Here is a 144,179-nt window from a genome sequence, read left to right as displayed (position 1 = left end):
CTGGAGGGGGCATGGTGCCCAGAGTGCTTCATTCTGCCTGTGACGGACTCAGTACCGTCAGTGCCCTTGGCGCTCATGGGCCAGCGGTGCTTGAGGCGGCGGTGCCCTGTTCAGCGGTGCCCTGTTAAGCGGTGCTTGAGGCGGCGGTGCCCTGTTCAGAGGTGCTTGAGGCGGCGGTGCCCTGTTCAGAGGTGCTTGAGGCGGTGGTGCCCTGTTCAGTGGTGCTTGAGACGGCGGTGTCCTGTTCAGCGGTGCTTGAGGCGGCGGTGTCCTGTTCAGCGGTGCTTGAGACGGCGGTGCCCTGTTCAGCGGTGCTTGAGACGGCAGTGCCCTGTTCAGCGGTGCTTGAGGCGGCGGTGCCCTTTTCAGCGGTGCTTGAGATGGCGGTGCCCTGTTCAGCGGTGCTTGAGGCGGCGGTGCCCTGTTCAGAGGTTCTTGAGACGGCGGTCTCCATTGCAGAGACTCAGCTGCTGGTAGACCTTCATGGCCCAGCGTGGCTTTTGCTGGCGGTCCTTCATGGCCCAGCAGGGCTTTTGCTGGCGGTCCTTCATGGCCCAGCAGGGCTTTTGCTGGCGGTCCTTCATGGCCCAGCGGGGCTTTTGCTGGCGGCCCTTCATGGCCCAGCAGGGCTTGTGCTGGCGGTGGCCTCCTGGGCAGCTGGGCTTGTGCTGGCGGTGGCCTCCTGGGCAGCTGGGCTGGTGCTGGCGGTGGCCTCCTGGGGAGCTGGGCTGGTGCTGGCGGTGGCCTCCTGGGCAGCTTGGCTGGTGCTGGCGGTGGCCTCCTGGGCAGCTGGGCTTGTGCTGGTCTCCTGGGCAGCTGGGCTGGTGCTGGCGGTGGACTCCTGGGCAGCTGGGCTTGTGCTGGCGGTGGCCTCCTGGGCAGCTTGGCTGGTGCTGGCGATGGCCTCCTGGGCAGCTGGGCTTGTGCTGGCAGTGGCTTCCTGGGCAGCTGGGCTGGTGCTGGCGGTGGCCTCCTGGGCAGCTGGGCTTGTGCTGGAGGTGGCCTCCTGGGCAGCTGGGCTTGTGCTGGTGGTGGCCTCCTGGGCAGCTGGGCTGGTGCTGGCGGTGGCCTCCTGGGCAGCGGGGATGATGGAGGTCTTCTCCGCCGTGCTGCTCTTCCCAGACTTGCCGGGTTTCTTGTGGCCCTTCCCTACCTTGGAAGGTGTCACAGCTGACTCCACACTCCCACCGGGACCCCTGGCAGCGGCTTTGGTGGCTGGAGTCTTCCCCCTCTCCCGCCGGGCACTGGCCAACGTCTGATGCTTCACAGGTGGGGGACTATCTGTGCTGTGGCTCCGTGCCACACTGGCTGCCCTGGTGGCCGGTGCACTCCAGATTCTGGTGACTACAGGCACCACTGGTCCCGGAGATGTTGTGGCTGAGGTGCTAGTTCGGGACCTATGAGACGGATGGGGTGGGGGAGGTGGGGGAAAGAGGTCAAGGTTGGACAGGAAAAGTTTTTTGGACACACTGGGATGGGAAGCTGGAGGGGGTTTGGGAGTGGAGGAAGAGGTTGTGGTTGTGGGAGGTATTCGTTTGCTGACTTTGGGTGAAGGTGCATGCGCTGGAGGCTGTCGTGAGGTGAATGGCTGTTGGGTGGGTGTGTGCCTGCGTTTGTGTATCTTCGGAGGGTGCGTCACAGACACACTGGGAGAGAACACAGGGGACATGTGAATGGTAGTGGCGGTGGTGACTGCACGTGAGCGGGGTGTGGTGGTGGGTGTGCTGGAGAGGGACGTAGTGGCTGTAGAGGTAGTGCATGCAGGTGTGAGTGGAGATGAGACAGGGAGGGAGGAGGGAGGCGAGGAGGAGGGGGACACAGTGGAGGCAGTGGATGTTGGTGTGTCTGCATGTGTGTGATGCTTGCGTGAGTGCTTGTGGGATTTGCGGTGCTTATGTTTGCCTGAGCTTCCCTTGTGTGTTGACGTGTGTGCATGCTGGTCTGTAGGTGTGCTTCGGATAGGCTGGGGTACAGGGGATTGGGTCTGGGTGGAGGAAGTTAGAGGGGGGAGGCTAGACACAGGGACAATGGCTGCCATCAGTGCTGAGGCCAGAGTCTGAAAAGCTTGCTGAAGGGCTGCCTGACCAGAATGAATGCCCTCCAGGAATGCAGTGGTTTGTTGCAACTGCCTCTCTACACCCTGGATGGCATTCAAAATGGTAGACTGCCCAACAGTGAGGGACCTGAGGAGGTCAATGGCGTCCTCACTGAGGGCAGCAGGGGTGACTGGGGCAGGGCCTGAGGTGCCTGGGGCGGAGGTGATGCTCACCCTCCCGGGTGAGCGGGCATGGGGCGAAAGCTGAGGGGCTGCTGGGAGGGCGGTGCTGGAAGGGGGGTGGCGGCTGTACCTGTAGATGGGGGTGGCACAGATGTTGCCGCCACCACAAGGGAGCTCCCATCAGAGGACGAGTCCGTGTCACTGGTCTCAGCTCCTGTCCCCACCGTGGAGCTACCCTCGCCCTCCGTCCCACTGGTGAAGTCCTAATCCGTAGGGTGGCCCTCTATGGCCATGTGGGATGCAGCCCCCTGGTGCTCCGGTGCCACTGCTCCTCCCCCTGATGATGCTAATGCACACAAGAACAGGGAGACCACAAAAAGGGGTGGGACGACAGAAGAGAGACATGTTGAGTGCATGCATTACCGCTACCGTTGGCGGACACGACAGACACAGAAGCCCCCTGCACTACGCTGCGCTCTTGGGCTCCACTGTTCAATTCCTGGGAAATGGCCTACAAGGCTATGGACGACATCTGCACATATAGATGACACAGGGGCATGACTAGTTGTAGTTGTCACTCTACAGAGGTGGGGTGGGGTGCCACATGGCCTGCCTTACGGAGGGGCCTTGCCTACGGAACTCGCCCTGGCCTAGGGAAACCCACAGACCCCTCCACTGCGCGCAAAGTCAGCAGAATGCGAGTGTACTCACCCGCTTGTGGCTGCTGTGATGCCCTCAAGCGCCCATCCAACTCCGGGTACGCCACCGCCAGGATCCCCATCCCTACCCTTGCCATGATGCACATGCACTCACCGTTGTTTCATGCACGCCGCACTCTCCCCCCTTCCTTCTTACATCCACCCCTCTCCACAAAGGAATAGTCCATAGATCATGCTCCCAGTGTACTTACCTGTTTGTCTGGAGGACCGTAGAGTAGCGTATACTGGGTGAGGACCCCGTCCACAAGTTTCTCCAACTCCTCCGATGTGAAGGCAGGATCCCTTTCCCCAGACACTCGAGCCATTGTCTCTTCCAGACCGAGGTCACAGCAGCACTTGCAGTGTAGGTCCTCTCCTGTCGAAGATCAGGTATCGAGTGATTGAACAGATAGAAAATGGTGGTCACGTCCACGGCGGTGCGTACCGACACCGCCGGCGTACATCGTCATTGGCTCCTGGGACCCATAGGGTCCAATGTTAACCAATACAGCATTGCGCCGCGGTCTTCGACCGCCTACCGCGACGGTTTACGCCAGCGCAGTTACCTCACATCCCATTGTCCCACTTTAGAGGTCAGGCAGCCGCCATTTCAGGGGCCCACATGGCTTCATTTTCAAGTGCGTCACACATACCTAGGCCTAGACTCAACACACATACAGGCCACTTTTTGAGTATGAATGGTGTTCTGTGTAAGCTGTGGGTACGTACCTCTGAGTTGTTTGACTCTGTGCTCGCTGTTGTCCTTCATAGGCACCGTCTGCTGGGACATGTGAGGAGATGGCGGCATCCTCCGGTGTACCGACCATTGGCGGACCTGTCGACAATGGAGGAAAGACATGTGATAATCACATACAGGTTTGACCGTGCCACTATCCGGGAACTGTGTACCCAGTTGGAGCCAGACCTGATGTCAGCTATCCGCCATCCCACAGGAATCCCCCCTCAAGTGCAGGTGCTGTCAGTGCTCCATTTCCTTGCAAGTGGATCATTTCAAACAACAGTGGCCATAGCATCAGGGATGTCCCAGCCTATGTTTTCCAACGTGTTGTCCAGAGTGTTGTCTGCCCTGCTGTAACACATGTGGAGCTACATTGTTTTCTCTCAGGTGGAGGATTTGCCTACAGTGAAAGGTGATGTCTAAGCCCTGGGACATATCCCCAACATCATAGGTGCAATTTATGGGACCCATGTGGCTTTGGTACCCCCCCCACAGGAGTGAACAGGTGTACAGAAACCGGAAGAGTTCTCATTCGATGAATGTACAGATGGTATGTTTGGCAGACCAGTACATCTCCCATGTGAATGCCAGGTTCCCTGGCTCAGTGCATGATGCTTACATCCTGCGGAATAGCAGCATCCCTTATGTGATGGGTCAACTCCAGAGGCACCGTGTGTGGCTATTAGGTGAGCACCTGGAAGCTAGTCAGTGGGAATGGTTGTCTGGGTCTGGGGATATCCCTCCAGGTTAGTGTGTGTCTAACAGTTGTCTCTCGCCATTTGCAGGTGACTCTGGTTACCCCAACCTGTCATGGCCACTGCCCACCAGTGAGGAATCCCAGGACAAGGGCAAAGGAATGCTACAATGAGGCCCATGGGCGAACTAGGAGGGTGATCGAATGGACCTTCAGCCTCCTGAAGGCCAGGTTCAGGTGCCTCCATATGACAAGTGGATCCCTATTCTACTCACCAAAGAAGGTGTGCCAGATCATCATGGCCTGCTGTATGCTTCACAACTTGGCTTTGTGACGACAGGTGCCCTTTATGCAAGAGGATGGTCCAGATGGCGGTGTTGTTGCAGCTGTGGAGCCTGTGGACAGTGAAGACGAGGAAGCAGAGGAAGAAGACATGGACAACAGGGACTCAGTGATCCAGCAATATTTCCAGTGACACACAGGTAAGAATACAAACCTGCCTACTACATGTACTTAAACACTACTACCTCTCTACTGTCTGTTATTTTCACCCAGTGTATGGTCACTGAGTTATCACTTTCCCTTACGATTTCACAGATGTGGATCCCACTGTGTGACATCTGCTTTGATTCCTCATGGACTAGAGCTGTGTGACATAAGTATGTTGCCATTACCAATGAAAAAGCTTTTTGCCACAGTTACTGCTAAAACAGTATTCCGAAATCACAGGCAGACTCCAGATTTGTATGTGCTTTAAGGGTGTTTATTTAAGTGCTTAATATTGCAGGGGGTTGTAAAATGGTGAGGGGTGATGGTGGAGGAATGTCCATGGCAGAGTCCAGTCTATTAGTCTCACAGGTGCATTGCCCAAAAGGGCATTGGAAGTGGAGCTAGGGCAGTTTGAGGATGGACATGGTGACAAAGTGGGACTGTAGGATGACTATCAGGGTGGTCTAATTTCTTGGCGGGGGTCTTGGCATCGTTCTTTGTCTTTGTCCTGGATCTCAGGGACCGTTTGCGAGGTGGTTCTCCATCTGCAGGGGGTTGGGTGCTTGTGTGGTGTTCCTGTGGCAGTGCCTCCTGTCCACTAGTGCCGGCGGAGGTGGTGGGCAGTTCATCGTCCAGGCTAGTGTCAGGGGCCCCTTGTAGTGCCACAGTGTCCCTCCTGGTGTTGAGTACTTCCTTCAGCACCCCTACGATGGTACCCAGGGTGGAATTGATGGCTCTGAGTTCCTCCCTGAAGCCCATACACTATTCCTCCTGCAGGCGCTCGGTCTCCTGAAACATGGCCAGTACCGTTGCCATTGTCTCCTGGGAGTGGTGGTAGGCTCCCATCATGGAGGAGAGGGCCTTGTGGAGAGTGGGTTCCCTTGGCCTGTCCGCCCCCTGTCTCACAGCAGCCCTCCCAGTTCCCCTGTGTTCCTGCGCCTCCGTCCCATGGACCGTGTGCCCACTACCACTGCCCCCAGGTCCCTGTTGTTGTTGGGGTGGTGGGTTATCCTGGGTTCCCTGTAGTGGTGGACACACTGCTGATTGACTTGTCCTGGGGACGGAGGTATGGGCCCGCTGTGTGGGTCCTGTGCTGGTGTTTCCAGAGGGGGGAAGCTCTGTAGTGGCCTGTGACTGGGTGAGGGGAACTGACTGTCCCGAGGTCCCTGATGGGCCGGGCTGGTCATCTGGATCCAGTTGGACAGAGGTGCTGCATCACTGTGGGCCTCTTCTGTTGGTGGGGTGGACATGTGTGGACCCTCCAGTCCAGTGACATTGGGTAGGGGTCCTGCAGGGGTATAAAAGCATGATTATTGCATCTGTGTGTGTCAAGGTGTGCAATGGGTGGGTGACCGTGTACCCCAGTGCTAGCATTCTTGTGTGGGACCTTGTGTGATGATGGTTTAGGGGGGTGTATGGGTATGTGCAGTGGGCATGCTTTAGTGATGGGTGTCCATGCTTTGGTGTTGCATGCAGGGCTTGGTGTTGGGATGGGTGGTTTGTGATAGTGGGACATTTGTGAGGAGTAGGAGTGATGGGGGTGAGTGTGAGGGTGGGGGTATGTGCTGGCATTCAGGTAGGGTGGGGGATGTAATAGTAAAGCTCAGACTTACCAGAGTCCATTCCTCCAGCTACTCCTGCGAGGCCCTCAGGATGCAGAATCGCCAAGACCTGCTCCTCCCATGTTGTTAGTTGTCGGGGAGGAGGTGGGGGTCCGCTGCCAGTCCGCTGAACCGCCAGGTGGTGTCTGGAGACCACGGAACGCACCGTCCCCCGTTCCACCTCTTTCTGATGTCCTCCCGATTTTTTGGGTGTTGTCCCACTGCGTTGACCCTGTCCACTATTCTTCGCCATAGCTCCATCTTCCTAGCAATGGAATGTGCTGCACCTGTGATCCGAATAGTTGTGGCTCTACCCGGACGATTTCCTCCACCCTGACCCTGAGCTCCTTCTCCAAGAACCTGGGGTGTCTTTGCCGTGCAATGGGGTGGTGTAGGTGATGTGTGGGGTGGTGTGTGGGGTGATAAGTGTGCTGATATGTAGTGGGGTGTTGTGTGAGGTGCGTGGAAGTTATGTGGGTGATGGAGTTGTGTGCCTGTGGATGCTAGTGTTGTTGATGGTGGTGTCTCTCTCTGGCTTTCGTTCGTGATTTGTGGTCGTAAGGGTTTGTGGGTGATGTGGGTGTGTGTTTTATATTGTATTGGGTGTGTGGGAGTGGTGTGTGTATGTGTATCAGGTGTGTGTATTTCGAATTGTCCAATGTGGCTGTGTTTTGGAGATGTGTGTGTATTTTGAGCGCGGCGGTGTGTACCGCCAATGAAATACTGCGGTTGAAAGACCGCTGAGTGGATTTGTGGGTCGTGATAGTGTGGGTGTATTTCTATTGGCGTGACAGTGGAGGTTTCGTTTTCGCCAGTTTATCACTGACCTTTGGTGTGGCGGACTTGTGTGGGTGTCTGAATTTAGGCGGATTCCGAACTGTGGGTCATAATTGCTGTGCGGAATTCCGCGGCCGCGGCGGTGTGGAGGCTTTTACCGCCAATGTTGTAATGAGGGCCCAAATGTTATTCCCTATATTGAACTTCAATAGTGAGGACCCTAACTAACACCAGATTAGGATAGCATGTTTGGGCTTCATACAAGACAATTTAGTCAACACAAATTCATAAAAACAAAAATCTAACTAGAGCCCTATCAAAATAGCAGTTGGTACCTAGAAACCAAAGCAAATAGACAAAACAAACAACATTGTAGTCAATGTACAGATCCTTGTTTTGGATCAGCAAGCTGCGACAGTCTTTGTCCTCAGGACATCAGTCGGTCAGCTAGTCGTCAGGATTCAGCATCAAAGTTCAGAAAAGACAAACTCTCTTAAAGCAATAAAGTTAAGCATGTTTCTTCTCAAGAAGGTCAAGAAAATAATGGCCTTACGGCAAGATAGAAAATGGGCAAATGGTGTCTTCTTCTCAGTGCAGTCTGGCTAAGTTAGATTTCCCAAAACTACTTCCCAAGTCCCTATTGACCATATATTCACAATTTGTACAATAAAACGAAAACTTCAAATCTACATTTCTAGTAGTACATGGTTTACATGTTGATGATTGGCTCCTTTCGTACTGTTCTCATCATTCGGCTTGTCAGGTAACAATATTGTAACAGCTTATACTTCAGTCAGTATGGTCTTTGTCTTTGCCTGGAAAAGTCAGTCTCACACACATTACATTAAACAATATTGCATTAGCAAGTACATCATCTCCTACCAAGCAGTTCTCACGAGAAAGACTTTTAGCGACAAGCATTAGGACAGCATAGTGGAAAATCACAATTTCATTCCCTAAAGAGTCATTTTATTAAACACCTAAGAAATACAGCTTGACATGAGGCCGTGCAATTAGGCCAAGACCTCTGCTAAGTTAAGGCCTACAATTAATAAAGCCTACACTTAATAAAGCTAATACCTAATGTATGACATATTACAACATTAATCAAACATAAACTCAACATTTTATAATACCCCATTAATAAGTATACTTTGTGAACATTGGTGGCCACTCACGTGGGCACACCTTCAAATGCGTGCCCTATTTTTCCCTACGTTATTATAGTTTCTACGCAAATCTGACACTCAAAATACATGAATATTCATTAATAATTTCATTAAAAACTCAGCGCTAACAGCTGAAAATCATCGCGGACACACTGTAGGGAAGGAAAGGAATCCTCTTCATGTACCTCGTGTTTATGATAAATGATCCCCCATTACATTTATTAAAACATCCTCGGGACCTGGCTCACCCACGGGTAACCTGGCTTCTTTTTTTTTTATTTACTACTAGATTGGCAGATCCTCTGTGAAGTTCACCACTAAAATGTTTAATAAAAATGCTTTTTAGCCCTGGGGAAGTCCCTTTGAGACCCCACCACCAGAGCTAAAGGGTCAGGGTGTCTGTACCCTGGCCACTTTTCTTTTTTTTCACATTTTTTCTGGGACTCAGCTTCAGCTGAGTCCCTAAGTGGCTGACAACACTTGCTGAAGTGTTATCAGCCAATCAGATCTCCGCATGAGATTGGCAGAGGTCTTGAATCCTTCACAACCCTATATATACAAATTGAGATTTTCTTTAGCTATTCAAAAACTTCTTAACAGACTTCCACCAAATAACAAAAAGGGCTCTTTCTGGACGAAGAGCTACCTTTCTGTTAAATTTGGTGTAATTCTTTCCAGTGGTTTTAGTGCTATCGCTTTTCAATTTTTCATATGGGAATTAAGAATTGGAAACGCTTTAAATTGTATCCCCCATTTAGCTCAGCCACCGCTTGACGGATCACCCCGGTACTTTCCAGAAGGCAGCTCACATGACTGTCAGATTTTTGGGGAAATTTTCATGAGGATTCATCAAGTGGTGCCAAAGATATAAGTAAATAAAAAAGCATTTTTTTCTATAGAAACTAGGTCCTAGTTCTCCTTTTTGCCCTGGTCACACCAAACGTTTTGGACAGAGTTTGGTGGTTACTGACTCTTGGCTGTGCCCTGGGTACTGCTTACCAGTCCCAGTGCCAATGCTCAATGTAAAGTGGATATGCAAATTAGGCTAATTATAATTGGCAATATCAACATACCTATAAGTCCCTAGTATAAGGTTGGGCATGTAGGCTTAGGGACCGCAACAGAGGTATTGCACCCATAGGTGCACAGCTGAGATATCCAGTATCATTTTAAAGGAAGGCCTCCCATGCTGGCTGCATTTAAGCTAAAGTTACATGCAAATTTTACTTTGGTATTTAAAGTACTTCCAAAGTATTAAACTATCTTCTTTTTTTTCATATATGTCACCCCTAAGGTGTGCCCTAAGGGCCCCTAGGGTTGGGTGCCATGTAACTATAAGCACGGACCTTATAGAAATTGATTTAAAAACCCTGGTGAGATAAAATATCCAAACTCGTTTTTGCCTCACAGCACAGTAGTGAATGGGCTCTGCATGCTAAAATGGGGAGACTTTATTTCAATTAATAAAGTCCCAATAGATGTTAGATAGTTCACTTTTGGTATCAAACTGATTGTTATAATTTATGCAACAATGTGCCATTGTTGAATTTAATATAACTAGTTCAGGGAAAAAGATTTAGAACTTCAGCTCTGCAGTGCCCTTCTCTGATTGGCCAGCATCTGGCAGCCTGGCCAGGCTGCCTTGATGAGGTGTGAAGTGGCCTGGACTGAAGACAAAGAATGTGCTGGGAGCAGATGGGTGAAAAAGGATGGGGGGAGAGCAGCCAAACTGGCCTACAAAGGAGGGGAGGCCATTTGGAGCAGCTCAGAGTCTCCCCCAATTCCTGCAAACCTAGACAACCAGGTGTTCCTTGATTAGATTAAATCTGCACACACAGACACTGCAGTGGCAGGTCTGAGCCATGTTTACAGGGCTACTAATGTGGGTGGCACAAGCAGTGCTGCAGGCCCACTAATAGCATTTGATTTACAGGCCCTGGTCGCCTCTAGTGCACTTTACTTGGGACTTACTTGTAAATCAAATATGCCAATCATGGATAAATCAATCAACAATACAATATTCACAGAGAGCATATGAACTTTAGCACTGGTTAGCAGTGATAAAGTGCTCAGAGTTCAAAAGCCAACAACAACATTTCAGAAAAAATAGGAGGCAGGAGGCAAAAAGATCAGAGATGGCCCTGCAAAAGGAAAAAAGTCCAACATGACCCCCTACCAGCCTGAAGCCAGGGGAGACCAATCAATACCTTGATGGACTTCCCTGACTGGGACGAAAGAACAGGGAACGAGGTCCACAACAGTAGGGGCATGTTCCAGTTCTATGTCTTCCTGACTCCAGACGGATTACTCTGTCCATACTCTCAGGGCCCACTAAGCTGACCCATGGGGATCCCTTCTCCTCATCTGCAGATACTATCTGTGCAGCACCTAACTTTACTTTACTCACAGAGGTATCCCAGGGGGTAGATAGTTCCACCAGGGCCAACACAGTGGTGTGGCCCACTCCACCCCCAGGGTGTGACTCTTGTCCCCCCCTAGGGCCAACTCTGTCCACTAGGACAGCAAGCCACATTGGCAGAGTGACAGCTGCCAGGGATGAGAGCCAGGCCCCAGGCGTCTCAAGGCTCTCTAACCACTGTGACTGTGGAGAGTGGGGGATGGTAGCCCTAGGTGCCTGGCACTCTTTGACCACTCTCCCTTCCACCAGGTCAGGGATGACAGCCTGACCCTGGTCATCCCCTCTGGGGCTCTTTACTGTCCTTCTAGGAGCGGCACCCCCAGAGTCCAGAATTGTCAGGGTGCTTGTAGAAGCAGTCCTGCACAATTCTCCTACCAGTGCAGGGATGTTAACCTGCAACTGGTCTTCCATCTGGGGTCTGTACCTTCAGGTTGGAACCAGGTCCAGGGGCGAGGCTTCCATCTGCCTGCCATTCCTTCTGGGGTTCTGCACACCCCAACTAGGAGTACCCCCCAGAAGGCAACATGGTAGGGGTCCCTCCAGGTCAGGGGGGACACCCTGAACATGGCCTTTATTGAACTGGGGTCAGAGGTGAGTCAATCCCTCCCCTGCCCCTACTCCCAGGGTTCTGCACCCCCCACGATGGAGAGTACCCCTAGAAATCACACCAGGGGGGTGACTGGGCAAACCGTCCCCCCTTCAGGTCAGGGTTTACCCCCTGCACCTGATCCTCCAGTGTAGGGTCTTTACCCTCAGACTGGATCACTGCCTGGCAACCCAAGACTTCCTGGGGGGCACACCTACCCCCATCAGGTCAGGGAACCTGATCATTCAACCCAGAGTCACCACCCTACGGTTGAACCATTGCCTGGTGCACCAGAACTTCCTCGGGGGCACACCTACCCCCAAAAGGGAAACACCTTCCCCAAGGGCCATACAAGAGTCTGGCTGGCACAGGTCTCCTGACCCCTGCCCATCTGGCAGAGTCTGGATTCCCCCAACCAAGAAATGGTCTCACCAAGGTCATTCCTGGGAGGCTCTGACCTCAGAGCTAACCCCTGACCCTCCAGGTCCTCCACTGGGGCCCTCAACCCCCTCTCAACCCTCTGTCTGGACTTCTGCACCCTCTCACTAGGAGTGGTACTGCCAGACACCAGAAGTGGTGGACACTGGCTACTGCTGCCCCCCCAAGTTCTACTGACATTGTGGGGTCTCCCTCAGCAGGTGGCCCTATTGTACAGACGAGGCTTCCCTCCTATTGTTCCCTCATGGAACCCTCCAGGACTTGGGACTGAATATCGGGCACCCTGGGCTTCAGTCCATTCTCTCTCCTCTGAGACTGGACATGGGATCCCCCACCCATCCCACTACACTGGGACCTACCTGCGACACTGCAATCCTTCCCTACTTCACAAGGTTGGAAATTACATAGATCACTCCCCTCAGGAGCACCCCCAAATGCCTCTTCAGACTCTCTGGTGCTCATCCAGAGGTCTGCCTCCAGTGTAAGTTTCCTGGAGTCAGAGAACTCACATGCCACCTGGTGTTGGCGTAGCTCTGGAAAATAAGGACTAGACATATGATCTCCAGCAATTACATCACTGAGCTCCTCACATGAATTAACCAAACTACCCTTCACCCATATATCCAGGGACTCAGCCTTGAAATAGTACCCCTCATCACCCTCCTGAGACTGGTGAGACAGTACCTGACTGTCGCTGACACTCAACCCACACTCTTCTGGGATGTCTCCACACTCCATAACCAGGCTCATACCTGGGGGGAACCCCTCTCCCTGTCACTCTCACCTAGAGCCAGTAGAGTGTCTCTCCCACCAGTAGGAATATGACTCCTCATGCTAGTTCCCCAATCCACCTCAGGGACCCTGTGCATCACTGGAGCTACCTCATACCGTTGAACCTCCTGGTGTGTGTCAACTCCCTCTTTCAAGTTGGGCACCAGGGGCCAGATGTAGGAAAGTTTTTGCACCTCGCAAACAGCAAATTTCGCTGTTTGCGACGTGCAAAAACCACATTGCGATGCTCAATCCCCGTTTTGCGAGTCGGTAACCTGGTTATCGACTCACAAAACGGGACTGCGAGTGGCAATTAGGAAGGGGTGTTCCCATTCCTAATTGCGAGTCGCAGTACGATGCTGCATTGCTTTGTGACCGCGAACGCGGTCGCAAAGCAATCGCAGTAACCACCAGTGTCACACTGGTGGTAACTTGTTCGCAAAAGGGAAGGGGTCCCCAATGGGACCCCTTCACCTTTGTGAATGGCCTGGAAACCATTTTATCAGATCAGGCAGTGGTCCTATGGATCTATGGACCACTGCCTGCTCTGAAAAAATGAAATTAAAATGTTTAAGTTTTTTCATTTTGTAATGCATCTCGTTTTCCTTTAAGGAAAACGGGTTGCATTACCAAAAAAAAAAACTGCTTTATTTAAAAGCAGTCACAGACATGGTGGTCTGCTGTCTCCAGCAGGCCCCCATCCGTGTGAGTGCTGCGAGTCGCAAGGGGGTCGCAAAATGCAACCCACCTCATTAATATTAATGAGGTGGGCCTTTGCGACCCCCTTGCGAGTCGCAGATGGTGTCAGGGACACCATCCTGCATCCTGAATTGCAACTCGCAAATTGCGACTCTCTCTGACTCGCAATTTGCGAGTCGCAATTCAGCAATTTCGTACATCTGGCCCCAAGTCTCTGGGCATGTGCACTTCTTCATCTGCACTGAATATAGAAATTTTGCTGCCACCATCTGAACTGGACTCAGCCCTCATGGCTTCCAGCTTCAGTTCTTCACAGCTTAGCTCTTGAGCTGCAACCCTTTCTTTTTCCAGGGCTAAAGCTCTCTCCACCTTGGCCCTCTCAAGCTTTTCATCTAACTCTTTCAGCAACCGCTTTTGAGCTAGGAGCCCATCATATCTTTCTGTTCTCCACTAAGGGCCACTGCTGTTCTCCACCACAGAGTAGTCCTCCTTCTCAGAACGATCTGGTGCGGCTGCTTCCCAGCATTTCATCTCATACTGAAACAGGGCTGTCTCAAAGACCCACCTTGTGGACCTTCTGTTCACAGCCAGTCCCCTTTCCTTGCAGGAAACTTTTTAGCTCCCTCAATGTATAGTACTCCAGAGTCCACAAATATCAGCAATATCCAGGAGGACACCAGAGAACAAAAAGAAAAACTGTATGTGATCACGTAATGGTCTGCATTGAAAACAGTAGTGTACACTTAGGGGGTCATTACAACATTGGCGGTAAAAGCCGCTTACCGCCGTGCAGAAGACCGCCAACACACCACCGCGGCCGCGGATTTCCGCCACAGCTATTATGACCCACATCTAGAAATCCGACAAAATTCAGACAACCACATAAGTCCGCCACACCAAAGGTCAGTGATATACTGGCGAAAACAAAACCTCCACCGTCACGCCAACAGAAATACGCACATGCTATCACGATCCACGTGGCTGTCTTTCAACCGTGGTATTCCATTGGCGGTACACACCGCCGCGCTCAAAATACACACACTTCTACAAAACACCGCCACATTGGACAATTCCAAATACACACACCTGATACACATACACACACCACTCCCACACACTCAATAAAATATAAAACACACACCCACATCATCCACAAACCCCTATGACCAAAAATTCAGAAAGAAGGCCAGAGAGAGAGACACCACCATCCACAAACTAGCAGCCACAAGCACTCAACACCATCACACACACAACTTCCACACACAAAACACCACACATCAATACACATCACCACACTTATCAACACACACACCACCCCACACATCACCCACACCACCCCATGGCACGGCAAAGACACCCCAGGTTCTCGGAGGAGGAGCTCAGGGTCATGGTGGAGGAAATAGTCCGGGTAGAGCCACAGATATTTGGAGCACAGGTGCAGCACACCTCCATAGCTAGGAAGAGGAGCTATGGCGAACAATAGTCGACAGGGTCAACGCAGTGGGATAGCACCCAAGAAATAGGGACGACATCAGGAAGAGGTGGAACGACCTACGGGGAAGGTGCGTTCCGTGGTCTCAAGACACCACCTGGCGGTACAGTGGACTGGCGGCGGACCCCCACCTCCTCCCCCACAACTAACAACATGGGAGGAGCAGGTCTTAGCGATTCTGCATCCTGAGGACCTTGCAGCAGTCAGTGGAGGAATGGACTCTGGTAAGTCAAACTTTTAACTATCATATCCCCCACCCTACCTGCATGCTACCACAGACCCCCACCCTCGCCCCCTCCCCTATCACTCCAACTCCTCACAAATGTACTAATAACACAAACCACACATCCCAACACCAAGCCCTGCATGACACAACAAAGCATGGACACCCATCACTAAAGCATGCCCACTGCACATACCCATAACACCCCCCTCAACCATCATCACACAAGCCCCCACACAGGAATGCTAGCACTGGGGTACACAGTCACCCACCCATTGCACACCATGACACACACAGATGCAATAATCATGCTTTTCCACCCCTGCAGGACCACTACCCAATGTCACCAGACAGGAGGGTCCAGACATCTCCACCCCACCCACAGAAGAGGCCCACAGTGATGACAGCAGCTCTGTCCAACTGGATCCAGATGACCAGCCCGGACCATCGTGGGCCTCAGGACAGTCGGTTCCCCTCACACAGGCACAGCCCACCACAGACCTTCCACCCTCTGGTAACACCAGCACAGCACCCACCCAGCGGGCCCATACCTCCGTCCCCAGGACACGTCAATCAGCTGTGTGTCCACCACTACAGGGAACCCAGGATAACCCACCTCCCCAACAACAACAGGGACCTGGGGGCAGTGGCAGTGGGCACACGGTCCAGGGGACGGAGGCCCAGGAACACAGGGGAACTGGGAGGGCTGCTGTGCGACAGGGGGCGGACAGGCCAAGGGAACCCACTCTCCACGAGGCCCTCTCCTCCATCATGGGAGCATACCACCGCTCCCAGGAGACGATGGCAACGGTCCTGGCCAAGTTTCAGGAGACCCAGCTCATGCAGCAGGCACAGTATTTGTGGTTCAGGGAGGAACTCAGAACCATCCGCTCCGCCCTGGGCACAATCGTAGGGGTGCTGAAGGAAATACTTAACACCAGGAGGGACACTGTGGCACTACAAGGGGCCCGACACTAGCATGGACGATGAACTGCCCACCACCTCCGCCGGCGCTAGTGGACAGGAGGCACCGCCACAGGACCACCACACTAGCACCACCCCCTGCAGACGGAGAACCACCCCGCAAGCGGTCCCTGAGATCCAGGAACAAGACAGAGCACGATGCGAAGACCCCCGCCAAAAAATGAGACCACCCTGATTGTCAAACCACTGTCCCACTTTGTAACCCAGTCTATATTGGAACTGCCCCAGCTCCACTTCCTATGCCCATATGGGCAATGCACCTGTGAGACTAATAGACTGGACTCTGCCATGGACATTCCTCCACCATCACCCCTCACCATTTTACAACCCCCTCCAACATTGAGCACTTCAATAAACACCCTTGAAGCACAAAACAATCTGGAGTCAGTCTGTGATTTCGAAATTGTGTATTAGCAATGACAGTGACAAAATGCTTTTTCAAATGTAATGTCAACATACCTATGTCACACAGCTCTAGTCCATGAGGAAACAAAGCAGATGACACACGTTGGAAACCACACCTGTGAAACGGTAAGGGAAATGTACAACTCAGTTACTATATACGGGTTGAAATCGACAGACAGTATAGAGGTAGAAGTGTTAAAGTACTTGTAGTAGGCAGGAATGTTTTCTCACCTGTGTGTCACTGGAAATATTGCTGGATGACTGAGTCCCTGTTGTCAATGTCTTCTTCCTTTGCTTCCTCCTCATCACTGTCCACAGGCTCCACAGCTGCCACAATACCGCCATCTGGACCATCCTCCTGCAGAAAAGGCACCTGGCATCGCAAAGCCAAGTTGTGAAGCATACAGCAGGCCACGATGATCTGGCACACCTTCTTTGGTGAGTAGAATAGGGAACCACCTGTCATATGGAGGCACCTGAACCCGGCCTTCAGGAGGCCGAAGGTGCGTTCGATCACCTTCCTAGTCCTCCCATGGGCCTCATTGTAGCGTTCCTCTGCCCTGGTCCTGGGATTCCTCACTGGGGTCAGTAGCCATGACAGGTTGGGGTAACCAGAGTCCCCTAATAGCCACACCCGGTGCCTCTGGAGTTGACCCATCACATAAGGGATTCTGCTATTCTGCTGGATGTAGGCATCATGCACAGAGCCAGGGAACATAGCATTTACCTGGGAGATGTACTGGTCTGCCAAACATGCCATCTGTACATTCATGGAATGATAACTCTTCCGGTTCCTGTACACCTGTTCACTCCTGTGGGGGGGGGGGACCAGAGCTACATGGGTCCCATCAATGGCACCCATGATGTTGGGGATGTGTCCCATGGCATAGAAGTCACCTTTCACTGTAGGCAAGTCCTCCACCTGAGGGAAAATGATATAGCTCCGCATGTGTTTCAGAAGGGCAGACAACACTCTGGACAACTCGTTGGAAAACATAGGCTGGGACATCCCTGATGCCATGGCCACTGTTGTTTGAAATGACCCACTTACAAGGAAATGGAGCACTGATAGCACCTGCACTTGAGGGGGGATTCCTGTGGGATGGTGGATTGCTGACATCAGGTCAGGCTCCAACTGGGTACACAGTTCCTGGATTGTGGCACGGTCAAACCTGTAGGTGATTATCAAACTTCTTTCCTCCATTGTCGACAGGTCCACCAGCGGTCGGTACACCGGAGGATTCCGCCATCTCCTCACATGTCCCAGCGGACGGTGCCTATGAAGGACAACAGCGAGCACAGAGTCAAACAACTCAGAGGTATGTACCCACAGTCTACACAGAACACCATTCATACACAAAATGTGACCTGTATTTGTGTTTTGAGACAAGGCCTAGGTATGTGTGACGCAGTTGGTAATTAGGCCATGTGGGCCCCTGAAATGGCGGCTGCCTGACCTCTAAACTGGGACAATGGGATGTGAGGTAACTGCGCTGGCGTTGTACACCGTCGCGGTAGGTGGTTGAAGACCGTGGCGCAATACTGCATTGGTTAACATTGGACCCTATGGGTCCCAGGAGCCAATGACGATGTACGCCGGCGGTGATGGTACGCACCACCGCGGACGTGACCGCCGCGGACGTGACCGCCATTTTCTATCTGTTCAATCACTCGATACCTGATCTTCGACAGGAGAGGACCTACACTGCAAGTGCTGCTGTGACCTCGGTCTGGAAGAGACAATGGCTCGTGCGTCTGCGGAAAGGGCCCCCGCCTTCACTGCAGAGGAGTTGGAGAAGCTCGTCGACGGGGTCCTCCCCAAGTACACGCTACTCTTCTGTCCTCCAGACCAACAGGTAAGTACACAGGGAGCATGTTGTATGGGCTATGCCTGGGTGGAGAGGGCTGGTTGTAAGAAGGAAGGGGGCACAGTTCTGCGTGCATGAAGGACTGTGAATGCATGTGCCACATGGCAAGGGTAGGGATGTGGTCCACTCACTTTGACAGTGCAGTTGGTAATGACTTCTCTTCTTCCCCTGTACATGTCATGTAGGTCAGTGCCCACCAGAAGAACGATATTTGGCGTGCCATCGCCAAGGACGTCCGGACCCTGGGGGTCCACCACAGAAGGAGCACCCACTGCCGGAAAAGATGGGAGGACATTCGCCGCTGGAGCAAGAAGACGGCGGAGGCTCAGCTGGGGATGGCCTCCCAACGTGGGAGGGGTGCCCGTCGAACCATGACCCCCCTGATGTTCTGGATCCTAGCGGTGGCCTTCCCTGAGTTGGATGGGCGATTGAGGGCATCACAGCAGACACAAGGGGGTGAGTACACTATCATTCAGCGGACTTTGCGCGCAGTGAAGGTGTCTGGGTGGGGGAGGAGGGCTGTGGGTTTCCTTAGGCCAGAGCGAGTTCCATAGGCTAGGCCCCTCCGTAATGCAGGCCATGTGGCACCCCACCCCACCTCTGTAGAGTGCCAAGTACAGGTATTCATGACCCTGTGTCATCTATGTGTGCAGATGTCGTCCATAGCCATGTGGGCCATTTCCCAGGAATTGCATCTGTAGAGCCCAACAGCGCGAGGTAGTGCAGAGGCTGCTGTGTCTGTATTGTCCGCCAATGGTAGCGGTAAGCCATGCACTCAACCTGTCTTTCTTCTGTCGTCCCCCCCCTTTTTGTGATCTCCCTGTTCTTGTGTGCATTACCATCATCAGGCAGAGGTACAGTGGCACCGGAGCACGAGGGAGCTGCATCCCACATGGCCATGGAGGGCCACACCACGGACTCAGAATACACCAGTGGGACGGAGGGCGAGGGGACCACAATGGCGGTCACAGGATCTGCAACCAGCGACACAGACTCATCCTCCGATGGGAGCTCCCTTGTGGTGGCGGCAACATCTGTGCCCCCCACTTCTACAGGTACAGCCGCCACCCCCCCTACCAGCACCGCCCTCCCAGCAGCCCCTCAGCCTTCGCCCCATGCCCGCTTACCCAGGAGGGTGGGCATCACCTTCGCCCCAGGCACCTCAGCGCCCGCCCCTGTCACCTCTGCTGCCCTCAGTGAGGAGGCCATTGACCTCCTCAGGTCACTCACTGTTGGGCAGTCTACCATTTTGAATGCCATCCAGGGTGTAGAAAGGGAGTTACAACACACAAATGCATTCCTGGAGGGCATTCATTCTGGTCAGGCTGCCCTTCATCGAACCCTGCAAACTCTGGCCTCAGCACTGATGGCAGCCATTGTCCCTGTGTCTAGCCTCCCCCCTCCAACTTCCTCCACCCAGACCCAATCCCCTGTACCCCAGCCTATCCCAAGCACACCATCAGACCAGCCTGCACACACCTCACCACACAAGGGAAGCTCAGGCAAACATAAGCACCACACATCCCACAGGCACTCACGCAAGCATCACACACATACAGACACACCAACATCCACTGCCTCCACTGTGTCCCCCTCCTCCTCGTCTCCCTCCTCCTTCCCAGTCTCATCTACACTCACACCTGCATGCACTACCACTACAGCCACTACGTCCCGCACCAGCACACCCACCACCACACCTCGCTCACGTGCAGTCACCACCCCACTACCATTTCTACGTCCCCTGTGTCCTCTCCCAGTGTGTCTGTGACGCCCCCTCCGAAGATACACAAACGCAGGCACACACCCACCCAACAGCCATCCACCTCATGACAGCCTCCAGCCCATGCACCTGCACCCTAATCCACAAAAGTTACACCTCCTACAACCACCACCTCTTCCACCTCTTCCTCCACTCCCAAACCCCCTCCAGCTACCCGTCCCAGTGTCTCCAAAAAACCTTTCCTGTCCACCCTTGACCTATTTCCCCCTCCCGCCGTCCAACTCATAGGTCCCGTAATAGCACCTCAGCCAAAAAATCTCCGGGACCAGTGGTGCCTGTTGTTACAGGTATGTGGAGTGCACCGGCCACCAGGTCAGCCAGTGTGGCACGGAGCCAAAGCACAGCCAGTCCCCCCCCCTGTGAAGCACCAGAAGTTGGACAGTGCCCGGTGGGAGAGGGGGAAGACTCCATCCAGCAAAGCCGCTCACAGGGGTCCCGGAGGGAGTGTCGACTCAGCTGTGACTCCTCCCAAGGTGGGGAAGGGGCAGAAGAAATCTCCAAAGTCTGGGAGGAGCAGCACAGCGGAGAAGACAGCCATCATCCCCCCTGCCCAGGGGGCCTCCGCCAGCCCCATCGTCACTGCCCAGGAGGCCACCGCCAGCCCCATCGTCACTGCCCAGGAGGCCACCGCCAGCCCCAGAGTCACTGGCCAGGAGGCCACCGCCAGCCCCAGAGTCACTGGCCAGGAGGCCACCGCCAGCCTCATCGTCACTGCCCAGGAGGCCACCGCCAGCCCCAGAGTCACTGGCCAGGAGGCCACCACCAGAGTCACTGCCCAGGAGGCCCCTGCCAGAGTCACTGCCCAGGAGGCCACCGCCAGCCACAGCCCAGCTGGCCAGGAGGGCCCCGCAAGCCACAGCCCAGCTGACCCATGAAGGACCACCAGCCACAGCCCTGCTGGGCAATGAAGGACCGCCTTGGCAAGGACCGCTGAACAGGGCAAAGCCCGCCATGGAAAGCACCGCTGAACAGGTCTGACACTGGCAACTCAAGCACCGCTGAACAGGCCAAGGACCGCTGAACAGGGCAAAGACCGCCATGGAAAGCACCGCTGAACAGGTCTGACACTGGCAACTCAAGCACCGCTGAACAGGCCAAGGACCGCTGAACAGGGCAAAGACCGCCATGGAAAGCACTGCAAGCCCATTTGCGGGGTGTGTGCTGCACTCTGGGCACCAGTCCCCCTCCAGAACCAGTGGAGGACAGCATCCACTCCATCTGTCCTTGGCAGGATGAAGCACTCTGGGCACCAGTCCCCATCCAGAACCAGTGGAGAACAGCATCCACTCCGTCTGTCCTTGGCAGGATGGATGAAGCACTCTGGGCACCAGTCCCCCTCCAGAACCAGTGGAGAACAGCATCCACTCGGTCTGTCCTTGGCAGGATGAAGCACTCTGGGCACCAGTCCCCCTCCAGAACAAGTGGAGAACAGCATCCACTTGAGAGACTGTGGCTTTGCACTCCCCAGGATTGAACAGTGGGCAACCCACCCACTGTAGAGACTTGAGAGACTGTGGCTTTGCACTCCCCAGGATTGAACAGTGGGCAACCCACCCACTGTAGAGACTTGAGAGACTGTGGATTTGCACTCCCCGGGATTGAACAGTGGGCAACCCATCCACTGTATAGACTTGAGAGACTGTGGCTTTGCACTCCCCAGGATTGAACAGTGGGCAACCCACCCACTGTAGAGACTTGAGAGACTGTGGCTTTGCACTCCCCAGGATTGAACAGTGGGCAACCCACCCACTGTAGAGACTTGAGAGACTGTGGCTTTGCACTCCCCAGGATACATCAATGGGCATGGAGCCCCCTCGTGGATCTGGCGTGGTGCACTCATCCGGCTGAGGTGCCCCCCCTTCCCTTCCCCCTGAGGTGCCTGTTGTATTTCTGTCTGATGCCCCTGCAGTGTTCTCTCCGTTTGGATCGGGTATCTTGTGTGGGCCTCGCCCATGCATTTTATGCCCAGTGGTCCACGGACTATGTATGGTGCAATACCTGCACTACTAATCGTGGTGTATATTTTGTTTATTATGTATATATATATATATATATATGTATATATTTGCTTACTGTATTTTGATATATTACAATGGTTCCACTCATTTCCTTTTGTCTTTGCATTCTTCCGGGGGGGTTCGGGGGTGTTACTGTAATGTATAGATATGCATTGGTGTGTGTGTTGTAGTGGGTGAGGGTCGGGGTGGGGGTTAGGATGTTGGTTGTGTGTGTCCCTGTGTTTTTGCCTCCCCCCTCTCCTATGTCGTAGGTGCAGTACTCACCGTGGTCTTCGCCGCCGGCGTTGATGATCCTCGTAGAGGAGCAGGAAGACTAGCGCTGGCAGAATATGGAGTTCCGGCTCCATGGTGCCCTCCTTCCTTGTGGAGTGTGTAGAGGTGAGCGTTTTCCCTTTGAAATGGCTGTTTCCGCCGTGTTTTTATCTGCGGTGAATCCGCCCCGGAAAAGGTGGCGGATTGGTAGGTTGTGATACTGTGGGCGGTACATTGTCTTCCGCCTGTCTGTTGGCGGTGACCGCCAATCTGTTTGTTTATACCGCCGTGGCGGTCGGAGTGTTAAAGTGGCTGTCTTTGTTGGCGGTTTCCGCCACGGTCATAATTCCAATTTTTTTACCGCCGTTTTAACACCGTCCGCCAGAGTTGTAATTACCACCTTAATCACTGTATGTCAAGTACAAATACAAGTCCAATCCCATTGCTGCAACCAATGTTAGAAATGGGGTATTTGGTTGGCAGTCAGGTTATCCCCTGTTCAAGGAAGGACCCTCACTCTAAACAGGGTAAGGGAGAATCACCCTCAGTTAACCCCCGCTCACCCTCTTGGTAGCTTGGCACAAGCAGGCAGGCTTAACTTCAGAATCTATGTTTACCAACAGAAAGTAACTCAGTGAAAACACTACAAAATGACGCAACACAGGTCTAGAAAAATAGGTAATATTTACCTAAACACAACTAAACCAAAACGACAAAAATCCAACATATGCAAGTCAAATTATTAATTTTAAAAGCAAAAGAGTCTTAAATCCTTTAGTAACCAGTAAAAACACTGTTAGCATTGAAAAGTACCTGTGTAGTGTCAAAATAACACGCACAGGCTCATGTGCTTTAAAAAAGGTTAGCCATGCGTCGATCCGGGCATCACTCGGGTCCAGGCAAGCGTTGCGCTGTTTTTCTGCACTCAACAAAGGTTTGCATCAAAAATCCTGCCGCACAGTATCAGCAAAACCGCACAATCTGGGTTGCGACGTTGTCAGCCTCCGTCAGCGGGTGTTGCACGTTGTTTCTCGAGCTGGGTGTCGATCTTTCAGCCGCGATGAAGGTGGAGCATCGATTTCTGCTGCAAAGCCTGCAGCGCGTCGTTTTTCAGCCACATCTTGGAAGGTGCATCAATATTTGTCCTGCACGGCAGTCTGTGCAGGGACTTTCAGTCTTGGTCTGCCAGCTTCACCTTCCAAGGCCCCAGGAACTGGATAGGGCACCACTTGGCAGGGCAGGAGTCTCAGCAGAGAGTCAAGGTGCTGGCAGAAGAAGTCTTTGATGGCCCTGAGATTTCAACAACAAGAAGCAAGCTCAGGAAAAGCCCTTGAAGATTTCTTCACAAGCAGGAAAGCACAACAAAGTCCAGTCTTTGTCCTCTTGGACAGGCAGAAGCAGCAACTGCATGGTAGCTCCACAAAGCACAGTCACAAGCAGGGCAGCCCTTCTCCTCAGCTCTTCAGCTCTTCTCCAGACAGAGGTTCCTCTTGATGTCCAGAAGTGATCTGATTTTCAGGGGTTTGGATGCCCTTCTTATAGCCATTTTGGCCTTTGAAGTAGGCTTACTTCAACGGAAAGTCTCTCTTGTTTGTGAAATCCTGCCTTGTCCAGGCCAGGCCCCAGACACACACCAGGGGGTTGGAGACTGCATTGTGTGAGGGCCAGCATAGCCCTTTCAGGTGTTAGTGACCACTCTTCCCCTCCCTCCTAGCACAGATGGCTCATCAGGATATGCAGGCTACACCCCAGCTCCCTTTGTGTCACTGTCTAGAGAGAGGTGCAAACAGCCCAACTGTCAAACTGACCCAGACAGGGAATCCACAAACAGGCAGAGTCACAGAATGGTTTAAGTAAGAAAATGCCCACTTGCTAAAAATCAAACACACAATCTCAAAATCAACTTTACTAATAGATGTATTTTTAAATTGTGAGCTCAGAGACCCCAAACTCCAAATGTCTATCTGCTCCCAAAGGGAATCTACGCTTTAATAATTTTTAAAGATAGGCCCCATGTTAATCTATGAGAGAGATAGGCCTTGCAGCGATGAAAGTCGAATTTGGCAGTATTTCACTGTCAAGATATATAAAACACATTGCCAAGTCGAATTGGCAGTTAAAATCTGCACACACAGACACTGCAGTGGCAGGTCTAAGCCATGTTTACAGGGCTACTAATGTGGGTGGCACAATCAGTGCTGCAGGCCCACTAGTAGCATTTGATTTACAGGCCCTGGGCACCTCTAGTGCACTTTACTAGGGGCTTACTAGTAAATCAAATATGCCACTCATGGATAAACCAATCAACAATACTATATACACAGAGAGCATATGCACTTTAGCACTGGTTAGCAGTGGTAAAGTGCTCAGAGTTGAAAAGCCAACAACAACATGTCAGAAAAAATAGGACGCAGGGTAACCCTTCTGTTAGAAGCAAAAGCCATCACGCATCCAATTGGATGTCATGCTTCATCATTGGGCATGCTCCTCGTCAGACTAGCGCTGCAATGTCTGACATGCTCCCCATAAAGGGGGATCTTTGCCAGAGATCTTTTTCCCAATGTCTCTGCGCCGTGGAGGGAGGTATAACGGACAATGCCGACCTTCAAGCAAAATAGGGATAGGAGAGCAAATAAGGAATAAAATTGACTTGAAACCTAGTTGAGAGAGTGTATGAGCATTATCTCTACTTTCACTCTCCTCTTGTTTTTTTATCCTTGGCCTAAACCCTTTGCTGATCAAAAAAATTTATGATGAAGTGCTAGGTTTTGAGCCAATTTTATTCTTTCTTTGCTCTCCTATCCTTATTGTGCTTGTAGGTCAGCATTGTCCATTATACCTCCCTCCACGGCACAGAGACATTGGGAAAAAGAGCTCCGGCAAAGAGCTTCCTTTCTGGGGAGCCCATCAGACATTGCAGCGCTGGTCTGATGAGGAGTATGCCCAATGATGAAGCATTACAACCAATTGGATGTGTGAGGGCTTTTGCTTCTAACAGAAGGGTTACCCTGTGTCCTCTTTCTCCTTGTCATTTTCTTTTTGGAACAGTGTACCTTGTCTTTGTGAAGATTATACCCGGGAGGCTGTACACTAGACCATTGATCTCCCTGCCCTCGTTTAGAAGTACAGAAAAAATAGGCAGGAGGCACAACGATCGGAGATGACCCTGCAAATGGAAAAAAGTCCAACAGTTGCAATGATACACAATCAACAAAAGTAAACACATATCCAAACAAAAGTACAGGTGACATGTCGCGTACAACCAACATATAAGGAAATCCACAGATGCAGCACCATGCACACGGACGCACAGAACACCCCATACAATCCCACAAGCTAGCAGTCAGACACATAACAACATGCACTTGGCACAACCCATCTACCCAGCGCATGAAACAACATAGACACAACCCATACACAGACCACACACACCGTTGCACACAGGACAAGCATCTCAATTTGTCAAGCAAAGAAATGTGGGCAGATGTATTTTTAAAAAATATATGACAATAAACTATATACAAAATGCGCCAAATGGCAAGTTGAATGTCTGGTAATGCAGGACACATTGTCCAGATATCATGGTCCCAAATTGACAACTGACAGCAAATTGGCTTCCACTGCATAGGGGCATCAATGGGACAGGCAGGCACCTCAGGGGTGTGGGGGTGGTGGGGATGGTGGTGGCTTTGATTTGGAAGGGGCAGGTCTTGGTTTGGGCTTAGGAGGGGGGACTCTGGCTCTGGGAGGGGTGGATTCTTTAATGGGTGGAGGAGCAGGGGAAACACGAGAGGGGGCACCCGAGGAATGGGAGGTGGAAGGATGTGGGGGGGCAGGGGGAAACGATGTTTAAGGGTAACACAGGGTGGGAGGTGAGTAGGGAAGAGGTCAAGGGTGGCAAGGAAGACTTTTTTAGTTACACGGGGGTCACATGATTGCGGGTTGGGAGTGGAGGCAGAGGGAGTGCTCTTCTGATGTGCTGGTGTGCTATATGTGGATGCTGGTGTGTGCAATGGGTGAATGTCTGTGGTGGGTAAATGTTGGGTTGGTGAGTGGGTGCGTGCATGTGCATTCATTGGGAGGAGGGGGTAGAGATGCAGAGTGAGGGAATAGGACATGTGTAAGTGAATGTTGGGTTGGTGTGTGCAAGTAAGGTGGATGTGTGGCAGGTGGCAGAGAAGGTAGTCATGGTGAATGCAAATGTGGTGTGTGGGGTGGATATCTGTGAGTCTGCTATTGTGGTGATTGAGGGTATGACAGGAATGCTAGCAGGACCAGTGTGTGATGATGCAGTGCTGCCAGGTGTGAGCGGTGATGTGACTGTAAAGGAGGAGGTGGTGGGGGAAGTGTCTGTTGTTGTGTATGCAGATGTGTGTTGTGTGTGTTCATGCCTGTGGGTTCGTTTGTGATGTTTCTGTCTGTCTTTGCGCACCTTGTCTGCTGTAGTGGGTGTATCCAGGTCTGTAGATGTACCCTGGAAAGGTGTAGGGAGAGGGGTTGTGGATTGGGAACAGGTAGCTGGAGGGGGGACGGAAGATGAAGGGACACTGGTTGCCATCAACGAGGAGGCCAGAGCCTGAAACTATATTTGTAGGCCAAACAAGGCACAAGAATGCCTTCCAGGACTACATTGGTCTGCTGCATTTGGGATGCCAGTCCCTGGTTGGCATTCACTATGGTTGTCTACCCCACAGAGATGGACCTCAGGAGGTCAATAGCCTCCTCATTGAGGGCAGCAGGGCTGACTGGGGCAGGGGCAGAGGTGCCTGCAGTGAAGGAGATGCCCAACCTCCTGGGAGAGTGGGAACGGGCAACTGGGTGGTGGGCGACTGGGAGGGCAGTGCAGGTAAGGGGGTGGCAGACAAGGATGTTGCTGGGGTGGTCACAGATGGGTCCACCACCACCAGGGAGCAGCCATTGGAGGAGGAATCTGATGTGGTGGTTGCTCCAGTCTCCCCTGTGGTGCTCCCCTCTCCCTCCGTCCCACTGGTCCTCTCGGCTTTGCTAGTGCCCACATCCTGCATCCCGTGGGCTGCTGTATCCCCACTCCCCAGTGCCCTTCCTTCTTTCCCAGATGATGCTAATGCACACAGACAGAAGTGGAGAGAGAAAGAGGGTGGGAGAAACAGAAAGGGAGGAAATGTTGATAACCCTCACATCCACTTCACATACAAACAATACATAAATTAGCCCCTGCCGGGTAAACAAGAGACAATTTTGCAATTATTAACAATTGAGTTATGCAAGCGATACACAAACTTATCAGCGATCACCTCAACCCTGCAGCCTATACACCTGATTGAAAACTACTACATGCCTGCCAGCTGGCTAAATGACTGATCCAACAATTCAATCCAATTCGATACCCAACTACATGTCATCCATTACACAATGAAGCAAATCTGAGCTCAGAGGAACTGTACACACAAACTAACTGACATGAATGTGTCAAGTACATGTGTTATAGAGGTCCATTGATGGTGCTATTGAAGCAATTGCAATGTTAATAAAACATACCTGTCATTACCCAAATACAGTGCCAATATGATCACCTTCTACTACTACAGTACACGCAGCCAGTGACATGATAGAACATTTGAGTGACTCATACGTACAGTTGAATGTGCATCACAGTACCATCCCTTCTGTTCCTTCATGGCTCTACATAGCTAACGTGTCACACTCCTACATGATTGGTGTGACAACCAGGATTGAACTCTCCCTAAATGTCATCTGACCACATAAATCCCAAGTCCAGTGAGGGTCACAGTACACAACCATGCAACAGTCACCTAAAAGTATAGACTTACCCCCTTGTGGTTGCTGTGCTGCCCTCAAGTGCCCATCCATCTCTGGGTAGGCCACCGGCAGTATGCAGAACATTAAGGGGGTCATTCTGACTCCCGCCGGCGACGGTAACCGCACGCCTGTCGGGAGCCGCCGAATGACCGCACCGCGGTCAAATGACCGCGGCGGTCATTCTGAGTTTCCCGCTGGGCTGGCGGGCGACCGCCAGAAGGCCGCCCGCCCGCCCAGCGGGAAACCCCCTTCCACGAGGATGCCGGCTCCGAATGGAGCCGGCGGAGTGGAAAGGGTGCGACGGGTGCAGTTGCACCCGTCGTGATTTTCAGTGTCTGCTATGCAGACACTGAAAATCTTTGTGGGGCCCTGTTAGGGGGCCCCACGACACCCGTTCCCGCCAGCAAGGTTCTGGCGGTCAAAACCGCCAGAACCAGGCTGGCGGGAAGGGGGTCGGAATCCCCATGGCGGCGCTGCCTGCAGCGCCGCCATGTAGGATTCCTCAGGCCAGGGGAAAACCGGCAGGAAACCGCCGGTTTCCTTTTTCTGACCGCGGCTTTACCGCCGCGGTCAGAATTGGCCTGGATGCACCACCAGCCTGTTGGCGGTGCATCCGCGGTCCCCGGCCCTGGCGGTCTAAGACCGCCAGGGTCGGAATGACCCCCTAAGTGAGTCAGGGTCCGACGGGCAGCCCTTCCCCATTGGGAGGCCATCCCCAGCTGGACTTCTGCGGTCTTCTGGGCCCAGCATCTTAGGTCCTCCCTCCACTTCCTACAGTGGGTGCTCCGTTGGCTATGGACCCCCAGGGTCTGCACTTCCTTGGTGATGGTTCTCCAGAACCCTTTGTTCTGGTAGGCGCTGCCTGCATGGTAAAAATTCCGAGAAGGGGGGACATGCAGTAAATGATACCAACACAGCTGCAACCTTACGCGACTCACAACATACACGGACCATGCACACTGCTGATATATCACAAACATCATGTACATGCAAAACCCTAAATCAATCATTACATATCAATGTGCACACTAGGCCAGGCCTGCTGCTGTGCATTTTTACCTAGATATATTTTATTCAGCTTCGTTTATTATTTTAACAATAGCCACATTTGCAGTCTTGTTTTATTTTTCTCTATCTAGCTGTTCTTTGCTTAGGCCAGCACTACGTTCTTAGACAAGACATTCTTGTTCACTTTGTGCTTCTCTCAAGGCTGCAGTAAGTTAGGTTGCTGGTAACAATGTTGTCTCTGGTATTCATAGAAACATACACATCCTTACATAGTGACATTTACTCAGAATATCAGTTGTTTTATTATAAAAACACTTCTCTGTCCCATACACATTAGAGGGAGATTCCAGCCAGATGACCACGGCTGTATGCTGATTACTGAACGCTTCACTACAGCTGCTTATGCAGACTTCAGGCCTTTGCTCAGGTATGGGGGATGATGTCTTCCCAGGGGAACCTGAAGGGCAGAACTAGAGTTTAACATGCTGTGCTCTAATATAGCCTAGGTAGGAATTAGTCTATTGACTCTAGTGACAATATATTAGTGTTATTTCTATGATTTACTCTCTTTGTCACAATTTTAATACTGTCAAGCTTTATCATCCTTCTTATTGCAGTATATGCTTTATTGTCTAAGATGCAGTTGCTTCATTAAAACCTTATTGAAACATATACTGCCTCTGCTTGTCCTTGTATACGTGAGACTAATGTAACTGAGAGAAACGGATGAGATCTGAGTGACCACGATTTCCTTGAGGAGTCAATTGTGTCATGCGCTCAGCTGCCCAATCATCCCTGCTCTTGGGTAGAGATGAGGCACTGTTAGTTAGCCGGAGCAAAACCTGGATTGGGGCGACAGGCGTCACATGTAGTAGGTTAGACTCAGTCTCCCACACCGCATGCGACTCTGCAGCTCAAATCCAGTAGTCTCATTAGAATATTGAGAGCCTGTGCCACATGGCGCCGCCAACGTTTGGTCAGGATCTAATTTTTGGGTCCTCCTGAGTATCTCTGTCTCACTACATACAAAGACACCTCAGTACTATATGCGGAGACGTCCGTGGTACTGAGGAATTACCTCCTCAGCTAAATAGGGAGTACCTACCTAACGCTGTAGGTTGTTCAAGCTTGAACCATTAAAAGGATAATCCCCGTTTGGTGTTCTTATTTCTGAATAAATTTACCATTCTTTATGGCGAATCGACAACAGGCAGCAATTGCAGTCAATATGAGACCACCCCTTACTGCCCATTTACTGGCACACGGCCTTACGGCCCAGGGGGGTCCAGTCACATTTGTTGTTGAGGGGCATCCAGCCTACAGAACAGAACTCTTTTATTCTTGGGTCAAATTCCCAGCAGTTGGTGGGAACACAAATACATTTAATCACTATACACCTGCCAATATACATGCACAATACAGAGCATATGCATATTTAGAAATACCCTTATCTTATCAAGAACATAAGAATTGGCTTGATGGCACCCTACCCCACACAATTTTACACGTTCGGTTAGGTCCCCTAAGTAATGATGGTCCTACCTGGCCTTTATTGGCCACTTACACACCTCACCCTACTGCAGCAAAACTAACGGTAGCTGAGGTCTGCTGCTTATACACTGATCTGATGGAAATATATAGACGATTAGTACAGTTTGTAATGCAAACATTAAACATAAACCCAGCACATACTGCACCAGCGCAACCACATGCAGTAACACCAGGCATTAACCCTGCAACTGTACATTCGATAATGCAAGTACAAGCCAAACAAGAAGAAATTCTGTTTTGGTTAGCTCAAAAAATAAACGCGCTGGAATCAGTATTTCCCCATACGGGACCTCAGGATAAACACAGAATATTAACAATGTGCTTGCCATTTGTAATGGTTCCCACAGTAGATAACTGTAAAACATGGGGCACGGTATTTGCTACGATCTATACTACCTCACACGGTGCACCAACACTTGTCAACTTACTGGAAGTATTGAAACAAATTCAGGATGAATCCGGGGCTGCCCCAGCCCAGGGTTTGGGAATGCAACTAATGGACAATTTTGCCACAGTAACTTCAATAAGATTAAGTATCCTTAAAGGGGAAGCGGTCGCACTAGCAGTGCACATGCAGCTCTGGGACATTTCTCCACAGGATCAAGAACGCGAGCTGCCAAAGATTATCGCGGAGACCTATTCTAGCCTTGGTCGAGATAGCCTGGGGGCCAGACCAAAAAAAAACACAATTTCAAGGTAACTCTAATAAAGATTCTACCAAGCAGGTTCCTGAGAGTACTAAGAAATGCTGGGATAAAAAACAACAAACTGCTAAAAAAGAAAGAGGAGACTCTCTGTACACGGAGACCCCACAGAATAGATATAACCTCAGAAATAGAGATATTATAAAAATGCCTGACAGATATCAATATACTGATACACGCCAATCTCGTTCCTTTCAGGACTCATCGGAAAAATGCAGTGAGAGAGGTGGATGGTCAGATACAAGAACTACAGACATTTAAACAGTCACACACGCACATATGCTACACAAAACTCACACAGCACAGCACTCATGAACAAAATAGTGCACACAAAATACAAAACAACACTGGACATTTCCAATGATTTCTTCTGCCAAAATATAGCACCTGACAGTAGAGACTCAACAGGTTTCAGCGCACTAGGCTCCCAGAACAAATGCTGTTGTTTACCCCAGGGGTACAAGAACAGTCCAGGATTGTTTGCCGCTTGTGTGTCGTCAATATTACGACATTGACCCTGAAGCATTGTCCTATGTAGATGATATCTATCTCACGTATGATGAATTGCTGCCACATTTAAGAAAGGTAGACTGCATTGTTGTGGGATTTGCCGAGTTTGGCTACAAATTCAATTTCAAAAAGAAAAAAATAGCCTTCTTTAGCTTCCTGATTCCGGGATATGAGCTATCAAGTGAAGAAAAGAGCTTAGCACCACAATTCTTGGGAAAATGTGCACAGTTACAACCTCCAAATACAATTAAAAAACTCCAATCTCTATTGGGTTTCCTAACTTTTGGCAGAACCTACATTCCTGATTATGCATCACGCATAAAACCTTTCTATCACTTAATACGTCCTGATTTTTTAAGTACATTTTGGACAGTCAAACACACACATTCTCAGAGCTTTGCAAACAGACATGCTTGCAGCACCACACCTACACACAAGGGACAACCAAGCACATTTGGTCATCAGAGTAATTGCTGGTGCCATTGGTTTCACCTATGTAACTTTCAGTGAGGGTGAGACTGTCCCGATAGCATACAAATCACATATGTACTCAGCAGCAGAACAAAGCTTAGCTCCCACTGAGAAAATTCTCAATGCTATTCAGATGGCCGTCATTAAAAAAAGACCACTAGCCCAAGGCAAACGCATTATTGCTGTTTCCCCAATCCCAGCCCTTGAGGCTGTTACCAAAGCTTGCGTTCCAAACGTTAAAGCATTACATCCACGTTGGATTCCATGGGCAACGTCTTTGACAGCCACTGATTTAGGCTACATTTTTGACCCAAAATTACAAACTTAAGAATATTTGCAATATGAACTAGAATACCCAATCCCAGCAAATACACTGCCTATTGATCAGTATCAAAGAGTCATGTACACCGCTGGCTCATCGCAACCTGCAATAGGCACAAAACATCAATACTCCGCTGCTTGCGCAGTCGTAAGTAGCTACATGGAAGATAAGAAATTCTGTCCCCAGCACACATTCACGCAAACCCTAGGGGATTGCACAGCTCAACTGGCAGAGCTAAAAGATATGGTGATGGCACTAGACCATACGGATCATGCACAGTTAACATTAGTTGTCTGTGATTTGTACTACTGTGTCCAGTCCTTCAATGAATACCTGCATTACTGGCGCCAGAATGGGTTAATAGATTCTAAAGGCAATACCATTAAACACAGACTTCTGTGGGGGAAAGTAGCAGATCTAAAGGAAACGCTGCCAAATGTCCATGTTGTGCATACACTTGGACACCAGCACATTGGCATACACGTTTCTGGAAATACACTGGTTGATGAAGCCGCGAAATCAGCAGTAGCAATGGCTACTGTTGCTGCAGTAACCTGCTCAGGAGCGAAACCGGACGATGACATATGGGCTGCCTTGAAAGTTATGGCTGGAGGTATGCCCTATCCAAAAGCATTTCCTGCCAAATATTCCTACCGAATAGGAGGCTGCCTATACGCCGAAGTAAAAATACCAGGCGTGGGGGTTAGGGTAATTCCCAATAAAGACATAAGATCAGAGTTGATTAAAGCAGCGCATGAGGGGGTAGCATCTGCCCAAGCTCCTGTGGGGGCTACAATATCCTTGTTGCAAGCACATTATTGGTGGCCTGGTCTATACAAACAGGCCAAGCAGTAAGTCATTTTTTGTGACATCTGCCAACAAATTAAGGTTTTCACCGTCAAAAGCCCACCGCTGACACCCCTCCTAATATCCAACAAACCATTGCAATGTGTGTAATTGGGCCATTGTGGTCCCCTAACACCGGACAGTGCATACAAATATTTTAGTCGCTGTTTACTCTTGCTCCAGATTTCTATGGGTGTGGCCAAAATGCTCAGCTGACGCTCAGACTGTTATAAAAGATTTGCAAGTCTTTATCTGTACATATGCAGTTGTGGCTTTCCCATCGGACCAGGGCCCTGATTTCACCTCAAGGGCATTCAAGGATGCCATGGTTTTGTTAGGGATTCAACTCCATTACCCGTCTCCTTTTCATCCCGAGGGAAATAGTATCATGGAGCAATGGAACCGTGATTTAAAGTACTCCTTAACAGGCTTAGCTTTGGGTCGTAGTTGGCTTAACCAGTGTGTGGAGACAAGAGAGCACTTAACAATCTGCCTAGATGGTCCCTGGGGGGTGGTACTTCATATAAGTACCTATCCGGAACTCAAAGGTATGTTCCAGATCTTGATGGTCCTGGCGTGGAGGCGGCAGAAACACCCTTTGACATAAATGAACGTGTCACTGTCTTACAAGAATTACAACAGTCCTGTGACTATAAAGCTTCTGCCAGTGCTGCCTCCACAGGAATTAGGGATGTACCAGTAACACCTACCGGCTGGATTCCTAGAGTAGGGGATCTAGTACGAGAAAAGGTTGCTGTGAAAAAGGAGTTTGGTCCTTCTTATTGTGCACTGGTCCCAGTCCTGGGAATACATGGTACCAGAACTATCATTCTACCACCGTTAGCTGGTGCTAAAGAAAACCACTTTGTATCTATCGACAATGTCAAGTTACACCATGTGGCCAATCCTGCACATCAGACCAAGAGGAACAGCCAGTAGTTCCTGAATCCCTTTAACTACTGGTCAAGAAGTCCCTCTACAAGTTGTGAGTAGCAACACTGACACCTTTCTGAGCTTGGGGAGGGTGGAAAATGATCTTGAATTAGTTCCACTGACATCTGTTTCAACAAACAATACAGAAATAACTGATCGATTTGACACAACTTCAAAACAGACGGATGGCGTCATTTATTTTGAACCACTGCGTGAAACCCCCACCAGTTCTCCACCTACAGACACAGCTCTAGCTTTTGTACAAACTGCTTCTGGATACTTTGCCGACGTCAATGACATCTTTTCAGACTCATTCGCCTCTTCCACATCTGAACTGTCAAAAACACATAAACTGATGAACTGGCTTAAAACAAATTACTTTATTTTCCCATGGAACTATCTGTGGCTTTCTTTGACTATATCAGCTTTCCTCCTTTGGATTGGTTTTGTCATAACATTCTTTCTATTAATATATGGTCATTTTCTTCCTGAAAGATCAATAGTGGAACTGGTGGATGAGGTCCTAAAACCCAATTTTTCTTCTCACAAAGTCTGCAGAGACTTATCTTTTGTGAACATTTCCGCTATACCAATTCCTGATGGGATTGTTTGTTATAAAGTAACATTTTATATATACGGCCCGACGGAGGTCGTTCAAATACCATGTGTTTAAACTCTCAATGAACTATGTAATAATACCCGGAGTTGTTTCTGATGACTGCGATGTGAAAACAGTTGATACTATGATGACTGAATTACAGTATTATACTGTATTTGAAAGTGAAGTTGTTTATCAATCTAAAGAAAATTATGGTGCTATGTTTTGCTATAATTATTATGGGCACCATTTCATTCATAGAGCAAGTACCCTAAAGACTAATTTTAATTACACACTATGGGAGCATTGTCCGACCCCACCACAGGGGAGTTCTAAAACATATTTGGAAAAGTTTGCATATTTTTCTGGGCACAATATTAAAAATGCTGAGTCGTATTATTTTAAATTGCCATCAATGGAAAATGTACATATATTATTGACAGACACTAAATTAATTTATTCAGATTCCTTTGTTTCCTGGTTGGCTATAGAAAGCTATGAATATTGGATGAAGTCGATTGACTTAAAAAGTGTGTGGGGAACTAGAAATTGGCAAATTGACGGGGAAGGAAGCTTTATTTAGACAATGCCTGATAACTGTTGAAATTATGGGGGTCATTCTGACCTCGGCGGTAAAAGGCCCTTACCGCCGGTCAGAAGTCCGCCATTCTACCGCCGCGGCCGCGGTAAACCGCCACGGTCATTCTGACCACCAACTGTGAAACCGCCAAAAATCTGACATCCAAGGAAGGCCGCCTCATCAGCGGGCCACGGAAAACTGGAGATGACCAAACCTCCACCATCACGCCAACACAAACACGCCCATGCCATTCTGACCCACGAATCCACGCGGCGGTCTTTCAACCGCGGTATTCCATTGGCGGTACACACCGCCGCGGTCAAAATACACACCCAGCTCCAAAACACAGCCACATTGGACAATTTGAAATACACACACCTGACACACATACAAACAACACTCCCACACATCCAATCAACTATAAAACACACACCCACATCACCCACAAACCCCCACTAGTTGGAAATCGGAGAGAAGGAGATAGAGATAGAGAGAGCGAGCACAGCAAACGAAAACCCCAACACACACAGGAACCCAACTTCATCACCCACACCATATTTACGCACACATCACCACATATCACCACGCACATCACCACAAACACCACCCCACACCTCATCCACACCACCCCATGGCACCCCAAAGACACCCCAGGTTCTCGGACCAAGAACTCAGGGTCATGGTGGAGGAAATTATAAGGGTTGAGCCCCAGCTCTTCGGCACACAGGGGCAGCACACCACTATAGCAAGGAAGGCTGAGCTATGGCAAAGGATCGTAGACAGGGTCAACGCTGTGGGACAGCATCCCAGAAATCGGGAAGATATCAGAAAGCGATGGAACGACCTACGGGGGAAGGTGCGCTCGATGGTGTTGCGACACAACATCGCTGTGCAGAAGACTGGCGGCGGATCCCCACCCACTCCACCCCAAATTCACAGCATGGGAGCAAGAGGTAGTAAACATCCTGCATCCTGATGGCCTCGCTGGAGTACACGGAGGAATGGACTCTGGTAAGTCGAATCTCAACTACTTCACCCCCCCCAACCACCAGCATGCCAACCCCCCCCTCACCCCCAATCTCAACCCCCAGCACACAACCTCCCTGCCAATGTCTCACCAGCACAACCCACCCTAAACAACACCAACCCCTGAATGCAAACACAAACCATAGACAGCCACCACCAAAGCATGACCATTGCACATAACCATACACCCCCCCCCCACCACCCTCACAACACCTCCCACAAGGGAATGCCAGCACTGGGGGACAAGGGCACTCAAAATGCACGCCATGGCACACACAGAAACAATAACCATACTCCTTTACCCCTGCAGGGCCCGAACGCCAACACACCGCCATGGAGGGTCCAGATTTGTCCATCCCACCCCCAGAACAGGCCCCCAGCGAGGACAGCAGCTCTGTCGACCTAGAACCTGATGACCAGCCCGGACCATCGGGGACCTTTGGACAGTCGGTTCCCCACACACAGACACAGGCCACAGCAGAACCAACCCCCTCTGGGAACACCAGCACAGCTCCCACCCAGCGGGCCCATGCCTCTGTCTCGCGGACGCGTCAATCAGCGGTGTGTCCGCCACTACAGGGCACCCAGGCTGACCCAACACCCCAACAACAACAGGGACCTGGGGGCAGTGGTAGTGGGCACACCGTCCAGGGGACAGAGGCCCGGGGAAACAGGGCAACTGGGAGGGCTGCTGTGCGACAGGGGGGGGAGGACAGGCCCAGGGAACCGACTCTCCAAGAGGCCCTCACCACCATCATGGGAGCATACCATCACTCCCAGGAGACGATGGCGACGGTACTGGCCAGGTTCACCGAGATCCAGGCACAGCAGGAGGAACGGTACATGGGGTTCAGCAATGAACTCAGGAACATCGCTACCGCTATGGGGACCATAGTCCAGGCCCTCAACCGGATAGAAACCACATTGCGGGACCATGTGGCACCACAAAGGGCCCCTGTCACTAGCCAGGAACAGCCTACCACCTCCGCCGGCGCTAGTGGTCAGGAGGCCCCCACAGAACGACGGCCCACCAGAACCCCACCTCCTGCTGAAGAACAACCACCCCGCAAGAGGAACCTGAGATCTCACAGGAAGACAGAGTAGGATGCCAAGACCCCGCCAGCATAAGATACCCCCTGATGTCATCCCACTGTCCCACAGTGTCACCCTGTCCAACCTTGAACTGCCCCTGCTCCATCCTTCCACAGGCATATGGAAAATGCACCTGTGAAACTGAGAACTGGGCTCTGCCATGGACATAACTCCACCCTCACCCATCACCGTTTTAATATCATGTACCAATATCTAGCACTAAAAATAAATCACTCATTGCACTGAAATCATTCAGGAGTCAGCCTGTATTATTTACAAATGTATAACACATTACTGATCAATAATGTTCTGTTATTTTTGTGATGACAACATACCGATGTCAATAAGTATTAGTCCATGGGCTAACCAAGCAGAAGTCACGCAGTGGGTCATACAGCACTGAAAAGGGAAGGGAAAATCAAACATCAGTTTAAAAGAACTGGGGGGAAATACACAAAGTAAAGATGCAGGGGGCTTTCAGTAAATGTTAAATGGCGTGGGTGATTCTTACCTGTGTGCTACTGAAAATACTGTTGGATAACTCTGTCCCTGTTGTCTGGGTCGTCCTCTTCGTCTTCCTCCTCTTCACTCTCCGCAGGCTCCACAGCTGCTTCAACACCACCATCTGGACCATCCTCCTGCAGGAAAGGCACCTGACATCGCAATGCCAGATTGTGAAGCATACAGCAGGCCACGATGATCTGGCACACCTTCTTTGGTGAGTACATCAGGGATCCCCCTGTCATATGCAGGCACCTAAACCTGGCCTTCAGGAGGCCAAAGGTTCTTTCTATGATCCTCCTAGTTCGCCCATGGGCCTCATTGTACCGTTTCTCTGCCCTGGTCCGGGGATTCCTCACTGGGGTCAATAGCCAAGGCAGGTTGGGGTAACCAGAGTCACCAATTAGCCACACACGTTGTCTCTGTAGCTGTTCCATCACATAAGGGATGCTGCTATTACGCATCACATACGCGTCATGCACTGACCCAGGGAACTTGGCATTCACATGGGAGATGTACTGGTCAGCCAAACAGACCACCTGGAAGTTCATATAATGGTAACTTTTCCTGTTTCTGTACACCTGCTCATCGTCTTTTGGGGGTACTAAAGCCACATGGGTCCCATCAATGGCACCAATTATGTTGGGGATATGTCCAAGGGCATAAAAATCACCCTTCACAGTGGCCAAATCAACCTCCTCAGGGAATACAATGTAGCTCCGCATGTGTTTCGTCAGGACAGACAACACTCTAGACAAAATTCTTGAAAACATAGGCTGAGACATTCCAGATGACATGGCCACTGTTGTCTGGAATGAGCCACTTGCCAAAAAATGGAGGACTGACAGAACCTGCACTAGAGGGGGAATTCCTGTGGGTTGGCGGATGGGGGACATCAGGGCTGGCTCCAGCTGGGCACACAGTTCATGTATAGTGGCTCGGTCAAGTCGGTATCGTAGTATGATATGGCATTCTTCCATTGTCGACAGGTCCACCAGCGGTCGGTACATGCGAGGATTCATCCTTCTCCTCGCAAGTCCCAGCGGACGGTGCCTAGGAAGGACAACATGGAGCACAGAGTCAAGCAAATCACAGGTACGTTCACCACAGCATGCCGAGCACACGATTATCTATGTATTGAAAGGCATGTATGTGTGGCAATGCAAGGCCTAGCCCTGTGTGACGCAGTACAAATTATGCCATGTGGGCCCTTGAAATGGCGGCTGCCTGACCTGTGAAGTGGGACAATGGGATGTGAGGTCAATGCGCTGGCGTGGCACACTGTGGCGGTAGGCGGTCGAAGACCGCTATACGAAGCCGCATTGGCTAACATTGAAGCCTATGGGTTTCAGGAGCCAATGACGAGGTGCGCCGGCGGTCGCGGTACGCACCGCAGTGGTACGCACCGCCGCGGGCGTGACCGCCATTTTCTATCTGCTTAATCACTCGAGACCTGATCATCCACAGGAGAGGACCTATACTGCAAGTGCTGCTGTGACCTCGGTCTGGAAGTGACAATGGCTGCTGCGACTGGGGAAAGGGCCCCTGCCTTCACGTCTGAGGAGTTGGAGAAACTTGTGGATGGGGTCCTCCCCCAGTATGCGTTACTCTACGGTCCTCCAGACCAACAGGTAAGTACACTGGGTGCACATTGAATGGGCTATGCCTGTGTGGAGTGGGGTGGATGTAAGTTGGTGGGGTGGGGGCGAATGAGGAGTGCAACGCACAACAGATGAGAGCATGTGCCATATGGCAAGGTTGGGAGGGGGGGCCAATCGCATCTAACATGCAGAAAATTGATGAATTTTTCCTTCCCACCCTGTACATGTCAAATAGGTCAGCGCCCATCAGAAAGTGGACATTTGGCGTGCCATCGCCAAGGAAGTCCGGGCCCTGCCGCAAGAGGTGGGAGGACATCCGCCGCGGGACCAGGAAGACCGCCGAGTCACTGCTGGGGATGGCCTCCCAACCTAGGAGGGGTGCCAGTCGTACCCTGACCCCCCTGATGTCCCGGATCCTGGCGGTGGCCTACCCTGATTTGGATGGGCGCTTGAGGACATCACAGCAGACACAAGGGGGTGAGTATCAGCACATTCTGCTATCTCTCTGCGCAGTGGAGGCGTCTGGGTGGGGGAGGAGGGTTGTGGGTGACATTAGGCCAGGGCATTTCTGTAGTGTAGTCCTCTCCTTTAGGCATGGCCCTGTGCTCCCGGCCCCCACCTCTGTAGGGTGACAAGTACAGCTATCGATGGTCCAGCATCACACATGTGCGCCTTTGTCGTCTCTAGACCTGTTGTCCTAGTCAGAAGTACTGAGTAGTGTACCCCGAATGCGCGGCTTAGTGCATGAGGCTCCTGTGTCTGTCCTCTCCGCCAACGGTGTTGACATTGCATGCACTCAACCTGGTCTTCGTTTTTCTCCCCCCACCCTTCTTCTTCATCTTCTTGTGCATGTGTGCATTAGCATCATCAGGCGGAGGAGAATTGGCATCGGAGCACGAGAGAGCTGCAAGTCACAAGGCCCTGCTGGGCCCAGGAACAGACACCGAGGGCACCAGTGATCCGGAGGCCGAGGGGAGCACCACAACGGGGACCGGTGGTGACACCAGCGACACCGACACGTCCTCCGATGGGAGCTCCCTAGCGGTGGCGGCAACATCCGGGCCCCCCGCCTCTACAGGTACAGCCGCCACCCAGCGCACCAGCCCCGCCCTCCCAGCAGCCCCTCAGCCTACGCTCCGTGCCCGCTCGCCCAGGAAGGCGGGCGTCTCCTTCGCCCCAGGCACCTCAGCCCCTGCCCCTATTACCCCTGCTGCCCTCAGTGAGGAGGTCATTGACCTCCTTCAGACCATCATTGTTGGGCAGACTACCCTTTTGAATGCCATCCAGGGGGTAGAAAGGGAGGTGCATCGGAGCAATGCCTACCTGGAGGGCATTCATTCGGGTCAGGCTGCCCATCAACGATCGTTCAATGCTCTGGCCTCAGCACTGACGGCAGCCATTGTCCCTGTTTCCAGCCTCCCTCTTCTGACTGCCTCCACCCTGTCTCTGTCTCCTGTTCCTCAGCCTATCCCATCCACACCATCAGACCAGCCTGCACACACCTCAACACCCAAGAGCAGCTCATCCAGACACAAGCACCACAGAACCCACAAGCATTCACGCAAGCAACACCCAGATGCAGACATTCCAACAGTCACTACCACCTCTGTGTCCCCCTCCTCCTCGTCTCCCTCCTCCCTCCCTGTGACGTCTACACTCACACCTGCATACACACCACCATCAGCCAGTGCTTCCATCACCAGCACACCCTCCAGTACAGTCCGCACACGTGCAGTCACCACCCCCACTACCATTTACACATCCCCTGTGTCCTCTCCCACTGTGTCTGTCACCCCCTCTTCCAAGACACACAAACGCAGGCAGACACCCACCCAACAGCCATCCACCTCACGACAGCCTCCAGCACAAGCACCTGCACCCAAAGACAGCACACCTGACTCTCCTACAACCACATCCTCTTCCTCCACTCCCATCACCACTTCTCCTACCCTTTACCTTGGTCCTAAAAAACTTTTCCTCGCTAATCTTAACCTCTTTCCCTCCACTGACCCACCCCCTCCATCTGCAAAGAGTCCCAAGAGCACCTCAGCCACCACCAGCCCAGCTTCGAGTGTCACTGTGGTGCATGGGTTCTGGAGTCCACCCTTTGCCAGCAGTGACACTTCAATCAGCAGCAAGGGGACAGCCAGCCCCCCCCCCAGGCAAGAGGACCAGGAAACTAAAGGGCCGCCGTGAGAGGACTGACACGGCTGCCCCCAAGGAGCAAAGTTCGCCCACTTCACCAGCCACAACATCTAGGGGAGGCAAGGGCCCGAGAGCCCCATCTAAGGAGCGAAAGGGCAGCAGGGCGGAGAAGTCAGCCAGCAGGAGCGCGGAGCAGGAGGGGCCCACAAGCCCCATCCCGGGTGTTAGGGAGGACACCAAAGGGCCCAGGACTCCGTCACCGAAGGGTCCAGCAACAGCACGGTCGGAGGGCGACTGAGCAGGGAGTCCAGGCCTGGTCTGGCTCCCTTGACTTACTGGACGAGCACCGCTGAACAGGGCCCCGCCGTGCAGAAGAGCACCGTTGAACAGGGCCCCGCCGTGCAGAAGAGCACCGCTGAAGAGGGCCCCGCCGTGCAGAAGAGCACCGCTGAACAGGGCCCCGCCGTGCAGAAGAGCACCGCTGAAGAGGGCCCCGCCGTGCAGAAGAGCACCGCTGAAGAGGGCCCCGCCGTGCAGAAGAGCACCGCTGAACAGGGCCCCGCCGTGCAGAAGAGCACCGCTGAACAGGGCCCCGCCGTGCAGAAGAGCACCGCTGAAGAGGGCCCCGCCGTGCAGAAGAGCACCGCTGAACAGGGCCCCGCCGTGCAGAAGAGCACCGCTGAACAGGGCCCCGCCGTGCAGAAGAGCACCGCTGAAGAGGGCCCCGCCGTGCAGAAGAGCACCGCTGAAGAGGGCCCCGCCGTGCAGAAGAGCACCGCTGAACAGGGCCCCGCCGTGCAGAAGAGCACCGCTGAACAGGTCCCCGCCGTGCAGAAGAGCACCCCTGAACAGGGCCCCGCCGTGCAGAAGAGCACCGCTGAACAGGGCCCCGCCGTCTCAAACACCCCTCCGCTAGGCCCTTCCTGTCAAGCACCGCTCCGCTGGGCCCCGGCGTCTCAAACACTGCTCCGCTGGGCCCTTCCTGTCAAGCACCGCTCCGCTGGGCCCCGCCGTCTCATGCACCGCTCCGCTGGGCCCTTCCTGTCAAGCACCGCTCCGCTGGGCCCCGCCGTCTCAAGCAACGCTCTGCTGGGCCCTTCCTGTCAAGCACCGCTCCGCTGGGCCCCGCCGTCTCAAGCAACGCTCCGCTGGGCCCCGCCGTCTCATGCACCGCTCCGCTTGGCCCTTCCTGTCAAGCACCGCTCCGCTGGGCACCGCCGTCTCAAGCACCGCTCTGCTGGGCCCTTCCTGTCAAGCACTGCTCCGCTGGGCCCTTCCTGTCAAGCACCGCTCCGCTGGGCACCGCCGTCTCAAGCACCGCTCCGCTGGGCCCTTCCTGCATGCACTGTTAACGGTTCACTGTGCCCACCATGCCTCCTCCTTGACCAGTGGAGACTGTAATCCACCTGGTGGACTGTGGCTTTTCACTCCCCAGGATGGCACAGTGGGCAACCCACCCACTTGTGAGACTTGAAAGACTGTGGCTTTGCACTCCCCAGGATGGAACAGTGGGCAACCCACCTACTGTAGAGACTTGAGAGACTGTGGCTTTGCACTCCCCAGGATGGAACAGTGGGCAACCCACCTACTGTAGAGACTTGAGAGACTGTGGCTTTGCACTCCCCAGGATGGCACAGTAGGCATGGTGGCCCCTTCGTGGATCTGGCGTCGTGGACTCATGTGGCTGTGGTGCCCCCACTTCCCTTCCCCCTGAGGTGCCTGTAGTTTTTTCATCAGATGCCCCTGCAGTGTTCTCTCCAGAGGACTCAGGTCTCCTGTGTGGGCTTTGCCCTTGTGTTGTTATACTTTGGCCCACGGACACTTCGATTTTCTTTTGATGTGCAGGACTAATTGCCTCGGTTATCCATTGCACTGTATATAGAATTATTTTGATATTGATTTTTTGGCTAGTTGACCATTACTTTTCAGAGCCTATTTTGTACATAAATTTTTATTCACAATTTAATTATGTCTTTGCATTTTTCAGGGGGGTTTGGGTGGTGTCACTGTGACTTGTTGCTCTGCATTGGTGTGTACTTAGTTTGGGGGGGTGGGGGTCGCATATGTGTGTGCCGTAAGCTTTCCTCCTCCCCCCTCCCGTGTGCCGTAGGTGCAGTACTCACCATTGTCATCTGCTCCGGCGTTCGTACTCGTGGTAGATGAGCAGGTAGACGAGAGCAGGTAGGATGTTTAATTCGGGTTCCATGCTGTCCTCCTTCCTCGTGGAGTGCGTAGAGGTGAGCGTTTTCCCGTTCGTAGTCTGTTTCCGCCGTGTTTTTATCGGCGGGCTCCCGCCCCGGAAAAGGTGGCGGATTGGTGAGTTATGATACTGTGGGCGGTACATTGTCTGCCGCCTGTCTGTTGGCGGTGACCGCCGCGCTGTTTGTCTGTACCGCCGTGGCGGGCGGAGTGTTAATGTGGCGGGCTGTGTTGGCGGTTCCCGCCAGGGTCAGAATTCCATTTTTTGGACCGCCAGCCTGTTGGCGGGTTGGCCGCCGCTTTATCACCGACCGCCAGGGTTAGAATCACCCCCTATATTTTTAAATTAAACTGTACAACAAACAAGTTGTTAAGGCTTAGAAAAAATTAAGGAATTGAATGCGCCCAGTACTCCTGGACCTATAAAATTTCATAAATGGCAAAAATATATAAATGCAAATGAAGATCAGCTCGATGAATGGGTTCAGAATGGCACATTTGATGCTTCATTGTCACTTCCTTGCAGGTGGTTATTGTGGCCAATAGATACCGATGGGTGTCACAAACGTTTTATAAACTCCACAGGGGGTTTTAGAACTAGTAGGCCGGACCCTCACTGTGTATCATCGAACATGCGGGTAAAGTGACAACATACAGTGTAGGGAATCTATGCCAGCAATGGTTGAAGAGTTTCTCACTAGATGCTGTTAGAGAACACCTCAATCTCCTGTCAATAACTTTGGCTATAATAGGTGGCATTTTGGTATTGCTTCTTTTTCTGTGCAATGGCTATCCCGCCACAACAAGGAGGAATGAAACGCACGAGGCAGTACTTCGGAGCAACACTCCTGGACCAATTGGAGTGTGACTGGTCTCTGTCATTCAGACTGGTTTTGCATTATGTGTAGCCCATTTTTCGGTGCCTCTGGTGGTCGTTCGAACATGCACTGAAAGTTTGTCTTTCTACGCAGTGCTTGCTTTCAATGGACGCTGATCTATTGATGTTCTCGCTGAGGGTTCATTACCGGACATGTGCGTTGAGGGTGCGTTTGCTACGGCAAGCTGCTTATGAGTTACCCTTCTTGGAGGATGCGGTTCTGAACTCATTATCCGGCTGTAATGAAAATAGGTATGTTTGACCATTGACTTTGTGTTGCACCACTTTACATTTGGATTATTTGTTCAGTGTTCACCAATTGCAGATTACATTTTATATTCAGTTTAGCTGCCTATTGACTTTATCGTGTCATTAGACATTGCAGTTGAGACATTGCAGTTGAGTTGTGTTTTTCCACATGGTAAACTGTGCTTGCTTTTCATATTTCTTTCTTACCGAACAGTTAGTCAGTCAACATGATAAGAATATACATGTTTTTTTTTAGTGCAGAAAAAGGTTTGGCCTTGGGAGGAGAGCCTTGAAATGTTAGCCAGTTTTCAACGATTTTCTTCCAACTCTGACCTACAATAGCCAGCATGTTTGAGTATTTCTCTTTCGTGGGAGAGTTTTTTTCCAGAAAGCCCTTTCGGTTCTTTAAGGTATAAAAAAGGTGGCCCTGCTCAGTAGCAATTTTCAAGACCTCGGTCAGGATTAGACGTCGAATGCCTGACACACACACTTGTCCCGTGATGGTGGATATCTCTTTCTCGCAGTTGAAAGGGGTCATCTTCTTGCTGGCATGAGAAAGATGAAAAGCTTGGCAGGCCCTACGGTGATGAATTTTTACTTTATGCTTGGCTTTGTAATTTTGCTATAATATAATCATATGTATTTGCTGTGTACATTGCAGTTGAGAATCATTTTGGGTATATTTTCATTTCATTGCTGTGACTATTTTTAAACGTGTGCTTTTGACCTACTAATCTCTTTTTAGGATCCTTGTGGTGAAGTAATAATGTCAGGAAGACCAGATCCTCAGGGCTTGCGGATGTTCCCAACATGTCCACCACTAGACAGCTCTAAAACTCCAATAGATATACCACAGAGCCTGAGAGAGTCCAAGTGGGGGAAAAGGGGATTAGGTAGGGAACAGCTGGGAAGGAGACCTGTAGGAAGCAAGAGGTTACACAACACAATGTCAAGATATAATCACATTTACTTTCAATAGACTATGGTTCTAAGAATTCTTATACTGTAATCATACATTACCTAGGACATGACTATAACTAGGCCTCAAGAAATCTAGGTACCTGGAAAAATCAAGAAAGGGTTAATACATTGTTTCATTTGAGCTTTTCAAGAAATATCATATACTGTCTAGAATACAAGAACCTTCTTCAAAATAGTTTCAGAATAAACATTGCATTTTTACAGGAGGTCAAAGGCTATCTGAACATTCCATGAAAAAACAACAGGAAATGTACTAGGAGCTTAATTAGCACAAAGAATGCTGCACTTTGAACTAAGCGTTTCGAGAAAACCAAAAGCTCAGGATAAATGTGTGCACTTCAACTCCCCTCTCCCAAGCGTGCTCTAGGGCCTGTTTTGCCGGCATTGAGACAATGAAAGTGTCTCACTAGTCGTGGAGCATGAATGTCAGATGCGGAGACCCATGAGTTGCTTTCAGGGCCGTAACCTTTCCAAGAGATCAGATACCAAAGATTACGACCTCTAAGTTTGGAATCCAGCACCTGTTTAACTTCATATTCCAATTCCCCCTGTACTAGAACTGGAGCTGGTTGGGAGAGAACCTTCTGGACTGCTATTCTCAGGAGGGAAGTATGGAACACTGGATGAATATGTAGTGACCTGGGTAACTGCAGTTTATAGGTCACTGGATTGATTTGCTGGAGGACAGTGTAAGGACCTATGAATTTGGGTTTAAACATATGCTTTTATTTGAAGTCAATTTGTCGTGTAGAAAGCCACACTTTATCACATGGTTGATACTGAGGTCCTTCACAATGTTTCTTGTCGTAGTGCTTTTTATATTTTTGGTGGCTTTTTCCAGATGCTGTTCAATCAATTTCTGGGTTTGATGGAGTTGTTGAATAGTTTCCGACACAGCTGTTGTAAGAGTAGAATCGTGATAGGCAAGGTATCAGGATGGTAGCCAAACAAGACAAAAAAGGGTGTGACACCAGTGGAGGTGTGAAACAAGTTATTGTAGGCTAGTCCAGATAACCAGAGCATTGATGTCCAAGAATTAAGTGCTTTCTCAGCGTAAGCATGCAGATATTGTTTAGATGTGTGATTCAGTGTCTCAGTTTGACCATCTGTTTGAGGATGATGGCTGGTAGATAGTGTGAATGTAACTTGAAGCGTTTTGCACCACGTTTTCCAGAAGTGGAGGCAAAATATGTTCCTCGATCAGAGAGAATCATTCTCGGCAGCCCGTGATAATGGACCACTCTATTCAGAAGGATGGTTGCTAGTTCACTGGAGGTGGACAATTTCTTGCAAGCAATGAAATGTCTATATTTTGTGAGACTATCTACCAACACAAGGATGACTGAGTGCTGTTGAACAACTGGTAGACCTGTAATGAAGTCTAACGAGATGTGTTCCCAAGGTCGAAGTGGGGCTGGGAGCGGATGCAACAAACCTTTCGGTTTTGATGACTTTCCTTGATACGAGCACGGACTTAGTGACCATTTGTTTGATGTCTTTTGTCAGAGTAGGCCACCAAAAGTAGCTTTGGATTAATTCAAGAGTTTTAGGAGTACCTGGGTGACCTGCCGAAGATATAACATGCAACCAATGAAATACTAACTTGCGAAGCTTGGTAGTGGGCACAAACAAACGTGCGTCATGGGAATGTAGCCCTTGCTTGATTGATCTTTTGGGATCTGCTTGAGCCCATGTCTGCCATTTTTCAATGGTGAAGGAATTGCTGATTTCTTCAAAGAAGTCTTCAGTCCTTATGATGCAGAGGACCTTGTCTGGAGCAATGATAGCTCTGGAAGTCTCGACTGTGGGTAAGGTGGTAGACTCTTGGCGGGACAAGGCGTCTGCTTTGCAATTGTCTTTACCAGGACAAACAGTTACCACAAAATCGAACTCGGCAAAAAACAGTATCCAGCGTAATTGCCGAGGAGTCAAAAGTCTAGCTGAACTCATGAACTGGAGATTGCGATGATCTGTGTATACTGTGATAGTGTACTTGGCGCCTAACAAATGATGTCTCTACTCTTTAAAAGCATCACGGATCGCCAGAAGCTCTTTCTCAGCAATGACATAGTTCTGTTCGGCTTTGTTCAGTTTTCGAGACATGTAAGCTGCAGGATGAAATTGACCAATGTCTTTACTCCTTTGTGACAATACTGCACCAATTGCCACATCTGAGGCATATGCTTCAAATACAAATGGATGCTCCACATCAGGGTGAGCCAAGACTGGGGCAGTGGAAAAAGCTTCTTTCAAAGTTGAAAAGACTGTCAGCTTCTGGAGACCACACACATTTTTCTTTCTTTCACAATAACTTGGTGATTGGCGCCACTATCTGAGAGAAATGGTTTATAAACCTGCGATAAAAGTTTGCAAAACGCAGGAAGCACTGTACATCTCAAACAGTCTTTTGAGTGGGCCAATCGGATACTGCTTGTACTTTCTTTTCTGCCATGACCATACCTTGAGGGGCAAGGATGACCCCTAAAAACTCAACTGTGGTAAAATGAAATTCACACTTGGTTAGTTTGCAATATAGATGATGCTTTCGAAGAGCTGTGAGAATCTTCTTGACATGTTGTACATGTTCGGCTTCATTGTCAGAGTAGATTAAAATATCATCGATATAGACTACTGCAAATATATCTAGATACTCTCTAAGGACATCATACAGGAAAAATTGAAATGCTGCTGGAGCATTACACAGTCCAAAGGGCATGACGGTGTATTCAAAGAGACCATATCTTGTCTTGAACGCAGTTTTCCATTTGTCACCTTCTCTCATTCTGACTAAATGGTAAGCACCTCGTAGATCGAGCATAGTGTAGATTTTTTCTTTCTTCAATTGATCCAACAAGAGAGGAGTCAGAGGCAAGGGGTATCTGTTCTTGACTGTGATCCTGTTCAAACCCCTATAGTCAATACAGATTAGAAAATCCCCATTAGCCTTGGGGACAAAAAACAAAGGAGAAGCTGCAGGAGACTTGGAAGGGCAGATGAAGCCATTCTCTAGAAATTGATGTAAGTACTTTCGTAGGTATTGATTTTCATGTTCCGACAAAGCGTACACACAACAACTAGGGAGTATCGCACCTGGAGTTAGATCAATTTGACAGTCATAAGGTCTATGAGGAGGCAAGGTTTCTGCTTTCCTTTCATAGAACACGTCTTCATAGGATAAATACTGTCAGGGCAACTTTATTTCTTTTTCCGCCGCAGTGGCTATGTGAGTGTTGCAATGTTTGACGACTCGAGACATCTGGAGACATTTCTCATTACATAAGGCGGAAGAGAACACGACTTTCCGTTCTGCCCAGTTAATCTCAGGATTGTGGTGAGTTAACCATGGTAAACCAAGGATAATTCCATACTGAGGAGCATGGATAACGTCAAAGATGAGCTACTCTTCATATTTGGTTCTTTGATCTCCCCCATCACAGATCACCGACAAGGGGACAGTCTGAAGAGTTACTGGGCCTCCAGTCAAGAGTTTTCCATCTACTGCTTGTATTATTTCTGGAGTCTTCTTCTTGGTGCATGGGATCCCCCATGCGCGAACCAATTGGGCATCAACAAAATTCCCAGTAGCCCCAGAATCTACTAGGGCTTTCTTGAAATAGTTATTTTTCTTTATTTGAACTTCAATGCCCAACTTGAGGTGTCTAGGCTGTGAAGGGTCTATGGTGATACCCAAGAGCAACCCTTCTTTGCATCTTGGGTGATCTAGTTTTCCCGCTCAACTTGTACATTGGCTGTAATTTTCTGGACAGGACCTTGTTTGCTCTTTGGTTTAAATGGACATTCTTTGGCGAAGTGACCCTTGCGCCCGCAATAAATACATTGTCCGTTCTTTCTACGCAGGTCCTTTTCGTCTTTGGACAAAGGTCTCCTGAGAGTTCCAATTTCCATGGGTTCTTGGATAATCTCTTTCTGAGTCCTTGATTGTCTATGTTCGTGAACACGCCAGGAATATTTCTCAGTCTTTTTGCGTGTTCCCTGTCGTTCTGCCAGACGATGATCTATTCTCAAAACAAGGTTTATCAGATCTTGACAATCTGTAGGCTGAGGATCTATTTGGGCAAGAATGTCCTTTAACTCATCCTTGAGTCCTTTATAGAACAAGGCTGCTTGCTTTTCTTCAGGTCAGAATGTCTCTTCTACCAGCCGATTAAAACTAGCTAAGTAGGAAACTAATTTTTGGTTACCTTGTCGCAAGTCTAACAGTTCTCGATCTGCCGACAAGGTCACTGTTCTTCGATCAGACACTCATTCAAACTCATGGACAAAATTTCTCCAATTGTAAAGCAGGGGACTGTCTTTATGCACAAGAGGGATTGCCCAGGTGGCCGCGTCCCCAGTCAGGTAAGATAACAAGAAGGCCACCCTGGATTTGGCATCAGGGAAAGTGTTTGGTCGACAGGTAAAATGTAATTCCACTTGAACCAAAAAAGATTGCGCTTTCAGGGGATCGCCTGAAAAACGTTCTGAAGGAGCCAGGGGAATAGCTGAGGGAACATTGTGGGAAATGTTCATTGGAGGATTACCTCCTGAGGCTTGAGGAGGAGGACCAGGCCAAGCAGCACCCAAAGGGCTTTGTTCCTTCTTTTCTACCCTTTCCTGCAACTGACTCACTCTCTCAGCTAAGCTAGCTACTATGTCTTTAGATGATACTACCTCTGCTTGGAGCTGTGTGATAACTTTAACTAATTCGTCCAATGTGGCCATGCTGAGAACAAACACAAATCAGGAGGATATTAAATTTGTGGGCCCATTATTCTGTCAGGAAGACCAGATCCTCGGAGCTTGCGCATGTTCCCAACATGTCCACCACTAGACAGCTCCAAAGCTCCAATAGATATACCACAGAGCCTGAGAGAGTCCAAGTGGGGGAAAAGGGGATTAGGTAGGGAACAGCTGGGAAGGAGACCTCTAGGAAGCAAGAGGTTACACAACACAATGTCAAGATATAATCACATTGACTTTGAATAGACTATGGTTCTAAGAATTCTTATACGGTAATCATAGATAACCTAGGACATGACTATAACTAGGCCCCAAGAAATCTAGGTACCTGGAAAAATCAAGAATGGGTTAATACAATGTTTCATTTGAGCTTTTCAAGAAATATCATATACTGTCTAGAATACAAGAACCTTCTTCCAAATAGTTTCAGAATAAACATTGCATTTTTACAGGAGGACAAAGGCTATCTGAACATTCCATGAAAAAACAACAGGAAATTTACTAGGAGCTTAATTAGCACAAAGAATGCCGCACTTTGAATTAAGCGTTTGTAGAAAACCAAAAGCTCAGGATAAATGTGTGCACTTCAACAAACACTGCACACCAAAGGATTCAATGCCATGAAAAGATCGCGCGCACAGCCGATCTGAAAATCAAGAGTTTACTGCCAGGAAAGAACCGCGCACCTTGCTGCCAATTCGAAGTTTTCACAATGCTAATGTCATGAAATGATCGCACACACTGCCGATCTGAATGTCAAGAGTTTTTATGTCGGAAATGAATCGCGCACCTTGCCGATTCGAAAAATACCCAATGCAAATATTATGAAACGACCGCCCACACTGTTGCTGATCTGAATGTCAAAGTTAAATGCCAGGAAATGAATCACACACCTTGACGATTCAAAATACACAATGCAAATATCTTGAAATGATTGCGCACACTGTTGCCAATCTGAATGTCAAAGTTAAATGCCAGGAAATGAATTGCGTACCTTGCCGATTCAAAATACAGAATGCAAATATCTTGAAATGATTGCGCACACTGTTGCCAATCTGAATGTCAAAGTTAAATGCCAGGAAATGAATTGCGTACCTTGCCGATTCGAAATACACAAAGCAAATATCTTGAAATGATCATGCACACTGTTGCCGATCTGAATGTCAAAGTTAAATGCCAGGAAATGAATTGCGCACCTTGCCGATTCAAAATACACAATGTAAATATCATGAAATGATCATGCACACCGTTGCCGATCTGAATATCAAAGTTAAATGCCAGGAAATTAATTGCACACCTTGCCGATTCAAACAAGAATATGTATATGTCATGAAAACACAATCACGCACACAAGGAGTTCAACAACTAGGCCCAAAAATGTGAATGTCTTTGTAAACGGGGGTCGGGCCCAGCCCGACCTCTGCCTTACCGCCCTGCAAAAGGATCATCAATATAATGAGGACAGGCCTGGAAATATCATTGTAGGCCTCCAGGACCGGAGCTCAGGAAGTTGCTGCTGCTCTGCACCGGGACCTCTGAATAGTGAGCATGTGGAGCTGGGCTGACTCCCTTATATAGAGTAAAGCCCAGCCCACAACCACACCCAGTCATGGGGCAGGGAAAGCTTCTAGAAGGTCCTAGAAAGGGACCACACCCTGACACACTCGGTAAGCCTGCAGCAATACCTTGCAAATTAACAGTTATTTCAAACATCATTAATAGTGGTTTTCAAGGTTAAACTCTGCAATGCAAAAGGTTAACAAACTGCATATAAACATAATGCATGAATTATGCCTTTGCATAAAGACTGGGTTTTTGCATTTTAGTCGCCCGTAGAGCGCGCACTATCCTGATGTTGACTAATAATTAATGTCTTCTTTGAACTGAGAAGTGCATTCCAGAGATTTTTGTCAGCTCGGTCATTAGTGAAAGCAAAACATTTTGGCATAGTCGGCAGGATAAAAAGGGGTTGGAAAGGTTCAGAGTGAACAATTTAAAAGTGCAAATATGTTTTTGTTCAGAGAATTAAAGAAAGCACCGCAAACCATGTTTGGAAATGCATGTGAAATTAAAATGCCTTATAATATTTTGGTTAATGTATTTTCTTGTTTATCAGGACTTTCTAAGGTTTGGGATGGGTGCTTCGATAAAACAAAAATGTTAAAGGTTTTTACATGTGTAGAAAAGATGCTTTTTGAATGGAATGATGTCCCTTTTGTTCTTGACAGGAGGGTTTGGATACTTTTGTCTGCTTACAGAAATATGCATGAGAGATGTAAACAGTTAGAATATGAAAATAAGAATTTAAAAGAGCAAGTCAGCCAGAACAAATTATTGCAGATAAAGCTGAAATCTACCAAGGTGTTACAGGAGAATCTGGCTTTTCATATTCCAGTAATGAGGATGTTAAAAAAGGTGAGGGTCAGTGTGAGCTGCATGAGCAAAGTGTAGTTCTTCGTGCACAGAGTAGCCCACAGTTTTTGGCAGGAGTTTAAATGCATTCTTTAAAAGATAACACTGAGCAAGAAGTTGGCGATGTTACCGGTATATTCAGACCACTTTTGCAGAGTACGATGTGTATAATTAATTCAGACAAGACACAGGTACTGTTGCAAAATGTGCAGTTTCTGGGAACTCAGTGGAATCCAGAACATAGCGAGATGTTGTTACAGGTAAAACACAAATATTTTAGAGCTTGCTACTATTTGCACTAAGCAAGAGAAACAGAGTTTCATGAGATTGTTTGATTTTTGGAAACAGTATGACCCTCATCTGAGTAAAATCTTAACCCTTTTGTACAAATATCTAGGAGAAAAAAATGAGTTTGAATGGGGTGAAGAGCAGCTGTGTGCTTTTGATTCGGAAAATGAAATAATTCAACAGACTTTAGACTTGTGTACCATGCAAGAGGGAAACATTGAGTTACATGTAACTGTTCAGGGCCAACATGCAAACTGGAGTATGTGGCAGAAACAGGGGAGGACGACGGTGCCCCTGAGGTATTGGACTAGAAAACTATCTGACTCTGTGGAGCACTATATTCCTTTTGAAAATCAGCTTTTGGCTTGTTATTGGGCTCTAGTGGATACTGAGCAAATGACACTGGGTTATAATGTAATTCTGAGACTTGAAATATCAATCATGCAGTGTATGATGAGTTCACCTAAATCTCACCGTATAGGACATGCACAAGAGACTAGTATCATATGCTGGAAATGGTACATACAAGACAAGGCCCAAGTAGGACCGACAGGCACTGCAGCCCTACATGAACAGGTGTCACAAGCTCCTGTACAGGATGAGGAGAGAGTGCAGGAAGTACCACATGTAAGGGAGCCACCAGTGAAACGGGGTGTGCCTTTTGAATTCTTGTCCCCTGAGGATAGAAATCATGTTTGTTTTACAAATAAATCATTGAAATACGTGGATACTAAAAGGCATTGGAAAGCAGTGTCAAATAATTCAGTTACTGAAAAGTTGTTGTCTACCACAGGAGAAGGGAAAAGTAGCAAATATGCAGAGTTGTACACTGTGTGTGAGGTTCTAAAGCAAGAGTTGCCTGGGACTTGTTATTTTTACACTGATTCTTGGTTCAATGCCAATGGATTAGCCGTTTGGCTTCTCACATGGCATGCACATAAGTGGTTCGTTCATTCAAAGGAGGTGTGGTGCAAAGAGTTGTGGCAGGAAATTTGGGAAATGTTAGAACAGAGTAAAGTCATAGATGCTCATTGTTCTATTGACTCACTACAATGCTGGTTCAATTCCCTTGCAGACGTCAAAGACAAAAGTTCAGAGACAGAAGTGTCAACCCAGAATTCTGACTTGGTGGGGATGGCTAAGTGGGCGCACCAGAAATGTGGACACCTGGGAGAAAAAGCCACTTACAGGTGGGCAGAGATTAGAGAGATTTTTATCAGCTCCGTCATTAGTGAAAGCAAAATACAGGCACATCACGGAATGCTGCTACCTTGGATGAAGGTCAGGCTACGGAATACGAATGCTCCTTGGTCCTTCTTGGCGATGAATTTCCTACTTTACCACCTGCCGAAGTGAATGATTTCCAGTCTTCACTTGTCCTGGATTCGATTGGCAACTTCCAACATGCCTCTGACTCTTGAAATTCAGCCTTATTTAAGCCACAAGTTAACATTTTTAAATTGTCCTTTATATTCGCTCAAGTGTCCCTTTTAACTTGTCATTATTGACATTTTTATATATATCTTTAGTAGCTTTTATATACAATTAGGCTTTGAACTACCTTTAAACCGGCAAGGGGAGGGTGTTGTGTATCCATTTTAGTTATAGCTCCATACACGTTATTATAGCACACTAGGCCTGCCGCTGTGCACTTCTACCAGATATATTTTATTCAGCTTCATTTATTATTTTAACAATAGCCATATTTGGGGTTTTGTTTTATTTTTCTCTATCTAGCTGTTCTTTGCTTAGACTAGAACTACGTTCTTAAACAAGACATTCTTGTTCACTCTGTGCTTCTCTCAAGGCTGCAGTAAGATAGGTTGCCGGTAAATGTGGTATCAATTTTGTCTCTGGTATTCATAGAAACATACACATCCTTACATAGGGACATTTTCTCAGAATATCAGTTGTTTTAATATGAAAACACTTCTCTGTCATACACACGTTAGAGGAAGATTCTAGCCAGATGACCACGGCTGGATGCTGATTGCTGAATGCTTCGCTACAGCTGCTTGTGTAGACTTCAGGCCCTTGCTAAGGTATGGGGGATGATGTCTTCCCAGGGGAACCTGAAGTGCAGAACTAGAGCTTAACATGCTGTGCTCTAATATAGCCTAAGCCTAGGTAGGAATTAGTCTATTGACTATAGTGACAATATAGAAGCGTTATTTCTATGCTTTACTCTCCTTGTCACAATTTTAATCCTGTCAAGCTTTATCGTCCTGGTTATTGCAGTACATGCTTTATTGTCTAAGATGTAGTTGCTTTATTAAAACCTTATTAAAACATATACTGCCTCCGCTTGTCCTTGTATATGTGAGACTAATGTAACTGAGAGAAACGGATGAGATCTGAGTGACCACGATTTCCTTGAGGAGTCAATTGTGTCATGCGCTTGGCTGCCCAATCATCCGTGCTCTTGGGTAGAGGTGAGGCACTGCTAGTTAGCCTGAGTAAAACCCAGATTGGGGCGACAGGCGTCACCTGTAGTGGGTTAGACTCAGTCTTCCACACCGCAGGCGATTCAGCAGCTCAAATCCTGTAGTCTCATTAGAATAATGAGAGCATACGTGACACTGCCATGGCGACTGCCGCCGGCAGAATGAGGTCACTTCCATCTGTCCAATGCATGCAGGACAGGCAGATGCCAGTTTAGTATGTTACATGACTGTCCTGGGTTCACACTGCGTCATCACCTGTATATAATCACAAATTAATTCATTTTGGTTATTCTTTGTGGTCAATCACATATGTAGTGAGTGTCAGGTGACATCACCACACTTGTCACTACATTTGGGTGGAACACATGGAAGGTGTATGTTTACATGTCCTGTACACGTCCATTGCCACAGGGAGTATGTGGCATTATCTGGTTAGGAATGGAGTGTGGAGTAGTGTGTCTTCACACAACATGACATCCAACTTACATGACCAATTATTTGTGATTGTCGTATGTCATACTTGGTGCTCAACATTGTGAGAGGTTCCCTGATTGTTGTTTGTTTCCGTACCTAGATATTGCCAAAATTGAGTGATGAGGAATGCACCAGTTCACCGGCCACTCACAGATCTTGAAACCTTGGAAGAGGACCACATCATCCTGACTTGTCAACTTAACCGTTTGTGCATCAAGGAACTGGTCGCCCAGTTGAGGCAGACCTCCTGCAGGCTTTGAGAACTCCCCATGCCATTCCTCCAACTGTCCAGGTGTTGTCAGTCCTGCATTTTCTGGTGAGTGGCTCTTTTCAGGTGACTGTGGGACTGGCTGCAGGAATGTCACAGCCCAAGTTTAGTAAGGTGTTGCAGGATGTGCTGAATCCCTTACTCAAGCATGTGAACAGGTACATTAGGTTCCCACAACATGCAGAATCGGCCACTGTCTGGGCAGCCTTCCACAATATATCAAATGTCCCACATGTAATAGGAGCCGATGTTTGGACTCACATCACCTTGGTACCTCAGAGGGCAAATGAACAGGTGCACAGAAACTGGAAAAGTACATATTCACTCAATGTACAAGTAGTGTGTCTTGCAGACGAGCACAAAACCCATGTAAAGGCAAAATTTCCAGGATCTGTACATCACTACTATGTTCTGAGAAGCAGCAGTGTCCTTGCATTGATGTCACAGCTCCAGGGAGAAAGGGCCTGGCTCATACGTGCGTGTACTGCTCTCTCTTTCAGATGTTTGTACCCCTCTCTACACAGTCTGCACTCTGCCTAGCATTGTTACCTATGGTCGTGTCCCCTTTTCCACACACGTAACTCCGAATACCCCAACCTGCCATGGCTCCTGACACCTGTTACACGTCCAACTACAGGAGGAGAGAACAGGTACAATGAGGGACATGGCTGGATGAGGCGAGTGATTGAGAGGACTTTCGGCCTCTTGAAAGCTAGATTTAGTTTCCTCCATGTGTCAAGTGGTTCCCTTCAATACTGAGAAGGGAAGGTCTGCAAGATCTTTTTGCATTCTGCATGCTCCATATTCTGGCCCTTAGAAGGCACATCCCACTTTTGGAGGAGGTTGACATTGATGCTGTAGCTGTGTTTGGGGCTGGTGACTCTGATGCTGAGGAAGAGGCAGACGAGGATGAGGCACATGACAACAGGACTGACCTGAATTGTCACTACTTTCAATGATGAACAGGTCTGTGTGATTTATATGTCATCTGCACTTGGAACATGTATTGTTAAAGCCATTCTTTACCCAGATCTGGCATGCATCAAGGTGCGTGTGAGGATACAGTCTTCCATCTTAATTTCTGACCCTGAAAGGTAGCTGACTCACCATGAGAGGTATTGGAAATGCATTGCTGTTACTGACATGTGGAATGCTGGTGCCATTACGAAACATTATTGTGGTTGTTCCAAAGGTTTTGGGTCCTCAGTATGCCTGTTTGGGTTAATGTAAGGGGGACTTATCAGTCTTGTCCTGCTGTGTAGGCATGTCATGCTGCATTGTCAACTGCTGTGTGACAACTACCAGTTCCTGACTACTCAGGAAGGTGGACAGTAGAAGATGTTACCTATGTGACATCTTTCCTGTCCAACACATGTGTGTGTGACAATGCAGGCCCTTACATATGTGGTATCAGCTTCTGTGACAGTCATCCTGTGTTTTTGTTCAACTACTGTTCATGTATGACTGTGGTGTTATGTAGCCATTTTAGTTATAGCTCCATGTACATTATTTTAACACACTAGGCTAAGCCGTAGTGCACTCTAACCTAGATATATTTTATTCTGCTTTATTTTATTATTGTTACAATAGCCACTTTTATGGTCTTGTTTTATTTTCTGTTTATCTAGCTGTTTTGCCCAGGCCAGCACTCTGTTCTCAAACAAGACATTCTTGCTCACTCTGTGCTTTTTGACGTAGTATAAGTTTAGTGTCCGACATTCGTAGAAAACATCCTTACATAGGGACATTTTCTTAGAATATTAGTTGTTTTATTATAAAAACACTTCCCTGTCCCTTACACATTAGAGGGAGATTCCAGACAGAGAACCACATCTGTAAGCTGATTGCTGAATGCTTCGCTGCAGGTGTTTTGCAGACCGCAGGCCTCGCAGGTTTCCCTGAGAAACCAATTATGTCATGCGCTCAGCTGCCCACTCATCCCTGCCCTTGGGTAGAGGTGAGGCACTACTACTTAGCCGGAGCAAAACCCGGATTGGAGCGACAGGTGTAACCTGCAGGGGGTCAGACTCAGTCTCCCCAAATGGCGGGCGATTCTGCCACTCAAAATCCATTAGTCTCATTAGAATAATGAGAGCATAACCGACATGGCACCGCCAACGCTTTGTCAGGCTCTAATTTCCGGGTCATCCTGAGTATCTCTGTCTCATTATATACAACGATACCTCAATACCATATGCAGAGACGTACATGGTACTGAGTATTTTCGCCCCAGCTACGTAGGTAATCCTGTCTGATGCTGGAGGTTGTTCAAGCTTGAAATCTGAAAGGAAAAACATATTTGGTATGCCTTCTCTGAACAACTTTACTATCTAATATGGCGAATCCGCAACAGGTAGCAATAGCAGTCAATATGAGACAGCCCTTGACTACACATTTATTAGCAAATGGCCTAACAGCCCGGGGGGGTCCCGTCACATTTGTGGTGGACGCCCATGCAGCTTATTGAACCTAACTCTTCTTCTCTTGGGTCACATTTCCAGCAGTTGATGGGAACACAAATACATTTCATCACTACACACTTGCAAACGCATCTGGACAAGACAGGGCTTATGCATTTTTAGAAATACCTTTATCTCATCTTATTGGCTTGATGGCGCCCTACCCCACACAATTGTACCAGTACGGTTAGGTCCTCTATTTAATGATGGTCCTACCTGGCATTTATTGGCCACCTATACACCACACCATGCAGTAGCGACTTTAGCAGTAGCTGAGGTTCGTTGCTTCTATACCGAACTAACAGCAAAATATAGACGATTAGTACAGTTTGTGATGCAAACATTAAATACAAATCCAGCACGTGCTGCTCCAGCACAACCACATGCAGTGACGTCAGGTATAAACCCTGCAACTGTACATTCGATCATAGGTAAAGTACCCGCCAAACGAGAGGAAACTCTGTTTTGGTTAGCACAAAAAGTAAATGCGCTGGAAGCAGTATTTCCCCATATGGGATCTCAAGATAAACATAGAATTCTAACAATGTACCTGCCATTTTGGATGGCCCCTGCAGTAGATAACTGTAATACCTTGGGCACGGTATTTGCCACGCTCTATACAACCGCACGCAGTACACCGAAACTTGCCAATTTACCGGAAGTGTTGAAGCAAATTCAAGATGAATACAGGGCTGCTCCGGCCCTGGACTCGGGGATGCAACTGATGGGTAATTTTGCCACGGTATGCTCAATTATTTTAAGTAATCTTAAAGGGGAAGCAGTCACACTAGCAGTGCGTATGTGGCTCTGTGACATTCCTCAACAGGATCAGGAACGCAAGCTACCTAAGATTATCGCAGAGACCTATTCTAGCATTGGTTGAGATAGTGTAGGGGCCAGACCAACTAAACCACAATTTCAGGGCAAATCTAATAAAGATTTTTCCAAGGAAGCTCCTGAGGGTAATAAGAAACGCTGGGATAAAAAACAACAAACTCCTAAAAGAGAGAAGGGAGAATATCTGCGTACGGAGACCGCACAGAATAGATATAATCTCAGAAAGAGAGATAATATAAAAACTCCTGGTAGATATCAATATACTGATACACGCCAATCTTGTTCCTTTCAGGAATCATCGGGAAAACGTAGCGAGAGAGGTGGGTGATCAGAGCGAAGAACAGAGTACATGAAACCAAGACAGGAATCACAACGCTCATCAGAGGTTTCGATTAAAAAGGAAAAGAAACCTCCCCAACAGAAACCCCAATTTGAAAAGTAAAAGGTGGCAGCAGTCGCAGTATGACATGCCACTCAAAAAGAGGGTCCTCTTGAAGAACAGGAAGTGGGCAGTAGCACTGCTAGACAGCATGCCAGAGGTCACAATAGTTCGCCGGAGTCTTCTAGATCATCTAGAGGTGAAAGCAACTGATGACTTTTAACAGTTAGAAACTGCGGACATGCGTGTTTCCACACCTGATAGGGTGTATAAAGTAACGCTACAGTTAGAAGGAGACATTGAGTGCATAATAGACGCAATCTTTTGGGATCGCATGGTAAATATATATGATGTCTCCCCAATGAATAATCCTTTATTCCCAGTAGCCAAACTGGACCATTCATACAGAATAGTCTTAGACTACAGACACTTAAACAGTCATACACGCACATATGCTATACAAAACTCACATAGCACAGAACTGATGAAGAACATAGCGCGTAAAAAATACAAAACAACACTGGATATTTCCAATGTTTTTTCTGCCAGAATATAGCACCTGAGAGTAGAGACTGAACAAGTTTCAGTGCAAAAAATTCCCAGAAAAAATTCTGACGTTTACCTCAGGGGTACAAGAACAGCCCAGGTCTGGTCACAGCTCGTGTGACTGCAATTTTGCACGACATTGACCCTGACGCGTTGTCCTATGTGGATGATAACTATCTTACTGATGATGAATTGCTACAACATTTAAGATGGGTAGCCCACATTGTTGTGGGATTTGCTGAATTTGGCTACAAATTCAACTTTAAAAAAAACAAAAATAGCCTTCCTCAGTGTCCTGTTTCTGGGATATGAGCTATTGAGTGAAGGAAAGAGCCTAGCGCCACAATTCTTAGAAAAATGTGCACAACTACAACCTCCAAACAGGATCAGAAAACCCCAATCTCTATTGGGTTTTCAAAATGTTGGCAGAACTTACATTCCAGATCATGCTTCACGCATAAAACCCTTATATGACTTAATGCGTCCTGACTTTTCAAGTAAATTTTGGACAGTCGAAGACACACAAATACTTAGGGAACTGCAGACAGACATGATTGCAGCACAACACTTACACACGAGGGACAACAATACACATTTGGTCATCAGAGTAATTGCTGGGGCCATTGGTTTCACTTATGTAACCTTTAATGAGGGTGAGACCGCCACGATAGCTTACCAATCACATTTGTATTCAGTAGCAGAACAACGCTTTGCTCCCACTGAGAAAATTCTCACTGCTGTTCAGATGGCTGTCATTAAAGAAAGACCTCTAGCCCAGGGCAAATGCATTATTGTCGTTTCTCTGAATCTAGCCCTAAAGCTGTCACAAAAGCAAGCATCCCTAACGCTAAAGCATTACATCCACATTGGATATAGCGGGCCACGTCTTTGACAGCCACTGATGTAGGCTAGACTAGAGGTAGACATCTTTGACCCAAAGTTACAAACTCAAGAATTTTTGCAATACAAGCTGGACTATCCAATTCCAGCAAACACATTGCCTATTGAACAATATCACAGAGTCATGTACACCGATGGCTCAGCACAACCTGCAATAGTCACAAAGCATCAGTACTCAGCTGCTTGGGCAGTCGTAAGTGGCTATATGGAGGACAATACATTCTGTCCACTCCATACATTGACGCAAGCCCTAGGGGATTGCATAGCACAATTAGCAGAGATCAAAGCTCTGGCGATGGCACTGGAACATACGGATCCTGCAAAGTATACACTGATTGTTTGTGATTCTTAATATTGTGTCCAGTCCTTCAATGAATATATGTATTACTGGTGCCAGAATGGGTTCAGAGATTCTAAAGGCAACACCATTAAACACAGACTTCTGAGGGGGAAAGTAGCGGATCTGAAGGAAATGCTACCAAATGTCCATGTTGTACACACACTTGGACACCAGCGCGTTGGAATACACGTTGCTGGGAATACATTGGCTGACGAAGCCGCAAAGTCAGCAGTGGCTGTGTCTGCTGTTGCTGCAGTAACTTGCTTGAGTTCGAAACCGGATTCAGACATGTGGGCTGCTGTGAAAGCTACTGCTGATGGTACGCCCTATCCAAAAGCATTTCCTGATAAATATTCCTACCAAATGGGAGGTTTCCTGAATGCTGAGGTTAAAATACCAGGCGTATGGGTGCGAGATATTCCCAACAGAGATATAAGACCACAATTAATTAAAGCAGTGCATGAAGGGGTAGCATCTGCCCATGCTGGTGTGGTAGCTACAATATCAATTCTACAAGCCCGCTATAGGTGGCCAGGCCTCTGCAAAGAGACCAAGCAGTATGTCCTTTGTTGTGACATCTTGTTGGAAAATGGGTTATTGGTAGGGCAGGTAGGTACCTACACCTAGCAACAAGCCACTAACCTCCACATAGGTACAGTTAGGTCTCAGTAAATTAATCCCAGCTCTACCCTTGGTAGCTTGGCATCGAGCGTCAAGGCTTAACTTAGGAGACAAAGTGTAAAGCATTCAAATATCACAAAACAGTAATTAAATAAAACACAGGAAACAGTTTAAAAATCCAAAACCAATTTAGTTCAGGGGAACCGGAGATATGAATTTTTAAAGTATTATTATTTTCTAGCGCTTAGAAACAAAAAGCGCCAATCGGGTCATCTGGTTGCACCAGGACCGGGGCAAAGTCAAACTTTCAGGCCGACCGCGATGGAGCCCTGCTCGGCTACAAGTCGCGGGAGGCCTCGGTTAAAAAGTTACCTACTGACTTAGGGGGTGATTCTAATTCTGGCGGGCGGCAGAGGCCGCCCGCCAGAATTCCGCCCCCATTATACCGCTCCGCGGTCAGAAGACCGCGGAGGGTATTATGAGTTTTTCCCTGGGCTGGCGGGCGGTCTCCAAAAGACCGCCCGCCAGCCCAGGGAAAAACTCCCTTCCCACGAGGATGCCGGCTCGTAATCGAGCCGGCAGAGTGGGAAGGTGCGACAGGTGCAGTGGCACCCGTCGCGTATTTCAGTGTCTGCAAGGCAGACACTGAAATACCTTGCGGGGCCCTCTTACGGGGGCCCCGCGACCCCCCCTACCGCCATCCTGTTCATGGCGGCTTTCCCGCCATGAACAGGATGGCGGTAGGGGGGGTCAGAATCCTCATGGCTGCGGAGCGCGCTCCGCAGCCATGGAGGATTCGAACGAGCAGCGGAAAGTCAGCGGGAGACCGCTCACTTTCCGCTTCTGACCGCGGCTGAACCGCCGCGGTCAGATTGCTCGTTGGAGCACCGCCAGCCTGTTGGCGGTGCTCCCGTGGTCGGTGGCCCTGGCGGCCACCGGCCGCCAGGGTCAGAATGACCCCCTTAGTCTCTTTTTTGATGTTTTTCTTCCCCGGGACGAACCTGCCAGTTGGATCCGACCTCCTGGAGCCCTTGTTCGGATACGCGAAGTCGGTTTCCTCGATTGTGATTTTTACCTTCGGACTTAGTCGTTTTTTCGAGATGAAAATCCTTCGTCCGGGGTAAACCTGGATCTTGATCAGACGTCCGTGGAGCCCTTCTCGGATACGATGGCTGGGAGGTCCCGGTCAACTTTTTACGTTCGGATGTTTTTCTTTACCGGGACGAACCACGAAGTCAGGCCGGGTCGCGGTTGAGGCAAGCCGGCTAGAATTTCCGCGTCGGGTCGGTCACTTTATGGAGCTTTTTTTCAAAAATTCTCCAATCTTTTCCAAACTTCTGGGGCTTCACCCAGATGTTCTTTTAAGGTTCTTTTGGGGTCCACAGCTCACCCCAAGGGTCCAGAAGTTCTGTGATGGTCCTTGGGAAGTGCGGACTTCAACTCCCAGAATGCACCTGGCGCAAACTCCTTTTTGGCCACTGGACAGTGGTCAGCTGGTCACTTTTTCAGGAGTTGGGGCAGGGGACTCTGGATAGCAATTTTTCACCTGTAGCAAACAGGGAGTCCCTCCTTGAACCAGTGGAAGCCAGGCAAAGTCCTTCTTGTGGTGAAGCCCAAGTGTGCAGCTGGTGCAGTCTTTCTGGGTGCAGGGTCCAGGTGCAGGCCAGGGGTCCAGCAGGGCAGTCCTTCTTCTCCTTGTAGTTCCTTCTTCTTGAAATTTGGTGGGGATCTGAGGCGTGGGTGCAGGTCTGCCAGTTTTATCCTTGCTCCTGGGTGAAAAGCAGGGGGGCCCTGGTTCTCCAATCAGGGACAGGGTCGTCCCCCTGTGATGACCACTTCCTGGGAAGTGTGGCAAAAATCCATCCCAGAAGGCAACAGTCTCTAAAAATCCAAAATGGATGAATCTGATTTTTGGAGGAGAGATCTGGCTGAGCCCACCCACTGGTGTGGCTAAAAATCATAAACACACCCCTCTCCTGCCCTCTCCTAATCTAATCAAGGGGGCACCTAGCTGTCTGGGGTTGCAGGATGTGGGGGTGTTGCTGGGTGCTCCAGATGTCCTTCTCTGCCTTTGAAGACCAGTTTGGCAGCCCTCCCCCTTCCTGCCTCACCATCTGCTGAGGGGAGATTCTCTACCCCAAGCACATTCCTTTGTGTGAAGCCAGGCCACTTCACACCTCATTAAAGTAGTCTGGCAGAAGCTGCTGCAGGCTGGCCAATCAGAGCACAGCAGCAAAAACAATGCAGAGCTGAAATTGGCAACTTTTTAGGTAAAGTCTAAACTTTTTACCTGGACAAGTTATATTAAATCCAACAACTGGAAGTTGTGGGATTTATTACAACAATCAATTTGATACCAAATTCTTGGTATGTAACATTTAAGGAGACTTTAAAATTTAAAATAAAGTCTGCCCATTCTAGCCTATGAAGGCCATTTACTTCAATGAGGGAAAAACGAATTTGGCTGTTTTTACCTCACCAGGGCTTATAAATCTATTTTTATAAAGTCCCTGCTTATAGTTACATGGCACCCAGCCCTAGGGGCACATAGGGCACAGCTTAGGGGTGACTTATATGTAAAAATAAGGTAGTTTAAGACTTTGGAAGTACCTTTAATTCCAAAGTCGAATTTGCATATAACTTTAATTTAAAAGCAGCCAGCAAGGCAGGCTTGCTTTTAAAATGACACTGGGCACCTCAGCAATGCACCTAGGTGTGCACCACCTATGCTGTGGTCCCTAAACCTACATGCCCTACCATATATTAGGGACTTATAGGTAGGTTAACTTAGCCAATTATAATTAGCCTAATTTGCATATCCATTTTACACAGAGCACTGGCCCTGGGACTGGTAAGCAGTACCCAGGGCACAGCCAAGAGTCAGTAACCACCAGTACCTATCCAGAAAGAGTGGGGGTGATCAGGCAAAAAAAAAGGACTTTCCTACACTGCCCCCCCCCAGATGAAAGGTGATGGGTACTAACCTACACCCTGGTAGTCCTCATCAGCTAAGTGGAAAAACCTGGAAAGGCCATCTGCATTGGCATGAGCAGTCCCAGGTCTGTGCTCCACTGTGAAGTCCATCCCCTGTAGGGAAATGGACCACCTTAACAGTTTTGGGTTCTCCCCCCTCATCTGCATCAACCATCTGAGAGGTCTGTGGTCAGTTTGTACACGGAAGTGAGTGCCAAACAAGTAAGGCCTCAACTTCTTCAGGGACCAAACCACAGCAAAGGCCTCCCTCTCAATGGCACTCCATTTTTTCTCTCTGGGGAGTAGTCGCCTGCTGATGAAGGCAACTGGGTGATCATGGCCCTCTTCATTAACTTGAGCTAACACTGCCCCAATCCCTTCCTCTGAAGCATCTGTTTGCACTACAAATTCTTTGTTATAGTCAGGGGCCAGTAACACTGGTGCTGAACACATAGCCTGTTTTAGGGTGTCAAAAGCTTTTTGACACTCTGGGGTCCAAATGACCTTCTTGGGCTGTTTCTTGGAGGTAAGCTCAGTTAGAGGGGCCACTATGGTCTCAAAATTTTGAACAAACCTCCTGTAATACCCAGTCAGGCCAAGAAAGGCCCTGACCTGAGTCTGGGTTTTTGGAGCCTCCCAATCCAGGATAGTCTGGATCTTGGGCTGGAGAGGTTGTACATGGCCTCCACCAACAAGGTGGCCCAGGTACACAACAGAACTTTGCCCTATCTGGCACTTGCTTGCCTTGATAGTCAGGCCTGCTTGAAGCAGGGCCTGAAGCACTTCCTTCAGGTGGACCAGGTGGTCCCTCCAGGTGGAACTAAATACAGCTATATCATCTAGATAAGCTGCACTAAAAGATTCCAACCCAGATAGGACTCTATTCACCAACCGTTGGAAGGTAGCAGGAGCATTTTTCATGCCAAAGGGCATCACCTTGAACTGAAAGTGGCCCTCTGGTGTGGAAAATGCTGACCTCTCCTTAGCTCTTGGACTTAAGGCAATCTGCCAATATCCTGAGGTCAGATCAAATGTGCTCAGGAATTTGGCAGCCCCCAACCTGTCAATGAGCTCATGAGCTCTAGGTATGGGGTGAGCATCAGTCCTAGTGACTGCATTTAGACCTCTGTAGTCCACACAGAATCTTAATTCTTTCTCCCCCCCTTGGGGATTAGCTTTGGGCACCAGTACCACTGGACTGGACCAAGGACTATCAGAGGGCTCAATTACCTTCAGGTCCAACATCTTAGCCACTTCAGCTTTGATGTTGGCCTTGACCTGGTCAGACAGCCTGTACAGCTTGTTCTTGACAGGCAAGCTGTCACCAGTGTCAACATCATGGACACACCAATTGGTGAGTCCAGGGGTCAGGGAGAACAGACTAGCAAACTGTCCCAAGACTTGCTTACAGTCTTGTTGTTGCTGATCTGTCAATTTGGGAGAGAGTACCACTCCCTCCACTGACCCATCTTTTGCCTTTGAGGACAGGAGGTCTGGCAGAGGTTCACCCTCCTCCTCCTTCCCTTCATCAGTGAACATCAGCATGGTCATGTCTGCCCTGTCCTGGTGGGGTTTCATCCTGTTTACATGTAGGATCCTGTGAGGATTCCTGGGGGTGCCAAGGTCCACCAAGTAGGTGACCTCATCTTTTTTCTCTAGGATTGGATAGGGCCCAGTCCATTTGGCCTGTAGTGCCCTAGGAGCCATGGGCTCCAAAACCCACACCAGCTGTCCTGGGTGATACTCAGGCATGGTAGCCTTTTGATCATGCCAGAGCTTCATGAGCTCCTGACTGGCCTCCAGGTTTCTGCTTGCCTTCTTCATATACTCAGCCATGCGAGACCGCAGGCCTAGTACATAATCCAGCACATTCTCCTTGGCTTCCTTGAGAGGCTTTTCCCAAGACTCTCTCACCAAGCACAATGGGCCTCTTACAGGGTGCCCAAACAGTAACTCAAAAGGGCTGAATCCAACCCCCTTCTGTGGCACCTCCCTGTAGGCAAACAGCAGGCATGGGAGGAGGACATCCCATCTCCTCCTGAGTTTGTCAGACAAACCCATGATCATGCCCTTCAGGGTCTTATTGAATCTTTCCACCAGACCATTGGTCTGTGGATGGTAGGGTGTGCTGAACTTATAAGTAACACCACACTCCTCCCACATGGCTTTCAGATAGGCTGACATAAAGTTTGTGCCCCTATCTGAGACCACCTCCTTTGGGAATCCCACTCTGGTGAACACACCAAGTAGGGCCCTAGCCACTGTGGGATCAGTGACTGTCCGGAGGGGTATTGCCTCAGGGTACCTGGTGGCATGGTCCACTACCACCACAATGTACCTGTTACCTGAAGCAGTTGGTGGGTCTAGGGGACCAACAATGTCAATCCCCACCCTCTCAAAGGGAGTCCCAACCACTGGCAGTGGAATCAAGGGAGCCTTTGGCTTGCCCCCTGTCTTGCCACTGGCTTGACAGGTGACACAGGAGCTGCAAAACTCCCTGACTTTTTCTGACATTTCGGGCCAATAAAAATGGTTGACCAGCCTGCTCCAGGCCTTGGTCGGTCCCAAATGACCAGCTAAGGGGATATCATGGCTTAAGGTAAGGAGGAATTCTCTATACTTTTGGGGGACCACTACTCTCCTAGTAGCCCCTTCTTTAAGGGCCCTTGCCTCAGTGTAGAGAACTCCATCCTCCCAGTAAACCTTGTGGGTACCACTGGTATCCCCTTGTTCTTGCCTGGCAGCAGTCTGCCTCAGGCCCTCAAGAGTGGGACACTCTCTTTGTCCCTGGCACAAATCTTCTCTGGTGGGCCCACCTGCCCCTTGCAGTTCTGCCAAGTCAGGCAGAGTTTGCAGGGAAGGTGTCCCTCCCTCAGAGTTCAGATCCTCCCCCTCAGGGTTGGATTCTTCCTGACCCTCTGTACTTGTTGGGGCTGGCAAGCCAGACCCAGTGCCTTTTCTCTTTCTCTTGGAGGCTTGGCCCATTGTTCCAGGGTCCAAGTGTCCAGCATTCCCCTGTTGTGCTGCCTGTGACCTGGTCACAGCACACACCCATTCAGGGAGGTCCAGCATCTGTGCATGGACCCTTCTTTCCACTTCTGACCACTCAGATGCTTCAAGATCATTTCCCAGCAGACACTCTACTGGGAGGGCAGGAGCTACAGCTACTTTTTTAGGGCCAGTCACACCTCCCCATTCCAGACTCACCATAGCCATGGGATGGAGTTTGGTTCTGGTATCTGCATAAGTCACCTGGTGGAAGACACCAGGTAAGACCTGCTCTGGAGAAACCAGCTTTTCTGCAACCATTGTCACACTGGCTCCTGTATCTCTCAGAGCTTCCACTTCAGTCCCATTGACTTTAGGCCTCTGCCTATACCTCTCCATGATGGGAGGTAAGGTGGCCATAGTTGCAATGTCCACCCCACCCACGGATACTAAGGTGACCTCAGTGTACCCTGATTCCACCCCTGGGCCAACTTCCACCCCCAACCCTACACTAGCAATCCCCTGGGATTGCCCACTAGTGGGGGGCTTCTTGGAGCAGATAGCATCTCCTCTTTTATGTCCTGGCTGATGACAGTCAAAACACTTGCCGGCCTTAGCAAGCTCCTGAAACTTTCCTGCTTTTGCAGGATCATAATTCTTTCCCTGATACCCTTTCCCTTTAAAAGTGAATTGGCTCGGGGCTCCCCCTCCCTGAGAAGTTTTTGGGGACTCTTGTGAGGACTCTTTGGGTTTTTTGTCATCTTTCCCCTGGTTCTTCCCCTGAGAAGAACCATGTCCTCCCTTTTTCTGATCACTCCCTGGGGGTTTCTGGTTAACCCTTGTTCTTAACCAGTCATCTGCTGCCTCCCCCAGCTCTCTGGGGTTGGTCAACCTAGAGTCTACTAGATACTGGCGGAGCCTCTCTTGGACACAATTAGTTAGAAGGTGCTCCCTCATAATCAAATTGTACAGCCCCTCAAAGGTACTTACCCTGTTGCCCTGTATCCAGCCCTCCAGTGCTTTTACTGAAATGTCCACAAAGTCCACCCAGGACTGGGTGCTTGTCTTTTGGGTGTCCCTAAACTTAAGCCTATACTGCTCTGGGGTTAGACCAAACTTTTTAGTCAAGCAACTCTTCATACTGGGGTATGAGTCTGCATCCTCCCCACTCATGAATAGGAGCCTATCCCTCTCAGAGTTGGGAACTAACTCCCAAAGGAGTGAATCCCAGTATTGAGGCTTGACTTTCCTAATCTGGAGGGCCCTCTCAAAGGCCCCCAGCCACTTATCTATGTCATCCCCCTCTACATAGGCAGGAACCACCCCTTTGGGTAATCTGGGGGCAAAACCCCCACCCAGGGACACCTCAGTTTCTTTCCCGCTGCCTCCATCTTTTTTTTCTTTGCTTGCCCACTTTTTCTTTTCTAGGGCAAGCTTATCTGCTTCCAAAGCTATGTAGGCTAGCTGGGCTTCCAGCTCTCTTTCCCTGATGGATGGGTTCTCTCCTCCTGAAAGGACCCCCTTCCTACCACTAGCTTTGGGTCTGCCCCTAGTGACTGTATCCACTGAGGACCGTTCTTCCTCTTCCTCACTTAGGCTCGGATGCCTTCCCTCCCCTGAGTGGTTAGAGGTAGCATCTTCCCCTTTTTCTTCCCCCTCTGGAGCTTCCTCTGTCTCTACCTCTTGGGCCTCAGCCCATGCTGTCAGGGATTTAATCAGGATTTGCTTCCTGAGATCAGGGGTTGCAGGCAACCCTCTCTCAATACACAACCCCCTAAGCTGGACTACTGTCAGTGTGGGTAGGCTAGCCAGATCAAGCTCCATGGTTCCCTAGTTTTGTGTCAACAAAAACTTTTTGCAAAAATTGGTAACAAGAATTTAGAAAAATGAAAAAAATTCAATAATTGAAATTAATCCAAATTAATTAAAAAAAATAAAATTAAAAATTAAAAACAATTTTTGCACTAGGACAATTTAAAGGATTTTTAATTTGTTTTATCTAAAACTGTAACGTGATATTGAACACAAGTACAGGATCCCGTCGCTGCTTCCAATTATGTTGGAAAATGGGTTATTGGTAGGGCAGGTAGGTACCTACACCTAGCAACAAGCCACTAACCTCCACATAGGTACAGTTAGGTCTCAGTAAATTAATCCCAGCTCTACCCTTGGTAGCTTGGCATCGAGCGTCAAGGCTTAACTTAGGAGACAAAGTGTAAAGCATTCAAATATCACAAAACAGTAATTAAATAAAACACAGGAAACAGTTTAAAAATCCAAAACCAATTTAGTTCAGGGGAACCGGAGATATGAATTTTTAAAGTATTATTATTTTCTAGCGCTTAGAAACAAAAAGCGCCAATCGGGTCATCTGGTTGCACCAGGACCGGGGCAAAGTCAAACTTTCAGGCCGACCGCGATGGAGCCCTGCTCGGCTACAAGTCGCGGGAGGCCTCGGTTAAAAAGTTACCTTCTGACTTAGTCTCTTTTTTGATGTTTTTCTTCCCCGGGACGAACCTGCCAGTTGGATCCGACCTCCTGGAGCCCTTGTCCGGATACGCGAAGTCGGTTTCCTCGGTGGTGATTTTTACCTTCGGACTTAGTCGTTTTTTCGAGATGAAAATCCTTCGACCGGGGTAAACCTGGATCTTGATCCGACGTCCGTGGAGCCCTTCTCGGATACGATGGCTGGGAGGTCCCGGTCAACTTTTTACCTTCGGACTTAGTCTCTTTTTTGGATGTTTTTCTTTACCGGGACGAACCACGAAGTCAGGCCGGGTCGCGGTTGAGGCAAGCCGGCTAGAATTTCCGCGTCGGGTCGGTCACTTTATGGAGCTTTTTTTCAAAAATTCTCCAATCTTTTCCAAACTTCTGGGGCTTCACCCAGATGTTCTTTTAAGGTTCTTTTGGGGTCCACAGCTCACCCCAAGGGTCCAGAAGTTCTGTGATGGTCCTTGGGAAGTGCGGACTTCAACTCCCAGAATGCACCTGGCGCAAACTCCTTTTTGGCCACTGGACAGTGGTCAGCTGGTCACTTTTTCAGGAGTTGGTGCAGGGGACTCTGGATAGCAATTTTTCACCTGTAGCAAACAGGGAGTCCCTCCTTGAACCAGTGGAAGCCAGGCAAAGTCCTTCTTGTGGTGAAGCCCAAGTGTGCAGCTGGTGCAGTCTTTCTGGGTGCAGGGTCCAGGTGCAGGCCAGGGGTCCAGCAGGGCAGTCCTTCTTCTCCTTGTAGTTCCTTCTTCTTGAAATTTGGTGGGGATCTGAGGCGTGGGTGCAGGTCTGCCCGTTTTATCCTTGCCCCTGGGTGAAGAGCAGGGGGGCCCTGGTTCTCCAATCAGGGACAGGGTCGTCCCCCTGTGATGACCACTTCCTGGGAAGTGTGGCAAAAATCCATCCCAGAAGGCAACAGTCTCTAAAAATCCAAAATGGATGAATCTGATTTTTGGAGGAGAGATCTGGCTGAGCCCACCCACTGGTGTGGCTAAAAATCATAAACACACCCCTCTCCTGCCCTCTCCTAATCTAATCAAGGGGGCACCTAGCTATCTGGGGTTGCAGGATGTCGGGGTGTTGCTGGGTGCTCCAGATGTCCTTCTCTGCCTTTGAAGACCAGTTTGGCAGCCCTCCCCCTTCCTGCCTCACCATCTGCTGAGGGGAGATTCTCTACCCCAAGCACATTCCTTTGTGTGAAGCCAGGCCACTTCACACCTCATTAAAGTAGCCTGGCAAAAGCTGCTGCAGGCTGGCCAATCAGAGCACAGCAGCAAAAACAATGCAGAGCTGAAATTGGCAACTTTTTAGGTAAAGTCTAAACTTTTTACCTGGACAAGTTATATTAAATCCAACAACTGGAAGTTGTGGGATTTATTACAACAATCAATTTGATACCAAATTCTTGGTATGTAACATTTAAGGAGACTTTAAAATTTAAAATAAAGTCTGCCCATTCTAGCCTATGAAGGCCATTTACTTCAATGAGGGAAAAACAAATTTGGCTGTTTTTACCTCACCAGGGCTTATAAATCTATTTTTATAAAGTCCCTGCTTATAGTTACATGGCACCCAGCCCTAGGGGCACATAGGGCACAGCTTAGGGGTGACTTATATGTAAAAATAAGGTAGTTTAAGACTTTGGAAGTACCTTTAATTCCAAAGTCGAATTTGCATATAACTTTAATTCAAAAGCAGCCAGCAAGGCAGGCTTGCTTTTAAAATGACACTGGGCACCTCAGCAATGCACCTAGGTGTGCACCACCTATGCTGTGGTCCCTAAACCTACATGCCCTACCATATATTAGGGACTTATAGGTAGGTTAACTTAGCCAATTATAATTAGCCTAATTTGCATATCCATTTTACACAGAGCACTGGCCCTGGGACTGGTAAGCAGTACCCAGGGCACAGCCAAGAGTCATGAACCACCAGTACCTATCCAGAAAGAGTGGGGGTGATCAGGCAAAAAAAAAAGGACTTTCCTACACATCTGCCAACAAATTAAAGTTTCAACTGCCAAACTCCCACTGTAGACACCACTCTTGATTTCAAACAAACCTTTACAATGTGTGTACCTGGACCATTGTGGTCCCCTAACACCTGACAGTGCATACAAGTATATTCTAGTTGCTGTTGATTCTTGCTCCAGATTTCTATAGGTGTGGCCAAAACGCTCGGCTGACGCTCGGACTGTTATTAAAGATTTGTGAGTCTTTATCGGTACCTAAGAAGTTGCAACTTTCCACTCGGACCAGGGCCCTGATTTCGCCTCAAGGGCATTCCTGGACGCCATGGCTTTGTTGGGAGTCCAACTCCAGTACTCTTCTCCATTTCATCCCAATGGAAATAGTGTTGTGGAGCGATTAAACTATGATATAAAGCAATCCTTAACAGCCAGAGTCTTAGGTACAGGTGGTAGTTGGCTTAATCACCTGTATGGAGTTCAGAGAGCACTTAACAATCTGCCTAGAAGGTCCCTGGGGGGTCGTACTTCATATGAGTACCTTTTTGGAACTCAAATGTATGTTCCAGATCTTGATGGTCCTGGCGTGGAGGCGGCAGAAACACCCTTTGACATAAATGAACGTATCACTGTCTTAGAGGATTTACAACAGTTTTGTGATGACAATTCTTCTCTCTGTGCTGCCTCCACAGGAATCAAGGATGTACCTGTAACGCCTACTGTCTGGATTCCTAGAGTCGGGGATCTAGTACGTGAAAAGGTTGCTGTGAAAAAGGAATTTGGCCCTTCTTATCGAGCATCAGTCCCAGTCTTGGGAATCCATAGTACCTGAACTGTAAGTCTACCTCCGTTGGCAGGTGCCAAAGAAAATCGTTTTGTCTCCATTGAGAATGTCAAACTACACCATGTGGCCAATCCTGCACAGCAGACCAAGTGGACAACCAGTAGTTCCCGAATCCCTCTCACTACTGGTCAAGAAGTTCCTCTACAAGTTGTGAGCAACAACACCGACACCTCTCCGAGCTTGGGGAGGGTGGAAAATGATCTTGCATTGGTTCCACTAACATCAAATAATTTAAAAATAGTTGATCGATTCGATACAGCTTCAACACAAATGGATGGTGCGATTTATTCTGTGCCACCGCGAGAAAAAAACAACTCCTCCAACTAACACAGCTTCAGTTTTTGCATGAACTGCTTCTGGATATTTTGCTGACATCAATGACGATGTCCCAGACTCATTCGCCTCTTCAACACCTGAACTGACAAATGCACGTAAGCTAATGAACTGGCTTAAAATAACATACTTTCCTACTTTGGATTAGTTTTGTCCAAACCTTTTTTTTTATTAATATACAGAAATTTTCTTCCTGAAAAATCAACAGTTGAACTGGTGGATGAGGTCTTAAAACTACATTTTTCAACACACAAGGTCCGAATAGACTTGGCTTTTGTGAACATTTCCGCAATACCAATTTCTGATGGGATTGTTTGGGATAAAGTAACTTTTGATACGGCCCTATGGAGGTCATTCAAATACCTTATGTGCTCAAACTCTCCATGAATGATATAATAATGCCAGGCATTGTTTCAGATGATTGGGGTGTGAAAACAGTTGATTCTATGATGACTGAATTACAGTATCATACTGTCTTTGAAACTGAAGATGTTTATCAATCTAAAGAACGTTATGGTAATATGTTTTGCTATAATTATTATGGGCTCCATTTCATACACAGAGTAAGCAGCCCCAAAACTGTTTTTAATTATACGCAGTGGGAACATTGTCCGACTCGACCACAAGGGAGTTCCAAAACATATTCTGAAAAGTTTACATATTTTCTGGGCATAATGTTTAAAATGCTGAGTCATATTATTTTAAATTGCCACCTACTGATAACATACGTATATTATTGACACATACGAAATTTCTATGTTCGGATTCCTTTGTTTCCCGGTTGACTATAGAAGTCAATGAATATTGGATGAAGTCGATTGACTTAAAAAGTGTGTGGGGAACGCAACATTGGCAAATAAGGGGGAAGGAAGCTTTATTTAGAGCATGCCTGATACCTGTACAAATGATACTTTTAAATGAAAAAGTACAACAAACAAGTTGTCTAGGCTTAGCAAAGATCAAATAATTAAACACGCCCAGTATAACTGTCCCTGCACAATTTTACAAATGGCAAATATATACAAATGCAAATGAAGATCAGCTCGACGAATGGGTCCAGAATGGTACATTTAATGTTGCACAGACACGTCCTGGTGGGTGGTTATTGTGGCTAGTAGATACCAGTGGGTGTCACCAACGTTTTATCAACTCCTAAGGGGTTTTAGAACTAATAGGCCAGACCCTCGCTATATATCATCTGAACATGCGGGTATAGTTACAACGTACAGTGTAGGGAAACTATGCCAGCAATGGTTAAGAACTTCCTCACTAGATGCGGTTAGAGAACACATCAGTCTCCAGTCTAATAATACCGATTTACAGGACTTTTTGTTAGGCCCCAAGAAACACTGCAGAACGCATTTCTTTTATGAAGTATACAGTGCAATTTGGAAGCTTTCCCAACAAGAAGCAGCTATAGACCAGGAAAAATAAAAAAAGGCATTAGCTGTTGTGGATAATGGGATTAATACCCTGTCAGACCGGATACTCACCTTAAATAACATTGGCCCTCATTACAACATTGGCAGTAAAAGCCACTTACCGCCGTGCAGAAGACCGCCAACACACCGCCGCAGAAAACCGCCACAGCTATTATGACCCACATTTCGGAATCCGCCAAAATACAGACAACCACACATGTCCGCCACACCAAAGGTCAGTGATAAACTGGGGAAAACAAAACCAACACTGTCATGCCAACAGAAATACTCCCAAAGTATCACGACACACGAATCCACGCGGCCGTCTTTCACTCGCGGTATTCCATTGGCGGTACACACCGCCGCGCTCAAAATACACACACCTTTACAAAACACAACCACATTGGACAATTACAAATACACACACCTGATACACATACACACACCACTCCCACACACCCATTACAATATAAAACACACACCCACATTACCCACAAACCCCTACAACAAAAAATCTTGAAAGAAGGCCAGAGAGAGACACCACCAGCAAGAACAACAGCATCCACAGGCACACAATACCATCACCCACAGAACTTCCACGCACCTCACACAACACACCACTACATATCAGCACACTTATCACCACACAATCCACCCCACACATCACCTACACCACCCGATGGCACGGCATAGACACCCAGGTTCTCGGAGGAGGAGCTCAGGGTCTGGTTTAGGAAATCGTCTGGGTAGAGCCACAGCTATTCGGATCACAGGTGCAGCACACCTCCATTGCAAGGAAGATGGAGCTATGGTGCAGAATAGTGGACAGGGTCAACGCAGTGGGACAGCACCCAAGAAATCTGGAGGACATCAGGAAGAGGTGGAACGACCTACGGGGGAAGGTGCGTTGCGTGGTCTCAAGACACCACCAGGCGGTTCAGCGGACTGGCGGCGGACCCCACCTCCTCACCCACAACTAACAACATGGGAGGAGCAGGTCTTGGCGATTCTGCATCCTGAGGGCCTCGCAGGAGTAGGCGGAGGAATGGACTCTGGTAAGTCAAATCTTAACTATTACAACCCCCACCCTACCTGCATGCTATCACATACCTCCACCCTCACCCCCAGCATCCCAACTCCTCACATATGTCCCAACATCACAAACCACCCATCCCAACACCAAGCCCTGCATGCAACAACAGAGCATGGACACCCATCACTAAAGCATGCACACTGCACATACCCATACAACCCCCTAAACCACCATCACACAAGCTCCCACACAGGAATGCAAGCACTGAGGTACACGCTCACCCACCCATTGCACACCATGACACATACAGATGTAATAACCATCCTTTTATACCCCTGCAGGACCCCTACCCAACGTCACCGGACAGGAGGGTCCACACATGTCCACACCACCAACAGAAGAGGCCCACAGTGATGACAGCACCTCTGTCCAACTGGATCTAGATGACCAGCCCGGCCCGTCGGGGCCCTCTGGACAGTCAGTTCCCCTCACACTGACACAGGCCATCACAGACCTTCCCCCCTCTGGAAACACCAACACAGCACCCAACCAGCGGGCCCATTCCTCCATCCCCAGGACACGTCAATCAGCTGTGTGTTCACCACTACAGGGAACCCAGGCTAACCCACCACCCCAACAACAACAGGGACATGGGGGCAGTGGTAGTGGCCACACGGTCCAGGGGACGGAGGCCCAGGAACACAGGGGAACTGGGAGGGCTGCTGTGCGACAGGGGGCGGGCAGGCCAAGGGAACCCACTCTCCACGAGGCCCTCTCCTCCATCATGGGAGCCTACCACCACTCCCAGGAGACGATGGCAACGGTACTGGCCAAATTTCAGGAGACCCAGCGCCTGCAGGAAGAACAGTATATGGGCTTCAGGGAGGAACTCAGAACCATCAGCTCCACCCTGGGCACCATCGTAGGGGTGCTGAAGGAACTTGTGAACACCAGGAGGGACACTGTGGCACTACAAGGGGCCTCTGACACTAGCATGGACGATGAACTGCCCACCACCTCCGCCGGCGCTAGTGGACAGGACGCCCCGCCACAGGACCACCACACCAGCACCCCACCCCCTGCAGAGGGAGAACCATCCTGCAAACGGTCCCTGAGATCCAGGACTAAGACAGAGCACGATGCCCCGACCCCCGCCAAGAAATGAGACCACCCTACTGTCCCACTTAAACTGCCCAACCTCCACTTCCTATGCCCATTTGGGCAATGCACCTGTGAGACTAATAGACTGGACTCTGCCATGGACATTCCTCCGCCATCATCCCTCACCATTTCACTACCCCCTCCAATATTGAGCACTTAAATAAATACACTTAAAACACAAAACAATCTGCAGTCTGTCTGTTATTTCGAAATAGTGTATTAGCAATTACAGTGACAAAATACTCTTTCAATTGTAATATCAACATACCTATGTCACACAGCTCAAGTCCATGAGGAATCAAAGCAGATGTCACCCAGTGGGACCCACATCTGTGAAATCGTGAGGGAAAGGGACAACTCAGTGACCATACACTGGGTGAAAATGACAGACAGTAGAGAGGTAGTAGTGTTTAAGTACATGTAGTAGGCAGGTCTGTACTCTTACCTGTGTCTCACTGGAAATATTGCTGGATCACTGAGTCCCTGTTGTTCATGTCTTCCTCTGCTTCCTCGTTTTCACTATCCACAGGCTCCACAGCTGCAACAACACCGCCATCTGGACCATCCTCCTGTAGAAAAGACACCTGACGTTGCAATGCCAAATTATGAAGCATACAGCAGGCCATGATGATCTGGCACACCTTATTTGGTGAGTAGAATAGGGATCCACCTGTCATATGGAGGCACCGGAACCTGGCCTTCAGGAGGCCGAAGGTCCACTCGATCACCCTCCTAGTTCGCCCATGGGCCTCATTGTAGCGTTCCTCTGCCCTTGTCCTGGGATTCCTCACTGGGGTCAGTAGCGATGACAGGTTGGGGTAACGAGAGTCACCTGCAAATGGTGAGGGACAACTGTTAGACACGCACTAACCTGCAGGGATATCCCTAGACCCAGACAACTATTCCCACTGACTTGCCTCCAGGTGCTCACCTAATAGCCACACACGGTGCCTCTGGAGTTGACCCATCACATAAGGGATGCTGCTATTCCGCAGGATGTAGGCGTCATGCATTGAGCCAGGGAACTTGGCATTCACATGGGAGATGTACTGGTCTGCCAAACATACCATCTGTACATGCATAGAATGATAACTCTTCCGGTTTCTGTACACCTGTTCACTCCTGTGTGGGGGGAACCAAAGCCACATGGGTCCCATCAATGGCACCTATAATGTTGGGGATATGTCCCAGGGCATAGAAATCACCTTCCACTGTAGGCAAATCCTCCACCTGAGGGAACACGATGTAGGTCCGCATGTGTTTCAGAAGGGCAGACAACACTCTGGACAATACGTTGGAAAACATAGACTGGGACATCCCTGATGCTATGGCCACTGTTGTTTGAAATGACCCACTTGCAAGGAAATGGAGCACTGACAGCACCTGCACTTGAAAGGGGATTCCTGTGGAATGGCGGATTGCTGACATCATGTCTGGCTCCAACTGGGTACACAGTTCCTGGATTGTGGCACGGTCAAGCCTGTATGTGATTATGACATGTCACTCCTCCATTGTCGACAGGTCCACCAACGGTCGGTACACCAGAGGATGCCACCATCTCCTCACATGTCCCAGCGGACGGTGCCTATGAAGGACAACAGCGAGCACAGAGTCAAACAACTCAGAGGTACGTACCCACAGTTTACACAGAACACCAATCATACACAAAAGGTGGCCTGTATGTGTGTTGAGTCTAGGCCTAGGTATGTGTGACACAGTTAGAAATGAAGCCATGTGGGCCCCTGAAATGGTGGCTGCCTGACCTCTAAACTGGGACAATGGGATGTGAGGTAACTGCTCTGGCGTTGTACACCATCGCGGTAGGCGGTCGAAGACCGCAGCGCAATGCTGCATTGGTTAACATTGGACCCTATGGGTCCCAGGAGCCAATGACGATGTGCGCCGGCGGTGACGGTACGCACCGCCGCGGACGTGACCGCCATTTTCTATCTGTTCAATCACTCTATACCTGATCTTCGACAGGAGAGGACCTACACTGCAAGTGCTGCTGTGACCTCGGTCTGCAAGAGACAATGGCTCGAGTGTCTGGGGAAAGGGCCCCTGCCTTCACATCGGAGGAGTTGGGGAAGCTCGTGGATGGGGTTCTCCCCCAGTACACGCTAATCTACGGTCCTCCAGACAAACAGGTAAATACACTGTGAGCATGCTATATGGGCTATGACTGTGTGGAGTGGGGTGGATGAAAGATGGGGAGGAGATTGAGGCGTGCATGAAACGATGGTGAGTGCATGTGCATCATGGCAAGGGTAGGGATGGGGGCCAATCACTTTGACGGTGCAGTTGGCAATAACTACTCTTTTTCCCCTGTACATTTCATGTAGGTCAGCGCCCACCAGAAAAAAGATATTTGGCGTGCCATCGCCAAGGACGTACGAACCCTGGGGGTCTACCACAGACGAAGCACCCACTGCCGTAAAAGATGGGAGGACATTCGCCGCTGGAGCAAGAAGACGGCAGAGGCTCTGCTAGGGATGGCCTCCCAACGCACAATGACCCCCCTGATGTTCTGGATCCTGGCGGTGGCGTACCTGGAGTTGGATGGGCGCTGGAGGGCATCACAGCAGACACAAGGGGGTGAGTACATTCTCATTCTGTTTACTTTGCGCGCAGTGGAGTTGTCTGGGTAGGGGAGGTGGGCAGTGGGTTTCCCAAGGCCAGGGCGAGTTCCGTAGGCAAGGCCCCTCCGTAAGGCAGGCCATGTGGCACCCCAGCCCACTTCTGTAGAGTGCCAAGTACACCTAGTCATGTCCCTGTGTCATCTATGTGTGCAGATGTCGTCCATAGCCTTGTAGGCCATTTCCCAGGAATTGAACAGTGGAGCCCAAGAGCGTGGCGTAGTGCCGGGGGCTTCTGCGTCTGTCGTGTCCGCCAACGGTAGCGGTAATGCATGCACTCAACATGTCTCTCTTCTGTCTTCCCCCACTTTTTGTGGCATTAGCATCATCAGGCGGAGGAGCAGTGGCACCGGAGCAGGAGGGAGCTGCATCCCACATGGCCCTGGAGGGCGACACTACGGAGTCTGAATTCACCAGTGGGACGGAGGGCGAGGGGAGCTCCACGGCGGGGACAGGAGCTGAGACCAGCGACACAGACTCGTCCTCTGATGGGAGCTCCCTTGTGGTGGCGGCATCATCTATGCCCCCGCATCTACAGGTACAGCCGCCACCCCCCCTACCAGCACCGCCTTCCCAGCAGCCCCTCAGGCTTTTCCCCGTGCCCGCTCACCCAGGAGGGTGGGCATCACCTTCGCCCCAGGCACCTCAGGCCCTGCCCCAGTCACCCCTGCTGCCCTCAGTGAGGAGGCCATTGACCTCCTCAGGTCCCTCACTGTTGGGCAGTCTACCATTTTGAATGCCATCCAGGGTGAAGAGAGGCAGTTGCAACAAACTAATGCATTCCTGGAGGGCATTCATTCTGGTCAGGAGGACATTCAACGAGCTTTTCAGACTCTGGCCTCAGCACTGATGGCAGCCATTGTCCCAGTCTCTAGCCTCCCCCCTCCAACTTCCTCCACCCAGACCCAATCCCCTCTACCTCAGCCCATCCCAAGCACACCTACAGACCAACATGCACACACGTCAACACCCAAGGGTAGTTCAGGCAAACATAAGCACCACACATCCCACAGGCATTCACGCAAGCATCACACACATGCAGACACACCAACAACCACTGCCTCCACTGTGTCCCCCTCCTGCTCGTCTCCCTCCTTCCTCCCAGTGACGTCTACACTCACACCTCCATGCACTACCTCTACAGCCACTACGTCCCTCTCCAGCACACCCACCACCACACCCGCTCACGTGCAGTCACCTCCCCCCCTACCATTCACACGTCCCCTTTGTCCTCTCCCAGTGTGTCTGTGACGCCCCCTCCCAAGATACACAAACTCAGGCACACACACACCCAACAGCCATCCACCTCACGACAGCCTCCAGCGCATGCACCTTAACCCAAAGTCACCAAACGGACACCTCCTACAACCACCACCTCTTCGTCCACTCCCAAACCCCCTCCAGCTACCTGTTCCAGTGTGTCCCAAAAAATTTCCTGTCCACCCTTGACCTCTTTCCCACACCTCCCCCACCCCGTCCATCTCATAGGTCCAGAACTAGCACCTCAGCCACAACATCTCCGGGACCAGTGGTGCCTGTAGTCACCGGAATCTGGAGTGCACCTGCCACCAGGGCAGCCAGTGTGGGACGGAGCCACAGCACAGACAGTCCCCCACCTGTGAAGCATCAGAAGTTGGCCAGTGCCCGGCAGGAGAGGGGGAAGACTCCAGCCACCAAAGCCGCTCCCAGGGGTCCCAGTGGGAGTGTGGAGTCAGCTGTGACACCTTCCAAGGTGTGGAATGGCCACAAGAAACCTGGCAAGTCTGGGAAGAGCAGCACGGCGGAGAAGACCCCCATCATCCCCGCTGCCCAGGAGGCCACCGCCAGCACCAGCCCAGCTGCCCAGGAGGCCACCGCCAGCACCAGCCCAGCTGCCCAGGAGGCCAGCACCAGCCCTGCTGCCCAGGAGGCCACCGCCAGCACCAGCCCAGCTGCCCAGGGGGCCACCGCCAGCACTAGCCCTGCTGCCCAGGAGGCCAGCACCAGCCCAGCTGCCCAGGAGGCCACCGCCAGCAAAAGCCCATTGGGCCATGAAGGACCGCAAGCAAAAGCCCTGTTGGGCCATGAAGTACCGCAAGCAAAAGCCCCGTTGGCCCCTGAAGGACCGCCAGCAAATGCCCCGTTGGGCCATGAAGGACCGCAAGCAAATGCCCCGTTGGGCCATGAAGGACTGCCAGCAAAAGCCCAGTTGGGCCATGAAGGACCGCCAGCAAAAGCCCCGTTGGGCCATGAAGGACCGCCAGCAGCTGAGACCCTGCAATGGAGACCGCCATCTCAAGCACCACTGAACAGGGCACCGCCATCTCAAGCACCGCTGCACAGGGCACCGCCATCTCAAGCACCGCTGAACACGGCACTGCCGTCTCAAGCACCGTTGCACAGGGCACCGCCGTCTCAAGCACCTCTGAACAGGGCACCAATGTCTCAAGCACCGCTGGCCCATGAGCGGAAAGGGCACTGACGCAACTGAGTCCGTCACGGGGTGAATGATGCACTCTGGGCACCATGCCCCCTCCAGAACCAGTGGAGAGATACATCCACTCCTTCTGTCCTTAGAAGTTGAAGCACTCTGGGCACCATGCCCCCTCCAGAACCAGTGAAGAGATACATCCACTCCCTCTCTCCTTAGCAGGATGAAGCACTCTGGGCACCATGCCCCCTCCAGAACCAGTGGAGAAGGCATCCACTTGAGAGACTGTGGCTTTGCACTCCCCAGGATTGAACAGTGGGCAGCCCACCCACTGTAGAGACTTGAGAGACTGTGGCTTTGCACTCCCCAGGATTGAACAGTGGGCAAACCACCCACTGTAGAGACTTGAGAGACTGTGGCTTTGCACTCCCAGGATTGAACAGTGGGCAAACCACCCACTGTAGAGCCTTGAGAGACTGTGGCTTTGCACTCCCCAGGATTGAACAGTGGGCAGCCCACCCACTGTAGAGACTTGAGAGACTGTGGCTTTGCACTCCCCAGGATTGAACAGTGGGCAGCCCACCCACTGTAGAGACTTGAGAGACTGTGGCTTTGCACTCCCCAGGATTGAACAGTGGGCAAGGTGGCCCCCTCGTGGATTTGTCGTCGTGCACTCAAGCGGCTGAGGTGCCCCCCTTTCCCTCCCCCTGAGGTGCCTGTTTAGTTGCTGTCTGATGCCCCTGCAGTGTTCTCTCCGTCATGGTCGGGGATCTTGTATGGTCCTCACCCATACCGTGTGGTCCCGGTGTTCCACGGACTTTCTTAGAACACCACCTGGACTACTATGCTTGGTATATATTATGTACATGGTGTTTATATCTATTTCTGCCTAATTGCTTTTAATATATTACAATGGTTACACTCATTTTCTATTGTCTTTGCATTCTTCCGAGGGGTTTTGGGGGGTGTAACTGTGATGTATTGATACTCATGAGTGTGTGTGTTGTAGTGGGTGAGGGTGTGGGTGGGGGTGTTGCGTGTGTGTGTCCCTGTTTTTTTCCCTCCCCCCTCCCCTGTGTCGTAGGTGCAGTACTCACTGTGGTCTTCGCCGCCGGCGTTCGTGCTCCTGGTAGAGGAGCAAGAAAATGAAGGCTGGGAAAATGTGAAGCTCTGGTTCCATGGCGTCCTCGTTCCTCGTGGAGTGTGTAGAGGTGAGCGTTTTTCCTTCGGGATTCCTGTTTCCGCCGTGTTTTTATCCGCGGTGAATCCGCCCTGGAAACGGTGGCGGATTGGCCTGTCATAATAATGTGGGCGGTACATTGTCTCCCGCCTGTCTGTTGGCGGTCACCGCCGCGCTGTTTGTTTGTACCGCCGTGGCTGTCGGAGTGTTAAAGTGGCTGTCTTTGTGGGCGGTTTCCGCCACGGTCTTGATTCCAAATCTTTTACCGCCGGCCTGTTGGCGGTCTTACCGCGCTTTAACACCGACCGCCAGGGTTGTAATGACCACCATTGTCTCTTCTGCTATAGACATTATACAAACGGATATCTCTCCCTTACACCACGGACAGAGTCAGCTAAGGTCCATTATGCAGTTGGGTTGGACACTTCAAACACTGAAGGCGGGTCACGTTCCCGATCAGCGCAAGGGAAATATTTTCTTCCTTTAATTTAATACGACAACAACAACTAATGGCTAAGAAGGAAGCGACTTATGTCATGTTAAACATCGAAAAATTAGAAAAGTTGCCTTTTACTGTGGCTGAAATACCATCTGCTGAGTGGTTAATACACGGGGTCATTAATCTGCCTATTTCTACACTTCAATTCACCACTTGTTTAAAACTCATTCCAGTAGGCAGATATGAAAGGCTGGGAGATAGTTACATCCATGAGGTGTGGGAGCTACCCTTCTCGTACAAACATCTCTGTGGCACGAAAGAGGTCTTTCTTAGCGGTAGTGAATGTGAGACTTCAGTCAGCCATTCAATGGTTTGTAAACAGCTGTCCTTGCATGGGGTGTGTAACGCGTCTGCAGCAAACTTAGCTTGTTATCTGAAGGGAGTTCCTGTCCCCTTGATTAGACCTATGTTCCAGGTGCTTTCAAACGGCAGCTATGTCCTCCTCAATGGTGAAGACTGTTGTGGGATGCGAGCCGGAATAGTTTATGTTGTTTCAGTCTCTAAGATCGTTACATGCTGCGGGAACGTACTTTTTCCCCCCACTAAGATAAAAGAGGTAGCTGACATTTGGCCTCACATTGCTACTTCAAATGTGAATTTTGACAAGTTGAGCAGACTCAAGGCTTTATTGTCTCAAAAACATGTGGCTCTTACTTCTGCACATGAGACCTACGCACTTCAGGTGGCAAGGTTGTCAGCAGAGATACAGTCCCTTTTAAGTACAAACTTTCCTAGACACTTTGGTGAACTTGTGGGACGAATATTTAATGCGTCCAGCACTACTGGAATCGCAAGCTTTTTTGAGGCTGTTGGTTCTGGTTTCATTCACACCTTCTCCATATTTGGTCTAATACCATAAGCCATCCACTCAATTTTCTCTAGTATTTTCAGAGGATTTTTAATAACTCTGGCTTTATTAGCTGCCTTTTTGCTGTTGCTATTTTTTATGCGCAATGGCTGTCCCACCGCAACAAGAAGGAATGAAAGTGCTCCAATCAGCGCAGCTGTGTTGTGAATGCATAATGCAGTATTTTGGAGCAACACTCCTGAAGCAATTGGAGTATGACTGGTCTCTGTCATTCAGACCGGTTCTACATTGTGTGCAGCCCATGTTTCGGTGCTTCTGGTGCACTTCTGAACATGCACTGGAAGTCTGTATTTCTATGCAGCGCTTGCTTTCATTGGACGCTGATCTGTTGATGTTCTCGCTGAGGGCTCATTAACAGACATGCGCCTTGAGGTTGCGTTTGCTACGGGAAGCTACTTATGATTTGCCCTTCCTGGAGGATGTGGCTCTTAACTCATCTTTGGGTATACCACGGAATGCCACCTTGGCTGTTGCTATGGAACACAACTGCTCCTTGATCCTTCTTGGCAATGCCTTACCAACTTTAACTTCTGCCGAAGTGGAAGATTTCCTGTCCTCTATGGTCCCAGAATCCATTGGAACTTTTAAAAAATAAATTTGACTTTTGAGATTCGGTCTTTTATGCCACATGTTCACGTTTTGAATTGTCTTTTTATATGCTCATGTGTCCCTTTGACTTGTCATAATTGACATTAGATTTTCTACATGTATATCTGAGGTTGAGCTTTTTAGTAGCAATTTTTAATATCATTAGTCTTTGAACCACCTTCAACCGACAAGGGGAGGGTGTTGTGTAGCCATTTTAGTTATAGTTCCATGTATGTTATTTTAACACAATAGGCTAAGCCGTAGTGCACTCTAATCTAGATATATTTTATTTGGCTTTATTTTATTATTGTTACAATAGCCAATTTTACGGTCTTGTTTTATTTTTTGTTTATCTAGCTGTTTTGCCTAGGCCAGCACTCTGTTCTCAAACAAGACATTCTTGCTCACTCTGTGCTTTTTCCAAGGCTACAGCAAGGTATATTGCCGGTGAACGTGGTATAAGTTTAGTCTCCGACATTCATAGAAAACATCTTTACATAGGGACATTTTCTCAGAATATTAGTTGTTTTATTATAAAAACACTTCCCTGTCCCTTACACATTAGAGGGAGATTCCAGCCAGAGAACCACGCCTGTATGCTGATTGTCAAATGCTTAGTTGCGGCTGTTTTGCAGAACGCAGGCCTTTGTTCAAGTATGGGTGATGATGTCTTCCTAGGGGAACCTGAAGGGCAGAATTACAGCTTAATACGCTGTGATCTATTAAAGCCTAGGTAGGAGTTAGTCTACTGACTGCAGTGACAATATGGTAGCATTATTCTTATGCTTCACTCTCCTTGTCACAATTTTAATACTGTCATGCTGTGTCATCCTGGTTATTGCGGCTCACGCTTTGCTATCTAAGATGCAGTTGCTTCATTAAAAACATTATTGAAACATATACTGCCTCTGTTTGTCATTGTATATATGAGACTAATGTAACTGAGCGAAAAGGATGAGACCCGAGTGACCACGGCTTCCCTGAGAAACCAATCATGTCATGCGCTCGGCTGCCCAGTCATCGCTGCCCTTCGGTAGAGATGAGGCACTACTAGTTAGCCAGAATCAAACCCGGATTGGAGCGACAGGTGTCACCTGCAGGGGGTCAGACTCAGTCTCCCCACACGGCTGGCGGTATTCTGCCACTCAAAATCCATTAGTCTCATTAGAATAATGAGAGTATACACAACAGTGGTTTACATACCTTACAGCATTGTGCCTAATTCCATTTAATTTTCCCTCTTCAGGTCACATCTCTGTTTGCAATCTGCTTACTGAATTGCCTGTTGGCATCGTTGACAGAGGATGTTACAACAATATGGATGTACTTACACACTTGCTGGAGTATCCCACTACACCTGTCACTTTGACATTATAGTTGTGTTGACATGTGTATGTAGTTGTTGCTTGTAAACAGAATTGCCACTACAGATAATGAAGAGACATGCACCATGACCTGTGATGATTGGTGTTTGTTTAGTGTTTAAAATCACAGTCCAGTTGAGTGGGGTAATGGTCTAGGCTAAGATCAGAGTGGGTGGTACAGCTATTTGTTTCACGGATCCTGTATCCATTTGCCTCAGAATGATGGGAACTTGGTATTGGACAGCCAAAATGGGTGTAACAGTGGCAGTTCAGAAGAGGGATAACTTCCCGGTGGGGGTATTGGTCTTTGCCCCAGGACCTGCAGGATGTCTGGATGGCTGACCTCTTTTACAGAGGGTCCCTGAGCTGCAGGGGTGCTGGTGGCCTGTGGGTCCTCCTGCTGGGCCTCCAATCCAGTAGCAGGTGCTGATGTTGAGGTCAGTGGTATTGACTGACTACTGGATGGGGACTGCTATTGGGTGGAGGATGTCCGCAGGATATTGTTCAGTTCCCCGAAGTCCCCTAATATGAAGATCATGGTGACACTGAGTGCATGCCAGTGCTGCATTGCCCCCTGGGGGTATTCCCCCCTGCATCCTTTGGGTGTCTTGCAAGGTGGTGAGTATCTGGCCTATATTGATGATGAGTATCTGGCCTATATTGTATCTGGGATTGTATCTGTATCTGGGATTGCTGGTAGGCTCTATCATGCCAAACAGGTCACTAGGTAACAGAGGTGAACAGCCATGCCAATAATCAGACAATATCAGATGCCATCAGCAGTACAATCAGTTTAAGAGCATAAAACATGGTGTATGGAATTGAAGTTACAGGGTTTCCTGTTGTACTAAGTTACATTGTGCAGCTGCTGTCATTGTCATTGCTCGGGATCATGTTAAGGCACTGTCTGCATCCCATACAACTGCTACAATACCCCAATGTTAACATTTTAACAAGAACTCTGTGTGTCACTCCCTCCACAGGTAACCTTGCCATTGTCACCATGGAGAGGATACCAGAGACTGTCACTACCCCTCTGGATAAATGCCCTGTGAAGACAAAACCCCTGGATGTCTGGACACTGACAATGAACATGGGCTATCTGGGACACCTGGTCAGTTAACAAATGTCTCCTCCCATCCCTGTTGCATCTACATCACAGGTAACCACTCGCCCCCCAAACCTGTGTACCAAGCACTGTTTCATCCATTGCGTGCCCCACAGTATAGGTACCTGAGTCTCACCTTGCAACCCCTGACATATTGGACCTGCCACCACCGGAAGTGAGCACACTGTTCCAGGGTCACAGGCACATAGGGGGAGGGTATGTGGGAGGGATGCTGTGGGCCAGAGGATGGGGTCTCAAAGGGACACTACTGACCAGGAAACTATCTCCCAAGTCTAGGGAGCCTACCAAAGTTATCACCATGCTGGGGGAAATCCAAAAGCTGCAGAGGGTCAATCACCAGGACGTCATTCAGCAGTTGAAGGCACAAAATGCCCGCTTGGGTTCCATTGCAGTGGTGCTGAGGGACATTAATACAACATTGACTAGGTTTCGTACCCAACATCTGACCACTTCCACTAGCAATGATACATCAGGCCCTTCTACAGCTGCAGCTGCTAGTGGAATGCAGACCCTGCCAGGGGAAGGACATGCCTCAGACACTCCACCCTCTGTAGCTGAAGAACCCTTCGCAAATGTGGACATCCACCCAGACATCCAGCAGGAGCAGATGCCAAGACCAAACCCACTGTCAGGAAGCAAACCTCTCCTGATTTGTTCCCCTTGTTTGCCACAGTTAGACCCTGTTGGCTGTTCTGTAACCAATCTCCATTTTCCTACGGTACAAGGACAGTGGACTTGTGTTTCCAAATGGTGTAGCAGCTACCCTGATGATTTCATCCACCATGACTGAACCTATCACTATTTTTAGTGTGTGTTTTAAGTTAATAGTCACTTATGTTGTTTTCATTTTCACAATAAATCACACTTAAACATAGGTCCTGTGAATGTCTCAGTTATCATCCATGTACAATAGTTATGTATGCCATCTCTAGTCTGATCATGTCACTCTCTTCATTCGAACACCCATTGTTATGGACTTCATCAACAGGAGACTTATTACAATAGGATTGTAACAGGACAGATTCCAAAAACGTTGTAAACTGCACACAATCAGAAATAGATATGCTAACAGCACAAAGAGCATGACTGATAGTAGCATTAGGATGCCTGCTAAGGTGTAACACAATGCTAAACAACATGATACAGAAGTTAGGGTCATGCAACTCTACCAACAAGGCAGGAGGCACACAGATTGGCACTCTTTATCACCTGGTAAAGAAAAGCCTTATCACATACCCTTACCATAGCTTCCAAATATACATATTCCATGATACAGACAGAGAACAGTACTGATCTACCCAGTCATAAAACCTTTCACTTACATTGGTCACATACTTGTAGGCTTGTCACTGACCTATGTCAGTCCACAGTGACATGCACATTGGTCTCCAAAGTAGGAACACACTGACAGCTAGGTTCAAGGAATATTACATACAACTGTAACCATAAAGATGGGATAGGTTATAGGCCTACATTTACACATGAGCCAGACACATATCCAAACACAAATGACAGCACGTGACAACCTCCTGTGTCCCACAGGTGAACTTGATGGGAAAACACTTGTCCAGCCCAGTGTCCTGACAGTCTAACAATGTCAGTCACACTCCACATAATCAAGACTTATAGTACCAGGTTTCACCCATGTCCACTTCTTATGTATGTCTGTAATTTCCATTTGCTTCTGACACTGTCTGTCCTTTGCTAAGGTTGATAAGCCAAACAGGATCTGGGCAGCTCTGTGATTGGAAGAGAAGCGGGATGGGACATGGCAGAATACACTCCGCAAATCGGTCCACAAGTGTAACTTTGCATCTGCTATAACAATGCATGACACTGTAGATCACTCTATTCTGTGCACAATACATATTTTCAGTTTGCATGCACAACTCACTTATAGGCATTTGAGCTATCTACAACCCTACAGATGATGCAAGAAAGGAGGTGAGATGCTACCCATCTACTTTAGGTTGCACATTTGAACCACAACATTACGTCTACTCCACATACCTTTTGGTCAGTTGAAGTACTGATTGATGAGAACTGCCCTAGAGTCTCCTGCTTCATCTTCCTCTGGCTCTTCATCACTTGGCAAATCTGCATTTCTACCCACAGGTTCTGCTGGGTCCCCCTCATCTGGTATAACTGGTATCTTCCCTCTCAGGGCAATATTGTGGAGCATGCAGCAGGCAATTATTATTTGACATACCTTGTTGGGTGAGTAGAGGAGGGCTCCACACAATATGGTCAAGCACCTAAATATTGCCATCAGAAGCCAAAGGTTTGCTCAACAACACTAATTTTCCTCCCGTGGGCCTCATTGTAGTGATCTTCCCCTGGCGTGGGTGAGTACCTCACTGGTGTCAACAAACAAGGATGGTTTGGATAGCCACAGTCGCCTGTGAACAAATTGGTAGAGCAACACACACATACATGTGGGACATGGCCCTTTGTGATGGCTGGAGACACACATTGCAAACACACATTTCAGTTTTAACTTACCAACCAGTCAGGTCCTCTGTGTGTGGTGTTGTGCCATCAGCAGTGGTACATTGCTGTTCCACATGACGAAGGAATCATGGACTGATCCTGGATACTTAACTCTGACTTGTGAAATGTACTGGTCTGCCAGACACACCACCTGAACATTTATGGAGTGATAGTTTCTCCTATTCTTATATACTGGTTCATTGGCACTGGGGGAACCAAGACTACATGAGTGCCATCCATGACTCCAAACACATGTTCAATGTGTACCATTGCATAAAACTCTGCCTTCACATAGGCCAAATCAGCGCATTGGGGAAGCTTGATGTAGCCATCTAGGTGTTTCACTAATGCACACAGTACATCCCTCTAAAACAGACTGAACAAAGGCTCAGTCATTCCTGCAGTTATTGCCACTGTATTCTGAAAGGACCCAGTAGCCAGGAAGGGTAGCACTGACATCACTTAAATGATGGGAATTATGCTACAGGGATTGTAAATGGAAGGCATCCGATCTGGCTCCAATTGATCACAAAGATCCATGATAGTATGATGATTCAGCCGATATGTCTGAATACAGTGTCTCTCCTTCCCAGTGTGCAGGTCTACTAATAGATGGTATACCGGTGGTTGTCGTCCTCTCTTCATGGCAAGATAACTATGTGTAAAAATGTCAACATAGTATGTGACATGCAGCATGCAGGCATCTTATAAAATCAGATAAACAACTCACACATATCTGCTATCGAGGTTGGTTATAAACTCTGATGTCTATAGTACAGCACATAGCTAGGCCCCCGATGACACCCTCCTTGGTGCACATTACCTCTAGTAACTATTGAACTACATATACGGATTAATCTGTTACTGTACATGATTGTAAGTCCACCCGATGTGACATGTTTTACACATATTGTTGCACATTATCTACATTTTCAAAGCATATAGGAATCTCCGAGTAGGTGTACATTGCTACCACCACATGTCCTCCACTAACACAGCATTTACTGCACAGATGCACAAATTGACAACTAAACATGAAGGCAGTACTTGCAGATGTGCTGCAGAATACGGGGCATGGATTATGACGCAGATTACAAAACTCTTCCATACATGAAATGTGCTTAAAATGGTAACCACCTGACCTACTGTACTGGACATATGGAAGTGACCTAAGTCCACCGGCGAAAGTTGTCATGGCGGTAGGTGGTCAAAACCGTTGTGGAAATTGCCATTGGAAGACATTCTTGCCTTTGGCGGACTTGTGCCAATGGCGATGTTTGCCGGTGGTGACGGTCATGTATGTGGCGGATGTGACCGTCATCTTCTACAGTATTGCTCCTTTGACTCCTGACACTGCTGCCAGCAAGACCTCCACTACCTGAGCTGCTGTGTACTGCCTCTGGGAGCTATCATGCCTCATCCTGCAGGTGATTGGGTCCCAGCCTTCACCCCTGAAGAGCTGCATAAGCTTGTGGAGGAGGTCCTGCCCCTGTTTGAACAGCTATATGGTAAACCAGAGGAGCAGGTGAGTCCAATGCAATACCAATGTTTGATAGTTATAGTGTTTGATGCTGTACCTGAAATGTAAAGTAGTGAAGGTGTTGATGCATGCATATGATAATATGTAAATGAGTGTTAGTTGGGGGATGGGAATGTTTGCCTACTTGCAGTCATTCGAGGGTTCTGTCCACTACACTTGGTATGGTGCATGTAGACATGACTTTTTCCTTTTGTCTGTGTCATCCAAGCAGGTCAATGCCCATCAGAAGAAAGGAATTTGGAGTGCCATCACCAAGTTATTGTGGACCAGCCGGTTGAGCACTCACTGTAGGAAGAGGTGGGAGGACCTGAGATGCTAGGCCCGGAAGACTGCAGAGGCCCAGCTGGGGATGTCTTCCCAATGAGGGCAGGGTGCCCGTCAGACCTTGATCCCCCTAATGACCCACATTTTAGCGATTGCCTATCCAGAGGTGGATGGACGTTTAAGGGCAGCACAGCAGCCACAAGGGGATAAGTACTGACAGAACCCATGTACTTGCCTCTGAAACTTTAGTGTACAATGTCTAAGTATTGCACCTTTGACGATGTGGTAAGTGCTACATGTATGGTGCCTACTAGGAAGACATGGTACTACAGTTTCCAACATACAAACACAGATGTAGCCATTGCATTGTGTATGGGAATATTAATTACCTTTGTCAACCAAATAGTATGACTGCATGTGGAGATGCACATGTGACTGTGTCATATGTGTGACTCTACTTAGCAATACATATTTGTAACCTGCTGTGTCATCCTTCCCACCTAGTGTTCCCAAGTCCATTTACCCAAATGGTATGTTATATAGCTCTTTGGCTTCTAACCACTCCTATTCCACTGGATCTAGCTCAATGTGCAACATTAGGTCTGAAAGATAAGTAACAGGGCCAAGTCATTGTATCCTGAAATAGATGGACACTTTGTGTAAGGCTGTCATCTTGTTAGACCTGACAGCCTCAGGGTGGTCACCCCTAACTTTTTGCCTGCCTCCCTCCACTTTTTGGACACTGTTTTTGCTGGTTTTTAGACTCTGCGCACTTTACCACTGCTAACCAGTGCTAAAGTGCATATGCTCTCTCCCTTTAAACATGGTAACCTTGGATCATACCAAATTGGACTATTTAGTTTACTTATAGGTCCATAGTAGAGTGCACTATATGTGCCCAGGGCCTTTAGATTAAATGCTACCAGTGGGCCTGCAGCACTGATTGTGCCACCCACTGAAGTAGCCCCTTAACCTTGTCTCAGGCCTGCCCTTACAAGGCCTGAGTGTGCAGTTTCACTGCCAATTCGACTTGGCATTTAAAAGTACTTCCCAAGCCTAAAACTCCCCTTTTTCAACATATAGGACACCCTTAAGATATGCCCTAGGTAACCCATAGGGCAGGGTGCTCTGTAGGCAAAAGGCAGGACATGTACATGTGTAGTTTACATGTCCTAGTAGTGTAAAACTCCTAAATTCGTTTTTACACTGCTGTGAGGCCTGCTCCCTTTATAGGCTAACATTGGGGCTGCCCTCATCCAGTGTTTGAGTGGTAGCTGCTGATCTGAATGGGGTAGGAAGGTCATATTTAGTATGACCAGAATGGAAATAGAAAATCCTGCTGACTGGTGAAGTTGGATTTAATATTACTATTTTAGAAGTGCCACTTTTAGAAAGTGAGCATTTCTCTGCACTTAAATCTTTCTGTGCCTTAAAATCCACGTCTGGCTGGGTTTAGTTGACAGCTCCTTGTGCATTCACTCAGACACACCTCAAACACAGGATACTCAGCCTCACTTCCACACATCTGCATTTTGAATGGGTCTTCCTGGGCTGGGAGGGTGGAGGGCCTGCTCTCACACAAAAGACTGCCACACACCCTACTGGGACCCTGGCAGACAAGATTGAACTGAAAGGGGACCTGGTGCACTTCTAAGCCACTCTTTGAAGTCTCCCCCACTTCAAAGGCACATTTGGGTATAAAAGCAGGGCCTCTGCCCTACCACTGCAGATACTTCCTGGAGAAGAAACCTGAACCAGAACCTGCACCTGACAAGAAGAACTGCCTGGCTGCCTAAAGGACTCACCTGACTGCTTTCTGAAGAGGACTGCTGCCTTGCTGTTGCCCTGCTGTCTTGCTGCTCTCTTGCTTTGCTGCAGAAGTGCTCTCCAAGGGCTTGGATAGAGCTTGCCTCCTGTTCCCTGAAGTCTCAGGACCAAAAAGACTTCTCTCCTGCAGCTGAAATCCCCGTGCAGTGAAATTCGACGCACCGCCTGCCAAGAACGACGCACAGCCTGCTCGCGGTGAAAATTTCACCGCACACCGAGTCCGGAACGACGCAGCCTGACTTTGCAACAGAAGATCGACGCAGCGCCAGAGAAGCGACCGGAACTTCAACGCACAGCCCTACTGGATCGACGCAAGCCGACTGAGAACGACACCGCCCGACGGAATCGACACAGCGCCTGCCGTGCGGAAGGAAATTCCATGCATCGCCTACCGGAATCGACGCAGCCGCTGTGACTTCGCTCAGCAAGCCCAAGATTCCACGCATCGTCCCCGGGGCGTCTGAAAACCCCGCAACTGGAAGAGGATCTAAGTCAGTGCGCCAGAAATTGACGCAGCATCAACGCAAGTCCATGTGCGAAGGGGCAAAACCGACGCACACTCACCGTTTTCCACGCATCTCCTCCTCTGCGGTCCCTTGCGAGGATTTTTCAACGCAAACCAGGTACTTTGCCCTGCAAGAGACACTTGTTGTTTCTAGGAGAACTTAAGACACTTTTTATTGCTTTTACAATAATCTTTGAACTCTAAAGACACTTGATGTCACTTTCAGTAATATCCCTACATTTGCTTATTTAAACTTTAATCGTTTTGACCTGCATTTCTTCAGATAAATATTATATATTTTTCTAAGCACTGTGTTGTGTATTTTTGTGGTGCTATATTGTGTTAGTGTATGATTTATTGCGCAAATAATTTGCACATTGCCTTCTAAGTTAAGCCTGACTGCTCAGTGCCAAGCTTCTAGAGGGTGGACACAGGATAATTTGGATTGTGTGTAATTTAACCTGACTAGAGTGAGGGTCTTTGCTTGGACAGGGGGTAACCTGACTGCCAACCAAAGACCCTATTTCTAACACATCTCAATCAGGCTTTTGCTATAGCCAACCTACTGTACTCCCTGTGATGTTTGAAGAGGTGTCCCGATTGTCATGTTGGATTCATACATTGGAAACTTAAGTTTGAACAGGGTGGACCTCCTACATTGTGAAATTCATGGTGACAATAATATATTGACATTTCATGACATTGCGTTGACGTGTACAAATTAATTTTATCCTAATGTATTTGGTGTTGAGAAGGTAAGTGGCTATGCTGCTGATCCCTTAGCCCATGTATATTGTCCATGCTACATAGGGCAATACCATACTTATATGAGTGCAACAAATGCTATTTCCTTCCTACATTACATATCAATTGATACTTCGTGCCTAATTTTATATTGAAACCTCTTCTTTGCCAGACTTACCTTTGCTAATCTGAGGCTGTTTGGACAATTTTAGTAATGGCTCTGCTCATTTCTGCCTGACTTAATGGTGTAGCAGGTGTTCCATTTCACATATACACGTCGTTGCTATGGGATATGTTGTCATTCAATTTGCTTGACTCTAGGTGTATGTGTCATTCATGGTTACATTAGTAATCAGTTGTGTAAGTGTTAGTTCTGGACTAAGGTAATGTGAATTACATGTCTGGACAGTTGATAGTGATGTAGATGTTTAGATGTTGTCATGTAGAGGTTTCTAATTGTCATGTATGGTAGAATGCTATGAGCCCTTCATGCACATTTTCTGGTGCCGATTGTATGGCTGGTGTTACTAGGCTCCCTGTGGTTGTCTGTGGATGTCTCCTGTGTGCCCCTGTTGCAGTACATAGGATTGTTGTCAATATGTCAATGAATTAGGTAAGTGGGTGAAGGTACTCCTAATGAATATTTTCCTAGTATTTAGATAGATGTTTCAATGACATGCTATGCCATTTTGTGATGCACACTGTATGGGTATGCTGTTGTGCAAGTTGTGTACAGAATAATAAGTTAGGCATGTGATTGGAAAGCATTATGCTGTGTCATATTTGAAGTGAGATGAGTTTACTTCCATGGAACATGACTATTGGTGATGGACTGGGCAGGTGTGGAGTAGGGGGGCATGATAATGTGTTGTCAGTCATCTACAGTTCTTTAGACTGATTTGTTAATGGCAGATATGATATGTATGGGGATAGCTTTTAGGTATAGCCAATCCATCTTGTACATGATGCTTTTGAGTTACAGCTTAATTGATGGGATGGTGATGTAGTGGTCAGATGGTTGACGTATGTTATGGGTGAGACTGTGATCAGATGGGGATGTTGGAAGTATCTGGTTGTGACATGATGTAGGCTTTGAATGTTTCAAACTGGGGCTTTATTTGACATAGAGTTGTTGTTACTGTTGTGCATGTTGTAATGTATGTGTGTGTGAAGAATGTGATGACCTCTCTCTCTCTCTCTCTCTTTCTGTGCATCAGCATTTGCAGGCGAAGGAGTCAGGGCACAGCCGAGAGGGGAAGCTGTTGGCCACGGGAACTGGAGTGCTGAGACCAACCAACACCGAGGGACCCATTGTCCCGGAGGGGGAGGGGAGTGGTAAAAGGGAGACAGGATCCACGTCTTCGAAATCCTTCTCCAGTGGACACTCCCTGGCAGTGGTGTACCCAATCTTGGACCACCCCAGCACCATGTCTGTGCACCACCTCCCTTACTACCACTGCCCTCCCCCTAGCTCCCCACCCAGTTGGCCTCGCCGCTCACCCAAGAGGGTGAGCATCTCCTTTGCCGCAGACACCTCTGCCCCTGCCTCTATCAGCCCTCAGTGAGGAGGATATTGATCTCCTGAGAGCGATCTCTGTGGGTCAGTCGACCATCATAAATGCCATCCAGGGACTGGCAACTCAGGTACAACAGCGCAATGCATTCCTGGAGGGCATTCATGTTGCGCTGGCTGGCCTACAGAGATCCTTTCAGGCTCTGGCCTCTACACTGACGGCAGCCAGTCACCCTTTGTCTTCCATCTTCCATCCCCCTCCACTGTTCTCTTCCCAATCACAAACTCCTCTTCCCTGACCCAGTCAAAGCACACAGACAGACAAGCATGCATTCACCTCAACATCCAAGGGTAGCTCAGACAAACACAAGCACTACAAGACATACCACCAACATGCATACAAGCAACGTACACTTTTACACACATCAACAGTCACAACCTGCCCTGACATCCCCATCATCACAGACACAACCCCTGAACACCTGCAGACACTTCACCAACATTCACAGATCCAGCTACTATACCTAAATTACCCACAGACAGCACAACAGCAGACCCTCAGACATCCACCCCAGTCACCACATCTGCAGATACCACGACCAGAGAAATGCCCATATCCGGCACATCCACCATATCTGCAGTCACCACCCCAACCCCCACCCCAACAGACACTCACCCACCCACCATGGCATCTCCCAGCACATCCACCCCCCTCCTCCCAAGACACATAAATGCCCACACTCACCCATCCAACAGACTCCCAGCACCCAAAAGCATACCTCACACAAACATGCACCCAAGACATCCACATCAACACCTCTTACAACCACTCTCTCTCACTCCACACCCAAACCCTTTTGCTATCACTGCCCGGTGTGTCTAAAAAAGCTTTCCTTTTGGAGTTTGCTCTTTTCCCTACTCCTCTACTACCCCATGATGCCTCCCCAAGTCTGGCCTTTAAACCTCCAAGACCTCTTCTGCGCCCTGCAAGTTTGCATGCCCCTGCCCCTGCCAAGAAGTCCACCATTTCACTTAAATGCCAGCATTCCCCTAAACCTAAGTCCAGACCCAAATCCTCCTCTCCCAAGTCTGATCTCAAAGGCTTGCCTCCAAAACCCAAATCCAGCCCGCCTCATCCTCATCCCCAAGATAACCCCTGAGGTGCCTGCCTGCCTCATTGATGCCCCTTCCTGTGGAGGTTACATGGCAGTCAGGAGTCAAGTGTGGGGCACACATCTGTGCACTGTGTGCAAGCAGCATGTCTGCATTGTGGTCTGGCCTGTGGCCTTTGTTATACAAATATTGTTTACTTACAATAATTACTTGAACCAACCAATGGTTGTTTTCTTGGTTACTTCTTTGTCATGCATTTCTTTCCCTAGTATGGAGTTGTTCCTGGCTGACACTAGTTGTGTGTATGTATGAGTGTATGTGGGTGTTCTGCATGGACTACGTGTGTTATTTGGGCAGTATGTGTGATTATGTCCAGTGTTTTTGTCTGAAAGTGGTTGCATATGTGTTGTGTCATGGACATTTGTGGGTTGAAGGGATTAGTTGTGTTGTTATTGTGTGTTGCTGTGCTAATGTGTTTGTTGGTGTGTTGTGTGGCTTTGTGTACTTTGTAGGTCTATCGTTAAGTAGTTTGTGTACTTGTATTTGTGTTTTGCGTGTTGGTGTTACGTTGTGAAGTCTGTGTGATGTGTCCCCATGTTTCCCCTGTTTGTCCCTGCCAAGTGGTTGTAGTTGGTGAGGATGTGTTGTTTTTGTGATGTGTTGTGGTGTTGTATGGTAGTGTGTTTGTGTGTGTGTGTGTGTGGTGGCTGTGGTGTGTTTGTTGTGTATGTGTGAGTATTAGTGTGGATGTCTGTGAGTGTGCGTGTTGTTGTGCAGTTACATGTGAGTGTCGCCCTTGCACCCCCTTCCTGAATGTATGTTGTTTGAGTGTATGAAAATTGGCAATATACAACAACGATAGGAAGGAGTGTGTAGTTACCGTTGCTGTCATTGTCGCAGATTCTGTAGTTGTTGGGCGAGCAGGAGCAGCAGGAAGACGTGTCGTTCTGGTTCCATGGCGGCTCCGAACGAGTATGGCTTCTTGAAGGAGAGTGTGTCCTTTTATACAGTTGGTTATCGCCTGGGTTTCCGTGGTGCAACCGTGGCAGAAATATTTGCGGTGTGCAACCTCATAATCTGTCCGTAAACATGGTCTCAGCTGGCCTACTGGTGACTACCGTCATCCGTGGTGGCTAGACCACACTGGTGGTGTCGGTGGTGTTTTGGCTGTATTCTATTGGGAATGCCGCCATGGTCTTCTCCACCAGCCTGTTGGCGCAACCTCCACCGGCAACATGGCGGTCCTGGGACTGCCAAACTCGTAATGAGGCCCTTTGTCTCTTAAGTTAAGCCTTGTTGCTGGTTGCCAAGCTACCAAGGGTTGAGCTGGGGTTAATTCACTGGGACCTAACTAGACCTAGGTGTAGGCACTTAACTGGCCTTACCAGTAATCCATTTTCCAACAATAAGTATAACTACCTTCTGGCGATCGCCAGTAGGGTATATTTATATATATTTGTATATATATATATATATATATATATATACATATATATATATATATATATATATATATATATATATATATATATATATATATATATATATATATATATATATATCTATTACCGACTGGTGCTCGCAGTAGAAAGTTTTTTTGTCTTGCTTATTTCTTTATATCTTTGCACCATTTGACGAAACTTCACAAAGGTTTCCAAAGAAAGTGCCCTCTAAGTTCTTGTTGTGCATGGAAAGTTCCGGGATGATCCGTCAAGCAGGGTCTGAGAAAAAGGGGGGAATCAAAAAAAGTATGTTTCCAATGTTAATTCCCATAAACTTTTTTTTTAGACACGCATGCAGCCCGAACCACTGGACGGAATTACACCAAAACAGTTTGGTAAAACAGCTGCTTTTTCTTATCTGGTGTAAATCCGTTCAGTAGTTTTCAACATATTAAAGTGAAAATAAATTTGTATATCTAGGGCCGCAGATTCAGGGAGATCTCCTCGTAAGATCTGATTGGCTGCCAACACTTCAAAGAAGAGGTGTTGGCAGCCATTTTGGGACTCAACTTCAGCCATTTTAAAAAAAAGTTTAAAAAATAAAGAAAAGGAGCAGGGTGTGAATACTCCATCCCCCTAGTCTTGGTCCAAGGGTCCCCCTGGGACCCTGTCAGGGCTTACAAGTATTTTTTTGAAAACAATAGCAAATCCACATCTAGATCCATGGGTTTCACGGTGATTTCTAAGTGCTTTTGCCCTCTGTGGGTGTGGTCAAAGGAACATTCCCAAAACATAAAGGAAAAGGACACACAGGCCCCCACCTAGGGCTTATTAAAGCCCCAGGGACCACCACCTCTCTGGGGTAGAAGAAACTAATCTCGGGGGGCAACTGGACCTTCCCTGGCCCTGGGGACCACCACCTCCCGAGTGCCATAGCAAAGTATGCGGGAGGACTGTGTGGACCCTTCAGGCCCCAGGTACCACCACCTCTCCGGGAACACAATAAAGAAATAAAGTGGGCCATATGGGCCCCTCGAGGCCTCCCGGACCATTAACTCCCTAGGGCCATTAACTTTAATAAAAAAATATAGGAGGTGAGCTGCTCAGCCCCTCCTGGGCCATATACGGCCCGGGGACCACCAACCCCCCGGGCCAGCTCCTGCTATGCTACCTCCTGAGGTGACTACCATTTGAGGCAGCCTTTTGCTTTTGCTTGATAGCTCCCACCAAGCAAAAGCACACAGTCCACCTCCAGCAAGTGGGAGCTTTAAAAGTGCACTCGCTTGATAAAAGTGGCGATTTCCTTTCTTTCCCTGCCCACTGTTATACGGGGCAGGGAAAGAGATTAAATTATTGCTCTCGCATGCAGGGAGCTGATATTTTCAGCACCTCCCTGTGTCTAGATGCAATGACAGTGGGACTGCCAGGGCCTTGAGGCTTCCCCATGGTCCCCATAAGTCTTTACTGGGTGCCCTAGGTGTGGCCATGGCACCAATGGACATGTGGTTGGACCCCAGAGGATGTGGTCTCCAGGGCTGAAATCAGTCTATGGAGAGGGGCCAAGTGGTCTCCCTCCTATTTTAAAATAATTAATTGGGCCCTTGGGAGTGGTGGTCCCCAGGGCTTGGATATGGTCCACGTGCCCCACTTATAATAATGTAAGGTAGCCCTGGGCAGCCTCTTATGTTTTTGATGTAACCCCAGGGGGCCCATTCTGCCCTCCTAAATATATATATTTAATGGTGCCCCCTTTAAGCTTCAAACCCTGCACCATGCTCAGCCTTTGACCGTGCATGGCACATGGTTGGATGGTTATAGGGTATTGGCCAGGCCATGTAGGCAAACCCTGCTGTGTGCAGCCAAAGGCCATGCATGATGCAGGTTTGGATGGTTATAAGTGGTTGGTCTTCGGCCCTGCGGCCAACCGCTGCTGCGGATGGCCGAAGGCAGTGCCCGGCGGTGGTTGGATTAACATATAGTAATTTAAATTACTTTACATTTAAAAAAAAATAATAATCTAAAGGTAACAGGGACGTTATAGTCAAGGGTTATAAGGAAGTTATAGTTAGTCTCACAGTTTAAAGGTGCAAAACCATAGAAATTCAGCTGTTATAGTTCGTTATTTCAAGTAACTATAACTTGTGTCCTAAGGTAACTATAACTCGTGGCCTTGACAAGCACTGCAATTTACCTCACATATTACAGCATTTATGACATATTTCATAACATAAATAATAACATCAATGTATTATTTGCAGTAAAACGTTTGAGGAAAAAACTGTGCATAGCGGGCTGTGCAGCCTAAAGGAGACGTCCGAGCTCCGTAATTTAAGGTTTCCAGGCCGCATGCATCATTCCCCGGTCTCACGGCAACAGTTGCTGCTGTCAGCAACGAGAAAGCCACGTGGTAATTTGACCCCCTGGCAGATGACAGCAGGATTTTTTTCTCCTACTGTTGTTTTCTTGAACAACTTTCAGAGGGCCCATCTATCACTATGCAATCAATGGATACCTTACTATGACAAAGTAGTGGGCTGTGGATAGAGGGGGCACCTTGACCAGAAAGGCAAGCAACATGGAAAATGGCTACTGTTAATAGTGAAGCGTCAGGTGAAGAATAGTCTGCTCCTGAAAATCTGCTGAACTAATGCTTGCCATGTAGCTGTGGATTTCAACATGGTGTCCATTCCTGTACCCGTACTGACATTTAATGAAGGGACAGAGGCATGCACTGCGGGGTGAGGTACACAGGCAGCTGTCTGCAGGGCTGAATGAGGGATCGCATGTCTTCTCTGTTGCAACACACCTCTGTTACCACCCTGAGGAATGGACATGAAGGCACAAAATAACCAATTCCCCCTGGTGCGCACAGGTGGCATTAAAAAAACAATTTAATTTTGCGTTGGCTCCTACATGAATTTGTAGATTTTTTTTAAAGCATGTTTTTGGCCCCTGGCAGGGTCCTATGTAACCCCACAACCAGTCCTAGGGAGTCATGGTATTCTTACCCTGGACCTAAGTGGTTTTTTTTTCATTTTTCTTGCGACTCCAGTCGAGTCTTGAGTCCCAAGATGGCTTCCACCACTTCCTGGTTGAAGTGGTAGTAGAATACTAGATCTCACCATGAGATATGTTGGACCTGTGGTTCCTCCACGTCCTTAGATATACAATCATCTTTTTCTTTAAAAACCGCTGAATAGATTTAAAACAAATTCCAAAAAGCACTTTTTATGGACGGAAATCTAGCTTTCTGACAAATTTGGTCTAATTCCATTCAGCTGTTCAGGCTGTAGTTGTGTTCAAAATACCTATGGGAAATTGCATGAAAAAAACAACTTTGCACCTCCCCTTATTCTCGGCCTCCATTTGATGAATCACCCTGAAACACTGCAAGCGGTATTGACTGGCACACTAGGTTTGAGATTTTGAAAATTGTGTGAACATTTGTCAAATGACTCCAAAGTTAATACCAAATCAACAAAACACATTTTCCTATGAAAGTTAGGTTCTAACTATATATACTTACTATCGGTAGTCAGTAGTACAGTTAGTGAATCAGCTTCATCTGAGCTAGAAGTCCAGAATCGGACACTGAGGGAAGAAGTTTGGCCAAGGACTAGTCGAAAGAGACTGTTGAGTGATGATAAAAGAGGTTAGTGAGTTAGAGGATCAAGAACTTCCTGAATGACAAGATACTGGTGATGCGAGGTTCTGATTGGACATACATTGCAAGAACTGACATTGAACATGATGAATGTCAAACTGACATAAATAAACTTACTTGAGTCCAAGACATGCAAACAGAGCTAAATGTGTGCAAACCGTAGACCACATCAAGGAGGATGGATTGATAGATAGATAGAAAGATAGATAGAGATAGATAGATAGATAGATAGATAGATAGATAGATAGATAGATAGATAGATAGATAGATAGATAGATAGATAGATAGATGTGATAAAGAAAATCTGGTTTTGTGAAAAAAATCTCAGAAATTCACTGAAATAAACAAAGCTTAAGGTAACTTTATAGTTAGGTAAATCGGTCAGTGACACCATTAATGTTTTGAACTAAAATTAACACAGAGCTTCATCACTTATAGGTAGCAGGGCTAACTATAACTTGTGCCCCTGCCATGTACTTATGACCTCACATATTACATGACTCATTACATATTATTTGACATCATTTATGACATCAGTAATGACATCCCAAATTACATCATTGATGACATCATTGGTGACATCACTAATGTCATCATCCATTGAGTTTGCTAGTTTGTTTTGCACTTTACATAGTGGTAGGTAGATACCATATTAGTTTTCTACCTAATCTTGCACAGCCTGTTTACAGGTACTGGGTGAAGTGTTTACATTACGGATATCCTTCTGTTGCATCATAGGTGCGTAGAGCTACTGAACATGTTATAAATCTTGATATTGAAGAGAAACTGTGTGCACATGACAGTTGCCGGCTTCTGACCAATATGTTCCAGGTAAGATTTTTGACTCTGCTGTAAAAGTTTTCAACAGAGCAAAAATTCCACTTAGTGCATACCAAGGGCCTCATTTAAACGCCCTTTGGGCCATTTCTGCATAATTTATTTTTGATGCAGCGGTGGTGCTAGCAGTTCATTAGACTGCTCCATATTTACAAACTGACACATTGGGTACAATGCATAAGTTTGTAAAGCCCTTCATCACATTAGCCAGGAATAATGTATGAAGGGTAGACGTTCCCATGGGAAAAGCCATGCAGAACTGACACAGTGAGATGTACAGCATTTCACTGCATCATTCTGTGACTTCACTGCATTAAAATTTTACTCCCTGCTCAGAGCAAGCATAAACTTTACGCAGGGATTTTTCCTATGGGAGACTCCTTGTATTGCTGGAGTTTCATCAGTTTAAAAACATTTCTCCAGCAATGCGTGAGTTTAGCCCCAACTGATGCGACAAACTTTCGGACACATTTGAAAAAATGGCTGCTATGGAGCTCTGTCTTGTAAATACAGTAGATTCAAGGCATCTTTATGAGAAGTGCAGGAAGTACTACAAATTTGACACATTTGGCCCTAAATGAGGCCCTAAGTATTGTAAGCAGCATTGAATTATTAGACAAAATCATCTGTGCATGACAGTTTCTACATAATATAGAAGACTGTATGCAACAGGTACTAACCTATGTACTTGTGCTTGTTTAGCTTTAGATGATGCTGTATCTGTAAGGATTTCAGCACAATCTGATGGCTGCAGGTAGTATAACCTTAAACATCTTTAGGCTTTGGTTATTTAATATGACCAGTGTCTCTTCATGCACGTTTTATATAGGGTGTACACTGTTCTTAGTAAAAATACTTTTTTTAACTCTTTGGTGTATTTCTCATGACAGTTGCAAACAGAGTGGTGAAGAGTAAACTCTCTCCTTGGAATAAACACTGTTGATACTATCCACTTTTCTAATCATATCAACTTCATTTCTCAATGTAGGTTTGGTGACGTTGGATACAGATAAAAGATCTTCATAGTAGATGACTAATTTTTGAAGTGACATTGAATAGGTTGAGTGACTTTGCTTTATTTGAACACTTATATACAGATTGAACACCGTGTGCAGTAAGGGTTTCCCATATGTCTGTGGTTGAATGTTAAGGTGAACTTGGCCACCCATAAAGTTTATGGTATAAGTTAAGTGGTGCACATATCCATCCTTGCTACACACAAGGGAGTAGCATCTGTGTTGGCATAAATTATGCTTCATATTCTTCTGAGCTACTTTGTACTTACTTTTTGGCTTCTAATGCTTTACTAGGTTATAGAGCAATGTGTGCAAAAGAAACTTAGATTATATCATCAGTGATGTCATTTGAGATGTCATCACTGATGCCACATGCTCCCCTCTCCGACCCTTAAAAAGGGTAGGGGGTCATGTGGACCCCTGGGCCTATTATGGCCCTGGAGATCCCATCTCCCTAGGCAATATATATATATATATATATATATATATATATATATATTGAAAAGGGGGCCTGCAAGGCTTTTAAGAGGCCCTGAGGAACCCATCCCTCAAGGCATCCAGTCAGGCAGGGAAAGAGATCAGCCAGCTGCTCAGAGCAATTTCAAAGCTCTCCGTTGCTGGGAGCAGACTTTGTATTTGCTTCCATGTTGGGAGAGATTGAAAAATGCTCCTGCTAGGCAGGAGCAATCACAAGTTTCCCTGCTGGTGCGGGCAGGAAATCTGGTGTGCCCCGGGGTAGGCTCCACCTTGGGACACAGCAAGTGAGCCGGCCCTGGGGGATGGGGTCACCAGGGCCATAGAAGTCTCTGGGAGGGGGTTGTGTGGTCACCCTTCCCTTGTTTTTTCTTAATTGGCTCTGGAGTGGGCACCCTGGGGCCATTAATGGTTGTGAGGGGGCCATATGCCCCCCTCACCTCTATTAAATATATCAGCACCAAAGGATGGGATCCCCAGTGCTTTTGAAGGTTCAGGGAGGGTGGCCACCCCCACTCGCCTTTTTTGGCATTTCAGCCCCCCCAGCCATCCACTTACATATAGATGCTGCCCCCAGGGGTGGGCTCTCTGGGGCCTGCAATTAAAAATGTGGCCTCAGATGCCATTTCTTTCAATAACTTGGAGTCCTGCAGGATTACACAAAACTTGCTGTTTTTAGAAAAACAATTGTTCCAAGGAGGTGTCGCTCTTGGTCTACCCATTAGGGTATCCTTACCCTGCCCCTTACATTATTTTTAGTATTTACTTCTGGACAGAGGGAATAAGTCTCTGAGTCTTACAAGGGCTACAAGCCAATGAGAGCGCTTGTTCCTGCTGGAGTCTGACTCCCACAGGAGCAAATTGTCTCAAGAGAAACAAAGCTCCCTGGAACAATCAGAATGCCCTATTTTTAAATTGGTGCTTCTGCAAGAGTATTTCAAGAATCTTGCATACCCAACCATCCAGATATACTAAAAAACTACTGAAAGTTTTTACACCTAATGACAAAAAGCACATTATGTGAATCAAGATCTAGCTTCCTGCCAAATTCAGTATAATTTAGTTTTTCAGTATTGCTGTAGCCATGCATAAAGAAATCTATGGAAAATACATGGAGATATTGTGTTTTGAGGTCCTCCTTTTTTCTCAGCCCCTGCTTGATGGATCACCCCGAAACGTTCCTTGCATTATCTAGTCGAGAAAGCTGAACCTTTCTAGAAAGTTTTGTGGAGATTCATCAAATGCTGCCAAAGTTATTAGCATTACAAAAAATGCATTTCCAACGGCCTGGACCAAGAGTGGTTAATTCTCTCTATGAACTTTGGTGCTCCTTGACTGTACGTGTTTCTCTTTTGTAAATCTTACACATTAGAATAAAGCAATGACATTCTCCATAAGTTGGGGGCTAAAGTTTAAACGTTTACTTGAACAATATATATCAGAAATACATAAGCTGGACCATGAAACATTTAGTGGAATAGTACATAAATCATACGTACAAAGAAGCCAGTTAAGTCTAATAAAAAGCCTGCATGGATTGGCCTTCTAAGGTGGGGAAAAAGAGATGTCTTTAGCAGTGAAAATGCTGCCACTTTTATGAGACTTTAGACAAAGGATTTCATATATTCACTATACAAGAACATGTTTCCCAGGATGTACACCAATGGAGAACGAGCGAAAAGAAGCATTTATTAAAGAATACATTTGAAGATTGTTTCATAATACTATTTAAATAGAATCTGGCGTTCTCAGAGTCTATTCAGGTAAAATGAGTTAATACATAGGGGCAGATTTTAGAAATGCAGCGCCACTTTTCTTGCACCTCTTAGCGCCCCCCTAAAGCCACCATGTGTGCACCATATTTAACATAAGGTGCACCATGGCGGTAGTTAGGAAACTAGTGTAAAAGTATTTGATGCTAGTTTAGTGCATTGCAGGATTAGCATAAAAAAAGTTGACGCTAATCCTGCAAGCACATTGAGGCCAATTATAAATAATGGTGTACCTCATTTTAACGCTTGCTTTGTGCAGGCATTAACCCCTTCTGTGCCAAGGACATAATGGTTACATCTGTGGCTGTGGCACTGAGGCACCATGGACGTAACCATTTTGTCCTAGTACTAGCCCTCAGGGGAAGCGGTAGCGCTCCCCTTGAGGGCCGCACCCCCACCCCCCATGGCAGGGCTGGAAGGGGAATCGCTTCCCCTTCCACCCACAACCCCCTCCAGTGACGTCTGATGACTTCAGCACGCAATCACGCGCTGACCTTATCAGAGGCCGCCCCACGGATCGGAGGAGAAATACAAAAGCATTTCTCTTCAGATCATGTGATGGAGGCCTAAGAGGCTTCAAAGGTAATTAAATGAATTTCCATCCCTTTGATGTCTCTCAGAGCATTTCAGCAGCCGGATCGTGAAGCGATCCAGCTGCTGAAATGCCCAATAGACATGTTGGTGAAATTGGCATAAGGGGAGCGACCCCTTGGGCAAGGATCGCTCCCCACGGGGGGCAATTATTTTCAAGGCCTTTTCTGCCCCCCCGGGGGCAGATTTGCCTATTGTTATTAGGCTGATCTGCCCCCAGGGGGGTCCTGGGGGCAGAAACCTCTAGGCACCAGGGATCATTTTTTTTGTTTTCTTTGTTTTTGTTTTTTAGAGGTGGGGAGCGACCCCTTAGGCAAGGGTCGCTCCCCTAGGGGGCAAATTATATTTAGGCCAGTCTGCCCCCAAGGGGGGCAGAAACCACTAGTCACCAGGGAGTTTTTTTTTTTAAGGTAAATTTCACGCAACAGGAGCAACCCCTTAGGCAAGGGTCGCTCCTCGGGTGGGAGGCAAATGTACTTTAGGCTATTTCTGCCCCCCCTTAGGGCCAGATCAGCCTATTTTAATTAGGCTGAACTTCCCTCAAGGGGGACAGAACCACTAGGAACCAGGGACGTTTTTTAATTGTTTTACAGATGGGGAGCAACACCTTAGGCAAGGGTTGCTCCCCTGGTGGGCAACTTTATTTTGCCACTTCTGCCCCCCTTGGGGGCAGATCAGCCTATTTTTCTTAGGACAATCTGCCCCCAAGTGGGGCAGAAACCACTAGGCACCAGGGATTTTTTTCTATTTTTTTACAGATGGGACGCGACCCCTTAAGCAAGGGTTGCTTCCCTGGGGGGCAATTGTATTTTAGGCCATTTCCGCCCCGTGGGAGCAGATTGGCCTATTTTTTTAGGCTGATAGGCCCCCAAATGGGGCAGAAACCACTAGGAACCAGGGATTCTTTTTTTTGTTTTACAGATGGGACGCGACCCCATAAGCAAGGGTCGCACCTATGGGGGACAAATTTATTTTAGGCCATTTCTGTCCCCCTTGGGGGCAGATAGGCCTATTTCTATTTCTATATTATCTATTTCCGGGGGGGGGGGGCAGAAAATCTTCTAGATGCCAGGGAATAAAAAAAAATAGTGGTGTGGTGGCTACCAACCAGTATGGGCATGGTGATGCCCCCACCCCAACTGAAGGGGGTAACAGTCTTTTAGCTCTCCCCCGCACACTAAAACATCTTATCCAATGACAAGCAAGATGACATTAGATTATTTTGTGTTTTGGTTTTACATTTGGGCCATGAGAGTCTAACTCTCAAAATCGTCTCACTTGGAATGGTGAGGGCTGCACTTTTTGGATTTTGGGACGCTGCCATGTAGAAAAATCCACAGGACCTAGACACATCTGAAAACTAAACATCTGGGTGCGTCCACGGTGGTGTGCTTCACATGCACCCGCACCATTTTCTTACCCACAATGCCCAGCAAACCTCCAACTTTACTGGAAATCACATATTGTTCCAACATTTTTGTGATGGAACCTTCCGGAATCTGCAGGAATCCACAAATTACCTAGCACCCAAAATTGCCTCATCTATACCAATAAAAATTCTGCCTCACTTGTAAGCCTGAAAATGTTTTTTTTCAAACTGCCCTTTTGGACCCATTTTGGTTCCCCCTCAATTTTGACATGTTTTTGGCTCTTCCCTGTCACAGGCACTTGGCACACCTACATAAGTGAGGTATCATTTTTACCGGGAGACTTGGGGGAACGCTGGGCGGAAGGACATTTGTGGCTCCTCCCAGATTCTAGAACTTTCTGTCACCGAAATGTGAGGAAAAAGTGTTTTTTTGCCAAATATTGAGGTTTGCAAAGGATTCTGGGAAACAGAACCTGGTGAGAGCCCCACAAGTCACCCCATCCTTGATTTCCTTAGGTGTCTAGTTTTAAAAAAGGCACAGGTTTTGTAGGTTTGCTTATGTGCCGGCTGAGCTAGAGGCCAAAATCCACAGCTAGGCACTTTGCAAAAAACAGCTCTGTTTTCTTTGGGAAAATGTGATGTGTCCACATTGTGTTTTGGAGCATTTCTTGTCGTAGGCACTAGGCCTACCCACACAAGTGAGGTACCATTTTTATCGGGAGACTTCGGGTAACGCTGGGTGGAAGGAAATTTGTGGCTCATCTCAGATTCCAGAACTTTCTGTCACTGAAATGTGAGGAAAAAGTGCTTTTTTTGGCCAATTTTGAGGTTTGCAAAGGATTCTGGGTAACAGACCCTGGTGAGAGCGCCACAAGTCACCCCATCTTGGATTCCCCTAGGTGTCTAGTTTTCAAAAATGCACAGGTTTGGTAGGTTTCAATAGGTGCCGGCTGAGTTGGAGATCAAAATCCACAGCTAGGCACTTTCCAAAAAACATGTCAGTTTTCAATGTAAAAATGTGATGTGTCCATGTTGCATTTCCTGTCCTGGGGTTAGGCCTAGCCACACAAGTGAGGTACCATTTCTATCTGGATATTTAGGGGAACACAGAATATCAGAACAAGTGTTCTTGCCCCTTGTCTTTCTCTACATTTTTTCCTTCCAAATGTAAGACAGTTTGTAAAAAAGACGTCTATTTGAGAAAGTGCCTGTAATTCACATGCTAGTATGGGGATCCCAGAATTCAGAGATGTGAAAATAACCACTGCTTCTCAACACCTTATCTTGTGCCCATTTTGGAAATACAAAGGTTTTCTTGATACCTATTTTTCACTCTTTATTTTTCACCAAATGAATTGCTGAATACCCGGTATAGAATAAAAACCCATTGCAAGGTGCAGCTCATTTATTGGCTCTGGGTACCTAGGGTTCTTGATAAACCTACAAGCCCTATGTAGCTCTGCAACCAGAAGAGTCCAGCAGATGTAACAGTATATTGCTTTCACAAATCTGACATCGCAGGAAAAAGTTACAGAGTAAAACATGGAGAAAAATGGCTGTGTGTTCAGCTCAATTTCAATATTTTTTAATTTCAGCTGTTATTTTCTGTAAGGAAACCTTGTAGGATCTACACAAATGGCTCCTTTCATCATTCAGAATTTTGTCTAGTTTTTAGAAATGTTTAGCTCTCTGGAATCCAGCATTGGTTTCATACCAATTTCTGTCACTAACTGGAAGGAGTCTGAAAGCACAAAAAATAGTAACAAGGGGGTATGTTCCAGTAAAATGCCAAAGTTGTGTTGAAAAATTTGGTTTTCTGATTCAAGTCTGCCTGTTCCTAACAGCTGAAAAGATGGTGATTTTATTACCGCAAACCCTTTGTCTATGCCATTTTCAGGGAAAAAATCACAAGCCTTCTTCTGCATCCCTTTTTCCCATTTAAAAAAAACATGTTCACTGTGTTTTGGCTAATTTCCTGGTCTCCTTCAGGGGAACGCACAAAGTCTGAGTATCTCTAAAATCCCTAAGATGTTGGAAAAAAGGACACAAATTTGGTGTGGGTAGCTTATGTGGACAAAATGTTATGAGGACCTAAGCGCAAAATGCCCCAAATAGCCAAAAAAATGTCTGCCACCTGAGGGTGAAACGCCTGGCAGCAAAGGGGTTAAAATGCCAAAAAAATTAATCTTTTAGATTTTCTTGTGCCATTTTGGCCCCCCCTAATGAGGAACCCTCCCTTGCATACCTTATGCCTGGCACAGGCATAATGTGGCGCAATGGGTTACAATGCATGCTTTGCACCACTTTCAAAAAATGGCATGGTGATTTTTGAAGCCTAAATCCACATTAGCATAAAAGAATTACTCTAATGTGGCATACAGCTTCTTAAATCTGGGACATAGAATGAGATACAGTCTAGGACAGCCAGATTGTCCTTGGTTAGGTACATCACATTCAGTATGACTGAGAAAGCTTCAGTCTTTCACTGCCTGCAATTCTGTATTACAGCAAGGAACAACAGCAGCTGTAATTATATGGTGCACTATGACATCACTTTCAAAGTGGAAGGAAGCATGAAACTGGTTTCTGTTAGCATAGTAATACATTAAACAATAGAATTGATAACATCTACATCTTCATTAAAATACAGCTGTCATCAATTCTGGATTCTTTTCCTTAGATCCTTCCAGGTCCTTAATGGTATCATAGTGTTTTCTCTGCATGTGTTAAACCTTTATATCACTCCTCTTTCTCTTTCTTCCACTTGTGCTGATAGCTTCTTGATCCCACATTGTAACCCACCAGTTGATGAAATTCCTTTGCAAAGTTTTAGGAAGAAAAACACACATGCAATACTGATTAGTATAACCAATAGAGTCAAAAGCAATTGTAGTATTGTTCTACCTACACTCCCCAACATTTCAACTATCTTAGTGAATCCCTTTCCAATAGACTCAAATATAGAGCCACTTCCTTCCCTGGCACTTGTGTTTTCCAACTCAGTTAGTTCATGTGTAATGTTAGTGATATTTGAAACATAACTGTTAAGCTTGTTATCTACTCCAGGGACACAGCATTCCTTAGCATGAATTACCTTACAGACTCTGCCTTGCAAGCCTATTTTGAATTATCTTAACTGTTATAGCAATCAATTCCTTGTTAATCGTTGTTAATGAGCATGCAGTTTTAGTAGCAAGGCTATCTGCTATGGTTGATCATTTTCTAAGCTTCACATCACTTAAGGCCATTCCTACTGATGAAATTAATACTCCAAAGATGTTGTTAAGCATCTGCTTAAATCTGCGTCTGTGTGTTTTGTATGCTGGTCAAGCTGTAGGTCTATCTCATTGGAGTGGTAAATTCTGGGAAAGACTAATGCTGCATAGCAACTACCTACAGCTGAAAGTAAGCTGATTTGACACACACATAATTTATGCCGTTAATATTTACCTCTAATTCAGCAAAGGTTCTCCCTTTGACTAAGCAACTATGCTCACATTCACTCCATTCCACTATTACAACAGTCGCATGTCCTTCCTGTCTTCTTATCATGCATAAGGTTCCTTTCTGAACATCAATAATGAAGCTTGCGTGTCGACCTTCTAGATTTTCTATGCCCTTCCATTTGCTAGGATCTGCCTTAATTCCCTTACGTTCCTTCTTTTCATCTTGTTTTATTCTTCATTCAATTCATCTTTAAAAAATCTTTCATCCTTACTGATCTTGCAGGTTAGATCATGCATGCTTTGGTTAGTGACTCTTGCAGTAATCACAGGAATAATTAATTTCATCATATACTCATACAAATCCCTTTGTTTAAACTCCTTAGAGAAACAATAAATAGTTAGTAGACCACAAATACATATTTACATCTGTTACAATCCGTACATCATCTAAAGACTTTTCACCACTATCATAAAACTATTTAAAAGAACGTTGCTGACAGAATAGATTCAGAAAGATGCTATAGGAAAAGGAGTAGGACAAAGGTAAATAAAACTCTGCAGATCCCTCAGCTGTGGATGATGGAAGATAGGAACACATAAAACACTTCTCTACCTGCAGTACTTTGACATATTCTGCTAATATCTGGATGTAGACATTATAACTATAAATATTTTCAGAATGAGGGGAATGTGAGATTCTATCTTAATGCATTTGCTTACTTACAATAATTTTAACAATTATGTTCATTGGCATATAGAAAAAACATCCAATTCAGCCATCCAACTAGAATCCACCTAAAAAGAAAATACAGGCAACTATCGAAACAACAAGTACAATTTTGCAGCATTGCTACACCTTGTTAACTTTCTCAAAAGCTATAGTGATTTTTATTTGCCATCAACTGGAGGCCTAAAGCACTGTGGTCCTCTGATCAGAGCCCTATCTATCTATCTATCTATCTATCTATCTATCTATCTATCTATCTATCTATCTATGCATCCTTCTTGATGCGGTCACCAGTTTGCACACATTTAGTCCTGTTTGCATGTCTTGGACTCAAGTAAGTTTATCTATGTCAGTCAGACGTTCATCATGTTCAATGTCAGTTCTTGCAATGTATGTCCAATCAGAACATGAATATGTGTGATTTATTTTCTCTCTCTTCTGGGTCTTTTATTGACTGTTGTGTCTAGGCTCGCATCACCAGCATCTTGTCATTCAGGAAGTTCTTGATCCTCTAACTCACTAGCCTCTTTTATCATCGCTGATCTGCCAGTAGCTCTCAACAGACTAGTCCTTGGTCAAACTCTTGCCTAGCTCAGATGAATCTGATTCACTTTCAGAGGTAGAAATTTCAGCATCACTCTCTGATTCTGGGCAACTGATTCAGGTTGATTTGATTTAGTTTGCCACAAGTTCTCACTGTCTCAGCAAAGATGCAGCCTTAGTCCAGAGTCCGATGTCTCAGTTGCACTGTTATTCTGCTCTCACCATTGTTGAGATCCTGCTGTAGGGGACTGAGAGACTGGACTGGTCTTCCTCTCCCTCTTCTGATGCTTCAGAAATCTCAAACATAGGTAGACTTGAGGAGTTAGTGGATTTTGGCTCCTCTTCTTCCTTGTCTCATTTCACCCTCCTGGCGGGTGAGGCATGTATCCAGTTCAGTTCTTTTCTTTTCATTTGTACCCTGCTCCCAAAGATTGGTGGCCTCAAATTGTGTGGGTCTAGACTGAGGTCTCAAATCTTTTAAATTCTCCATCTCAAATCCTCTATTCCAGGAATGTTAAAAGTACCACTCAATGGGAATCGTAATTCCCCATCTTTGGCTGTATAACCTCCCATCTTATCAGTGTTCTTAGTCACTCCTCGTTCCAATCTCATGCGCTCTCCCTACTATGGCATTAATGATCTGCCTACCCATACTAATTTGCCTCTGTCAAAAGTCAGACTATTGCAGTGTAGTTACAACATTGCCAGCCAATCCCTGCATGGCACCTTGATGTAAGCACCTGTTTACTGCCAGGTTCCCCTGAATTATTTCTCTTATGGATAATGTTTGTCTGCCTTTTCTACACAGAAATTTCTATAAACGGAGAACACTACCTTGTCTCACACAACAGCAGACTCTTGACCTTTGGGAGCTTGCCGTAGTCAGGGTGTTCCCTCCTGTGCACTAAGGAATGAGAAACCACAAAGCGTTCTTAATACACTTGCACAATAGAAATGGTAAGCTCCTGTGAAAAATTGGGTGCTGGTTGACTGCGGTGTGATGCCTGGTCAAGCAGTGACCATAATCCTTGTCAGAAAAAGGCACAAGCAAACCCCAAATTAACGTGTGCTCAACACCCTGCTAGCTTAGTGGCACAGAGCAGTCAGGGTTAATTTAGAGGCAATTTGTGAAGTAGTTGTGCAACACTTCAAATAGTAAAACAGTGAGAACACTACACAGAAATGATCCCACACCAAATAAAAAAAAAATGAGCAAAATTTAATAAATAAAACAAGAGCAAAATGACAAAACTCAAATCAGTAGAGCTGGAGATATGAATTTGTAAAGATTTTAGTGAAAATAGCACCAAAAAGCACAAAGTGCCAACTCAGGATATCTGGTAGCACTGGGCTGGGTCAAAGTCACACTATTAGGCTTACCATGATGGGGTGCAGGTCGGATGGAGTCACCAGGTTAGTCCTGCTGAAGTTTACTTTCTCAAGTTTGTGCCAAGAGTCCTGTTTGTATTGAAGTAGGCCGTGAGGAGCAGGGAGAGTGTTGCAAAAGACTGTCTGCGAAGTGGCTGTCTGTGAAGCATGAAGAGTCTGTTGGTGGTGCAGGCAGACGTTTGTGGAGCTTCACCTTTGTGGTCCTCATGAGTGGTCGATGCTGCAGTGTGAAGAGACAGCATGACATAGCTTTGGACTGATTTGCAGTGCATGCAGCAAGGTCTTGATGCAAACAGGTCTGTTTGCAGTCGCCAGGAGCCCAAAACTTGATTTCAGTGCCCTTGAGCCACACAAAGGGTCCACGACCTGACAGGCACCACTTGGAGGCCAGGAACATAATATAGCTGGGTCCAGGAGCAGGTGCAGGATGTTCTGTAGCCTTTTATGTTCCTGAGACTCTGATCAGGAGACAAGCAGACTAGCCCTTGCAGTCACTCTGGGGCCCTGCTTTTAATATGAAGTTGCAGGTCCAGTTCTTTTTTCCCAGTGAAGAGGGCAACAGGCAGCAGGTCAGCACAGCGGGGTAGCAGTTCCTAAAGAGCAACAGTCCAGCAGAGTGGCAGTCCTTTCAGCAGCATAATAGTCCTTCTTTTTGATAGCGTAGCTACAGGTCCAGAAGTGTACTAAAGAGTTGGTGTTTGAGGTCCAGTATTTATATACAGTTGTGCCTTGGAAGTGGGGAGAAGCTTTTAAAGGCATGCTTTTGAAGTGCACAGGTGCTCTGTATTCTTAACCCTGGCTCCAGACTAACTACAGGGACCATGCAGCCCTTTGTGTGGAGGCAGGACCCAGCCTATTCAAGTGAATTAGGGCCATGCCTAGCTCCTCCCTCCCATCCTGCCAAGGATTGCCTTACCAATGACATCTAAGGTCCCCAGTATGTGTGGCTGTCTTTGAGGAATATACAAAGCCCAACTGTCTCCCACACCCCGTGATGTGACTCAGAGACAGAATGCAGGCACCAAATGGCGTAGAAAATGCCAGATTTCTAAAAGTGGCATTTCAAGAATTATAATTGACTACCCAACTTCACCACAAGTTAGGAATTTAAATCATGATTCCAGAGACACCAAAAATTAACAGGTTAACTAGTCTCATTTGAAATTACACTTATAAAATGTAATACGGTAACTCCAATGTTATCCTATGGGAGAGGTAGGTCTTGCAGTTGTTAATAGGACATGTACAACTTAAAAGTACATGTCCTACTTTTTAAATGTGTGTTGCCCTACCCTCTTGGCTGTTGACGGCCTACCTTAGGGGTGACTTGTATGTATTAAAAAGGAATGGTTGGGCCTGGCAAAGGGCTTACGTTGCCAGATAGACACAACAGTCTAAAAACTGCCCACCCAGGTTGCAATGGCAGGCCTGAGAAATGTTTAAAGGGCTACTTAATTGGGTGACACAATGAGTGCTGCAGACCCACTAGTAGCATTTAATTTACAGTCCCTGGGCACATGTCATGCCACTTTACTAGGGACTACTAAGTAAACTAAATATTCTAATTTGGTATAAGGCAATGTTACCATATTTTAAGCAGACAGCACAAGCACTTTGGGACTGATTAGGACTGATTAAGTGTGCAGAGTCTTAAGACTAGTAAAAAAGATGTTAGCAAAAATTAGGAGGTCGGAAGGCAGAAGGTGAGGGGTAAACCACACCAAGGATGCCAGATCTCACATTCCCTATCTTGTGTGACTGATAGTGCTTCACAGTACAATGCACCTGAGAAGACAGATTCAATGATTCAACAAATCTATCAGAGTTACCGCCCTTCAGCTTTATGCCATAAACACAGAAAATTCACACACAGTTGTTCAAAAAGTTGAAAACCATGGTCAAAAGGACAGTCACAGCTGTCCCACAAGGCTATGGGTTACAGCGACGGCCACCTCATCTTTGGGAATCAGAATTGGGTTGGGTCTGGGTCAGTTTAAATATTGGAGCTCTATAGTCAATTTACCTCATCCAAGTAGGTTCATTCAGTGCCGACTGGATCCAGTGGGAACTATCAGCTCTGCTACCAGATCTGTCAGTGCGCAACACTGTCTCTCCTTCACCTGCCCAATATGTGCCAACAGCTTGGAGAAGGAGCAATGAAGTCCCTCCATGTACTTTGGTGCTTCCTGACTTGAGTCGTCTCTCTTTTGTAAATCGTACACATTAGAATAAAGCTATGATATTCCCTATAAAAAAGACAATCAAGGGCTAAAGTTTAAAAGTTTACTTAAAGTTCATAAAGCAGAAATACATAAGATGGACCAACCAGTTAGTATAATAGTACATAAATCATAATCACAAAGAACTTGGTAAAGTTGAATAGAAAATCCACCATAACCTTGCCTTCTAAGGTGAGGAAATGAGGTCTCGCTAACTGTGAAAAGGCAAGTTCTTTTATAGGACTTTAGGCAAAGGATTTCATACGTTCACTACACAAGAACATGGTTCCATGGATGTTAAGTAATGGGGAATAAGCAAGAAGAAACATTTTACTACAGAATACATTCAACAATTCTCTCATAATACTATTACTTTAGATTTAGATGTTCTCAGAGTCTAATCAGGTAGGAGTTGATAAATAGTACCTGATACAGTCTAGAACAGCCAGGTTGCCTTGATTAGATACATTACATTCAGTGTGACTGAGAAAGCTTCAGTCTTTCATTGTTAAAACTCATAATTCTTTATTACAGCAAGTAAAACAACAACAGCTGTGATCACCTTGTGCATTACAACATCACATTTAAAATGGAAGAATGCATGAAACTGGTTTGTGTTATCAGAGCCTTGATTTCAAACACAGTAATTACTATAATTACAAAATAAAAAGATTCTACATCATAAGCTGTCTTTATATGTAAATACATTGTGTGAGCGGTATTGATCCTTGACACGATTTAGAAAATAGTCATAAATCTAAAAGCTTAGAACTACTCATAGGCACACATGCAGATTTACTATCTCTTCACAAATCTTTCCAGAAGTATGCCTTTTAAACCGGCACTATTCACAGTATATCCTGGGGTACACCTGAGAAGGTCATGTGAATTTTTGATGTTCATATTTCTCAGACTGTTATTGCAATCCTAGTACAATTCACATTGGTAAAAGCTCCTCTAAGCATCTTCACATTATGTTCTTTTTCTCTATAGAGAAGAACCATTATTATCAGTTCAAAAGAACCATCAGCTACAGCCCCATGAAGTTTGGAGGAGTTGTATTGTCTTTTCCACTTTGAAAAGGGGTTTATCCTAGTAGCAACTCTCTAGTAGCAAGGCTGTGAATCTTTTCAGTTTGGGAAAGAGTGTGTGAGTGTTCACAAACTTTCAAAATGTGCCACATCTTGAAATGCCCACTGCCCACTCTTTAAAATGATTTTCTTCTGCAGAAAATTGTGCAAGCTAGGAGTAACTTTCTGGAAGAGTAAAATGATTCATGTTAGCCCTGGGTAGCATTTTAATCCATTGTTTTTTTGCCCACCATGTCCCCTCAAATTACACCCAGCCAAGTGCAAATCAGTCTTGACCCTGCTCCAATAGGAACAGTTCAGCCCGAACTGCTAAGCTAGGTCCTCTCCAAGCCAGAATACAAGCAACTCAAGACCGGTTTTGCCCTGATTGGGGCTATCATTTGGGAGTAGATTGGTTCCAGTGGCACAGTGAGCAAGGGGCCCATATCTGGACATATAATTGGCCACTTGTGGTTCATCAAACACACAAAAGGTGATGGGAGGATGCTTTCAAGAAGTCTAACCCCTGCCAAATGTTTGGGGTAGCATTACAATCCATCTTCCTTGGCCCACATGCCATCTCAGGTTGGACTCAGCCAGCCATATCAGGTTGGTATGAGCAGCCGAAACCCAGCTCTTTCTGTCAGACTGTCAAATTCCTTTCCACATGCAATCTGTCACAGTGACACTTTCTCAAGCCCAGACGTTGTGCACAGGTTTGATAGGAAGAGTGATAATGAAGGGACCCTACTGATGGATCTCTGCTCCTTTAAGGCTGTGTTCTCCAAAAACATGGAGGGGTAGAACAATCTAATGGCCAATTCGGCCAGTCATTTATTATTCCCTGATGGACAGGCTGAACTAATAAGGGGTCTGCTACTTGTGAATCCTTGGTTACCCTTCAATCCTAGGACATATTTCCTGAATGTTTACATTATGGTCAGTGCGTGGGCAAAGCTTGCTGTCTTTCTTCCCGGTCTCTTGGTAACTGTTCATGCTATCTGCAGAGAGGAATGTGAATAAACTTTAGACCAGGAGGCCCTGACCATCACTTAGAAGAGAGAGAGTGTGTTGTCACAGTAGATGGAGTCTGCAATAAACTCATGTAAGAGCTGGTGCCTTCCCCAACCCACAAACGTTCTACAATGACTTGGACGTGTACAGGGAAGCTGGAATGTCCTGCAGAACAGACCCTAGCTCAGTTTGCATTACACTAAACACAATGGCTCATTAATCCATGCTCATTATGTGGGCATACCTGCTCTGAATACACATATCCCAGATGTGATGAGGTAAAAGGAGCCGGGTGAGGGAGACTGCACAGATTTTACCAGGAGGAATCTGCAAGGCAACCCCTCCTATAGGGGTACAGGTACCCCTGAGTATAGAATAATGCTACCACTGCTGTTAGCCTTCCACAGTCTGTGTAGAGAGGACAGTATCTGATCTCTATAAAAGAGGGAATGTTTGTGCCCTCTTGACTTCAGAGTCAAACACTAGGGTTGCAGTCAATATAAATGGGAAGCTCCATGATTTTCATATTAAATGAGGTAGAAATCATACAAACCTACAAGACCTCGGCAATATCTTGCCAGGGGATCAAAATAAGACAGGGAAGAATGCTCCCCAGAGCCACACAGAAGACTGTCTGTTCTAAGACATACCTCCCATCCCCAGATCCGAGTGGCTGGTTCTTAGTTCTCAGTGGGAGCCATCTGATCATCTGATTCGGTAAATTGACAGTATAACCATCTCCATTCTCATACGTTATCCTGCCATATGCTCCACTGAGAAATCTTGTCATTTTATAGATGGGGACCACTAGAGCAATTTTGGAGTTTTCCCCTTTAGTGTCATCATCTACTTTAAGGGTTTGTAATCTGTCTTTACCACAAACATCACCCCAAAAAACAAGTAAGTCCAGAGATACAAAGGGCCCACACTCTGGAAAAGCATTGATTTTTTTACAAAAAAAGGACAGTTCTGCTCCCTCGGAGGCAGTCTATGGCTAATAAAGTCCACCAGAAGTTTTTTCATTGAGCGCTTGGCAACTCCCTTCTCTGGAGCATATGGCTGGACAATGAAGGTCTGACCATAGTATTGCATAGTACTGTCATTAAGTAGTTAACTACCTTCCAACACTCTTCAGTCCAGATCACCTTCCTGGCCTGTTTGTTAGAGGTCAGGAATGTTAAAGGGCCAACTATGCCCCTCCTCACTTTGCCACAAAGTAGTAACCAATTAGGCCCAAGAAGACCCTTCCCTGGGTCTGGGTAATGTGAAGCTCCCAGTCCAGGACTTCATGAACTTTCACATGTGGGGTTGAATCTCCCCACAACCCACCGGATACCCAAGATAAACGAATGAGAACTGACCAACTTGGACTTGGTTGCCTTGATAGTTATCATGGTCCCCTGCATCCATACCAGCAATTACTCCAACCACTCCATCTCACCCTCCCACGAGTTGTTGAACATGGTACTGTCATCCAGAAAAACTACATAGAACTCTTCCAAGGCAAATAACACATTGTTGACCTGGCTCTGAAAAGTAGCTGGAACATTTCTCAGTCCACAAGGCATAACTGTAAACGTGTAGAGGGCCTTTGGAGTTGAAATTACTGTCCTAGCCAGAGGTCAAGGCATAGTCAAAAGTTCTAATGTACTTCGTTGTGCCCAACTTATCCACAACCTCTTCAGCATAGGGGATAGGATGGGTATCAGTTTTCATCACAGTATTTAGAATGCTGTACTCTATACAGAAGAACATGTTAGGTGACCCTTGCTTGGGCACCAAGTCCAGTGGGCTGAACAGTAGATTATGGGATGGCTCAATAATATCTAGGTCCAAAGTATTGGCCACTTCAATCTTGATGTTCTGTTGGACCCAGTCAGTCAGCCTTTATGTCTTGCTCTTAACTCACGGGGTATCCCCTGTGTCTGTGCAATGGACACAGGCAGATATTAGTGAAAAGAGACAGAAAAATTGCCCTAATGCCTCTTTACACTCAGCTTGCTATTCAGGTGTCCGTTCAGAGGCAAGCTTAATTGCCTTTACTGATCGATTCTCCTGATTGATTGCAGTGAAGGTATTCTTGCCAACTTAGTAGGTGTCACACCACTTGTCCTCCAGATCCAGGAACAGATCAGCTTCAGGACCCAAACATCCTGACCCCACTGCTACCCAGTCAGCATGGCCTTCCGATCATGCGATTTCTTCATCAGCTCCTGCCTGGCTGAAAAAATGCCCTTTAGTTTATTCATTAGCTGGGCAATCAGTCACCTGAGGCCCTGGATATAGTCTACCCCTTCATGGTTAGGGGCTTATGGGTTGCCTTTAAAGACCTCCTTGACCAGAGGTAGGGGACAGGACACCCAAAAAGAAGTTCAAAAGAGAATGAACCCTCCTGCTCTCTGTGGTATATCCCACAGATATGACATGACAAGATGAAGGCCCTCATTATAAACGCAGCAGTCCGTTCCGCACCGACGGTGGTAGCGGTAAAAACCGTCAGCAGAGGAGCGGGCCGGACCGCCAAATAATGAACCAAATGAAAGACAGGCATTCCGAAAACCACCCACTGCCAGCAGAGGAGTGCTGACGCCGACGGCAGACTCCGCCCACAGACCAACGGAAAGGCCCAACCCACCCATCAAATAATGAACCACCAGTCCGCCGCCAGTTCTGGGGCAGGAACCACCGCCACGCAAAGCCAGGTTGAAATTAACCAAATATAAGGAAATACTCACCGGAGGGCCACACAACGTGCTGAAGCAGACATGGATAGAGAGCTGCAGATCATGCCAGCCCTGCTCCTTGCCATATACCTCCACGACCAAGACCGCCGAAGAACACGACAATGATAAGTACCGCAACCTATGAAACATGGGAGGAAAGGGCACAGTCACATACCCACCCACTCGACCCACCCTGCAACGCTCCCCAACCCTTCACAGCAACACAAGTCATAAACCCCACAGCAAGAGGTACTTACCCGACACAAGGCTGATCCAGCTTGACCATAGTACATACAAATGCCCCACACCCATAAACAATGAAACTAAAGACCAGGGTTCAACAGTGTGCCGCCAAAACACAGGCCACACAGAAATCTTTCATGAAAGCTCACAGAGCCAAATAGTCCAAACAGGGCCAATGGCAAGTCCGTATGGCTACAATTGCCATGGGCCACAACAGACCCAACCTGACTCCCACAAGTGCACGGTACACTACCTAATAGGGCGACAAAGGGGCATCCAGGCACCTCACAGAATGGGGGCAGGGCGTGGTGGGGATTTGCAACGGGGTGGGCCTTGGACTTTCGTTTGGAAGGTGGAGGGGGGGTGGGCTTGTCCTTTGAAGGGGGGTGTTTTGAGCGGGTGGAGCCAGATGGACTAGGCTCAGCCCCGGCCTTTTTTTTCTCTGGAGAAGGAGCACAGGAATGTGAAGGGCGGACAGGGGTGGGCTGTGAAGTGGAAGGAGTGGAAAGGGCAAGGAGGTGAGCACTCTTGGGGACAAGACGGGGTGGGCCAGTGGGTTGGAAGAGGTCAGCACAGGAGAGGAAAAGTTTCTTCGGAGCAATTGGGGTGGTCCTGGATGAGGGTGCGGGAGTAGAGGCAGAGGCACTGGAGAGTGTGGTGAATGTGTGATGGGTGGGTGTCTTGGTGCGTTTGTGTGTTTTTGGAGGGGGTGGACACAGTGGGAAAAGACAGGCAGCTAGTGTGGATGTATGTTGTGTGGGTGTCTGCAAGTCTGGTGAGTATGCTGTATGTGTCAACTACAGTAGTTGTGGTGAGTGCAGGTGTGGTGCATGGGGTGCATGTATGGATGTCTGCTATTGTGGTGAGTGCAGTAAGAGGAGCAGCAACAGTGACTGAAGGTGCAGTGCATGAGGGTGTGGATGTAGAGGGGATAGACAGGGAGGCAGAAGAGGTGGGCACACTGAGGGAAGTGGATGTTGTTGTGTGTGCATGTGTCTGTTGGCTGTGTGAATGCTTGTGGTGGGAGGTGTGGTGCTTGTGTTTAGAAGTGTGCTTCTTGTGTGTTGATGTGCTTGACTGCATGTCTGAATATGGGCCTTGGACTGGTGAAGGGAGTAGGGTGCTGGAAGGGGTAGAGGAGGTTGGAGGGGGACGGAATGGCCAGGGAAACTGGCTGCTGTCCAAGAGAAAAGAAGGCAGACACAGCACAGTGAATGCCATCCAGATAGGCATTTGTCTGCTGCACCTCTGATGCTAGCCCCTGGATGGCATTGACAATGGTTGTTTGCCCTACAGAGATGGTTCTCAGGAGGTCAATAGTCTCCTCTGTGAGGGCAGCAGGGCCGACTGGGGCAGAGGAGGAGGTGCCTGGGGCGAACAAAACGCCCACCTCTCTGGGTGAGCGGGCACAGGCAACTCAGTGGGGAGCAGAAGGGAGGGTGGTGATGGAATGGGGGTGGCGGAAGATGTCACTGTAGTGGGGTGGCCACTAGGGTCGGCCACCGCTGGGGAGCCCCCATCGGAGGAGGTCTCGGAGTCACTACCTCCTGTGGTAGTTGCCTCCCCAGTTGAACTCCCCTCGCCCTCCCACCCACTGGTCCCCTGGGCATTAGATGTCTCTGCCTTCGAGGATCTGTGGGATGCTGCTTCCCCACTTGCCGGTGCCTCTGCTCCCTCGCCAGATGTTGCTGCTGTACCAAACCAACACAAGAGAACAGGGATGGGGAGACAAAATAGGAGAGACAATTCTACATAGCTGAATGGAGGTACATAATGGCCAGACATACACCCACCCAGAAGACACTCCCAACAGGCAGCACCGTTCACTATGCCCATGCCCATGCCTCTGACTACTAACCAGAATACTGCTCTACACCCATCCCCTGGACTACCTCAGGAGGCGACATGTGGGAGACCTGACAAAGAGACCCCTACACCCTTTGGGGACCATAAAGTAGATGGACACCAGTCAGAGTCCCTGCCTCTAAGCAGCATGAACCCTATTGCACACAGACATCCTTCCAGACTGAAGTGTGTGAAATGAGTACTCACCCCCTTGTGACTGCTGTCAAGCACCCATCCAGGTCCGGGTACGCCACTTCCAGGATATGTCGCATGAAGGGGGTCAGTACCCGATGGTCACCTCTTCCACGTTGGGAGGACTTCCCCAGCTGGGCTTCACAGATCCTACGCGCCCTGCACCGCATTTCCTCCCACCTCTTTCTGCAGTGGGTGCTCCGCCGGTTGTAGACCCCCAGGGTCCGCACCTCCTTGGCGATGGCATGCCAAAGTGCCCTCTTCTGGTGGGCGCTGACCTAAAAGGGTGACACAGTATGGAACACAGAGGTCAGGCTCTTGCAAGACAGATACCAGTGGCTAATTGTCCACTATGGGACGGACAGTACTCTCAGACTTAAAGGCCATACGCACGCAGCATGCCATGCCCCACGTCCCATGCAGGCTCAGAGGTGCACAAATATGTCATTTCAACACCATCCATTACACCCAAACAGTGCCCCCCCAAACCCAGACTCACCTGTACCTCTGGCTGTCCGTATAGTTTTGCGTACAGGGGCAGGACCTCGTCCACTAGCCCCTCCAGTTCCTCCTGGGTGCAGGCCGGGGCCCTTTCCCCTGCAACATGAGCCACATCCATTGCCAGAGGCAGGCCACAGCAGTACACACAGTGTAGTACCTGTTCGCACGACATCAGGGAGTCAAGTGAATAATCGATGACAAACTCGCATACATTCCGCGGCCGTGTGTATCGTCACCGCTAGCGGCGATCATGATACGCCAGGATTCCCCATTGGCATCCATGTTAATCAACGACGGTGAGAACGGTGATAAACACCGCCTTACGCTGTGACATCAACCACTAGCAGTATGAGGTCCCTTCCACAACGAAAGGCCTGAATTACAGTGGGCAGATATTTTGGCAGTAACTATACATCTATGAATAAAACTTTGCACAATGCAGGCCCTACTAGCCACATGAAGCACCTAAGCACATGTCCATTCTGTAATATACCACACATGAAATACTCTGTTCCCTCATTGTGATGTGTCAGGAAGCAGTTAATGTAGAGTCACTACAATGAACTATGCAGTGCACAAATGATGAAATGTGTGCCTATGTATGTGTCTTCATCACACCTTTTTGAAACCCCTCGTAGCTACCAACCCTTGTGGCGAGGAAGGGCACCATCGGTGTACAGACCACTTGTGAATATGAAGACCATGGTGGAGCGTCAGATCATAATCAATTACCGACTCACACGTGCAACAATTCAGGAACTTTGTGCTTTACTGGATCCTGCACTAACTCCGGGAAATCGTAATCATCATGCCATCCTTACTGAAGTGCAGGTGCTCTCCCGGGCTCATTTCAAGTGACAGTGGGCATGGGTGCTGGATTTTCACAGCCAATGTTCAGCATGGTACTGACAAGATTTCTGAATGCATTTGTACGACACCTGCAGTCCTATATGAGGTTTCCCCAAAGTACTGACCTCCCTGCCATCAAGTCGGAATTCCATGCCTTTGCCAACATACCCCACGTCATAGGTGCCTTCGATGGCACCCACATACCGATCATCCCCCCAGGAGTGAGTGAACAGGTGTACAGAAACAGAAAGAACTTTCGCTTCACGAACATCCAATTGGTATGCACTGCAGACCAGTACATCTCACATGTGAATGCCATGTTCCCAGGTTCAGTCCATGATTCCTTAGTGCTGAGGGACAGTAGTTTGCCACACAGGATGGAAGAACTCAAAGAAGACAGAGGGTATATCATAGGTAAGTGTGCCTGTCACTAACTGACACATAGCAGACAGCCAGGCTGTCTGACTAAGGGGCATAACAATGACGACTCTGTATTGCACCTTTTTCTAGGTGATTCTGGCTATCCAAACTTGCGTTGGCTCCTGACACCAGTGAGGAATCCCAGGATGGATGCAGAGAGGAATTACAATGAGGCCCATGGATGTACTAGGAGGGTGATAAAGCAAACTATAGGTCTCCTGAAGGCTAGATTTCGTTGTCTACATATCTCTGGGGGTTCCCTGGCCTATGGGCCTGAAAAGGTGTGTAGGATAGTGGTGGCCTGCTGCATGCTGCACAACGTAGCAGTGAGACATTCTATCCCCCTCTTGGAGGGTGCTATATGTCCTGACCAGCTACCTCAGAGAGGTGAGGAGAGTGATGGTGATGATGAGGAAGGGGAAGATGTCAATTCTAGGACCCAACTGATACAACTCTACTTCCAGTAACTGTGTGGGACTTGGGCCTGACATTTGAGTTTGTGACACATACTGTCAGTGTGCTCAGTCATATGGGGGGGTTGGTAATGATAGCTGAAACATGGTCCACTTCTGCATGGTACAGATTGAAATTTCTACATTTATTATTGCCAACATTTAGGCACACAGGACTCTCTTCATGCACAGATTTGACAATAAAGTAGTTATCAGCCAGTTGCATCCATACTTCTCTTTGTTCACAATTTAACACAGGGGACAGTGTTACAGGTGTGATATGTGTTTTATTGGTTGAAGTGAGTGAATAGTGCTATTTACTGTGATGGCAAGTCGTAAGGGTGGGTGTCCTCAAGACCAACATGGTGGCAGCCTTGTTAGTACTAATGATGGGTCCATCTTTTCTTACATTAGTTCATATTGGCTCTTTGCAATGTGTGGTGGCTGATTGAGTGGGATGGTTGCTGTACAGATTGATGCTGAGTTACTTTTTGAAGGGGGCCTTGTTCTTTGCTGGGGTTCCAGCGCATATCTTGGCCTGAGGGTCAGTTTGGGCGCCTGCTGTTGATCTTAAGGGGATGACATGGTAGGCCCTTGGGTTTCCTGTGAGGGTTGTTCCTGGGATGTTTCTGCTGATGGTGTAATCTCATGGTGGGTGTCCGGTGCTGTTGTGGGGGCCTCTTGTCCTGCGTGGGTGTAAGACTGGTTTTGGACCAGCTGCAGCAGTGCTCCTGGTATGCTGGCCATTGTGGCATTGTGCTCTTTCCACTGCTCCATGGCCTGTTGGTGGTGTTCCTGCTGCATCCTCTGACTGTGTCCGGGTGGACACAATCTGTGCCAACCTGTCATGGGTATGCTGGTAGGCCCCCAATACCTCTGATATCACGTCTTGGGCTGCTGCATCTATCCTGTGGCCTCCCCCCTGGCCCACTGCCACCCTTGCACTTGCCCTAGCCCCCTGTGCCTGTGTCCCATGCACAAGACTGGCAGTACCACTTGTACTGGGGCCCTTGCCTTCCTGCATGTTGGGAGTGGGAGACTGTGGCCTCTGTACCTGTGTTCCACCAGTCTGTAGCCTGGATACACTGGTGTGAGGATGCTTGCCCTGGGCTGCTGATCTTGACTGGGTGGTAGGGGTGACAGTGGCTTCCTGGGTGGGTTTGCTGCATGGTGAGAGTCCAGGACTGTGTGAGGGGCCTGCCTGCTCATCATTGTCCAGGGATCCTTAACCAGTGTCCTGTGAGGTGCCTCTGTCTCTTTGGGGGGCAGTGGCACTCCATGTCCCGTCCGTTAGGGTTGCATGGGTGGTGGTGCCTGTTGGGGGACATAGACATGTCTGTTACAGCTGCATGAATGTTTGAGGTGAACAGGATTGGGCTGTTTTGTGCTGGGGTTACTTTCCGTGGCCTTACAGGGTGCCTTTGTGAGGTTGACACTGCATTTAGCGTCGACTGTGGGGTTGCATTGTGGTGGGGGGTGTCGTTCCATTGTGGGTACTTTCAGGGGTAGGTGACTGTGCACAGGGGGAGTGATGTGGGCCTGTTAGTGGGTTTGTGGTCATACTGTGGGGGGTTGGGGGTGGATTTAGTGGCTGATGCCTGGGTGGGATGTTGGTCCTGGTGGGTGGGGTGGTGGATGCATTACAGGTATGGTGTATACAGGGTATATGTTGATGACTTACCGAGTCCATTCCTCCAGTGAGTCCCTCAGGGTGCAGGATGGCCAGTACCTTTTCCTCCCAGTCTGTGTATTCTGGTGGTGTTGGTGGCGGTCCTCCCCCAGTCTTCTGCACTGCGATGCCGGTGCCTTGATGCCATGCCCCTGACCTTCCCCCGCAGGTCGTTCCATCTCTTCTGGATGTCATCCCTGGTGCGTGGATGGTGTCTCACTGCATTGACCCTGTTCACAATGGTCTGCCATAGCTCCATCTTCCTTGTGATGGGTGTGTGCTGCACCTCGACCCGAATATTTGTGGCTCCACCTTCAGGATCTCATCCACCATGGTCCTTAACTGCCTTTCAGTGAAGCATGGATGTTTGGGAGGTGACATGGTGAGTGTGGTGAATGTGTCGGGGCTGGGAACGCGGTGAGGGTGCTCTTCTGTGGGTTGGTGTGCGTCTCCTGTATGCTGGTGTTCAATGTCTGCCTCTGGTGCTCTCCGTCTTCTTGGTCTGGTTTCATTGCAAAGGATTGTGGGGTATGTCTGGGGGTGTTTTATGGAGTTATGGAGGTGTGTCAGGTGAGTGGGTTACACACTTATCCACTGTGTGCACTTCTTGCTGTTAAGTCCACTTGCCGCCCATGGCGGTCGGAGCCACTAATGGTCGTTCGGCCTCCACTGTCCTCCAAGGTGATTTGTGCACCATTATTTGGAGGGCGGGATGTGGGTGTGCTTGGCGGTGGCAGGGATGTCCAGGATTCCCACCGACAGGGTCATGGAGGGGAGTGATGATCTGGTGATTATTGGCGGGGTTGGCATTTTTGTTCATTATATGGCGGGTTTCCATTCACCGCCAACGGCGGCATTCTGTTCGCCGCCGCCACGCCGGTCTGCGGTATTTCCCGCCGTGTTCATAATGACTGCCAAAATCCCACTTTTTTCAGGCTATTCAAAGTCTTATTGAAGTGCTCCATCCCCCTACTTTTCAGGGGGTGCTATGTTGTGGAGAAGTTGAAATATATACCTGCTTTGTCCCAGATAAGAAGAGATAAAGTTTGTTTCTCTGTCTGAAACCACATTCTGGGGGATTCAGACCTAGAAAAATGTCCACAGAGGCGCCCTAGCAGCTGCCTTGACAGTAAGGTTCTTCAAGGCACCCACCTCAGGGTACCTGGTGGCATGTCTCACTAAAAATAGAAAATAATGTACTCAAAAGATAAATAGGGACACCAAAAGTATCTCGAGCACTTTCTCTTAGTTACACATCTCATACATGCAAAGACAAACAGAAGCAAGATGTGCTTTAATATGCTTTATTGAAGCAACTGCATTCTATGTAAAAAAGCATGAATATTGATTATCAAGATAACGAAACACACTATTAGCCCGGTGACTAGAAAAGTGAAACAGAAAACAAATTTCACCATACTGTCACAGTAGTGATTCTAAAATCCCTGCCTGCACTACTATGATTCTACATGAGAGCAATAGCAGTGTGAGCCCTAATCTGCCTGTCTACCCCTAGAAGGAAACCCAATCCCCCTACATGTGCAATAGGTGGAGAAGAGGTGTGTTGGTCTGCTGGGAGTCCTTCCAAATGGATGAAGAGAAGTCGCAGAGTTTCAGCAGAAACTGCGATGACAATGTGCAGTGTAAGATTGCTGGCTGGCTGGATGTCCCTTCTAATGTGGTGGGGGCAGTGTAGTGTTTTATTATAAAACATGTTGTTATTCTAAGAACTACCCTAATGTGACAACATATCTTTTTCTGTACCGGCAATACCCAGTAAACTATTGTGTGCAGCCTTGCGTTGAGCACAGGATGAAAATGTTGTGCAGAGAAATGAATAACACATTTTTCACGAAAGAGCACCTGTTAAAAATAACAAAACACCTCTACTAAAATGAAGCTTTGCTCAAATAATAAGAGGGAACAAAAATGACATAAAACTAGGTGAAAGGGCAAAGGTCTCAGGCCCAGCACTAAAATAATGTGCCTGTGTGAATGCTAAAATAACCTCATGACAACGTGTTCCATTGGAAAGTTTCTTCCCTTTAGGAAGATGCACCACCACAACAGTTTGAGATTTTCACCTTTCATTTACAAGAACAATCTGAGGAATCTGTGGTATGTCTTTTCCGCATAAGGCCCTGACCAATGGTCTTGGAGGACTATAGTCTCCACTGGCTCCATTCTCCATACTTTCTGGCCAGTTTGAAACTCTACCAGAGTGGCCTTATGGTCATAACAGAGTTTCATTACTTCTGGCATGACTCCTCAGAAGACTTCTTCGAGAATTTTCCCATCTGGCTTCTGGGGATTAGCATGTAACTAACCACATCTTGGGAGCTTACTCCCACTCCTCTTTAACAATACTGAGAGGTGTCTTCACAGAGTGACCAGAGAGGAGCTGAAATCGGCTAAACAGAACTCCCTTCTGTGGTACATCCCTATAGACAAAAAGAATGCATGGCAAGAGAAAGTCTCACTTCCACCTAAAGGACTGTGATAGGCCCATACCCATGCCCTTGAGGGTCTACTTGAATGTTTCATTCACCCATTGGTCTGAGGGTGATAGGGTGTGTGGGACTTATAAGTCAGCTTACTCTCATCCCACATTGACTTTATGAAATATAATAAGGTAACCAAATGTTATCCTAATGGCGAGGTAGGCCCTACAGCAGTTCAAATCAAATTTGTTACTTTTTCACTACCAGGACATGTACAACTTGAAAACACATCTCCTACTATTTAAATACAATGCACACCTTGGCTGTTGCCGGCCTACCACCGGGGTGACATATATACATATTTGCATTGAAAAAGTGTTTCTTGACTTGCCTATATCTTTGGTGCAGTTTGAATAATCTTCACAAAACTTTACAAAAAAAGTGTTCCAATGAATCTTGTTGTACATGGGAAGTTTTGGGGTGTTCGGTGAAGCGGGACCTGAGAAAAAAGGGGGTGAATAAAATTGTGTTTCCCAATATAATTCCCTTAGGGATTTTAGACATGACTACACCCGATCCGCTAAATGGAATTGCACCAAATTTGACAAAAAGGTATTGGTCCAGAAAGAGTGCTTTTTGTTATTTGGTGTAAATCTCTTAAGTACTTTTTGAAATAATAAAAGAAAACTATATATAGATAGCTACAGGCTCAAAGGGTTTGTAAATGTATTGTGCTTTGAAATGCAGAGCTCTGATTGGCTGCCAACAGTTTAACAAGGAAGTGTTGGCAGCCATCTTAGGTCCCGGCTTCACCCTGAACCCTTAGCTCTGGTGCTGGGGTCCCAGACGGCCCTCCAGGATAAGAGAGCATTTTTTGTTTTTAAAATGTTGTGCAAATTCACAGTGGATCAGTGAATTCACAGCAATTATTTTAAGTGTGGATCACCACTTCCTTGGGGCTAATAACAAATACAATGCAGAGGTGCCACCTTCCTCCCCCCCGCAGTCCCAGGGACTGCCACCTTCGGGCCTAGTAACAGATACAATGTGGGGGACAACCTGGCTCTCCAGTAGCCGAGGGACTGCCATCTCCCTGGGGCTTTAAAGAAATTGAATGCATGGGGGCTGCGTGCCCCCTCCCCGCAGCCCTGGGGACCACCACCTCGCCGGGGCTAATAACAAATTAAATATAGAGTGGAGCACCCGGTCCCTCTGCAGCCCCGTGCACAGTGGGGGTTGATCACAGGGGCTTTGCCTGCAGCCAGACGCTGCAGTCAACTCCTCTAACCACCCAACCTCATAGCCTTTGTTCGTGCACAGCAGGAGTTAGCCACGGCCTGTCTCTCTGGGTGAGGGAATAGGTGTAACAGGATATATCTGGGTGGGAGAGTGGCTGTGAGAGTGTCTGTCTCGGTGTGACAGTGGGTGTGTCAGTGTCTCAGTGGGTCTGTGAGTGGGTGTGTCAGTGTCTGTTTAGGTCTGTGAATGGGTGTGTGAGGGTTTCAGTGGATCTGTGAGTAGGAATGTGAGAGTTTGAGTGGGTCTGTGAGAGGGTGCGTGAGTGTCTGAGTGGGTACGTAAGGGTCTGAGTGTGACTGTGAGTGGGCACACAAGGGTCTGAGTGGGTTTTTGAGTGGGTGTGTGAGTGTCTGAGTGGGTCTGTGAGTGGGTGCGTATGGGGCTGAGTGGGTGTGTGAGTGGGAGTAAGAGATTGAAAGAGAGAGAGAGAGAAAGAAAGTGAGAGGGAGAGAAATAGTTTTTTAGGCTTTGATGACTGATATACTTAAAATGAGATGTTTCTGGACAAATTGAAAAGAAAAATATATTTTTCCAATAAAAAGAATGAGATCTCCTTTCGGTATGTATCTCAAATATTTGAATTTGAAAAGAAAATAAATCAGCGGAACTACCTCTAACACATCTAGACTGGAACCCTCAACTTTTGAGGTAGAGCCTGAGACCTTGACCACTAGGCCACAGATAACTCTTTACTACACAGTATTCTCACATTGCTATGACATTCAAAATTAAATAGTGTGATGGGAAAAACATGTAAATGTTGCACCAATGGGCATCTTTACTATTAAAAAAACTAGTAAATAAACAGACTCCCTACCGGGATTAGAACTTTCAACTTACAGGGAGACAGTTTATGCACTTTACCAGCAGGCCACCAGTGACTCGCTCATGCTGTTGAGCAAAACATGTCTATGACACTCAAACCTAACAGCGTGACACTTTCAAGTCATTGCATGGCGAGAACATTTGAATAACAATCTCTCTCCCTCTCTTTTCCATCCTTTTATGGGATGGAAGAGAGAGAGAGAGTGAGAGAGAGTGAAAGGACGGCTGGGGGAGCCTCAAAGCCCCCATCATTCTAGCCAACTCCCCATGACCTGTGGGAGCTGCCATTGTTCCCACAAGCATGGAGTTGCTTTAAAAAGCAGCTACCTGCTTGTGGGGGAAAAGTTTTCATCTGCATCCCTGTAAGAATATTTTTCCCTGAATGTCCCTGCATATTTGCGTACAGGGAAATAGATGAAAACTCTGCTTCCTGCCAGTGGGAGCTGTTTGACAGCTCCCTCTGTCAGAAAGCAAAGTTTGCTTGGTGAGACCTACCAGCTCCCACCAAGCAAAAGCAAACAGGAATGTCCCCGGGTTGGGCACCCTGATACATAGCAGGAACTGGACCTGTGGGGTGGCAGTCCCCAGGACTATCAGTGGCTCCTCAAAGGCGGTCATGTGGACCCCTCTCTAATAACCATTGCCCCGGGGAGGTGGTGGTCCCTGGCGATCGGGGTTCCAATGTGAACCTCCTTCACTCTTTTATTGTAGCCCTGGAAAGGTGTCTGTTTCTGGAGCTGCATGGGGGCAGCCTGCCCCCCTGCATGGTATTTATTCAAGGCCTAGGGAAGGTGGTGGTCCCAAAGGCTGCTGGGGGGGTCAGGTGGCCCCCACACCATATTTGTTTAAAGGCCTGGGGAGGTGGTGGTCCTTTGGGCTGCGCAAGGGCCATGCAGCCTTCCCACATGTCATTTTATTTAGTGTCCCGGGGAGTTGATGGTCCCTGAGGGTGTGGGGGGGGCTGTGTGGCCACCCGCATTCTTTTGAATAAGTGCCCATAGGGAGGTGGCGGTCCCTGGGGCAGCAGGGGGGTCACGCAGTCCCCATGATATTTCTATTAAGTGCCCCGGGGAGGTGGCAGTCCCTGTGGCTGCAGGGGGGTTGTGGTTCCCCCACCTTTCTTAGGTTAGTTAAAAGCCCCGGGGAGGTGGCAGCACCATGGCTGCAGGGTGGGCAAGAGACACCCTGCATAGAAATTTGAAATGCCCCAGGACCTGGCTCACCCAGGGGCTTTAAAAAAACAAGTTTGGGAGCCCGCGCTTGTTATTTTTTAAAAACATTTTGCCACAAATTCACTGAGTAGCCGCAAATTAGCAGCAAACCTTTTTCGAAAAGTGTTTTTTTTTCTTCTTTTCTTTCAACACCAGAGCTAAGGGGTCAGGGTATCCATACCCTGGCCCCTTTTCCTTTTTTTCAATTTTTTCTCCAGTCAGAATCGCCCAGGAAGCACCGCCAGCCTGTTGGCGGTGCTTCCGCTGTCCTCCGCCATGGCGGTCATAGACCGCCAGGGTCAGAATGACCCCCTATGTTCTATGACCAATGTTTTGAGCGTTAAAAAATACAGCAAAAGTCACTACAAGTTTGCAGTGATCCACGACTTTGGGTAGCTACAGTTACAAAGGGTTTGTTTATAACATCCTCTGGTTTCTCCATTCACAATCGTATACACATTATCAATCTTCTTGAAGCACTACAGTAACACTAGATTAAGCTCTATTGTAACATGTGCTGCAGAAAAGATTGGGGACGACATGGTCACATTCGGCAACAGATATGCTTGAAAGGTGACAAAATACTGCGATCTTGAGTCCAGCTCATTCCTTTTAGAAACATGTGAAAATGACACTGACCACATAACCAAAATGTTGACAACAGTCCAGACATTCAATGAGCTCAGAGAACTCCAACATAAAACACCTAACAATGAGAAAGAGAAGTGGGTAGGAGGAGGATATACCAAAGATGCAAATGATACCTGGGTTTCAAATGATGGTAGTCCTGTGTTACCAAATAGCATGTTGTCTGAAATGGGCAACACTTAAATGGCCATACTCATGTTAGGAGTGATAGGATGATTGCCATTCTTCAAAAATTGTGTTTTAACCCCCAAATTAGGTCAATAGATGACATTTTATGACAAAGATGTCTTATGTGTTAGTAATTAAATGCTGACAAGAAAACAGGTGTGGCCATGAGTCACAAAGAAATGTTTGATGGCCCATTCAATTGCATGTTGCTGGACTTTATCAAGAAAACCTGTCTGTAACTGATTCAAGTATAGCTTAGTAGTTGTGTGTGGGTAGAGGCATACCCAAATACAAATGTGATAGCCGACTGTGGCCAAACTACTATTGAGGGAATTCATACCAGTTTCTTTATAATCAGATTGTGGGGCACACATCAAAAATGAAATAATGAAGGTACTCTGCAGAGCCCTTAAAACTGACCAGAAGCCCAGTTCCACCCATTCTCTGAATTAAACCTCAGTCCAATGCAGGGGCCATAAAGGAGAAGAACCATTAGATGGGTCTTTGCAGAATAAGTATTAGCAGAACCAGTCAGATCAAGCCTTAGAGTCACATGGGCAATATTGAGATGAAGACATTCAAAAATATCAAAATCAGAGAAAGAAACAGAGATCAAAATTAAAGCCCCTTATCTCCTGAGCCTCTGGTGTGCGTTGGTGTACTGTGAAAAGTGAAGATGATCAAATCAAAAACAATTCTCAACCAGAGCCTCATGAACTAAGGGTAACAATAGTGGTTGAAAAGGCATCTAAGAATGAAAATGAACACTGTGAATCAGAGCCAATTGTAAGTACTTCAACTGTAAAAGTGTATTATGAAGAAAGGTAGCCAAAAGGTGCAGGGAAAAGGAAACAACTACTGAAGACAGAACAAAGACCCGAGACACTTGATGAAGAACTAGAACACATCGAACAAGGTGACAATGATAGTGAACAGCTGAAAGTCAAAAGATAAAAGAGACTAAGGCGATGAATTATATGTTGGTGGTAAATACACTCAGCTGCAACGGGGTAGCCTGAACATCAACATAATGGTCCATTCACCAAATTAAAATGTGTGCAGACCTGGTGTAATTACAGAGGAGACTACTCCAACTCCATCATGGGTATACCCCTCCGACAGCCAGACGGAGGAAGGGGCATCAAAGGTTGACCTCATGTCCACCTACCTAAGTTAGAAGGGCAGACATAAAGGTCAATTTTCACTGTCCACTACTGCCAGGAAACCCCTAGCAGTAAGGGGAAATGGATTGTTTCTAATGCCCCTCTCACCATGGGCAGTAACTCCCATGATGAGAAGGGGAGGTTTTTTTATTTTCAAAAAGAAAATTCCACTTCTGGATATTCTTCTTGAAAAAAAACAAGAGAAAAAACAGTATGTGGATGTGTAATGGTCTGAAATAAAACAGTAGTGTACACCAATCAATGTATGTCAAGCACAAATACAAGTTATATCCTCACCACTGTTCACCAATGTTAGAAATGGGGTCTCTCGTTGGCAATCAGTTTACACCCTGTCCAAGTAGGGATACTCACTCTAGTCAGGTTAAGGGAGAGACACAGCTCAGATAACCCCTGATCTCCTCCTTGGTAGCTTGGCACAAGCAGTGAGGCTTATCTCAAAGGCAAAGCGTAAAGTATTTGTACAAACACACACAATAACACAGTGAAATCACCACAAAAGAACTCCACACCAGTTAAAAAAATAGCCAATATTTATCTAAATCAAACAAGACCAAAACAACATAAATCCAACATACATAAGCAAAGATATAGGCGGTCATTCTGACCGCGGCGGTCGGCGGTCGCTGCCCGCCAAGCGGTTCCCGCCAAAAGACCGCAGCGGCCATTCCGGCTTTCCCGCTGGGCCGGCGGGCGACCGCCAGAAGACCGCCGGCCGGCCCAGCGGGACAGCCCCTTCAACAATGAAGCCGTCTCGGAATGGAGCCGGCGGAGTTGAAGGGGTGCGACGGGTTCAGTGGCACCCGTCGCGATTTTCACCGTCTGCACAGCAGACAGTGAAAATCTTTGTGGGGCCCTGTTAGGGGCATGGGCAGGGCAGGGGCCCCCAGGGGCCCCACGGCACCCGTTCCCGCCATCCTGGTTCTGGCGGTGGACACCGCCAGAAACAGGCTGGCGGGAAGGCGCTCGGAATCCCCATGGCGGTGCTGCAAGCAGCGCTGCCATGGCGGGTTCCCTGGGCCAGCGGGAAACCGGCGGGAAACCGCCGGCTCCCCTTTTCCAACGCGGCTTTACCGCCGCGGTCAGAATCGCCCAGGAAGCACCGCCAGCTTGTTGGCGGTGCTTCCGCCGCACTCCGCCATGGCGGTCATGGACCGCCAAGGTCAGAATGACCCCCATAAACTTTTAAAGTGAAAAGAGTCTTAATCCATAGAAATCAATGGATACTTTGTTTTAGCACAAAGTACCTCTTATGCATCAAAAATAAAGCACACGGATGACCATGCATTAGAAAAGCAAGCGATTAATCGATTCCTTACTGGCAAGTGAAACAGTGTGTCAATTCTTTCCTCATAGGGAAAGAATGCGTCAATTTCCAGACAAGCAGCCTCAGATCTGTGCAGTGATGTGGACGATTTTGACGCCCAGGGTAGATGCTTGGAAAATTCAGATGCGCTGTGCAAAGGGTCCGTGTTGAGAACATGCGCCGTGTCAATTCTTTAGCGGTGAGACAGGCGCTGCATCAAATTTTCAGCTGTAGGACAGGCGCTGCATCGATTTTTCTGACGCGCACACAGATGGGTGTGGATTTTCCCCTCGCAGGTTACCAGCTTCCACTCCTAGGGGCCCAGGGACAGAATTTAGCACCACTTAGCAGGTCAGAACTCTCAGCAGAAGCACCCAGGCACTGGCAGATGAAGTCTTTGATGTCCCTGAGACCTCAGAACAGGTAGCAAGCTCAGTCCAAGCCCTTGGAGAAGCATCACAAGCAGGGTTTCAGAAAGCAAAGTCCAGTCCTTTCCCTATTCAGGCATAAGCAGCAAGTGGCCAGCACAGCAAAGCAACAGACAGAGTGGCAGGTCCACCTCAAGCATCAATCTCTTCTCCTTGGCAGAGATTCCTCTTCATCCAGAAGTAATGTGAAAATCTGGGGTTTTGGGTCCACTACTTATACTCACTTATTCCTTTGAAGTAGGCAAACCTCAAAGGAAAGTCTTTGTAGTGCACAAGACCATGCCTCTTCCTTGCTCTGCCCCAGACGCACATTAGGGGATTCGAGACTGTAATGTGTGAGGGCAGGCACAGCCCTGTCAAGTGCAGGTGTCAGTTCCTCTCTCCCACTCTAGCTCAGGAAGACTAATCAGGATATGCAGGACACACCACAGCTCCCTTTGTGTCACTGTCTAGAATGAATTCACAAACAGCCTAACTGCAAGTCTAACACAGACGTGTGTGTATTCAGCAGCCAGGCAGAGGCACAGAATGGTTAAGCAAGAAAATGCCCACTTTCTAACAGTGGCATTTTCAAACAGACAATCTCAAAACCGACTTCACCAAAAGATGTATTTTTAAATTGTGAGTTCAGAGACCCCAAACTCCAAGTCTCTATCTGCTCCCAATGGGAAATTGCACTTAAAGGATATTTGAAGGCAAATTCCATGCTAACGTCTGGGAGAGATAGGCCTTGCAATAGTGAAAATCAAATTTTGCAGTATTTCACTATCAGGACATGTAAAATACAATGGTACATGTCCTACCTTTTAAGTAGACTGCACCCTGCCCATGGGGCTACTTAGGGCTTACCTCAGGGGTGACTTAGATGTAGTAAAAGGGAAGGTTTGTGCCTGACAACTGAGTACACTTGCCAGGTCGAATTGGCAGTGCAAAACTTCACACACAGAGAATGTAGTTGCAGGTCTGAGACATGTTTATAGGACTACTCATGTGGGTCGCACAATTAGTGCTGCAGGTCCACTAATAGTATTTGATTTACACGCCCTGGGCACACATAGTGCACTTTACTAGGGACTTAACAGTAAATCAAATGTGCCAATTATAGAAAACCAATTACCAATATATTTTAGACTGATTACAGCACAGAATCCAAAAACAGGGAGTCAGAAAAAAGTACAGGAAAACCACACCAAGTGCTGCCAGGTCTAACATGCATGATGACACCCGCTATCCCTTGCATTTTTAAGAATCTACATCCATGCATTAGCAAGAAGAGCATTAATTAGCTATGCCAGAAATTAAGTTGAATCGGTTGCAGAGAGACTATTCAGCTTAATCGAGTAAAGATCCTGTTTGTGCTGATTTGGCAACCGCTAAGCCAGCATTTCCGTTACCATGGTCACGTATGTGTTTTTATTTCCAAAGAGTACTAGCTGTATATCAGCATGATATCATGTGTCACATTGTAAGTATACCATTCAGTTTCCTGGCAATCATCCCTCATACTAAGTTATCACCCCTCTTCACTGTAATTTTAAAATGGGTCTGCATATTTTGCCTTGAATTTGCAATTGGTCCACTTGTACCGTTCAGTGCTGCTGTCTTGCACAGGAAGTGAGAATGGAAATTAGTAAACCATAGTTGTGAGTCCTTCATTCCTATATGGGTGTAATTTCTGATCACGGTGTAAAAACCCATTTATAGATTATAGCTCTGACCCAAAATTGCACTTACTGGGGGCTTTGCCTGCATAAAGTTTACCAGGTAAAACCTGGCACAAATCATGCAGACACATATTACACATTCATAGTTTGTGGAATGAACAATAACAAGCTCCTGATGGTAAGGCCATTACTGCCAACTACGTCCAATAATCAAAGCATGGTATACTGGTTTTGGACATTTGGCTCTATTGGCTCTAGTCTGTGGAGTGATTTGGGATTTCTGGAATATGCTCTGTCCTAGCAGAGAATTGCAATTTAACATATGTTATTTCAGTGATGGACTTATTTTAGAACAGAAATAAATAGATGGTGAGTGTTAGACTTTTCATCCTTGGTGTGGTCTCCCTTAACTTTTTGCCTCCGTTTCCCAGGTTGTTGATGTGTGCTGGACTCTGTTTTTGCTGTTTTTGTTACTCTGGGCACTCTACCACTGCTATCCAGTGCTAAAGTGCAAGTGCTCCTATGCAAAATGTGTATGTATTTGGTTCATCCATGATTGGCATATTTGATTTACTGGTAATTCCCTAGTACAGTACACTAGAGGTGTCCAGGGCCTGTAAATCAAATGCTACTACTGGGCCTGAAGCACTGGTTGTGCCACCCATATTAGTAGTTCTGTAAACATGGCTCAGACCTGCCACTGCAGTGTCTGTGTGTGCAGTTTAAAAACTGCCAATTTGACTTGGCAAGTCTACCCACTTGCCAGGCCTAAACCTTCCCTTTTCTTACATGTAAGACACCCCTTAGGTAGGCCCTAGTAGCCCCATGGGCAGGGTGCAGTGTATGTTTAAGGTAGAACATATACTAAGGTGTTTTATATGTCCTAACAGTGAAATACTGCAAAATTTGTGTTTCACTGTTGCAAGGCCTATCCCTCTCATAGTTTAACATGGGGGCTGCCTTTAAATATGATTGATTAAAGTTGATTTTAAAATTATGTGTTTGAAAATGCCAGTTTCAGAAAGTGAGCATTTTCTTGCTTAAACCATTCTGTGACTCTGCCTGTTTGTGGATTCCCTGTCTGGGTCAGTTTGACAGTTGGGCTGTTTGCACCTCTCTCTAGACAGTGACACAAAGGGAGATGGGGAGTAGCCTGCATATCCTGATGAGTCGTCTGTGCTAGGAGGGTGGGGAGGAGTGGTCACTCACACCTGAAAGGGCTGTGCCTGCCCTCACACAATGCAGTCTCCAACCCCCTGGTGTGTGTCTGGGGCCTGACCTAGGCAAGGCAGGATTTCACAAACAAGAGTGACTTTTCTTTGACGTATGCCTACTTCAAAGGGCAAAATGGTTATAAGAAGGGCACCCAAAACCAGCATGCCTTTGGATCTTTACAAGAAGCTGCCCCACCCGCTATATTGCAGTGGGTCAGTTTCCAATCTAAAGTAAAGAGTGTAAGGAAGGTGAAACTAAACCGTTATCTTTTTCATGAAGCAAAAATCTTTATTTTTTTCACTTGCACCTTAGTGAATTTTATTATTTATACTCCTCATGCACGCCTCAAGTACAACATTAGTATCTGTCTGTACATGCATTACTCTGTGCTCCAACTACCTGCGTTATGGTATATGCACTACTTCGTTCCTTTCTCTGTTTTCTATTTTAAATATGTAAGTTATTTCCGTTGTTTAGTTATTGGCCATGGTTTCTTTGCTTTGTTACAGGAAAGACTTCATTCAGAGTAAGGAAACACAATACTTTAATATGTTCCAAATGGACAACTACCACAGTGTTTGAGTTTTATATTTCTTACTTTACATAGCATCCGTTTTACAGGCACTGTGCTTCACCTACTATTGTGGCATGTTGGTCAGGTGTATTTAGATTGGCCAAAGGATTAATCATTTTCCAAAAAGCCTACTACAGGATATGTTGTATGCCTAGTGCCTTCTTTTGAAGAAGAGTAATATTGTCTTTTTAAAGGAATAACCAGTAGAAGCAACATTTTAGTTATACTATGTATCCTAGAAACTTCGAGGTAAATATGCCGGGAGTGGTGCCCTAATGCTGAAGAGTCTGCTCAAACGTTTTAGGTTATTATGCAGCAACACATCATCAGCAGTACCACTTGCTATTTAATTTAAAATTAAAAGTGGATTATTAGGCTCAAAGACATGTCTAAAAAGTTCCAAAAGCTAGCTAACAGACTGACCTGTCATACCAGCCCATCTGGCAGTGCCTATACACAACAAATTTCAACATCAGGCCACAAAATTTAACAACACACCACATAATTCAGCTCCATGAATTGCCATTTCTCAACACACAATACCATTCCACATAATTAACTCCATAACACACAATCTCACTCTACATAATTCCACTACAGTTAATACCATTTAATTACTATCCACATAATTCCAAAGCACACCATGCCACATATTTCCACTGCACAACTGCACACCACACAATTCCAATACAACCCATCTCTACCTCAAACTTCCACCATCGTCACCTCTCCCCCACACACCCACTGCCCCTCTCATCTCTCCCTCACACTCCCACTACCCCCTCTCATCTCGCAATTCCACTGCCCCCTCTCATCCTTCCCTCACACTCCCTGTCTGCTCTCTAAACTGCCTGCTCACACATGCTACCTTCCTGTACATCCTTGCATTGTGCACTAGTCCACCTCTCCTTTCCCCCCTCCTCTTCGGGTGCCCCTCCAACTTGTGTGTCTCTCTCTCACACCTCTCTCTCTCTCTCACTCACACACACACTATTCCCACCTTTCTCATATTGGTTCACTTCACGCTCTCCTTATCTTTTTGGTGTGCGTTCCAGGGACGTAGCTTCAGGGGGAAGAGGTGTGGAGTGGTACACCCCCTAATAAATTAATTTATTGATAAATAGTTGGGTACCGATGCTTTCAGTTGGGTATGAGGAGATATATGGCGGATTAAACCAGGAATTTTTACATTCATTCAGACAAAAACGCTCACACGCTCTCTCCCTCTCAGTTTTTAAAGTCGTCAAAAATATTGGTTATTTTACAAAATATTGTGTTTTCCCTCTCTTAGTACCCCTACCAATCTGCATTACTCCTCTTTCCACTGCCCTTTAGGCCCCTCCCATGCACCCTGCTTGTCGTATAATGTATTTTCACATTATATGCTGGTCTGATTGTCAGAAAATATGAAGCTCACTCCCCCATCTCCCACCTCTCCCCCTAAATCTAACTGACCAAGCTACACCCCTGGTGTCTTCTGCATACACAGGTGCTCCCTCTTTATGCCTCTATTGCCTGCTCTCCCCTTCTTTCTCTTTCTCACACACTCTTTCTGCTCCTCTGTCTGACTTCATTCACCACTCCGTGCACAAACTACCCATCCCTCTCTATCTTCCTTTCTTTCTATTCTGTGCAGCTCTCACCCCTATCTACTTACCATGACACATAATTCCACTACAGAAATACACTACACACAGTACAATTCCACCCCACACAATTCCACAACTAACAATTCCAATTCAACCCACATAATTCCACTCCACACCACATATAGCCACTCCACTCCAAACCAAAACACATGGGTAAAAGACATTGTAATTTGCAACACCAAAAGCTCTAACTCTTACAA

The sequence above is a fragment of the Pleurodeles waltl genome, chromosome 2_1, assembly GCF_031143425.1.
Source record: "Pleurodeles waltl isolate 20211129_DDA chromosome 2_1, aPleWal1.hap1.20221129, whole genome shotgun sequence".
NCBI classification, from domain to species: domain Eukaryota; kingdom Metazoa; phylum Chordata; class Amphibia; order Caudata; family Salamandridae; genus Pleurodeles; species Pleurodeles waltl.
This window is presented reverse-complemented; position numbering follows the sequence as displayed.